The sequence below is a fragment of the Poecile atricapillus genome, chromosome 4 (genome assembly GCF_030490865.1).
Source record: "Poecile atricapillus isolate bPoeAtr1 chromosome 4, bPoeAtr1.hap1, whole genome shotgun sequence".
NCBI classification, from domain to species: domain Eukaryota; kingdom Metazoa; phylum Chordata; class Aves; order Passeriformes; family Paridae; genus Poecile; species Poecile atricapillus.
This window is the reverse complement of record NC_081252.1, coordinates 52,509,556-52,653,734: the sequence shown is the minus strand read 5'-3', so window position 1 is coordinate 52,653,734 and position 144,179 is coordinate 52,509,556. Positions and strand designations below refer to the sequence as shown.

Here is a 144,179-nt window from a genome sequence, read left to right as displayed (position 1 = left end):
CTCCTGGAAGACTGCTGGGTCAGAATCCCATCAGCTTGGATATGTCTTGTAGAAATCCATAGAATAAGCAGCAGTTTGTTATTTACACACTGGGAAGGAAGCTCCTGAAGCACAAGTCTGGTTTTCACTGTAAATGCTTAGTACCCCCCCTACTGAACTTAACAGAAATTTCTGGAATCATGGGATTGGGTTTTCTTTCCTTTTTTTTTTTTTTTTTATATATATTTAAATGATAATAGAACATTTTTAACAAAAATGCATCCAAATCCAAGTGCAGATGAGTGTAGTTAACACAGAAAATTGAGAACTGAAAGGCTGTATTTATACTGATTCTGTTTTTTTTCTAAAAATTATATGGTAACAAAATGCTAAACTAATGGTACCAAATACAAAAGGAAGAGGAAAAAAAAATCAATACTTATTATATTCAGACTCAGAATGGTCAAATAGCTATGACCACTTTTTGACACATTTGCCAATATTTCCTTCTGGCCTCCTGTTACTAGCTGTCTGGTGAAACCTGATGAAAGGACACGAAGGGATAAATCCATCCAGCGTATAAGTTGAGAGGAATGACTCTGGGGACAGGTTCAGTCCATTATGGTGAGCAGGGAATGCCAGCTGATTGGCATGTCTCCAAAAATAAAAGATCGTATCCAAAGATGGAGAAAACACATTTAGCATATATTGTTTCCCCTAAAATACATGCAGAGCAATGCAAATTGTGTTCTCAAGAATATGATTATGTTTGAAAGATAAGATGCTTGGATATGTTTTTTTTATTCTTGTCTTTGGATTTGTAAGTTGAGGGAGATTCCCCTTGGTGGAGGAATTTTTAATTTGTTTCAGTCTGTTCTATGAAGCCTTTCTTGTTTATGATGAGGAGGATGGAGTCTTTAGGTGTTCTATTAGCATAAAGTAAAACATACAATCTGGTCACTACAAAGAACAATCACCAGAACAATCTCCTCAGGCTTCACTTTGCCTAGAGAAACAACTTAGAAGTGCCAGTAGATGTGTTTGTGACACTACTAAGATGAAACCTAGAATATATTCTCTTAAATCAAATCAAATCAAATCCCCATGTTTACAAGTGAAGCCCCCAAGGGTTCTGAACTTTAATTCTTTTAAAATTGCCTCCCTGGAAGGTCAATGAGCCAGAGTAGGAGCCACCCTATTGCTCTGTGCTTGCTCTGTGGATTGGTCAGAGGAGTCCAGGTTATGATGAAGCTGCTGAAAGCACTGAAGTGCTATAGTGATGCAAATAAATGCCATGTTCCTTGCTCAAACTTGTGTTTTGGTCTGATTAAAAAAAAAAAGAAAATAAAAAAAATTAGTCCTTCCAAATTGCAGCTGTGGGCTTAGAGGGACTGACATATTGAAGCTTGCCAAAAGTGAGATAGAATTGCCAAGAAGGGAAAGGTTGCTGTGTGTGAGAGGATATGTCTTCATGCCTTTGGAAGGAAACTCTGAGGGATCTGAAGCCACGATGTGTAGCCAGACAGCTGTTCTTCTGATTTTTGGGCATGTTTTGAGACCCTGATTTGCACAGAATGATGTCCTGTGTCCTACACTTCAGGGTGACAGAGAAATGGAAGTGTTGCAAATGGCCACAATGCCACCACCTTCCTTTTCACACAGTTTTCCTCAAGAGGTATCTGGTACATAGTGTTACTGATAGTGTAGCCAGCTGTCCGAGATTCGTTTGTACCAAGGTACTGTGTTGTTTCATGTCTCTGAGAACTGGGAATGTCACAGGAAAATGTCTTTGGCAAGCAGAATCCAGGTTTCTCTTAAATCCTACTTCTCTAACTTTTATAACCACTACCCCTTGTCCTATTGCAATAGACCCTGCTAAAAAGTTTGTCCCCATCTTTCTTGTAAGCCTCCTTTAAGGCTGCAATAAGGTCTCCTGAAGCCTTTTTTTCTCCATCGTTAACAGCACGTTGCCAGGTCACATCCAGCCTCTCACCCAGCGGCATTCCCAAGTCCTCCTCGGCAGGGCTGCTCTCCAGCCATTCACCCCCAGCCTGCGGTGGTACCGGGGCTTGTCCCGACCCAGGGAGGGGCCTTGCGTTTGGCTTTGTTGAACCTCCTGACGTTCCCGTGCTTGTTGAGCTTGTCCAGGTCCCTCCGGTGCCTCAGGCACGTCAGCCTCAGGTGTAAGCTGTGAGCGCTGGGGCTGCCCTGAGGCACCCGCCTGGCCGGGCAGAGAGGGCACAGCTGAGCAGGGCCCCTCTCCCGGGGACAGTGACGAGGAGCAGGACGAGTTTCAGGCTGCGACACCGGCCTCAGTGTCCCCGGGCCGGGCTGCCCGAGGCGCGGACACCCGCAGGTCCCGGCAGAGCCTCCAGAGGGCGCTCCCGGCCCCCTTTTGGAGGCGCTCCCAGCGCCTTGTCCCAGCTCCCGGCCGGGCTGCCGCCGACAGACATCAACACAGGCACCAGACCTCCCAGGAAAAAGCAGCAGTGTATAGAAAAGGTGGTGGGGTTTTTTTGTTGTTTTTTTTTTTTTTTTTTTTGGATAAATTTGGCTGCGGTAGAGTTTATTTTCTTTTCATAGTGGTTACTATGGGGATTTTACCCTTCCGATTCTCTCCCTTATCTCACCAAAGAGAGTGAGTGAGAGGCTGAGTGGGGCTGAGCTGCTGGCCAGGGTTAAACCACGACGTGATTACACACATCTTTTGAAACAGTTGTAGGGTCACTACTGCAAATAGTGTGCCCGGGGAAAAGTGGTTTATGTGTTTTCCATAAGCTATTCATTTTAAGAAGTAACTAGCAACAACGGAAGAAGGGGTGGTCTGAGTCTCCTGTGGGATGCCCGTGGGTGGGACTCAGGATGGATTTGACATGCTTCCTCCTGCTCTCCTCTGTTCTCTGGTGCTTTAACTATAACGAGTTGAAAAGACTTTCCTATACTCGCAATAGTTTTTATGGTGGCTGAAAATGCAGAGCTGAGCATGCTCACCTCCACTCCAGATAAAAGAAGCTGTGGGTGAAATAAAACCTCAAAGAAGATTCAGCACTTCATGAAATCTTGTGAAAACTACAATGTTTTGAATTAATAAATTGAATAAGAACATAGACTTCAGATAGGATTTTTACTTCATGATTGTCTGTGCCAGATATTTTGGGGTCTTGGATATATAGGTAGGCTGTGCTGTACTTTCCAATTCCAGTACTTTTTAATTGCATCAATACCTTTGGGATGTGTCTTACTGAAAAGTTGCCTGTCTTTTAGCTAATAGAATACAGAGTTTGCTTTAAATAAATATGAATGCTCCTGCCCTAATGGTGAAGTCAAACCCGCCAAAGCGCTAATCTGGCTGCGGGAAAAGAAAATAATAAAAAAAAAACCTCAGTGGTTTTAATTTTTTTCAGACTACAAACAATGTGGTAAACTCCTGTAAATGTTTGGGATGCATTAAAGTTTTCCTGATTATTCTAGTTATGATTTTTCAGGGCACAATTCATATTTATTTGCAGGCACTAGCAGGGCAGACAGTGTGTTTTGACGAGCTGCAGGCACACGTTTCTTCAGCAGATTCCAGGGATTTGTTCTCACTGTTTATTCCAAAAATAAGCACATCTCCTCCTAATAAATGTTGTATGCAAATGTGGTTCAGTCATTTCTACAGGAGATTCTAATTCATTCATTTAGAGATGTTCATTTTGTAGTGTATGCAAATTTGCATGTGTAATTCAGCAAAGGCAGAAGCAATCTTTTATTCTCATCACTTCTGACATTTTAATCAATGATTTATGTCTTATTCTAACATTTTTTAGCTCTCCCTCAGAATGCTAAGGCAGATTATTATGCATTGATATTTCTATACATATATAAAGCTCATTAAAGCTCTTTGACAGAAAAATGGACAAAGTGCAGGAACAGGGGGCAGGCATTTGGGGGCTTATGCTTTACCTTCTCTACAGGCTGGATTTGCTCATTTGATAAACAACTTCCCCGTGTTAATGTTGCTCCATCTGTGCAATAGAGATAGCACTGCCCAAACTCAGAGGTGAGACTAATCGTAGTTTTTAAAGCTTCTTGAGCTCCCTGGCTAGAAACTGCTATATAAATATTCTTCTGGTCACAAAGAAAATGAATGAGGTACAGTCCTAGGTAATGGAGATATCATCCATTATTTCTAGGTTTTGTCTGTGTCAAAGGTGTCTGCAGAAATGGTAACCTCTTTTTCTAGAGACTACCCCTTGTAGGTATTCACAGTCACACACTCACTGACTTTTTGACAAAACACAGCTTTTACTGCTATTTCCTTCTTCTGACTTCATTGGCTTTCCAGATCTGAGGGACTCAAGTGAATTTTATTTCCTCCTAGGCACCATCAACAGAATAATTTATCTAGTCTCAATGCCAGTCAGTCACTCCTCTGTGAATCCTTGGAGGGCAGTTGAGTTACAAAGATGATTGGGAAAGGCCGAATTGTAAGACACAGAATTATAGAGGAGTAATTTTAAACGCCCGATTTAACCAACAGACCTTTACAGCTGCGATGAATATGTGAAGAGAAAGAAATCATCTGGGATCCCAGATTCCATTTTGAGTCTGAACCTGGGTCTCCGCATTTAAAAGAGTGATGAAATAAAACAACAAGGGATTTTTCAAAAGAATAACTTCAACTTAAAGGGTGAAAATACAATCTGCAATTCTTTCAGAGTTAGAGCTTTGCTTACGTGAATTTCAGAAATACATTTGTATTCTTACATGCAATAGTCAGACTTGCACCCTGCAGGAATCCAGTTCCAATTTCCACAAGTGTAAATCCGTCAAGGGTACTTGTCAAAAGCAAAATCTCAAGCATGTTTACACTTAGAAATGGGAACTATAAACTTACACTTTGTGCTTAGAGGTGTGTGTTTGGTAAATGCCACACCATATTTCAGGAGAACACAGAGAACATATGAGAAATCTTTTCTTTATTCTGTAAGACTGCTGCAGCTGAAGTTCACAGTGTCATTGTACAAGGAAAATTTCTGAAGGACACCCAAAGTCACAGTTCAAACACTTTTCATCAGAGTAGTTTCTGAATGCTGCACACTCCAGTCTGCATCCCATGTTTGAGTAAATCCATATGACTGCAGTTGGTAAATAGTTGGCCCGAAGTAAGGATGATAGTCACAAGAGTCCCAGAAGATAGAACCAGATATTTTCATTATAAGCAAGTGCAGCCTGACATCTAAGTCTACACAGCTATTGGTAAGAATCCTCTGAACCTGAAATATACCCAGATAATCTTGATGTCATGCTGTCAAGCCCAGCATAATGAGAATAAAAAGAAAATAAACAGCTAGCATTATGAGTTTCTTTCTAGTGACTATAGTAACAAAAGTAAATATTTTTGACAATTGTGTAAAGCTAAACAACCTTAAGAGACATGAGTGCACATCCCTCTGATCTTGGACATGTACTTGTTCTACTAGTGAAGAAAAAACAATACTTGTTGCTACTAGTGAAGAAAAGTATAAATTCTAGGGAGGCACCCAGGAGTCAAAGAAAGGTGGGGAAAATAGGCCCTGGAGTATATTAGTGCTGTCCCTGACAGCACCATGGCTTGGTGAAGCCAGTGGGAATCTTCCCACAGGCTTGAGTAGGCTTTGTGTCAAGTACCCAGAGCAGATGTGGCTTGGGAAGAGGCTGTCCCCTGACTGACTACAGAGTGACTGTCCTCTGGTGACAACTAGAAAGATTTGAGGAGTGTGAAAGAATAATTGATGTTACTAAATTTTTGGCATATGTTTTGGCACTATAATAACTAATGCCTTTCACCGTTTTCTTGTCTGCTTTTACTAATTTGGATTTCATTTTTTAATGGAATGGTAAGTGCACTAACCTTTAGTTTAAAATGTTGCTTCCTTTTTAAATTAAAATCTTATATAAATTACCAGATTCAATCCAAAATATTCTTCAGGCAGTTCAGTATTTACTTAGTTTATTTTTTTTAATTACTCTAGCTAGAGGCATGCTATTTTATTTGTAGGTGTTTGGATAACTTAATTTAAAGGAGCAAAACAGACTAGACTAGATAAGAGAAACTTAGGCCAAATTATTCTGGTTGTGACATATGTGATACATAATGCTGTGTAATTAGATATTAAAATGGTTTCTGTACAGCAGGATGTTTTATGAAAATGGGACAAATGTTTTTTAAATGTACCGCTGGAAACCAGACAGATGGTAACCTATATCCCCAAGGAGGATAGCTGAATACCACCAAGTTTTTTATATGAATTTGAACTGTAGTGAGCAGGAAAGGAGGGAATTTGTGATTATAGCCTAGCTCGCCATTAGTCAATGTTTGGCTGAATGTGCAAAGGATGCTTATATAGTGCTTAGTCTGGACAGTAATATTTTCTGGGGATTTGTTCTTTCTTGAGCAATAGCAGAGCAGATGGTGACAAAGCAGATCTAGCAATAAATCATGGAGACAGGATACTTGAAGGAAGCAAGATGATCTAGAGGAACAAAATAGAAGCTAAGGGATAATTGTAACACAAATGCAGAGTGTATTCCCAGTAATTTTATTAATGCTGGGGACAGTGCTTAAAGGCTGAGCATTTTCATGTAGCTTGGCTTTTAAAACCCCTATTAAAATTTTTAATCAACATCCTTTGGGAGCAAAACTTTTCAGGGCACATGCAAAAAGAGTTCTCTGCTATGTACTGAAACTCCTGGTGACCATGCAATTTACAAATGTCTGACAATCATAAAGTGCAAGTTGCCTTTTGAGACTCAGTGAGTTTGTGGCTTCATGGATTTAGCTCTGAAACTCTAATAGCCTTCAGGAAAATCTGATGCACATAATAGTAATGAGAAAGACGCCTACAAATACAAAAAGAGAAACAGTAGCCCCAGGAAGCAACATCTCAGTAGAAAAATTTTAGCCCACTAGCAGCTGGAGGGCAGTGCCCTCTCTGCTGCCTGCTTGGGAGGCACCACAAAGCCACATCTCTGCCAGAAACTGACACTTCTCTGTCAGACAGACTGCAGTGTGACCCTGGGAATGGTGCTTCCACATAATTCCCTGCCTTTGCCTTTCTTGCTCTTACACCAGCACCTGCATCAGTGGTGACAGTGCCTGTCTCTGTCAGACCTGCACTCACACTTAATATTTCACTGGAGTGATTATAGCTCCTTTCCCCAGGCTGGAGGCTGCTGATAGTGAGGAAGGCAATGGTGAATGGTTCAAAGCCCTGGATAGCAAAGGGTTCCCCAGCCCCCCTTTCTTGCACTAAAGCAAGGCAGAACCTTGGCTTCCAAGACATGCAATATGATGAGGAGCTGTCAATTCCCAGATGTCAGGCTCAGGCAAAGGATTACTGGTGCATTTGGTACTTGGATAATCCAAAAGACTAACTGCCCATGGATTCAACCCATGGATCTCCATATCAGATCATTCTTGGTGCCTTTCAGGATGTGCCAGGCACTGGCAGCATCATACAGCCCTGACATGCAGTCTAGCCAAACTTACCCTGCAGTGATTATCAAGTGGCTGGTACTCATGCATCCCCCTGCATCATTTGTCATTCACTTTAAGTTAGCATTTCTTCTAATCTGCCTCATCTCAGTGACCCTCTGAGACAGTCCTGCTACAAATAATGGCAGAACGAGGTGTGCTTGTGGGCTGCACAAAGGAGTGTCACACAAAGGAGACTCCTTTTAGCAGATGAAGGACTAGGCAAAATAAAGGCAGAACTATTGAGCAGGAAGATTGGCGTTTTTAATGCAAAATGTATCATGAAAACATCTTTCAACAGCTTGCAGAGAGAGTAATTTTCAATCAATAATTATAAAAATAGAACTATTAAACCCAGATGAGCAGGTTTTTTTGGTATTGTAATGCCTCTCTTTTCTTTTTCTGGTCACATATTAGAATGACTTGTTGAAATATGAAAACAGGTAGAAAAGCAAAACAAGCCAAAAATGGGAAGAACTAAAAGCATAGTATTTATTTTTTCAGTAGCTTGTACCTGGGTTTGAAAAAAGAGAGTAGCAAAGGTTATGTTTCCTGTCTGCACATATTCTTGTGTAGTGGCTGGAATTCAGTGTTACATTGTGGGCTTTCAAGAAGAAACTGCCTGATTGCCCATGTACTCATATATATCAAACTCTATATAATCAAGACTTGCATGCTGAGATCCATTTGGGATGTGGTTGCTGATTTGTCCATTTCTGATTATCATCAGGATATTTATATATTAGCTGAATACTGCAGAAGTATCACTCTTTGGATACTAGAGTACGTGTAAGGAGGAAGAACTTTCGCTAAGTGATACAAACAAAATTAGTTTGATTGTAAACTATGTGGTGCAGACATAAAAATAGCTAGAAAAGGAGCTGATTTCAGCACAGTTGTGCTGGCTTTCCTTATCCATTATCAGTGATACATTCTTCTCCCCTAGCTTTGTTTGCCTCCCCCTTGGTCTGAGGTAACATCTGCACAAGAGTACCACCTTTATTTTACCTCAGGTTACCTCTGTGGTGCCTAAACATGGAGTCCAAGCTCCAGGTATCCATGGAGGCTTATTCAGGGGAGGGACTTTGGTATTTGCAAATTCTGTCTCATAACTTGGGGTGATCTTTGTTTCACCAGTGATATGCCTATGCACAGCTGCTTCTCTACACAGTTTGCCAAAGCAGGAATTTTAGTCGGTATGCATGACCCAGGATGATATCCCTTCTTTTCTCCTCCTTCCTATCAAAGAAGGGATGAGAAGATAATATGGAACAGAATTTATTTATGTCTCTTCAATTTTAAAAAACATTTATAAGATATGTTGTTGGAACAAAAAGTTTAATGAGTCACATTTCAGATGCCTCACATAATGTTTCCTTCCTGACAACATTAAAAGATTACCAGACTAAGGAGACCGAAATTCTTGCATCTGGAACCTTGTACGTTTTTTAATGCTGTAATTTAATGCTATAAAAAGCTAGGGTCATGCTAACACCTTTGATCCTCTAGAGTCATTAATTCTGTCAAAACCAAAGCAGGCAGACCTATTAAATCTTGACAATAGCAAAAACATTACCAAACCAGGAGGTAAATGAATTGTAATATGACAGTGGTGCAACTTTTTCAGTTGTGAAGAGAACTAAACTTCAAGGGCAGAGATGTCTTTACTCTTCCTAAATTTTAATTCTTCATCAAAGTCAATATAAGGAAAGAAACACAGTATCTGGATCTATATTCAGTATTATCTGTTAGACATAGCTGTTTGTGACAGGGCTCCTTCCATCTTAAAGCAAAGAAGGAAAGTCACAGGTACTCAGACCTGGGAGCCTGCCTGCACTGTTCACCAGAGGGGTTTGGGTGATACCTGCTCCAGCAACAGAGAGAACATCCTCATGTTATTCATGAACAAGACTACTGTCTTGCTCCTTATAATAATTTCACATTGCTGTGAAGTGGAGCATGAGGATTTTAAAAAGAGAGGCCATATAACTCATAAGTTTAAAAATGCTCTTTTAGTTTATAAGATTTTTCTGTTAGACTGAGATATAATGATGACAGAGAAGCCACTTGCGCACAAACAATTAAATAAATAAATATTTCATCTTACTGTTAGCAGATGGAAACGTGATAGCTTCTTTTGCTAGGAGTTAGTATTAAGGCTTGATTTGAAAGGTGTTGCCTCAGTGAATGAGTAGTACAATTACAAAATACACTCAAATATCCAGTGAGAACTGTTCTTAAGGTATGACTCAGTAAGACAATAGATACTGGTAAAAAATTTTCAATGCTATCTTGTGCACAGCTGTTATTTTTAAGGAGAAAAAACCTTTCTGGTGCTAAAGCCATAGAAATGAGGCCCTTTTCATGTCAAGAATGATGTATGAACTGATAGCTCCTGAAAGATGAAGACTTACTTATCAGACGTCTACCTTTAGAGTTATGGCTGGCTGAAGTAATTTGACCAATTACTTTTGCTGATGTCCTGAGCAGTCTGTGAGCTTGTTTTTGTTACCAGTGACAGTATGGTCCAGCTTGATGCCCTCAGACCAACATAACTAAACAAATTACCTTTCCATTCCAAAGAAAATATAACCTAAAGCAAGCTGTGACTTATGTGAAACAAATGCTAACTACAGCCCTTGGGGTCTGTAGTCTTACCTCTGGCCAAATTACCTTTAAAACCACACAGGAAAATGCTGAAATTCAATTAATGAGTAGGACTTACTACCAAAAAATAAATTACTAGGGTCTTTGTGGATACTGGAAAAAATATCAAACCTTCCAGAAGCTTTTTATGAAATGTTGAAATGTCTTGAGAGGTTGGGGCACTGGGTGAGCAGCTCTGCTCCATAAGAGCAGCGGAGTGAACAGCAGCACAGAAAATGCTGCTCAGGGTTGACATTTCTGTGATACCATATATCGTGCAATTAAAAACACAAAATTTGTGTACCCAACTGAAAATGTGTCTGTTTTGTTTGCATTTGATACAGAAGCAGAAATCGTTTTGCACTTTACGCAGTTCAAATCTCTTTCTTTTTCCTGTTTTCCCATTTATGGGAGTTGGTGTTCTTCTGTCCCCCAGAAAAGTGGAAGGTTGGAGGGTGTTATAGGATAAAGGTTAAGAAATAATAAACCATTATAGTTGCAATTGAGTCTATTTCCTTTATTCGACATTACCAGCTCTCTGTGGATCTGAGGTCTGGTATCAGTAACAGCAGAAAAAACAAGGACATCAATTCCTGTTGTCATTTTTCACATTTGATATAGACTAAACCAAAATAAAGAGAAGTAAAATATCTATATAACAGGAAATGTTTAGTCAATATGAAAATAAAATGCATTTCTTGATAGTATGAAACACTGGAGATTTTTTTTCTCCCACCTGTCAGGAGAAGGACAAGGAGAAAGAGTATGGACAATGACTTTTTAGAGCTTGAGCCCCGAAATCATAGCATTTTGAAAATAATTAATTCCATTCAATTTTATTCAATTTTATTCAATTTTATTCAATTCTATTCTATTCTATTCTATTCTATTCTATTCTATTCTATTCTATTCTATTCTATTCTATTCTATTCTATGCTATGCTATGCTATGCTATGCTATGCTATGCTATGCTATGCTATTGTATGCTATGCTATTGTATGCTATGCTATGCTATGCTATGCTATGCTATGCTCTTTTATTTTATTTTATTTTCAAGATAATTACCTATCCTTGTGGAGCTAGGCAACCCTTACAATAATTTGCTTAGGAGAGAAAACAGAAGTCTGAGTAATTCTTTCAGAAGAGGCTGCATTGCTGCTGAGGTGTGGTCACAGCCCTGGCCAGCCCATGTGCCATCAGTAACTGCTCCCCTGAGCACCTTTGCAACGCAGTTTCAAATGCCCTGGGTGCACAGATGCTCTGGGAGCAATGTGATTTCAAACAAACATGAAACTTCTTGATACCAAAATCCCATGAAGTGGTAGCATTCCTTGTCCTAGGCCTTGCACCCCTTTGCCTGGCAGGGCTGTATTTCTGCCCTGCTCATGAAGGGATGATGCTCCAGCAGTGGTGGCATGATGCCTAGAGCACCCTGCTTCCCGTGCTCTGACCAGGATCTTTCTTCTTCTCTGCCAGAAATAAGGGTGTTCCTCTTGGAGAGCTCCAGCTGGAGTGGAAAGACTGTCTCAGGAGCTGGAGCTGAATGAGAAGAGAGACAAAAGTAAGAAAAAAATCTTTCCTTCTTCTACCGAGAAATTCAAGCAGACCAGAAATGATGGTATCTGGTGCCAAGTTGTGTCATGATACTTTTTTGTGTTATCAGGTTCTGGAAGATTCAAATAGTATTTCCCACAGCTACTCCAAGGAGAACACTTGCAGCAGACCACTTTTGGGATGAGATACAGATGATGGATAGCAGCAATTATGTTTTTGAGAACAAATTTTTTTTCTGTCTGTATCTCGTCAGAAAGCAGCTATCTTGTTCACAGCTATTTGTCTAAGCAAAGCTATAAATTTAACTAAAGTTCATGGGGAACATTATACTCTGGAGGGTGGCAGAATACTTGCCTGTAATCCCATTGGTTCTGTCACACTGAAACTGACACGAATTACTCAGAAGTTGCCTTCAATTTCTCTGTATGTTCCAGATAGATATGACACAGTTGGTCCATAGAACATTGTTAATGATGGAGTGTGTAGTACATGATTTCCCCCAAAACTCAGAGTTACCTTAGAAGAGCATGCAGCACCAAGAAGCTCATCCCAAAAACAGCCAATCTTGATTAACCAGTCTGTCTCCGCTGAAATGCCTTGTGGTCTTCCTTGTGAGAAGGATTCTGGCTGCTTTACAAAGAAAAGGTCTGTTCTAAGGAAGTGTCTTGTTGGAGCAAGGGAGAGAAGGGGTGGTTTCATACACAGAGATATTTTGAGAGACTTAACTCTCTTTCCTAGAGGGTGAATTGACTTTCCCTAGGGTGTATGACTGGGGAAAGCAGACTCACATCCCCCAGGACTGGTCATTGTTTGGTTAGCAAACATCAGTTGTCTGATGTCCTGAGCACACTGTGGGCACTTGACCAGGCTCCCCATGACACAGAGAGAGAGGCAGGACTGTCAGCAGTGCACCACCAGAGTCACACACGTGGTCAGAGATACCCACCTTTTACAAACTATGATTATTTCCATTATGTTATTGGTGTTAAACTGAATTCAGTGGGAAATGTCAGGCAGAGAGTGATGTAATTTAAAAAATGGACATGGAATCTTCCAAAGGAGGAATTGTAGAAAAGAACGGAAAATTTGCAAATCAAATAGATTTTAGAGAATTCGTTCTATTCTAAAGACATCCCAGTGGGATAGAAAAAGCTCTTTGTAGGAAAAACTTCATAGGCATCAGATATTTCATTATACTGCTGAGCTAGTCAATGAGATTTAGAAAGTATTCAGCTATCAATACCAAAGCCTATTTGCTAACTACCCCCAGTGGTATTATTTTAGTATCAGGAGTCACTATCCAGGAGAAAAATAGTCTGATAGCCATGAAAATTTATCAGCTGTTTCAGGACAGATTATCTGACCAAGAACAGTATGACTCTGAAGTTATCTCAGAGGAAACCTCTTGAGTTCTATAATATTCACACTGACATATGAATGAGTAAAAAAGAATGCAGGTAAGTATCATAACTTATATTTCATTATAAGTCTATTATCTATGTCTCTTACCTCTTCAACTATCCAATAAAAAAAAAAAAACAAAACATAAATACAGAAGGAAAAATTTACCTTGCTGTAACTTTGCACTTTTTGCTGAGTGACAAAATTTTAATTTTTTCTCCAGAGCTTCATTTACACATCTGCTCTTGACACATTCACTCATACAAAAACTGTGATTGCCAGAGCAATCATGCTTACAGCATGGCTACAAAATAATCCTTCTTTTATGATTTACCTATGCACAGAGGTCTAAGCACTCCAATAAAGGCAGGATTTAACAGTCATCTCACTTCTCACCATGGAATTAATCAGGACAAGTGATGGTAAGGCAGGCATTTAATAGGCAGATAATAGTCATGATTTTTGCACACATAAAGAGATAGTATCTGATGTCCCTGACCTGTACAGTGGGACAGAAGTCAAACATTTGTATAAACTTATTGGAGATGAGAATGGAATAAAACAAATTAATGATCTGTGTGATTAAGTTGCCTTGTGAAGGAGAGTGGCCACAAGAGGCCATTGCTCTGAAGAAGTCTTGGCTCTATCACAGTAAGGAAGTTGCTGCCCTGGGCTCCTACATGTTTTCCATAGAGTTTCTTGTGTCTCCAGTTCCCTGCTGCTCACGTGCCATTAATTCACCAGTGGGATACATAGCTTTGATCTCATGGATTCTTCCATTCAATTTAACTCAATTAGGGTTCAAATAAGTCTCAGCATATTTACAAATCCCCTTTTGTGCTGAGTGTGCACATGGCCATGCAAGTAGCTAAGCAGAAATTGACTCTTCATGCTTTCAACAATGTATCTAACTTTTCATTCCTAAGTGGTGGGAATAATTGGCAGCGTTCTTTGTATAAATCTGCAGCATTCACTAGGACAATATGATAATTCCATTTTATGATTCCTGGCGAATGCAAGAATCATTTGCCAGGATTGGCAAATATACACATATATTCATACCAGAACATACATTAATAAACTTAATGAGGATTTTAAGAATCTCAAATAACCCCAACCAAAATGATATAAAGTGCTTTTTTTATGATTTTCAAGATTGATAATTGTTTTAGTGTCTCTGTCTCAGTTCAACTTCTCGAACTAAATAAAAGCCCTAACTGTTACAATAAACTTCAGAATATAAAAAGTGCATTCAATTTCAAACATATCTCCTATTTACCAGAAGTTAACTGAATTGTCTTTTAGGAAAAAAATGTTAAAATCTGCTTGGTTAGTTAATAAGAAGGAACTAAAGTAACTCTACAAAGTACAAATGCATCTTTGATTACGAACCAATAGGACAAAATGAGCTGTATTATTAGTAACAGTGCACCTGAGCATTTTATTCTTACTGCACTAAAGACTGTGCTTTCCTGTATTGTGTTTTTAAGGGAGCTATTGTGTTTTTAATTTCCTAAGGGATATTTGATGGAGGGTGTGGGAACAAGCCATTTTGAAATCTTTGGTCTAGCATCCTCAGCTGAGAAGGCCTGAGGACTAGGTATTGATGGCAGAACTACCTATGTTTCATGTGAAGACATGATTTTTTATCCTATCTTAACTATTGTTGGTAAAGATCTGCAATTTTTTAGCAGAGACTCTTGCAGAATAATTTTCTGATACTTAATTTCAAGTCTGAAATGCTTGTGTAGTAGAATGATGTTTAACCATACAGCATGTGATCTGCAGAACAAAAGTTTAGGCTAAGAAAAAGACAAATAGGTGACTGCAGAGAAGTGCAATTATTCATAATTGCAAAATCATGAAAATTTCACTAGAGAGTGCATTAGCTTCTGAACAATTAAAACAATTTCTCACAGAAGTGGGAGATTAGGTCTTAACTAGGTTAATCCACATGGCGTTTGTTTCACTCCTTTGGTGCTCTAAAGCATTGGCTTTGTAACAGGTCTATTAATCAAACTGATGGAAGAATAAAATATTCCCACTTAGCCATGAAGGCATCACGTCAGTATCAAAATCACAACATTTTAATTTAAAGCTGTTTATCTGGACTTTGGAAATGTTTAGACTACGCATCCAAAAGTTAGAAACCAAACATTTGAACTAAGCTGATAAAAAGTGATCATTAATTGATGCTGAAGTCAACAATCTGGCAGTGAATAAATTTCTAGCTCCCTGAGCCAGAAGTCTGAAGTAAGATGTCCAAAGCAAGTTTGTAATAATTTATCATCAATCCAGGATAAGATAAGCTCCTTGAAGGAAGCCAAACATGGGTAATACAGGCAACTACAGGCAGTCTGTATAATAAACCTTAACTTTTCTGAGTGGGAGGCTAATGGTTCAGCTCATTTAGGACTGGCTTTTTATAATAGGATTAACAGTAATTTAGGGCTGAGGCTACTGTCTATTATTGTTGTCTAAGATTTATATAGCCATGCCAGCTATCAAACCCAGCTGTTGGATCAGTTGTGATAGGCAGTGTACTTGCACATATTAGTGCCAGCACTTGCTCCACTGACATCAGCCTAAACCCCAGTGGTTTATTACTACAGGAGATGTATGAACAGTTGTTAAGTTATAAACACAAGTGGGATGCTCTAGCTCATAGCCACCCAGCAGCAAAGGGCTCAAAAGCAGGCTATGAGCAAAGCATGCTCTGTTGAGCACTGGGGATTTTCAAGGGACAGCCTGTGGCCGCTGGCGGTCTGCAAGGCCCACAGAAGTGGGTGGTAAAAGCGAAAGCAAAAGTATTCCTGGCTCTTCCTCTATGCCTGCTTTTGCCTTATGCAATGGTTGTCAGTTTCATTTATCCACCTAATGTCCTTTAAAAGCTTCTTGAAAAGGACAGCTGGAGGACTCTTCAGTGACCCATTTCCCCCTGATTTTTTTTTTTTTCACTTGCAAAAGGTAGCCCATGAGAGAGAGAAATGTTGCCGATGTGTTTCTAATATAAACTATGTGTGTGGTACACTGGTACAACCTCCTGCTTCTCTCCTCCAGGACTGTGGAGAGAACCGCTGGCTGTGCCTGAGCAGGTGCTTGCAGCCTTACTGGGTGGATGAATTGAACTGGAGGGTGGGACCAAGACTGTCCTGTACTCATCACTGATCCTTACAGATCTTGGGAAACACAAGCACTGGACAGTAACAGAGCTGGCAGGGCAGAGAAGTGATAGACAACTGGAGAGAGACAGATAGAGGTGAGGAGTGGGGAGGGAAGGTCTGCTGGATGAAACACCCACTTCCACCAGAGCTGGGATCTGACATGGTGCTCTTGCAACACACTGCACAAACTGGGCTGCACTGATGTCTGCAACCTGGCATCCCCACTGGAGCTCTCCCGCCGGGAATGGGACATGCACTCCTCCTGCCCTCTTACATGGTTTTGCTTGACTCTTCCGAACGCAGCCTTGATATTATAAATAACATAATTCAGAGAAATAATTGCTCTCCACACTGTGCCATTTCTCATTCCTCACACAACAGCCGTGCACAGTCTGTATCACAATGCCTCTTTTGCAGCACATGCTCTGCACTAACAGAAACTGCTGCCAGAAGAGGGAAAGCAATGACATTTTTTGGTTATGAATACCCTCTCTCATGTCTCCCGGCGATAAAGCCCTCCTGCCGTATCCCCAGCCTGCTCTGTAGATGGCAGTGTGCAGTTACTTTCTGTGGTATATTTACACATTGGCTTTTTTCTTGACGTTTGCTGGAAAACTACTTCACTCAGTAAACACCGAAAATGATAACGTCGAAGACTATATTTAAACACTATAAATTTCATATCTGAAATAGGAGTATTTGTTAAGTGTTTGCTGTAAACTTTAGAGTATCATAAATCCAGTTGTTTTTATAGGTCAGATCCCAGAAGAAATCTAAGCAAAGAGACTGAAATGTAGATAAGCAAAAGAAAATTTCCTCAGGCTGTTGTATATAAGAATAATAAGTAATACTTAGAAGCAAAGTTATTAATTCCCCAAACACATGACTACATTCAGTCTGGGCTAATACTTTAAGTCAAATTCAAAAGCTAAATATTTTAAGTCAACATTACTGCTCTCCAAAATAACTAATGTGTTCACCAAAACATTTTAGGAATCTCCTCATAGCTTTATAGCTTTAGTCTTTTTTAGTTTGCTACAGCAGCTAGTTTGTAAGTCACCAACTTGTTTGGCTGTCTCATGGGATCTTTTGTCCTCAAACAGGGAAGTCAAGTTTGGAGAACTGTGACAAGACCTGAGTGAATCAGGCGAGTGGGTAACCATGCTGTTTTGGCTGGGGTGGAGTTAATTTCTTCAGAGTAGCCAAAATTGGGCTGTGTTTTGGGTTTGGGCTGCGGGTTTTCCAAGCAAGGCAAACACCCTAGTCCAGGAGCCAGCCCCGTGGCCTCTCTCCCGGGCCACCCTGGCCAATCTACCCACAAGACATCAATATGATGGATGGCGAAGCAATGGCGTTTATTGCAGGGGAATTTGAAAATTTATAACCTAGGGTCATTGTGTTACTCCCATCTACATACGTCACACCTAAGTGCTATTGGCTAATTGCAGAAGGTTTTACTATCCTAACAGAGAGGGGGTCTAGTAGCTTCTCATTACATCCTGAATTCTTCCGCATCGCTATGCCCTAAACTACAACACTGGGCTGAGAACAGTGTGAGGGAGTGGCTGCAAGAGGCTGAACTGCAGCCGGGGTTAAGCCATCACAGCAACACAAAGGTAAATGAGAAGCTGTGCCTGCAAATGCTGGGTAATGCCATTTAGAGAAGCACATTCAGACTTCTCTTTATACACTTAACAGGACTTTCAGTCCACAGTATTACTCCAGAGAAAAGGACAGCCCAATGAAGACATCTGCTCAGTGTTCAGCTGCCATCAAAAAATTACCTGCAAAATATTTTTAAGAGTATTAGTGTGCCTGCTCTAGACTTGGAGTTAAAGCCAGTCCCCAGTTATTACTGATCCAAAGTTTAAATTACTATATACTGATCTCACTAGATAAGACCTCTTTCTGGCACAGAAATCTTATTTGGATAAAATTTAGGACAGCACACCTCAACACAGGATCCCCAAATCTTTCCTCAGTGCACGTCTTGCTCAGCCAGACAGCCTGTGCCTGCCCAACAGCCTGCTCACTGCATGAGGAGGTGGCACTGCTGCAGGGCTTTTCACCTCCCCTGAAGCAGTTCTGGATGGCCACAGAAACGAGGCTGGATTAGGTGAGGGGGCAGGACCCATCTTGCTCAGGATCTGGAAATGCAGCATATCAGGAGCAACAAGCACTTGAGCACAGCTCTGCAGCTGCTCAAACTGGTGCCAAGGTGACCCAGTCCCTGACTTGCCCTAGGCTGTGGGAGTGGAGGTAAAGCTCTTCCTTAAATCCTACCCACCTGCAGGCAGAACAAAAAATGTGGGTCTCAGTCTTTAATCTCACCTAATCTGTCATTCACCAATTAGATTATCATAAATATAGAACTAATTTATGTCACCAAATGCTAATTCCTTCAGACCTGAAATATTTTAAGTTCTTTGGGAAATCTGCTGTTTGTAGGAAGTGTTAAGAGGCCATTCCTCAGACAGCATAAATTCAATTAATGAAAAACCTCATGACTATCTGTTATAAACATGCAATGATACCAAAGCAAACCTGGATGGGTGGTCCTCAGCTGGGTGAATGAATGTAGCCTGAGGGAGACAGTATTGAGGACCTGAGCCACAGGAGCTGAGGGATATGCTCCCATGTTTAAAGATACAGAATTTGGCTCTGTTTTTAGCATTGGAGAGCTGATATTTAATGCCCACAATAAATTTGTAGCAGCTGTAATATAAGCACTTTTTAATTCCTGTTTGCACTATTAAAATATTGAATAAAATTATCTCTGGTTGCTGATTCAAGTGTAAGGGACCAGTTTAGTTTACCAGATTTAGTGCTACAAAGGAATTGCTCTTTTAAATCCAGATGCTCCATTGCCTATGAGTTATTTTTGTACAACTTTAATGTGTAATAAACAAATTACTAGTGCTAGATATTAATATATCCTACAGAAAAAGCTCTCCCTTAGTTCTTTAAAGGATGTATCCTACATAAGGCTAAAGGTACTCCATAATGTGTCTATTTGGAGATTTCTTTGTGCATTATTTTTCAGTTATTCTCAAGCTTTAGTTTTGTAATCACAAAAAAAGGAAAATGCAAATTTTTAAACTTAGGCATATGTTTATTAGGCACTCAGTTAAGGATTGAAACAGTGCTCTCATATGCAGCACTATTTACTTTGGAAAAAAAGAAAAAGACATTGTTATGTATTAAATTTTTAATTTTGAATATTCTTTTTTTTTTTTTCCTGGTGTGAGTAAAAAAACCCCAAAAAACCCAGTTGTCTTCATTGCCTGGTAAACACATTTTATTTCTACACTTTTTTACACTCAAATGTCATGTTCTCTCACATCCTTTCACCATTTTTTTTTCAAGGAAAAAGAAATGCACACTCTGCTACAGAGCAAAGCAGGTTTGATGCTGTCTCTCTCCTCTGACCTTTCTGTTGCACTATTCATTAATATGAGTGTTTGGGGCATTAGGGAATTGCCTGGCAGTAGTACACTGAGCTTTCCACCTCTAGCTGGTAAGCTTGGTACTGTTTAAAAATGACTGCAGCAGTTAAGATTATTAGGGAGCATAGCTATTTACCTGCAATAACTCATTTTTTTTCTCAGCAAGTTACGGAGAAGGAGCTCTGTGCCAAATCACAATTGATTAACAGTTTTCAGGTGAAACATTGGTCAAAAGGTGGCCATTTTTCAATCTTATTTTGGCTATCAAAACACTTCCTCGTGTTAAATGCTTTGAAAACAGCTGCTAGAAATACAAAAAACCAATAATTTTTCACTTTATTTTATACTTTTTATATCGGGTTTTATTAGTTCTTGCTCTACAAGTGGTTGGTGTAATTACATACTGAGCTTTGTTTTAGAATCAAGAACTGTTGCTTGGAAAATCAGTTTCAGAATTCCAAAGCACAGGAACTTCTGGTTTAAAAGTAAATTAAACACTTCTTCAGAAAAGCTTGCTTGGTAGCCATAAAACAGGCTATTTTTAGCCACAGCTGGAGTGAAGAAAGGGTAATTGCACATTATGTAAGATCAGAAATTCCTCTCTGTTCTAGATATCTAGGCATCTGTCCCTGCTTTTCTATTTCTAACAGCTCTGTGCTGTGGTTGTACACAGGAGATACATTCAGCACACGTGAGTTACTGAATGTAACCAAAACCAAATAATCTTTCACAACATGGTCTCCGTAGAACTCAAAAGTAAGGCAAGAGTGGTCTTCTAAAGGCTAGATGGGGATGGCTGGGATAATATGTTCCTCAAATAGGGATGGCTGCATTGCTGGCTAAAAAAAATCTTCTGCTGTTGCTGTCTTAGGAGGAGAATAATGACTCCTGAGGTCTGATCCCAACTCCTCTAGCAAGCGGGGCTATGACTTCAGATAAGGAACCATTACGGTGACATGTGTACACATGGATCAAGATACCAGTAATCAAACCTTCTGCTTCTTGAGTGAGCCCTAATGCACTTATGATTAATCACACTTACTCTGACAGTCATGAGGCTGAGATAACCTGACTTCTATGTTTTTCCCCATAAGCTGTAACCAAATTTCTCAATGGTTACCTGTGGACAAGAGTAAGTGGCGCTGCCTTCAAAAGCTGGCTTGTGTAACCCTACCCCTCAAATATTCCTGAGAGACTTCAGAAAATATGGTGATATTTCTGACTGGGGTGGAAAACCATGCAGTGCTGGTCAAATCCCAAGAATAAATCATAAAAGGTTGGCTATCAGAGCTGCAGCCTCCAACCCAAAACACAAAAGAATATTGAAAAAGAAGCAAGAAAAAAGAAAGAAGAAAAGCACCACTTCCCCTTGATTCAGTCAACCAAAATACACTTTATGGGCTTCATGGGTCTGTTTTAATTTGCTGATGTAGGCAACAGGTTGAGGCTCTGCAGCCAGAGGAGCAGAGATGCAGCTGGAGCCTCCTTGGGATGTGGGGATAATTCTGGGGCATCTCCCAGCACTCCTGCCATCCCTTCCATTCTGGGACACGTGTGTGGCCTGGCAGGTGACAGGGATGCTTGTGGCCTGGCAGGTGGCTCTCCCAGCAAGGCAGCTGCAGGAAGGGCATCTCAAAACCAGCCAAGAATAAGGCTATCATCTTAGAGAACAGCATAAAGGATTTTATTCAACAGTCTTTATATGCATAATGAAGCAAATCACGCAGCTCAAGGGCTTGCAATTTAGGTGGAAAATTCTTTTGGTTTTATTTTTAAAGGGAAATCTGCTACACCAGGCTGTTTTTAGAAGCTGGCACCTCAATTTGGCCTTTTTAACTCTTTGAAATCCAAGAAAAAATTCAATGAAGAGTTGGGGTGAAATGACAGATCCTGCAAGATATGACCATCAAGAAAGATAGAGGCTGAGCCTATTTTTCATTGCCCTAGTCAAGACAGAACTCTGACATTATTTAGGAACATCTGGGAGATTTAGTCTGCTTGGACTCTAGTAGCTAAGTCAAAGTTCCAGGACTTTACTTACATTGCTAGTACCTGCTTGAAATGATATTAGGATTTACTCTCATACTAGAGCTTCATGGGTCACTGGCCTGCTTTACAGTCTGAAAGAATGCCAAAAGTATAATAGTGAAATCAGGGGGGGAAAAAACCAAGGAAAAAAGTCCAAGTCCAGAAAATGGAACATAGAAAAATTATTATTATTATGAAATACGAATATGATTACGAAGATTTTAATATCTGTTTTTAAAATTGATCTGTTTGGCAGTAGTGAGGTAATTACTGTGTGCAGAGAGGCAATGATTTCAGAAGTCATTTAAGAAAAATTGTTTGATCTTGCACAGAAGCAAATGAGGAGTACTATAATGTGTTCTCCCCGTAGGTTTGCTGTGGAGACAGTAAAAAGCCTGGTAAATAATAACACCTTAAAATACAATTAAGTATCTTCTCTCCCTATTATATGACTGATCACACCTTCATTAATTTTAATACTGAGCTTTATAAACAACAACAGTCAGAACTATACAAGCTTTTAAATGCAATGTTTCTCATTCAAAATTGATGTGGTGTAATTAAGTTTATGACACATCACCTGGAAGCTGGAAGCTTTTGTCTGGGAATAAATAATAAGCAATGTCAGCACTGGTATTTTGCAGAACATCACCCAACAGAAACTAATCTAAAAGTGAGCTACTTGGAACCGTCCAGTGTCCTCAAACTGCAGCTGTAGGATGCTCAGTAACAATTTACGTGATAGTTTTTTCCTGTATTCTTAATTATTTGTGGATTTACTTTAAAGCAAATGGCAAAAATCAATGCAAATGATGTGCTAGCATGTCAAACTGTACCTTTACAGAGAAGGGGGCAGAATAAAGTTTTTTTCTGTCTAGGTCAGAACAGTACTTTTCACCTCCACTACAGTCACATCACATTCTGCAGGCTGTGTCAATATTTCAGAAAAAGGAAAAAGATCAAAGGAGTCATTTAAGACCTCAGCAGTTTATAGGAAAACTCATGTATCTTCAAAGCTTTCCAGGTTGGCAGTGTTTGCAGGATTGGTCCTGAAATCTGCTGCTGGCACGAGAGAGATGTATCAGCTTGTGTGATTGAAATGCCATTTAGCCACACAAAAGTAAACCAGCCACATACACTTGCAAAACCCATACTTAAGAAACACTTAAAAGAATTTTCTTGCAGGTTGCAGAAATCTGGGAATCAAATAAAGAGGTTAATTGTGCCCATTTGCAGGAGACCCTGTACAGCTGCCATCACCAGAGGGGAGCAGAGAATAGCTTCTGCCTAAAGGAACACAAAGACGAACATTTTTATTAACAATCCAAGCACTAGAGATGGAATAAACAAGGAGAAATAAACCCAGGTCAGTCTTCCAAATGTCTGTGAACTGTGTGACTCCTTAGCAACCCCACCCAGAACTCTATCACCGCAGTTCCTATGGTAGCTTAGGATCTAAAATATATATTTCAGGGGGCTTTTTTCAGAGCACTTTTTTTTTTTTTTTTTTTTTTTTTTGGAAGCTGATGAGTGAATTAACAAAATCAGCATATGAGCTGTGAGATATTTATTCATTGACTCCTACCAAATTGGACTTTCCTGCAAACTTGAGAGGATGGCTCTGTTGTCTCTCTTTCCTCTGCACCTGAGACAGCTAAATGCACCATGAAGACCTTACTGAGTTCCTGCTCCAAGCCTCATCCTGGTCAACACAGAGATTCCTTTTGACCTTTCTGGAAGTTGGATTAGGCCTTTAAAAGTCATACATTTTAAAACATTCCATGAAGGTTATGTTTGCTTTAAAACCACAGTGAAGTAAATGCAAAACTGTATTAATATTTAACATTGGCTTATAAAAACTAGGAACTTGTAGTCAGGACAGCTGGTAAAAGTTTAATTCACATCATCGTTTCAAAATGAAAATGCAGAGAAGGACAGAATATCACATTTTCTCTTTCAAAATCTATTTGTTTTTCTTTTATATCCTGTTGTGTTATTTCTATAGCTATATCTGTTAAATAGCCATGAAAAATATTTTTAATTTATGCAATATTTTTTATTTGCTTTTCTGATTTGTTGGTGGTACTGGTTATACATACAGAAATCAAAACAGGAAAAAAAAAAGGGTCAGAGGGGAAAAAAATAGAATAGATTAGTTAAAGTAAAAAAAACCCCAACAAATACAGTGCTTTTGGACTGTATTTAGGATTTGGCCAGAAGTTAAATGTCTTGATAGATGGTTCTGAGTGCACAGTTTTATTGCTGGTACACAGCACACTTTGTTCCTTTTGTTTGACTAAACTTGCCAACTTAGGAAATTAGTGACATGGGCATTCAAAACGCTGGACAAGTGGTCAGACTCTGATATACGTATTCATACCCCAGTGGTAAATGATGTCAGGAAGTTTCAGATGCAAGAAAAATGCATTCTTTCGTCCAGCACAGCTTTAATATAAGTTTCATAAGCACTTTCACCGTTCGAGCGAGAGTGCCTCTAAGATAGCACACAGGGGAGACATCATTTAAAGAAATGTTTCTATGCTTGAACCAGAAGTCCAGATCTGCTCAGTTCATTTAAAATGTCTTTTTCCTCTAGAATAAATGAATAAGCAGTTCCTTTTGTGGTTTTTGCTCCGTGACTTGCTATTATTCTTCCAGCAGAAAAAGGATTGGATTCTTATATGAACAGATGTGTTCCTGCTCCCTAGCTCCACACTCATTCTCTCCCTTTGGAAAATAGAGGTGATGGGCCTGGTGTTTGATTAAAAGATGCTATAAATCTTCTGGGGAAATGCTGTTATATCCTTGCAATAAAAAGTATTGAGGAAGGGAAACAGGTTAAAAAGCAAAAAGTCTTTGTAATAAATCATACGCTGTAATTGTTTTTTTAACCCTTAGAAGCGCAGGGCTGCTTTAATAAATTGCCAGTGCAGAGATCCTTCTGCTTCGTGTCGGCCGGGACTCAGGGGCACGATCGGGTGTGAGGGACGGGAGATGCCCGCACCCCCGCTCAGCCCTTGTCTCGCAGAGGCCGGGCACAGCCTGCCGAGAGGAGGAATCCCTCGGAAAGCAAACGCTGATCTGGCCGCAGCCCTCTCCTTCCCTCCCTCCGCGCCCGGCCTCGTCCAACCGGCAGGTACAGAGCGGGACCGGCCGAGCCGCAGGGGCCGGGGCCAGCGGGCCGCGGGGCGATGCTGCGGGGAGCAGCGGGCGGCGGGGCCGGGGGCGGCAGGTGAGCGACGGGGGGCGGCTGGGGGGCCGTGTGTGTGATTGTGGGTGTGAGGGTGTAGGGTATGGGTGTGTGTGTGTGAGTGTGTGTGTGAGAGAGCGTGAGGGTTGTGTGACAGTATGTGTGTGTGTGTGAGTGTGACGGTCTGTGAGGATGTGCGTGGGTGTGTGTGTTGGGGGGCTGTGTTACGGTCTGCGAGGGTGTGTGTGAAGATGTGTATGAGGGTGTGTGTGTGTGTGAGTGTGAGGGGTGTGTGACGGTCTGTGAGGGTGTGAGTGAGGGTGTGTGTGAGGGTGTGTGTGTGTGTGAGTGTGAGGGTTGTGTGACGGTCTGTGAGGGTGTGTGTGTGTGTGTGAGTGTGAGGGGTGTGTGACGGTCTGTGAGGCTGTGGGTGTGTGAGGGTGTGTGTGCCGTGGGAGCTGCCCCCCAGCCCCCGGACGCGGCGCAGGAGGCCCCGCACAGCACCCGGGGCCGCCCCCTGCGCGCCCCGTCGGGGCGGGCGGCGGCGGTGGCGGGGAGATGGCGGGGCGGCGGCGGGCGCTGCCGGGGCTGCTGCTGCGCTGCCTCCTGCTGGGGCTGCTGGGCGGCGGCGGCGGGGGCCAGCCCGGCGGCGGCGAGTATTGCCACGGCTGGGTGGACGGGCAGGGGGGCTACCACGAGGGCTTCCAGTGCCCCGAGGGCTTCGACACGGCGGTCGCCACCATCTGCTGCGGCTCCTGCGCTCTGCGCTACTGCTGCGCCGCCGCCGAGGCTCGCCTGGAGCAGGGCGGCTGCACCAACGACCGGGAACCCTCGGAGCCGGGAGTCACCGCCCGTGAGTGGCCGGCTGCGGGTGCCGAGGCGGGCGGGAGGCGGTGCCCGCGGAGCATTTCCCGGGCCGAGCCCCGTGCCACCCCCGCTGGGCTGCGGGGTCCCTGTCCCGTCCCGGAGGGTGGGCTGCAGGCGGGCGCGGCTCCAGGTGCGCTCAGGAGGTGGCGCCGGGACAGAGCGGGAGCCCGGGGTGCGCGGGGGCCGCAGCTCCGCGCTCCCGAGGGCACCGGCAACAGGATCCCTCCTGACTGGAAGGCGCGCTTGCATTTTAAGTTCGCGCAGGCAAATTCTGCCATGTCTGTCTAACTTTACTGCTCCCGGAGGGGTGAGTGGGCCCCGGTGCTCTGCATGCACAGCCCCACCGTGCGAGTGGCCGTCAGTTTCCCAAACAAAAGAAATCCGGCAGTGTATACCAAGACTCGTTTTCCTATGCACACGTTCTGCGCTTATCTTCCACCTTAGGAAAGGAAGAGATTTAACAGCATCTGCAGCATTTGGGCTTCGCCTGCAGATTCAAACTGTTACACTGGACAGTCCCGGCGATTTGGGGGATTGAGGGAGGGGGAGAGGAGTGAGATTCTTGAGCTATACCTAAGAAGAACCAGAGAACGGGACACGATGCAGACAGCTTTTACCTTTGGTAGCTATTAAAACTGTCAACAGAAAGAAATTTTTACTGGAACCTACAGGGTTTAAAGTCTGATTTTGTTTCAGTGATAATGGTGCTTTGTCTTCTGAGCAGATTGATATGTTATTGGGACTGAAATGATGTGGGGCTTCATAAACACTGGAGTTTATTTCTACACAGAAGACTTGTTAGTTAAGTACTAATTTGCAGGGCTTTTCTTCTTCTTTTTTCTCCCAGAACCAATCTACGTTCCATTCCTCATTGTTGGATCAATATTTATTGCCTTCATTATCGTGGGCTCGCTGGTAGCAGTTTATTGCTGCACATGTTTAAGACCTAAACAACCATCACAGCCAATACAATTTTCTCTACGGAGCTATCAGACCGAGACTCTTCCCATGATCTTGGCCTCCACAAGCTTCAGGACACCATCCAGGCAGTCCAGTACAGCGACAAGTTCCAGTTCGACCGGCAGCTCAGTTCGCAGGTTCTCCTTCCCCCGGGCAGAGCCAGGGTGCCTTGTGGCCTCCTCACCTCCACCGTACACATCTGGCTGCTTCCAGACAGCCCATGCAGTCCACCTGACCCAGCCATCAGGATTCCTGGTGTCTCCGCCGTACTTTGGGTATCCTCTCCAGCCAGAGCCTGCCCTGGCTGGGAAGAGCTGCTCTGATTTTACTCAGAGCTGAAAGAAGTTGTGCAGAAGTAGCACAGCCTTTGCAACCACAGGGGCTGCTGCTGTTGGGTGTCACACTGATGTGCTCTGTGGCTGCAGAAGTCAGAACTGTTCCTGTGGGTGAGTTGCCCTCAAAAAGTGAGGGGTCTCACTTGAGATTGCATTTCCCAGACTTGGATCTCGCTTAAAAAGGAATTGTAAAACACTTCAAATAGTTGCTCTAAAACCGGACTGCTCTGCCTAATTTGTACAGAATGTGTTCAGAGACAAGTAGAAGAACCATGTTGGGACAAAGGTGTTATAAATGACATTTTACCCTAATGCAGTTAATTTAGTTAACAAACAGTAGCTGCATTCCACTGATAATAATAAGACTAGTTCTATAAAGCAGCAATAAGCCTGAGAAGTAAGAGAGGAGTAATACTAAAGAGGGTCCTTGAAAACATCCAACTGCTTACCACTTCCATGAGCAATGGAAGTAAGAGGAAGAATCTTAATAGATATCAAAATGCAGAGGTTTTTTAAAAATACACATAATCTACCTGAACTTACACTGCCTATTTGTATTAGTAAACTTTGACAATGGTAGATAAAACGAGTACTAATTAGCCTAGTTGAAGATCAGTCAGTCCCACACAGCCAAATTATCTATGAGGAAAGCAGAATGTGTTCAGCAATATCACTGATAACTTCTCCACATAAAATTCTAAAAATAGTGTTCTACTAAAGCATTCTTCAGAGGGAAGTATTTATTGTCAGCTTTTTGCTCAGCAAGTGTAAGTTGGACAAACTGATTATGAAGTTCTGTTTGTAAAATTAGCCATGTATAAAACTTGAAGACAAGTTTGTAATTTAAAATGTATTTACACCATCACTAATTATTTAGTAGCAACACCCTAAAAAATTACCAATAAACTGTGTGGTTGAAATGTTGTGTCATTAGTATGACTCTGTACAGGTAGTATTTGTTGAATTTGGTTGGTGTAACTTTTTTTTTCCTGTTAAAATAGTTTATTCTGCTTTTAAAAATGATTTACAATTTTAACTGCACCTGTCGTGCAGATTTAATATACAAAATTCTGACTATATAGCAAACTAATAGATTCATTTATGTCTTTTACATGCAGCTGTGATGAAAAAGTGGTGAAAACGACACTGATTAGTTGGGTATTTTGGATTAAACATCCTGCGCTAGGAATAAATTCTGTTTGCCCTTCTACATTCCTTCACCTAAGTAAACCAACAAACCAAATGGAAGAAGAAAAAAAAAGCATCTGAACCAAATACATGCAGTAAGGAAATGGAAAATACACAAGAAAAAAACCCCAAGCAGTCATTAAAGGGCTTCTCTGTATACTTATTTTTGTGAAAAAACAAAGTCATTCTGTGGGTCAGAATCCACAATATCAAAGGCTGAGCTTTCTTATTTTATCAGTCTCAAACTCCCTGTGTGTAGGATCTGTTGAAGTGCATTATAGCTGACCTATTTAACAAGTAGTTTAGAAAAGCTTCATTAGTTCTTTCTCAAGAGTTGAACAATTTTTTTTGTAGCAAATATCTAGTGATCAGTAGTTATGAGAAAAATATTCCAAAATAACCCTTTTAATAAGTTTTTTGCTGCACAATTAGCATCATAATCAAGCCGACATTACTGCTAGAAAAGCAGTTTCTAAGCAGAAAGACAAGTTATATACAATGATGTTCTAAGTAATAGGCTCTAGCTTGAATGCTGTAATCGTTAATTACAACCCAAATTGTGATACACAGCTGTGTATATGTTTTGCAAGATACTAAAAATTAGATTTTGAGTATTCGGGAAATTAATTGAAAGTTAAGTATTCTGACCTGTAATTTGATTGTAGAAACAGTCTTCAAGGAAGGGGGCAAGAAAATTTTTGCTTGCCTTTGATGAGCTTTCATAGGACTCTTCACTGCATATTTTGAACGGCTATGAATGGGACTGTTCGTCAAGTAACTTTTTGAAAAATCATTGAATATTTCAAGAGGTATCAGCTGTCTTGTTCAGAAGCACACTGCAAGACATGCTGATCACTCCTGTATACAGCAGAAACAAACCAATGCAACTGTGTTTTTTTGCAAATTATAGTAAATTTGCAATTAGAAGAGATCTTTATCTAATAAACCAAGGCAGCACAGACCTGTTCCGGAAGCAGGAACGTGATCACGTTTAAGTAAGAAGGGGCAATTTCTGTACTTTTAAAGAGTCATCAGAGCCACTGACACAGGTGGTGAGTGGCTGAAATTGAGCGTTTTCCTCGAAGACTGTACACAGCAAAGGTGTGAGTTTGGCTCAGTCACTGCCCGTTAGCATTTGGTGCTGTACAGGCCAGGCTGCTTCACTGCCATGGTCTCAGAGGGCTCTGCAGTCACTTATTAATGTTTTAACATAGCGACAGATTTTTGCTACGCTTGCATGCAGCCTTAGATTTTAATGATTATTCAGCCTAAGGAGAGCTGTGAAGTTTGCTGTGTAGCAAGAAACTCAGCCTAGCAGGGAAGACCCCTCTGAGCCACTTCTTTTCTTCCTCATAGTTGAAGAACTTGACACACAGGAATAATTTAATTGAATCAGACTTACATAAGTCTGTAAGTTTATAGAGTGCTAAGTGCTTCACAGATCAGTAGCCAGACTGCAACAAATCCTGCAGATGTGGTTCTTAGGGTGGGAAAGATCAGGTGTAGTTAAAATAGCTTTGCTGGGCTACCTGTAAATGTAGGGATTATGCACCATCTGCAAATAGACAATGAAGAAACTATAAATAAATAAAAAATCTATTATTGTTCATGTAGTTACAGCAGCAGTGACCTATATAGCTGAAGGGAGAGGAAAGGAGGTGGCCAGAATACAACCCATGGATAGAAACGCTTTTGCCTGTGCCAGTAGTTTCCAACCCAGATGGATTTGGTGTGCAGGCTAGAATGCTGAATTTCCTTCATAATGGAAAGAGCCTTTTGGCATTAGATACTCCTATGATTTATAGGAACAGGAAATTTTCCTAAAACTTGCAGACAGAACAGAAATCATATTGTGATAGCACTTTAATGACTAATGAAATGGTTTGAAGGGCTGGATGTATGCTTGAACTGAAAGCAATTGCTTGCTATCAGAAGTAACATTTACAGGCAGTACTTTACTGCCATATTAACAAAGTAGATTTAACTATTTCTTTTGGAATTCTGAACTCAGTTTATACTCCTTTTACTAGCACTACACTGTTCTAAAATCAAAATGAAAGAATAGTCACACTCATTAAATTAATTACTGTATGCTTTGATTGCCATTAACTGGTAATGACTTAGATGAAACCCAAGCCTTCTGTGGATAATGAGCAATAGTGGCATGCCATTTGTTTTGTGTTTCCACAATTTGGGATTCTGAAGCATGTATCTCCAAAATGCATCAAGACTTTCTAGTGCTAGGGAAAACATTACAAGTACTTGCAAGAATGTCTGAAGGATTCTGTTTGAAACTAGGTAAGCAGTACAGTATGTGGCTATGTAAACTCATGGATTATTTGTAATACTAATCCCAGTGGAATAAAAAAAAGGTGACAATTTCAAAAGTATTTTGTCATTACTGCTCAGTTAGGTACAGCTTGACATAAGGACACTAAGGAACATTAAGGAGATGAAGTTGATTTTCAGTGCTGTTTCGCTGTGTATTGCAATGTGCTGTCTGGACTTGAACTCCTCTGAGCAATGTGTCTGCTTTTGAGGGAGCCACTGCTCCACAATATCACGTAAAGTTTTTGACTCACAGTTACACCGAGGCCGTAATTCCACGCTATCCTGTTTTCATTAGCAAAGGCAGACAAGGAAATGCCTTTCTGTTCTTTTTATTCTTTCCATCTATGACTTGTGCAAATTCGGGTATAAATCAGGTTAGTGAAATTATTTTAGCTGAAAAATAATGTTTGGTGTAAGAAAGAAGGGAAAGGATCTGAGAGGAAGCCTGGATCATTACAAACTGGATTATAAACGGAATGATTTCAATGGCCTCATGACTGCCAGTATAATTGAAGTGGTAAAATATTACGAGGTGGAATATCCTTAAACAGCTCTGCTACTACAGACTGGATCTTGTGAAACTAACACCATCTAAGATGCATGTATTATTGAACCTGCTTGGACAAGATACAAAATAAATTCATTGTCCAGTGTATATATAAAAATCAGTCACCCATCTACAACCAAAATTCAGTTAAAGTTTGGATATATTGATTTTTTTTCAGTGGTGGGCTCCGTTAGAGGAAAGAAATACCAGCTATTATCAAAGCCAAAGGATACAATATTTACCACTGTTGTCTGAGAAATGACATTTCCTTATTCTTACTCATCATTCTTGCACTGCATACTTCTCTTTCAAAATAGGGTCAGATTATGTTAAGGCTTGGCTGGAAGTAATGAAATTGCAGGCTCCTGTGCTTTTTGTTTTGTTTTTTTTTTAAATTTTTTTAAACTTCACATGGGAACTGAAAAAGACATCTCAAAATAGGTGCTCAAAAAACACCCCAAACAAACCTAAAACAAATTTTCTACTTTTTGAGTTTACATTTAAAATGTAAGGACTCTATGACATTTGATGTCTATATGATATCTATTTCTGGTATGTCTCATTTTAAAGAATACAAACCCAAGAATGATGAGATATGTTTTCCTCTGAAAGGAATCCCTAGCGTTTTCAACCAATCAAGTCAACAAAGCTTCTTAATTTAATGGCAAAGTTTATTCATCTTTTAACAATTAAAAGACAAAACATTTAAAATTTGCAGTTCAAAACATGCACATTCACCAAATGCCAAATGACATTTAACACTGCATAGAACTGAATGTGTTACTAAAAGAACTATTTAGAAAACACAGTGCATTTAACATCCAGTTAAAACTAAACCTGAGAAACTACCATAAATACCGAGTCAAAAAATCTTCATTCATGCAGCTTCATAATTTCCACAACAGTTTCAGCAGTAATGGCTTAGTGGAGCTGTAAAACCTCGGTTTATCTTGAATGCAAATTTTGCTATTTCACGCTGACCGCTTTCTGCAGCGGTTCATACATATCAAACACTGAAAATCGTAATGAAAAACTATGTTGAAGTAGAAAAACAATATTAATGCATTTATGGCTTCTATGCTACATTAAAGAAACACCATAAAATATGACTTTAAAAAAAACCAAACTTGTTCTGGTCACAGCTTTGCAATTACAAATCACACTCTGGAAATACTTTTATTTCAGTATCAACCCTGAAAAGTGCCCAACTTTGCACATCATTGCTCAGATGAGCAGTCCTTACACTCAAAAGCAGTCCAGTTGAACCCTGTATGAGCAGTGGTTTGCATAAGCAGGAACCAGGTTTGGAATGCTAAAATATTCCTTTGTTTAATAAAGATCTATTGGTTAACAGCAAGGAAACTGGGGGAGCGAGGGCAGCGAGGGGGAAGGAGAAACTCATTTGTTGAGTTTTGTAACCAGTGAAAACATCCAATACCAAGGAAGCTGAACTGACAAACTCATTTGCTTACACAGCGCTAGCTTCTCGATATATTATGAGCAGACTTTTAACGAAGGCATTAAAAAACAACAAGGGATCAACAACCACCATGCATCGCCTCAGAACACTTAGAAATAGTGCCTCATGCAGACAGAATGATAAATTCATCAGAACTACAACTGCTTTTACACAATACACAAGAAAAAAGGGAAAGAACTTTTCTCCTTAAATTTAACACATATTCCAAATTACTCATCATTCCAGATGAGTTCAAATGTCATGATACACATCTTAAGACACTTAATGCTCATCTTTGTAACAAGGTGAATTTTATGGATGCAGGTGGACATATAGGAATCTTCAGCTATCTCTTAGTGTTTCAAAATATTTTATTTCTCATTTTATACAAATAGAATGATGACTAAGTATAAATCTGTTGAAATTGCTTTGCAAAAATATGTGAAAAATTAGGAAATGGCAAGAAAAAATTCCAGATACAAATTGTCAATAGGTTTGTTAAAATTTGTTTCCAGTTACTCTTTTGAATAATTTATATATATATATGTATGTATATATTTAAAAATAATCAAGCAAAAGTATTTATATAAGATACCCGATTTTTTAGTGGCACAAGTTCATCTTTTAGATGGCAATTTTTAATACTAACTTGCAGTGCACATGAAACAGATGAAAAAGTCCATGTGAACTCTCTATTTAATACACTTTTGAACTTTCGAACAGTAAGAACAGAGGCATTGTTATAAGCATTTCCGCCTCAACTCTTTTGTGTTTTTCCTTTAAACAAACATCAGCAGAATCCCCTTATTTTAACAAAGGTATGACATACTAACAGAATGGAAATAGATTATATTACTGTGTACTTAACATGAAAATAAAGTGCATATTGTATTCTTGGTCTGATTTAAAAATGGGCACACATAGCTAAGATAATCTTGTATTTTAAAATGGAATTGTATGAGTAATCAAAACCCACCATTTTTGCCACATTTGTCTTTTTTGCTGTTTTTAAGAAGTGGTATCTTTCAACCACTAATTATCAGAAAAAGTACAGGGACAGGAGAAAAAGTCATCAAAATAGTAAAAAAAATGCACTTTGTGAAGTACTGCTTCAGATTTTGAAAAGATGTAAGCATGAAATGCTGTGATAAGATTATCTTACAAACCTTTAAATTAGTATAAATTTAGGATCTTAGAGCTGTTATAGTCACTTTCTTCCTTTTTAAGGTAGTTAATTTGGCATGTACTGTGTGTTGTTTTCTTCAAACTGTATTACAATGGTAAGACAGAATTTTATTTCATATGAAGAATAAGAGATCATATAACTATCTCACAGTATATATTTCACAATGTATTCTAATCCATATCTGCATAATTACCAATTCAACCAATTAGAACAGGAAAAAAATTGCCCATGAAGAGAGTACATACAGATTAATTTTATATGAGTTAAGTTCACTGAAAGACTATAAAGGAGCAACATTGTCATGGTTAATTTCAGAAATGTTTTGAAGTTGGTCATTGTCCCTTGGATGACAGAAAACAGGGATCCCCGTTTTAGGAAAGGGGCATGCCCCCAAATTTTTTCGTGCCTTAGGTCAAGTGATTTGGCCCTCCCATATTGATCCATCTATTTATCTATGCCTGCAATGGCTTTTCTGAAGGCAGTTCTTGTCTGCATGACTGACTGGCAGTACTGCTTCTAGTGGGATACATTCCCTTTGTCCTTGTGCCTTCTGTTTAAAGATCACTCTGGGCAAGTGAGAGGAAGACACTGCATAACACGCATATGAAATGCAGACTGCCTTCCCACCTTCCTAAATATGTACTTGCACATGGTGCCTTTTGTTGGGCTTTCTCTGTGTATTTTTAAGTTTCTCTTAGAATGGAGAATAAGAAACTTGGATAGTGAGATTAATTACATGTTAGGCATCTAGCTAACTGAAAGGCAAGGAGGTAAAGTCACCTTCAGTAAGTATATGACAAATGAAGGAGGGCAGAGAAAAGATGGGACTGGATACTTGTTATGATTTGGAGAGCAAAGAGGAAATACTTAATTTAATAGATCACTGGGGATATCGTTCTGCTTTTCCATCTGGTTGATCTCCATTGAAAGAAAAAAAAGAGATCATTCCTATGTAATGCACAAAAATTTACTTAACAATAAAACCAACTGCTACTATAGAAAATAGCATTTTTAAATGTAATTATGGTGGCTTTTAAATCCAGAATTAAATATGAACTAAAGAGTTCCAAGAATTAACTAAATTTTAAAGTTCAAGTAGCTTTCCTTAGTTTGAAACCTGATGGTTTTTGGATGGTAAATTGAGAAACACCAAGTGTAAAAATTTAAAGAATGTATCCCAATGTTCTCATGTAATACCTTCCTCTTCTTTTTTTCCCCTCATACCGGGTGTGTATCTATTTCCGCAGTCACTTCCTCTCCATTTTAATTAAAGGTGAAAGTATATAAGTATTTTGCATGACCAGTAAGTTGTAGAGACTGCTGCAATGTGTTTCACACCTTTATAGGAAGTGACTTTAGTGCAAATAAACCAGTACATACCACAGACTAGCGAAGGGCATGCTTTGCTCTGTATTTCAATTATGCATTTCAAATAATCTTAGTATAAAAATGTTGAAAATTTGATTAATTTTAAAAAATAAGTTCAAACAAATTTTCTTTTGAACTTACAGTATGAGCAGATACAACTAAGCATCACAAAAATAATTAAGTTTGCTAAAGGGAAGTAAGGCAGAGCAATTCTTAAAAATTGAATAAAGTATTATGTGTACTCCATTATACAAGTTGGCAGCCATATTCAACATATGCAATACTAAATGAAAATAAGGGGAAAGCTTGTATAAGGCCAAAGGTGCAAAGACTTGCAATTTTGAAAGCAAATGCCAAAAAGGCCACTCAAATTAGACTCACTGTACTTTCTCCTCAAGTGTGGAGACTCAAGCATGCAGTTCTGAGATCAGGACTGGAGATAGTTTCCTTTCAAATTGTTTCTAACATAAAACATTTATGGAACTTCTTTGGCAAATGTTTTAAGGTTAGTTTGACACAAACATCTATGAGCATCTTGACTCAAAATCTTTCTTAAAGAAGGTGAATTAACACCATTAAGAGACTGGGTTTTTTTCAGCACTTGTTGAAATCAAAGGCTTGTTATCAACTGTATTTAAATATATTAACACTTCAAAACCTTCACAGATGCTAGTTGATCTGTCAATGTAAAGTATGTTTAGCAATCTGACCACTGTCCTTCTAGTATATGACCAGTATTAATTCAATTTCATTGTAAAATAAGCAAGCTGGCAATATACAAGATAAATTCCAATCTGTTTACAAAGGCTAAGCAAATACTTGTTAAAAATTTAAAGATGGTGTGTTACAGTATAGTTGCACAGTGCTTATGTCTACTGAATACACAAATCCAAACTTTATGGAAGAAGACCATCATAGATCTTTCAATGTTTGACAACAGGACCATGGTTGCCGCTCCCAGCAAAGATCTAGTAGCCTATCTCACAAAAGTTACAACTAAGGCCTAATTTTCCAGCTGTGTTCCTTCACCATTCCTCAGGCCTTTGCTTTGTGGTATCGTAAGCTCTTATTACTTCAGACTGGGAAACAATTCCATTTTCATCTTGAGAGAAGGCATAGCCATCTGCAGATATAAAGCCAAGTAGAAACAAAATTAGTTCTGATCGGTTTTATTTTTTTTTAAGCTTTAATAAAAGCTACTTAGCAAAAATAAATAGAGGGGAATAAACCTCTTTTCAACAGTTAATAAAATCCTGTGCCATCTCTTACAGAATTTTGCCGTTATAAGATAGCAGAAAGAGCTCTGCACAGTACCTTAGGTATGATGGGCAACTTAACCACAGGCAAAGAACTAATGGATTTAGGATACTGCACTTTTACTATAAACAAATGCAGTGAAAGGTAGAATTTTACTGCTATGTTATTAATGGATACTAATTTTTTTCAGCGAACACTTACGGAGCAAGTTTTGTTGCAAAGAGTCAGAGCGATACAAGTTCACATGGTTCTTCTTAAAAACATTCTTCAGTAGTTGGGCTCTTTCAGTTAAGCTAGAGAGAAAGGAGACAGTGAAAAATATTTACTTACTGATCACCCTATCCCTTCATCTTTGAGTCTGCTCCATGGGAATTAATTATTAAATGAGAAGTGTCCAGCCTCCTTTTCCTTTTTAAATTGTGCCTGATGAATTATTAAGATGATGATTAAAAGCTTGTGTGACAACAGATTATTAAGTTCTGACCCCTGGTAATAATTTTATTTGTCATAGTACAGGTAAAATATTTGCCTGAAATACTGCTGTGTGCAGATGGAACAAATAAATGAACAATATTGTGAACCTTTGAGTGTGACTCCTTTAGAAACATGCCATGTAAAGGGGGGAAGGCACTGTCTTCCTTGATGTAACACAGCTTGAATAGTGCCAGGCTGAATTAATCTTTTTTATCTTACAGAGAAAGTGTTCCCAGCCACTACTGACACAGTACCCCAAAGGGATGGGAAATGAGTGGAAGGAAAGCCATGTTCAGGGTCATCAGCTGTGCGTACAGAAACATATTATTTCCATGAAAAGTCTTCTAGAAAGGAGCATTCCCCAGGAAACTCTAGAAGGTGTTTTTCTGGAGATCCTACCCAAACAACAGACTATTACTGCTGCTAAGGTTGGCCACTTCAGCCCACCCCCTTCCTTCCCAGTCCTACTGAGTTTGTTGTGTTGTATGCTTATCGTGCTTTAGTGTGACCCAAGGACCCATTTCAGCCCAAGTGGAAAACAGGAGCATTAAACATTTTTTAAATTGAGACTCAAGCATAGGCCAAATACTGCAAAATACAGTAAAAGGGGTAGCAAAGGTATTGGATTTCCTTTCTTTCTTACACTAATGTTCTCTATAATAGGAACATACATTACTAAAGAAATACCAGGTAGATGAGCCATAGCTCAGAAAAATTGCAAAATCTAACAGTTTTAATAACATATTAAATATGTGCAAGGGTCTATATTAAAAAAAACCCCAAACTCTTCAGTGTCTTCTTGATTTGATATTCACTGTGAATTACAGCCTGTGTTTCAAGAAATACCAACCTATCATTTAAACATTTAAAATGCTGAAAAATCCAGCCCTCTCTCTATGTAAACTAGTCTAAAAATCAGTTCAATTAAAAAAGAGACGTATCTTATGTTTAATCTGAGTATATAGTGATTTGATATTGCTACAGTTTTGCTAGATTAGCAAAGTTGTCTCTTGTGCAATGATGTAGTAAGAAAAACATATTTCACACACCTTATGCAACCAAGTTTTGATTACTCTAATTACTTTTTAATATTATTGTCAATTAGCTCAACAGAATTACCTTCCCAGACTCTCAACCAGACTAAGTGGTGCAAGGAAGGGAACTAGACTGCTTTCCTCACTAGATTTCCATTCAAGCTGTTACATTAGAGTTATTCATTCTTTCTTCAGTGACTATATACTTACATATGAAGCTGAACCACTGTTTAAAGCTGGAGTGACTGATGGTTTATCTCACCTTTCTGTTCCCCTTTAGTCTGGTGGTTAAAGCATATGGTGAAAGCTTGGCTTTTCTAGGTTGGAAAAGGAAAATAAACCTACTATTTCCACACCCATAGAGGAATGCTAAGTGGAAAATTTACAGGGTAAGGTGATAGGCAAGGGAAACTGCTTCTGTGGCCATGTGTTTTGAATGAAAAGATGGAATGAGACTTCCTTGTAAGAAAAAAATTAAGTACCAATTCCAGGAAGGTAGTTGGCATCTGCTGAGTGAATCAAGAATGGAGAGGCTGAAGTACTAAGACACATCTTACTCTCAGTGCTTTCCTAAGCTAACTTTCTAGGAATTTTTTTCCATCCTATTTGCTCCTCTACACTGTGAAGGAGCCTTCTTTTTTTAGTTCAGAGCTGTAAAATATTTAAGTGACATTATTAATAAGAAAAAAATAGGGACTGAAATCTAAACAGCAAGAATACAGAGAATGGATAAATAAATCAGTATCTTCATGTAAGTTTGGAGGACAAAGCGGTGGAAGACCATGGGTACACTCAGACACAGTTATCAGCTGTATCTCCTTGGCAATACATCTGTGAAATCCTTATTAAAGTGAGTTGAAATCAGCAAATTTCTATGAAGCATTTGACAGATGTTATTTTCTAATAAAAAAATATTTTATTAGAAACATTATCATGCCTATTCTAGCATTCTTGGTACCATCGTTCTTTGCTTGTGTTCCTAAGTGGAATGTTCAGATTTCTTAAGGGCTAAGCAGTGAAAATACTACCTTCAAATTTTACAAGAACATAAAGTATGCATATGCCTTAGCTGATGTATAATGAAGTTTCCACTGCACAGATCTGATTGCTGGTAAAGAAAATACAAAATACATAGGAAATACACTTGAGAAAAGTGCTTTCAGCTGTTCAAGTATTAAATTCTGCACTTTTTCTATACTTGAAATACTGTGGGCTCTCCATTATAAATCACCCTGTTGCCATTCAAAAGCGTATTTAAGTATCTGTATGTGAAGCCAACAAAACATGGTTTCATAATTAACCAGTAACTAAATGCCTGTGCTCATTATGTGTACCTATATAGACAAGCAGAATATTAACTATTTTTGAACATGAAATGTATACCTTTACCAGCAATTAAATACAGCTACAGAAAAAGAAATACTACTTTATGTATTCCGGACCAACCAGTTATGAGGTCTAAAAATAATTTCTCAGTGAACTAAATTAAAAACAATGATGTCATGAAGAAGCATTTGAAGTATATATCTCTAAAGACGTTTCCACAAGTTTGGGAGGTTATTCATGTTATTGTTAGTCAAAATTCAACACAGTACAATATTTTTGTAGTAAGCATTAATACTGTTGTTTCTGTTTAAGCATTATACACAGATTATCCAAAAAACCCTTTCTGACAATAGTTGATATAAAAAATAGTATCCTTTTACCTAAGTCACTTCAATTTGAAGTAGAAATGGCTTAGTGGCATTTCAATTACAATGTCTCTTATGATAGAATCATACTTTTTGTGGCACAAATTTGTTAATACTCTGAAACTGCTCTATTATTTATGCTATCAAGGTACCCTCAACTCAGTAGTATTCCAACATGAAAGTTTATTTTCTGTTGGAAAACTGCTGTGCAAAATTTGCTTGTTCTTAATCAAGATATATTCTTATTTAACTGACAAATATATGGGATAAAATTTTAATGTGTTGCTTACAGAAGAATCAAATAAAGTATTTTTGGACAGTTTTGGTGAAAAGCTCATTAAACATCCTTACACATACTGAAACAGCAAGATACAATAGCAATGCTCTTCCTGAGCCTTCAACGAAAACAGTTTAAAAACTGTTTCAAGTCATTGCTGTATAAATACAGTGATAAATAATAAAAAAGTACTTTAAATGGATGGCATATTTTAAGACTGTATTATCATGTCCTTTAAAACCACATTCTAAAGTACAATAAAAATATGTTAACAATATTTTAAATTATTTCAATGTCAATGCCAATTTTTATCCTGATTTTCAGAAAACAGCTGAAAGTGCGAATTCGTAATTTATATATAAAATTCCTATCCTAAGAATCTTTAATAGGAAAACATCAAAATGACAAAGCCTTGCAATACTTGTATAATCAAATGCACTCAATATGATATCAACACAGTTCTAAAAAATGTGCAACAAACACATTCTAGCTGAAAAAAAAGCAATAAAAAAGCACATTATTATGCTTCATAGAATCATAGAATGGTTGGGGCTGAAATGGACTTTAAAGATCATCCTAGTTCCAGCCCCACTTCCACCAAATCATGTTGCTCAGAGTCCCATCCATCCTTGAATACTTCCAGGAATGGGGCATCCACAACTTCTGTGAGCGACCTGTTGCAGTGCCTCACCACCCTCACAGTAAAGAATTTCTTCCTAAAGTCTAAACTAAACCCACCCTCTTTCAGTCCTATCACTTATAAAACACTTATAAAATCTCCTGGCTTTCTTGTAGGCCCCCTTCTCAGTAAACATTCAGATACTGACTGATTACAATAGCTATTCAATAGAAGAATCCTGACCTGTTATCTGTGGAAGCTGACTTTTACTTTGTGTAGTATTTTTAAGATGGGAATGGACAGAGTGGAAAAGTTTCTGAGTTATCTTTCTCACTTTTTCCCAGTTACCTTTTAATGAACCAGTGATTTTTATCTTCTTAGGTTATTTTGGCATTTAATAAGAACAAATCCCTTCTTCTGCCACAACAGAAAAAGGTACCCACAGAGGTATGCACACTAGAATAAGAAAATCTCATGTACATATCTTAAACAAATGTAGAGGACGTTCCTTACCCACTTTACTACTTTATTCTGGCAACTAGTTAATCCAGACTTTAAGAGACTCAAAAATGTTTACAGAAGATGAATCAAATTTTTGTAGATGCAAGTAAGATCATCAGACCATTTCTTTAACAATGAATGCTTTCTCCATAAAAGGTAAAGTTTTGGTTCTATCACCTGAATTTAAATACATTAAAAAAGTAATGGAGGGAATAAAATCTTAAGGGATACTGAGTTGTGTAACATCCAGTGATTTGCATGTAAGTTGGATGTTTGTATCCTTCAGAAATACTGGTCTAAAAGTAACTTGTTGGAGGAGAGTTAGATCTAAGAAAGATATTCTGGCAGGTAACTAAACAGCTTTCATGGAGCCCTCATAGCTATTTAACTGTGGGATAAAAAGGTAATTACAAAACCAGTGGTGAAAACACCAAGTTCATTTTACCTATATAAGAAGGGATTTGAAAGACATGCTGTGTCTTTCAATGAGGGAAAAAAGCATCCTGCCTAGACAACTGAAGTTAAAGTAGCTGAATTCGGAATACAAGAGAAGTCTTGGGAGTGCAAGTATGAAATACTAAAAAGGTAGTATTTTTTCTATACCCATAAGATGGGTATAAAACCATAAAGGTAAGGCTTTTTCTATACCCATAAGATGTTCCCCTTTTAGCACCATCCAGTACTAATGTCTACATTTTTTTTGGAAACTCATTCTTCTACAGCTTTTGCTCTTTGCAAAAGAGCACAGAGCATACATTGCTTCAAAGCTCAGCACACTGATAGATACCCTGATAGACAGGAGGAAGATACTGCCCTCAGTCCGCTTGAATGACCACTGCCACTGGAGAAAAGCATCTGTAACGATCAATTTACATCACTTAAAAGCAAGAGAACTTACTCTTGCAAGCACTGGTTGGGTCTTGCTGTGATGAAAGAAAAGTAAGCTTGAAGTAGGAATTGCCACCACCTAGGGGATCCTGCAGTACTCCCAGTGTGAAGCTGCTGCTACAAAGACAGCATACAGAGCCTGAGAGGGGACTGCATGCAGGTATGTCCTCTTCTGAAGCCCACCACACTAGACTAGGTGTTCCATGAGTGGTGTGATAAGCTTCTAGGCCTCTTGGTACCTCCCCTGTTCCTTGTTACCAGGAAAGAAGAACCCAGCTAGAGACAAAACATTCTTGTGAAAGCTCTCACTGGAGCTGGAGACTCCCCCATTACAAACTCTGGTTACCACCTCGGTATCTGATGTAACTTGATCTCAGTTTGGTAAATCCTAGTAAACTAATTGCCACTGAACTGGAGGAGGGATACAATAAGGTTGCTAAAGTATCTTTATGAATAAAAGGTACTTTCTGAAAATTGAACCTATAATAAAAGAAGTGGCTGTGTTTTTTCTGGTCTCTTTCTGTGCATAGCTTGGTAGGAAAAAAGCCTTCTTGGCTATGTTTTTTGCCATGAAGATACTAAAAGAACAGCAGTCCAAAGAAAAGAAAGAACAGGAAAATCAAGTATCAGCAGTTTTGGCTTTTTTTTAGACTTCACAAAACTCATGAAAATGAAGACAAGAAAAGAAAGCTCTAGTTCAGCCAAATGGCACTAATGAATTGAAAGGGGGGGAGAGGGGGATTTTGCCATCTCATACATTCAGTGAGTGCTTGCAACAAGTTCAGCTTGGGGTTAAAAAGTCTGAAATATTTTAGTGAGTGCACACCTTTATGCCGAGTTTACATGTAGAAAATGTCCAATTGCTCTGTTATACCTTCGCCCTTTTCAAATTATCTGACTAGTCCATGAAGGAGGATATAACAAGGGAATTTTTATGGAGTCTTAAGTTAAAAATTTTACTTACCTAATATAGGTTAATCAAATTAGTTTGCTCTGGACTAGAATTAAATACAAAGCCGTCTTGTTATATTCAATTTCGGAAAATCCTAGACACATTATTTGTTTGTTCCTATGCTACTGAACAGCTTTTAAAGAATTTAATTTTTGTTTTTTTGTGCTTAGTCCCTGTTTACGGCATTTCAATAGAAAGTGATGCAGGCTTAAACTCATTTTGTTCTAATCCATTTTCTTCTTATTTTGTTTGTGAATTAATTGTTCACAGGCAAAAGTGACAGAATTAAAATTGCACCTCAGGTTTGTTCTATAGATAAGAACTAGAAAACAGTCAGCTACAAAGGAACACATCAGTTAAAGCTTTTGGTAAAAACCTCCATGTAAGCCTGTGAAAATACTCAGGCTCAGAAGACCTGAAGGTCCTTCACATATGCCTTTCATTTGTATGGCTTTTGAAAAATAACCTTTTGTCTTTGATACATCTATGAACCTAAAAATATTGAGCCTTTTTTTTAAGACGATGTTCCACAGATTTTTACTGTACCTCTTGCCATGCACAACTGCCCCAGGATCCTCAGACTTTGCTTCCAGCTCCTGAACTTCATCAACCAGTGTCTTGTAAGTAGCTCTCTTTACTCTGTAAGTACATACACAATACTGCCAGACTTACTCTTCTTGAAAGTAGAACAACAGACAGTTTTAATGCTTTTATAAATATTCCACTTATAAATCCATTTCCCCAGACTTAAAACTAAGCTTTACAAGAAGAAATATAAAAAAATAAAATCTAAAGAACATATTTTATCATCTGTTCTTGCAAATTAGAAACAAAAAATATTTATTAATAAACCACTATATTTATTAAAATATTTAAAATAGTATTAACTCTTATAATAATGTTTTTCAAAAACAAAGATGGTAAAAAAGAATTTTATATAATCACCATAACTTATCTTATAAAATCACCAGAATTGATCTTAATTTGTTTTTTATTATATTAGTAATTAGAAAATACATTTAAAGGTTAGTAATTTCTTCTGTAAACCCCACCATTTCCATACTCACACTTTGTATAGTATATCAAGAAGTAAAGCTGTCATAGGAATACACAGAAGTCCCATCCAGAACACTCCAGAGCTGAACATCATAGCTGCCTGAAGAAAAAATGCACAAAATGCGATGTCATGACAAGAACTAGCAAAAAAATCATAGAAATATCAAGCAGTTTGTTGAGGCAATCTAAAGCAAATTTAAATGAATCATTCTAGTCTGACTAATGTGAAATAGAACTTGAACCCCTTCCTAAAATCCCCTGAGTTGCAACATAAATCTAGTAAATAGTAAGCAGTATTTCATGTTGAGAAGCTGGTAGAAAGATACACTGCTTAGCTCTTTGCATGGGGGAATCACCCCTCCACAGTGCTGCTCTATACCACTGTGATGATTACAGGCATTTCCATTAAAATCAGATTTATCAAAAATCCACCCTTTCCCAACTTTCTCAGAACATTAGGAGCACAGGTTTCCAATTCGTAATGTACTCTGACATTACGAAGTTTCTGACCCTTCCTATGGATACTGGACACTGTTGCAATTATCCTGCAATATATCTTGGATCAGAGTTATTGCCCAGAGAACTCGAGGTACCACAGTTCCCAAACTGCCACAGCCTCCTGTTAAACAGATTGCTTAAAAATGAGATATAAGGAAACAGCTATTCATGTAATCATGAAAGTATGCCACATATTGTTAAATGAACATCTAACACATGAATACATGGTGAAATATTTGAAAACCATTAATTGTTTTTATCTCTGTATCTTTTTTTTTTGTATACACCACTACATGTAATACATAAGAATTTCTTCTGTTCATTAACTTGGTCTGTAGAAATACTAAAAACTAAAACATATTGAATGGCCAAAACAAATATCACAATATATGGACATTGAAGGAAAAAAGTCTTTACCCTTGTAATTCATACTCAAATGGATGTAAAGAGCATAATAAATACTTACTGAAGCATGTTGCTAGAAGTTTGATTTGTAGTCAGTATTAGAAATACTTTTATAATGTAATTAGATTGTAGAGAGGTTGAAATTAAAATCACTACACAACAACAGCCTTTCAAATCCTTTGTTTCATTTCTTGGAGACTAATTTCTTTCACAGGTTAAACCTTAGCATGTAAAATAAATAGGCTGAAATTTTACTAGTTTTAATTAGCAGAAAAATAGTAAGTAGCCTGCAGTAGCTGAAGTCTAATTTCTCAAAATGCATGCATGAACATTTTAGAATTATACTCAGTGTGTTGATATATGAAAACAGTAGTGAATTATTTTCTGAGAAAAAATCCTAATTCTCATATAAGCAAAAAGTTCAGTTTACCTTTTTTTGTATCCAAATTTCTAATGACACTGATTTTTTGGAAAGCATTAGAATGGACTTCAAAAATGTGGTAACCTTCCCATGGCTATATTAAAAGGACATAGATATTGCCCTGAGATTCTACTAACTACTTCTGTCAACAGCTGTCAGCAAAGGCGTAAACACTGAGCAGTGGCAGGTTCAAAACAAAACAATTTATATTTTCAAAGGAGAAAAAAACCCAGAAAATTTGGTATTAGGAAGTGGAGGAAATGTATTAGTGAAGAAATTGTATTAGCAGTCACTTTATAAACAAAACCTGACTTTTGACATCTTTGATGAAATACCAGTTTTCTAGAACAGGAGCTAATGGGAAATGTCTATCACAAATGCATTTTGCAAAACATTTTATAATTAAGTAGCAATTAGATAGACAGTTCCCGTAAAAACAAGAAAAAGCATAAAAATACAACTTGAACTAATTACGATTATTACTTCCTATTATTAACAACATTTTTTTATTTATAAGAACATAGCAAAAAGCTGTCCTTGTGTTAGCCACCCGGTATTAAATGTTTGCTGGTGAAACAGCAAAAGTGATAATGTAGGTCTTAGGATGTTAATTCTGACCATTGTAATGCTAACTATGAATGAAGGAACAACTGGCGCCTACTATTCACTCCATCCAGCCTTTGGCTTTACAAATGAACAACATGAATTGAGGCAAAAAAAAAAAGTTTTTTTCTTCGTCATATTTGAAAGCCTGTCAGATTTTTTTTCTTTTACAGAGTTAATCCAAACCTAAAAGATTTAAAGCCGACATTCGCATTAAAGACAGAGGCCCTCTTTGTATTTTTTGGATGAAGAGGGGAAAAAATAAAATCCCACAGAGGTATTTCCTTCCTTTCTGTACAAGAAAGCTCCCCCCTCACTCTGTAGAAAACATTTTTGTCTCTAACTTTTCACATCTCTCTACACATAGGCAGGTCATCTGGGAAATGGCAAACCAATCCTTTTCAGACAATGGCACTAACAGGAGCAGCCTGTTCTGGGGACGGACTCTGGCTGCCTCTGTTTGCTGTTTACAAATTGTTCCTAATGTGAGAGATTTGCGGTCTATGCCAAGTCTTCCCCCTTTAGGCCTTGTGAAACCAAATGGAATCTGCCACAAAAGTGGCTCCCAGGGGAATTCAGAAGTAATCCAAAACGAGAGCTGGGAAGCCCAGTTTATTGTAGGACTAACAAATCCTGCAGGGAAGATAAATAATTTGTTCTACGTGTAGCTCATGTTCAATATTAAGACTTTCTAAAATAAATCAACGTTTTTTTTAAGTTTAGATTCTTAGGTAGGTTCTGCTTTTTCAAAAAATATAAAAATGCTGAGAAATGCTCCTTTTCATGACTTAGTGGCAGGTAAGAAATCCTGGCTGTAAAACATATTTAATGAACTGCTGAAGATGTAGTGTTAGGAAATTACATGTCAGAATGAACAGAGAATATTCGCTTTTGCCTCATTATGAAATGATCTGCCAAAACAGCTAGCTCAGATGTAAAAAAGCCTTTAAAAATAGGAAGAAAAAGATGAAAACAGTGGTAAAATTCTTGCCGCAGAAAAGCTTATCCTTTTCAGTTTAAATATTTCAAGTATCATCTAGGTACATATCTCCTTCCTATAAACTACAAAGCTATAAAATACCTCAACAGCATCAAACCAGCAAAAGTTTCTCTTCTCAGGCTACAGAAAAAACTTCATTAGTAGTAGTTATGTGCATGTGTTTGTCTTCATATATGCCAAAGTACTTACTGTTGTAGTACTAAAACAGATCTGCATTAACTTCCAGTGCAATGAAGTTCCTACAAGTAAATTCTTGTATTGCCTCTAGTCTTTTTTTGCTACATAGAGTTTAAAAAACATATTTTATCACCTTTTAATTAAGAACTGTGTTCCTCAGAATTGCAAAGAGTTAAGTTCTCTATTAGGATCTCCAGCTATTAGGTATATTAATCAAGAAAGACCACAGGAAACAGAAAAGATAAATTGAGCTGTTCAAAGATCAGCTCTGCTGTTCCTGTTTGAGAGAATGAGAATATAACTACTGAATATGAAGAAGGATTTTTGAAGTATACCTGAGAATAGCAGATTCTGGCTCACAAATAAACATCTGCTACTAGACCAAGTACAATTAAACTGTGAAGGTTTGAGGAGTCAAAATTGAAATGACCTAGCGGGAATTAAATGGAAAAAGAAAAATCACTTTCGATTCCTGAAGCAAAAGATGAAAAGCAGACTTTAAATATAAATTATTAAATAGTTAAAATACATTAGTATTAGAAAAGTGACATAGCTTTAGGCTCTCAGGTGAGGACAGATGACTAAAATGAGTATGTTTTACGGGATGAATTCTGATTACCTGAAAAAATCATCAATAAATCACTGATTTTTTTTGAAGTAATAGTAAGACTCACAGATATTAAAACACAAGCTGGGAAAACTTGGAAGGGGGATGAAAATGTGTTAAAACTGTAGGATAATGCCTATTAGGGCCTTATGCAGAGAATGGGCTTGAGAAATATTTTCAACTATGAAGGCAAAGCCTAGCTTTTATTATTGAATTATTTCACTGTTCTTGAAAATTTAGCGCAGTAGTTATTCCCCCTGAAATGAAGACCCAGAATCTGGATAATATATTAATATGCAACAGAAAAAGAAAAAAAAAAAAACCCAAAAAACAAAAAACCAAACCATAACAAAAAACCCAACAAAAACCACCAAAAACAAAAAAGCACATCTACCCTTGCTATTAGTCATTGAAGAATGACTGTATTCCACAAGTTTTGCGATAATGAAGTGAGAATTGATAAACTTCGGTATTTGCTTACCATACAGAGCTCAAAGCAATTTTTAGAAATAGAGATTGACAACTCAGTTATCTTCCAGGTTCCCTTAAAAGCATGGCACAGTAATTCTCTTGTTTGGACAAATTTAGAGAAATCATTACTTCACAGATTTTAGGGGCATTATTTATAACTCCCTCTGCTAACACTGAGGAAAAGTACCATAGCATTTTTTCCTAAATATACAACCATTTAAATTTATTTATTACACCATATTCTGAAAAAGTTATTAAAATAATATTCATCTGTTTTTTAAAAATGCAAGAGACAAGTATCCATTAATAGCACCTTTAACAGCTGGAGGGACAACACAGCAAGGTCCAAAAGCTGTAAGATCCTCATGGAGAAGCTGTTGATGGATGAACAACTGTGAGATACACTGAGAACTGGCTGAATGGCATTTGGTGATCGGTGTCAGGCTGGCTCGAGGCCAGTAACTGAAAGTATACCCCAGGGGCCAATACTGGGTCCAGTTTCATGTAACATCTTCATTAAAGACCTGGATGAGAGGCAAAGTGTACCCTCAGGAAGAATAATGACACAAAATGGGGGGAGAAGTGGCAGATGCAGTAGAGGATTGTGTTGCTATCCAGAGAAACCTCAAAAGGCTGAAGAAATGGGCTGTCAGGAAGCTCATGCTGTTGGACAAGGAGGAATGCAAAGTCCTGCACATGGAAAGGAACAACCCCAGGCATCCTGTATCCTGGGGGCCACCCAGCTGGAAAGCAGCTTGGCAGAAAAGGACTTGGTCCCAATGGACATCAAGTTGATAATGAGCCAGTAATGGGCCCTTCTGACTAAGAAAGTGAATGGTATCTTTTGGCTTCATTAGATAAAGTATTGCCAGCAGAGGGGAAGGCAGGTCCCCTCTACTCAGCACTGATGAGGTCACACCTAGGGAAGTCTCCAGTTCTGAGCTCCCCAGTACAAGAAACACAGACATATTGAAATTAGTCCAATATCCTGAAGCATCTCTCATACAAGACAGAAACCTGAGATAGTTGGGACTATAGACTAAGAGAATGCTTAGGGAGATCTTATTGATGGAGATAGGTTCCTGAGTGGAGGGTGCAAAGACAGAGCTAGGCTATTTCCAGTGAAGCTCTGTCACGGCACAAGAGGCAGGGAGCACAAACTAAAACTTGAATCTGAACATCAGGAAAACTTTTTTTACTCTGAGGGTGACTGAACAGGGATACAGGTTGCTCAGAAATGTTGTAATATCCATCCTTGGTAATCAAAAGCTGTCAGGACACAGCCCAGGGCAACTTGGTGTGGTGTTGGTAGCATTGGACCAGATGATCTTCGGAGACCCATTCAACTGTTCTATGACTGTATTCTATCCTAAATACTTTGCTTTGTAGGCTTTGCTCTACATTAGACTAAAACCAATTCCCTCTTTTGGATCAAACTTTAGAGAAACATCTTACTAGAGAAGATCTGTTCATTTAGAGACAAAAGTATATGGACAGCTACATTTTCAAATTATTTGATGAATTTGTGTAAAAATCCCCAATGCAGTAAAAGCATTAAAGGATGCATGTCTAATAATTTAATAAGCACGATTCTATATAAGCAGGGTACTTGTCATAATACAGAGAGAAGCAATATTTAAGAAACCAATGCTGCCAATATAGTATATTCTAATACACTTTTTCTACACAGTGCAGCTAAATCTTCCCACAAGAAATATTACTGCTTTTCACAAGACTTCTGCAAACCTCAATCAAATGATCTAAAATTCTGTAAAATACATGCTTGTACCTTAACTCCAATTTCCGTCAGTAGTTTTATAAATCCCCTGGGTCAGACAGAGCAGAAACAGATGGTGCTCTGGAGAACTTTACAGTGCATTGTCTACAGTACCACAATAAATTAAAAAGTTCTGTGGATACTGAACTTTTGCTTTAGTATCAGTGTCATACTTCTTACTCAAGTATTATTCTAAGCTATCTCATATAGCTGTAAAAAAAGAGACCTAACAATTCAGAGCCCATAACAGTAACAAGGAGCTTTACTAGTGTGAAATATGCAACAGATTGATTTGGTTTTCACCCCTCAATTACAGGTTTGCAACTCAGACCACAACCAGACTTTTTCAAGAAAAAGATAACCATACCATTTCAGAAATGTATCAATTTTCATAATTTAAAAATCAGTCTGTTTTTTTTTTAAAGATGACTTAAAGGAAAAGTAGACCTATTAACTGCAGGGATGGAAGCCAAGAATGGAAGAATGGAAGAATGGAAGGTTCTAGCAGCTTTACAGCCTTCTGACACATGAATGGAGGCTGCTCTTTTTAGGTGATGTAAGTTATTAATTAGTTAATGCAATTATTGCAAAAGGACTACACAGATATAAAAACATAGAACAATTTAATCAGAGCTTAATTTATTTGTGCAGTCATTATACACAATATGACAAAACATGGACAGCAGGAAACTTCTGGCAATTCCCTGAATCATAGATTAAAAATGCATTTTGTTCAGTATCACAGAACAGTTTTCTGTGTATTGAAGAGTTTCAAAGAAAAAAGAAAATACACCTACAAAGCAAATACCTTATCAAATATGAACAGACTTGGTATTTACTTTTAAAAACTTACGCAAACATCATCTGCCTTAACAGAAAATACTGTTAGTTGTTTAAAATATTTTGAAAGTATATTTCAATTATCTATTTGTTACTATTATACACAGAAGTATCAAACTAATCTATATCAATGTAGTTGAAATTGTATATCAGTTGTAGCTGAAAGACAGACACAGGCAGTTGATTATTTCAAGTCCACAATAAAAATTTTCTTCTAGTCTGTAGTGACACCTTTTTTTGAAATTAAATGCAACTCTTTTAATGTAATGGGTCAAAATATACAGTGTTAAACCTAACAAATGCATGAATAAATATTTCTGCAGATGTAATGCAAATTGCAATATAATAAGACTATACTACAGAGGCTGCAAAGTTGTTATAAAATCAATGAAAGCTTTTGAAATGTTTTCAATATTTCTTTCTCATAAGCTTTGCATCCCCATTCCTTCCCACATAGTGTTTTTCTATGACTACCAAAATCCTCTTTGTAGAAAACAAGCAAAATAATATGAAAGTAAACAGTAAGTTCCACTTAAGTAATGATAAAATATTTATGTCTTGTTTCTACTAAAAGACTCATGAAGTTGATTTGCTACAGTACCTGAACTAGTTACAGATACTATACTACATAACTAATTACTTAGATTTTTATCACATATTCTTCTTCAGTTTTATGGCCTATTTTTCCATTTTCTTCAGCTTCGTATAGCCCATTGCTTCTCTCGTAGTTTTTATCCATTTTTCCTTCTAGCCTGTGTCTGCCAAAAGACAATGGTGAACTGACAGTTTCCATCTGAACATCATCAATCAGGGAAAATGAATGAAGTTTTCTTCACTTGGAGCCTTATTTCTTTAAGAAAAAAACCTGACAACTGGAATAGGAACTGTTTTAAGGCTGACAAGATGTAACTGGTTTCAGAATTTTAATATGGAAACATGTTTCAGCTACTATAACTCAGACTTCTACTATCAATCTCTAACAGATAATCAGCTACAGAACTAGGAGTTATTCATAACACTTCATATCAAGGAGAACACTTGTGCCAGGATACCTTACTTATGTGAGTCAAAAGTCAAATTTCAACTCTTCTGGTATGCTACCTATCTGGCAAAAAGTTAACACTACTTACAGGACTTAGCATTACTGTACCATGGAGAGCCATGTAGTTCCCACACAGTGAAAAATATTACTGTATAGGTGGATGAGTTGGCCGTTTGCAGTCTTGAAAAAACAGAAAATAAAGGTCTTGATGCCAGAATTGTCTCATCATTCTAGGATCAACTGGACATTTTGGATCAAGGAGGGCCCTGTGTGTTTTTGTTCTGGGAAAATGCAGAGCAAAAGAGAGACAGAAAAATACACTTCTTTATACCATTAGGAACATATCAAGTAAACGGGTCTAGAGGCCTAGACAATAGAGAAAAAATGCTGTAACTGTCATAATTTTTCATTTCACTATATTCTCCTTTAGAGCACAGAATTCTGCAGTCTTTCCTTCTGTGATACAGAAACCTACATTTAAAAGCCAACTTTAATTATCTTCTGTGTAACTGGAACAATACACTAAATCATGGAAACAGCATAGAAAGTCAGAAGAACTTGCAAAAATATGTGACATATTTTCTTCTTTGTTCAGTAAGTGATTGGATGATGCTTGGATAGTAAAAGATGAACACAAACCAACAACTCTTATGCTTTAACTTTGGGCCACTAGCTTTAGTGCTCAAACACAGTATTAGCAGCATGAACTGACTTTTCTTCTTTCATAACTCAATTTTTTCTCGAGTCATTATATTGCAGTGTTCTCCATTGAAATACACTTAGCAGAGTTGAATGTTTTATAGGAATGGATACAAAAAATGAGTTTCAAAATATTTAGATTAAAACCTTCCTCTGCATCCAATGAGTTTTCCATCACCTCCATATGCTTTTTCTCTCCCCTTCAAGAGCACTAGAATTTTATTTTCTTGGAAGAGAACCAGGAATAAGCAGGAAGAATCTTACTATTTTCATGATATATTGATAGGAAGAAAGACTGAATCCTTATTAGAATGTTTCATTAAGTTCTTTTCTATCCCAAAGAAGACATGAAAAACATGTTTCTAGAAGACATCATCTAGCTGGGACTTAATTGTTGGATGAGTATCATGACAAGAAGACTGGAAAGACCATGAACTTGGTAAGACAGAATTGTTACCAGCTCTAAGAAGAAGAAAGAGAATACCTTTAAACTTTCTAAGGACTATAGTTATATAACCTACATCAATATATCCTTATAAATCTGAAGTTTACTAAAAAGGGGGTATTTTTAATGAACACATTTGGGGAAAAAAATATGTGAAAGTTCCCTTCAGCATAATTTCTCAGATCATACCAGCTAAAATGGACAAAAAGCTAAGAAGCAGATGTCAGTTTTTGACACACTAACTTTTGCCGAGTAAAGGTGGATGAATTTTTCAAGTCTGACTCACATATTTGAAGAAATCAGACAAGCACTATTTGCACGTACAAGCAGAGTTGCTTATATGGATTTGTTTCTGTCACATCAAAATCTTTTGCACAGGTAAATCCATGAATCTTATAGTTTCAATACTTATGGAAGGCCTGACTTCCTAGAGAAACTCATTGAATTCTGCCCTGCCAGAGACCACTCACTCAATAGAGGGGCTTCCAGGAAAACATTCAAAAATCCTGCTTCCAGTCTGAACTGCAGGAGACATTAACAAGACTTTTAGCCACACAGAGTGCAGTGCAAAAAGCTAGACCAGAGTTTTGAACATAAGATTTAATGGCCTATGATACTTTTAGAGAATTTATTCTGACATCACAGACATTGAAATATATTCTTAGAAAGAATACAAAACCAACCTCAGTCAACAACACTCCCCCTTCAAACAACTTCATGCACATACACGCATCAAAACTACTGTACACACCTACACGCATAAGCAAACACACTAACAAAATAAGACTACCCATTTCAAGTACACATAAAGTTTATTGCAACCAATAAATGATCTTAGGTTCATAAGTCAGACTACTTTAGCACAATATTGAATTCAAACCCCAAGAGTATTATTTTTGTTGACAGCTAGATCTCTTTAGTGAAGAACAGTTTCTAGATCACAGAAATTACATTCCCTCAAAACCAGGTGTTTTCACAGGAACTTCAGGATCTGAAAATGTGCTAACTAAAACATTGTTATTTCAATAGTGGAGTAGCCACCCTAATGTCATATCAGGTATAACACACCATTTTGTTTCCACGGTGGGTATCACCATGAAAGTTCTGCTGTCTTAAAAACCATAAAGTTTTTACAAATCTTTAAAAATACCAAATTCCAATAACAGTCTGTTTCTTCTGTAAAATACAGTGTATATGAAGAAAAATACTGATAGGTTCAATTACTTTAGTTTACAATAATGTACAGAATTATTTTTGAGTAGTGGAGGCAATGTGGTCATGTACAAAATCTACATATATATATATAGGAAAGACATGATAGAAAACCAGCTAGAAATTGTATAATTTCAAATTCTTTTTCTTAGGTGTCCAAGTACTTCAGGTGACACCTTGTGCCTTCCATTAAATGTAGTAGTTACAGAAATGCCTACAGACTAGTTTTTTGTAACTGTTTAAATATGATTTATGATTTGGATTTTATTACATTTTGGTCTTTATTACATTTAAGTGAGGGAGAGATATGAACCTACATTTCCCACATCCTGCATGAATTTTTAAATTGCTGAATTATATCACAGTGGTGGTGCAGTTAAAGGGACTCAGTCTTCTACTGAGTGTAAAGTTGATATGCTTTGAGAACCATTAGAAGAATATCTTTCTGACATAAGAAGGTATTCTCAGTTTCTGATTCCCACTGAGAATGCCCACCAAACTTCTCAGCACAGGAGGTACCGGTCATGCCCAGAAGCAGACATTAGTGTCTCAGAATTAATACTTTCAGGAACTGAATGGAATTGAGAATTTGGGACTGCAGTTACAATTAAATCAGATAAGGCAGCAAATAAGCATCTTTTATGGATTCAATCCAATCTGAAATATTCAGAGCAAGTTTACACAAATGCGATTACAAATGAATGAGAAGCCACTAATTACTGTCAAAAGGTTACAGACACATTACAACAATCCATTCCCAGCAGCACATTAATAGAGAAGGAAGTGTGCATGACAAGCAGTTCACACAATGCTCAAATTTTTTGAGGCATTTTACAGTTTCAAGTACTTGGCAAATTCATAAAATTCAAGATTAAAAACAGCCTTAGCCAGACTACTACTGGTTACTTCATTATAAAAAAAATGCTCCAGAAAAATAAGCACTGTAATTCTGAGTACTGCATTTGGTAAGACTTTTCCTTAGAAAATTAAAGCTCACCTAGGAACTGCAAAGCAGCTTACCTGTCTGTTCTTTCTGATTAGACCAGATACTCACAGCTTGTTCACTGAGCTCCATTTTCACAAGAGTAAAAAATGATTATATTTTAAATGAACAGGGCTACCATATTGAAGGTATAAAAGATGGAATGACATATGCACCTCTAGTTAGCAGAAGGATCCAATAAAGATTAGTCTGCACTACAGACTGAAACAATATTTTTTTTTTCACACATTTGGATGTTAGTTAAAATATATTTTTACCTCTCCTGACATATCAGGTGCCATAGGAATGACTGGCCACAAAGAAGAGTAGATTCCAAAGAACACTACCCAAAGTGCAATGCTTCCCCAGATTGCTATATGGCTGAACTGTTAAAACAAACAAACAAAAAAGAACAATTAGTACAGATGCATTATAGCATAAAATAACATCTTTGCTACCTAGTATTTACAATGCTATTTTGATATGCTGAATTAAATTTCCATGTCTTGTATTAATTTAACTCTACTACTTGAGTTAGCTATTTCTCAAAGAAAAATGATACTATCAGCAGCAATATTACTGCATTTTAAGCCAATTTAAATTCAGTTACAGTAAGTCCAGAGCAATTTGATTTTTCTAGTTTAAGTACTACATTTGTCCTAATTTTCAATATTGATCATTATTTTTTGTATGTGGATATTCTGTCCTTCCACACAATAGCCACAGTTTGCTACTGACAAACTGTTAAAGGGTGCAATACAACAAATAAGAAGAAAACAATACAATTATTCATCCATCATATTTCAAAGAACATTTCAGAATATGGTAAAGACATTTGCTTACCAAAGTCCAATATGAGGTCTCTAATCCAGCCTTCAAACACACAGTCAGAACCACAAACTTAAGGAGAGAAAGACAGAGAGAGGATTCTTAACATGGAAATCTTAACATACAGAAATTATTAGTTTGGTTAAACTTTCAGGATAAAACGAGAAAAAGTAAATTGCCACTAGAAGATTTAAGGATACAACCCAGTAATGAGCTAATAATAGAATATTAAGAATTACTAGCTTCCATTAATAATGGCCACTCATTTGATTTGGAAAACTCTGCTTTTTGTTAGAAATCTTATCCTTGCTTCTTAGAACTCTGTAAATCTGGCTTTTATTAAGGTGTTAGCATTTTTATTGACAGTATTTTGATCACAAGGAAAGGTTTGTGAAAAGTGAAGTCCTCTTCAGTTGAGACTGAAGACCTTCTAGTTACAAACAGGATGACTGCAACCTTCTACACCAAGACAGATTTAGAAGACGTAGATGCTGGACTGAAAGCTTGCAATTTTTCAAGCTTACATTAGTCTTAGCTTAAAAAAACCCAAATCTTTTGTTCACTTCATGAGTAAATGAGTCATCTGCACCAAATCCTGAAAAGCCCAAAAGTTAAATGTTGGTAATATAAGACTTATGTTCTACATACAAATAGCATGCTGAGTAAGCCTGTTATGTCATTTTCATTATTCCCTCTGATCTTTACTCTTTCCTTATCTTTGCATTTTTTATGAAGCAGTCTCTGAAAACATCACATTTGTAGGACATGCTCCATTTTAGCTTAGAGAGGAGCAGTAGGAGAAAGCTTATAATCCCACAGCAAGGACTAGCTGATCCAGAAAAATTGTTTAACTCTTTACTTTGAAATTCACTCAAGCAAGGTTTCTGTTTACCAAAGAAATAGTTACTACATTTTGTAACTCAATCGTGAATGTGTGTCACAAAATTTGCTTTATATGTAATCTGAAGAATCTGAGGCTGAAAAAAGAAGCCACAAACACCAAGCTCCAAAAGCTATAGTTTAAATTCTAATTTGTTGGACAAGTTGGCTTGAAGCATTGAACTTCAAGCAGCCTCAGAAATTCAGAAGAAATGTACTTCAATTAGAAGCTGAAGCAACTAGATAAGCATGTATGACAAATTTTGCACTATGTCTGGTGCATAGAAGGATACAAATACTGCCAGAAAGCTTCCACATATAAGCTTATACGTTCAATTCTGAAATCCTGAAATCTCCTATTTCAACTGAGCTATTAAAGACAAAAAAAAAAAAAAAAAAAAAAAAATCACAGGAATTTCATTATCTAAAACGTGTGTGAAATTAATCAGAAGAAAATTGAGGACAATTATGAGCATTGTATGAGCATTGTAATTTGCCTGTTTGGGTTCTGTATTTGGATGTGTGAAAAAAAAAGAATTATGGAAAAATAACCCAAACAAACTCATTTGGTACACTTCTTTGCTACTTAGGTCAGTCATAAGAAACGTAAACATCCTTCAGGATGAGATCAAGCAGTCCCTCTACACAGACAAAACATATACACAAAACAAACACTGCAGATCTCTGTAAAAGCAGATACACAGTGTGAGTATAGAGCCTTTACTGACCTGTGATGGCATCATATCTGATACCCCTAACAAAAATCACCAGCTACACACAGCCACTCCCTTAAGAACATGAGGTTTATTGGTCCCTCCTCTGCTTCCACCAGACTCACTAGAATTTAGTAGTGCACTAAATTCTACCCAGGAAGCAAGAACTCAAACTGGTATTCTGTATAAAGACTGAGCTTTTTTTTAAAAAAAACCTCTCAGAAATGGTCATACAGATATTTTCACAGCACTCTATTCCTATTTGAAATTTAGGTTTATAGAAATAATTCCAGGACATATTATGAATCATTGCATATTTCTGACTTTATTTGTGGATCCAAAGAAACTAAACAATATCAACTTCTGAATTCCTTTCTTATTTCTTATTGACTTTTGCAGAACTGATGACTGCAGATTTCTAAAAGGCACATTGAAAAGAGTATGAGGAATGAGAATTACCTTAGCCTCAGACTTTTGATATGACTGAAAACTGCTCACTTACTTTACATGAACAGATTTTAAAATAAATCTCTCCACCCTCATTTTGAAAATCTCTCAAAATTCATGTATGTATGTATAATTCCAGATTTCCTTGAATTCCCGTGCAAGAGCAGGAAAACATTAATTGAAACTTCTATATTTCTCTAGACTTTTAACCTGAAGTAAAGGAAAATAGTCTTTTTTGGAAATTCTTGCAGGTTAGTAGCAAGAAATTAACCTCTCAAGATAGTTAAGTTTCAGCTCTTCTAGTTGAAAACCAGTTGCAGAATGTGACATACAAGCAGCATTGTGACCTCTGTTTTAGCATGTGTCTAGAGTATTTTTCTTTTATTTCAGTTATGATGTTTCCTTATTCCCCAAAGAAGTGATTTTGATGTGAATTCATATTACAGCCTCCTTACTTTAATGGAAGAATTAATTTCTTTTTTGTACCTGCCAACAGTGAGCAACTTGAAAAATTAATTAAACTTTTAACATTGAAGAACAGAGGACAGTAAGGATAAATCTAATTTTGCTTCTAAGAGAGATCTTAGAGGACCTGCTATTGAGTGACATTCATATCTAGTAAGTGGAAAGCACATCTTTAGCTTTACTAATTTATTCTAGGAAATGAATGATTAAAAGGAAAAAAAAGCCAGTAATGACCAGCATCTATAAGAGCAACAGAAGTTTGCAGTTAGGTATGGATCAGGTGTACTTCTGGTGGTTTGATTGCCTCTGAAAAGCCATCCCACAACCTTTGTTCAATATGGCTCAATGCCTCTTTTAAGGCCTTATAATAAATTAAGAGAGAGAACAGAATTGTATCTTCAGAAGTCCACAAACTACTTCTATAATCAATAACCCGAGATTTCTCCGATGCAAGAACTTAAGCTAAATTAATAAGCATGCTAATTAGGGAATTATAATTCCCATTATTAAAAAAACCAGACAGTTTACAGTAAAGGACAAATGTATCTGCAGCATCTTTATCAAACTGCTTTGTTTAAAAATTTGTTTAAAAATCGGAATTAGAGTATAGTGCACTTCAAAACTTCTCAAAGAGTCATTCAAAAGACATTTCTTACTGTTTAGACACTTCTTAAGGCACTGCACTGACTTAAGTCTTCTATGAAGAGAATTACTAGTAATAATAGCACCATATATTTAAAATACTTAATGCCAATATAGACTCACAGTGTATACAGTGTTACCCAGGAGCAGGTAATCGGAAGTTTTGCCATTACCGAATACAGTACCTGGAAAAGGAAATAGGATAAAAATAACATTTAAACATCCATAACAGCACTACATACAATGTTAATTTTGATACATAAGAGATGGCAGCACTTTCTACAGGGAAAAATAGATTTAATCTTGAACTGCACTGAACACTAGAGATCTATGCCTTGTATCATGCTTAGTGCTCTAAAACTTTCGGTGACTTCAAGGATTGTGCAGGAAACAGAAACTTTTTGTGACACCACATACAAATAAGACCAACTTTGTATTCAGTAGCAGTGCAATTACAGTTTCTTTTAATATCAGAGATACGGAATCTTATTTTTGGAAAGATGTGAAGTATAATGGTTATAGTATATATTGATTATAACATATAAGTAAGCAGAAAGCTTAGAGTCAGATTTTCACAAGTTCTGTTATTTTTGGTATGGAAACTTATCTTTGCTCTTACCCATATTTCTGAATTCAACTTTAGTAAAAATGCAAAATATACTCAGTTTAAATTCTTGAGATGCTTGCCATTCATAAAATTTTCAAAATTTACCCAACTCAAATATGTGGATTTGTATAAGTACATTGGCACATTAAATCCATTTGGCACATAAGGAAACACACACACATGAGTTATGCAGAGTCAGAGCTCTCAAGAGATGCATTTCCATAAAAAATTGTATTTTCATAAAAAACACATGTGTTTCCTAAGTTTAGGATTCTAAAGCAGTGAATTTTCTATTATTTATCAGAAGTTCATGACTATTTTTACAGCGGAGGCTTTTCTGATCCCAGTTCTGTCAAATTTCTTTTTAGACATGGGATAACCGACAACTGAATTATTATGAGGAAATTCCTCATTCTCAGTTAAAAGTACTGAGGTGGCTACATTTTCACATGTTCAGTTTGAAATGCTTTTAGCATTCCAGGTTGTTAATATACAGTAACTAAACCAAATAAACTATAACACTGCTGTAGAGGTTCTAAGCACTGGGATATTGCTTTTTATTGCATTATACAGAGTAATCAAAATTCTGTGTAAGTAGCAAGTAAGGAATAACATAAAAGACAATTAAAAAAGAAAAGAATAATAAAGACGGATTTTTAAAAAAGCTGTATTGGGGGAAAGAGAATAATAAAGTTTTTTTTTCGGTGGAGGGCATTGAGGGACGGATTTATCGCTCCTCTGACTAGGCTGGACAAAAGAAGGTGGCAAAAATGGTGCTAAATGCTGATATAAATGGCCTGTAGTTGGAAGTGCTTATTTTCTACTACCTCAGCTGGCATATGGTATATTAAACACTGCTAATTAAGTATATTTTCGTACTTGTGTTGAATGTTTTTCCAGCCTTCATATCATCTTTATATATGCTTGAAACTAAATCCATTTTGGTTGCAGATGAAGAATGCTCCTCTGTAAAAGTTTTTTAGGACTTGTGAAGACAGGTTAACACAGGAAAAAAATGAACTATTTACTGATATTCTGAAAGAGACAGCAGGGGACAGCTTCACACAAAAATATTAGAATAGAAGTTTTCCTTAACCTAGCTGCCTCCCATTCCATGATGAGGAGCTCACAATGGCTGCATCCTTAGCTCTAGTGATATTGGTTGCATTTCTGACACTTCCCCTATTTAACTTTCTCCCTGGACAGACTATCACACCAAGAAGGACTACAGGAGCTGAAGCCTGAAAAAAAAAAGCTAAGATCATAGCTTATTTTAAAGATTTTACAACAGAGGGAACACCTGGTGAATTTATGAGTACATATTGGCTTCTGCCATTTATGCTGACAAAGTTGCATCCGAGGAAGCTTCTGTGAAGATTTATGTGTCACTTTTTGTATCCACATGAGAGTACATGGAGTGTAGATTTTGTATACTGTACAATGGCAAGGTCCCATGGAGCCAATTCTGACAAACAATTCTTACAAATCCATACTTATTCTCTGATCACATATTTCTTGATAGACCCTATTATGACATATGCAGTTTGAAATTTTCTACTTACAGATAAGAAACAGGTGGACAAGCAAGACCAAGACTAAACAGGTGAATTTGACCAAGAGAAGGGCTCCAAGAGATTTGAATCATCTTCACAATTTGGTTTCCAGCATTCTAATAAATACTTGCTAATATATGCATTGCACTGCTTTACAATCTATACCTACCAGTTAAGAGCATATTGAGAATAAGACAGGAATAGGCAGGCAGCTAAGTCTACTTCCACCAGCCAGACTTCTGGGACTCAGCACTCTAATGCACAAAGCTGAGCTGTACCTTTCATATTTCAGGATCTACCTGCACCTCTTCTTTGCTAAGAGAAGGAGGAAGCAGGGACCTATTCTCAGAAGTTCCTGTCTCTGGTACTCCTTAGGAAAATAATAGCATTATTTCCCTTTCCTCTTTACACACACAGACACCAGTGACTTAATTAATAGCCTATCTTATTTTGCACTCATATCTCCTTCATACAAAACTCTGAGCACCACGAGACCCAGGTACTGATTATATCACCTCACGATGTACACAATTCCCCCAGGTCCCAATTCTGCTCCCCAACCTATCCCTAGCAATGAAGGGGAAGGCAGCAGGCAATTTGTTCAGACTCATAGAGGCCACTTGTCAGCAAGACAGTTATAGCCCAGGCTTTGCAGGCTGAGAAGGCTGAGCTCTCACAAGTGCTTGTACAGGTATCTCTGCCATTCACACATGAACTCTACTCTGAATCACCATACTCATTAAACACTTATCCATGGTGTAATGCATACATCTCTCACATGGATTGGCTACAGCTCTGAACCGGGATTTAAGTTTGAATCTGAGATTATGGTTTTAGAGTATGCACTGATATTTTGGGAATCTCATTCCTCCTAGGCTGTCTAAATCTCTCCAATGCAATCTGTTGCAACTGAACTCACATTCAGTGTGATGTGAGTGGCCTTCAGAGAAAATAGGCTACCACATACCTCCCTTTACCCATTAGGCATCACTGAATGTTTTTCCTTTGACCTTTTGGCACACAAGCAGCTGTGACTGTCTCACTCGCTAGTCTCAGTAGTTTCAAAATGTCCATGAGAACATTTCTGTCCCCTATGTCAGGGCAGACTGCTTGGCTGCATCACCAAAACTGAGAAGAAACTGATTTTCAGAAAAGCTGCAAGGTACACACTTGTTATTTTTCTCCCCCAAAAATGGAAACAAAACAAAACCCCACCTTTATGATAGCTCTTCCAGCCCCAAAAATTCCCATAAAATGGAAGCAATGCTTTCAAGTTTCCTTTAATTAACACCACCTTCCTCTCAACCACCCCACTTCCTTCTGCAGCTCAAATGCATACACAACAGTTGAACCAGAAGATGGACAGGACTAAGCAGTCCAAGACGTCACTGCTCCTCTGCCCCAATCCTACTCATAGATATATAAACTAGCAGGTTAGTATGGCCTTAAGTAAGAGGACAGAATGTATACACCATAAACACAAATGTTGACAAAATGTAGGAGACAATACAAGGGATAGTAGCGTTTTAGGATCTTGTAGGTATTTACTGTGGTAGTGTATTTTATAAAAATTAGCATAATTAAATAGCAATCTCTTTTTCTCCATCTTGTTTCAGTTTACATAAACACTACTGAGATAGTAAAATGTATATGTACATAATATTATTCCTACTTTTAAACAGATCCTAAATGAAACATTTTATGTATATGGCATCTGGTTTAGTTCTAGGAATGGTATCTTGAAATTTAATCACACTGAACTGTTAGTATTTATAAATCTTCCCTTAGAAAAAAGATAATATTTGGAAATTTTGTACTTTTCAACATTTATATTTTTATTTTTTGTAATACTTACCATGCTGGAGGGCTTTTAGTGGAAACCAAAACAGAATGAATGAGTGGAAGAGGCCATTTAAACAATGAACCCAGAAAACCTAAGAAAGGGAAAACAGAAAATCCATGAGAACCATTTGCAATAAACTAGCTCTGTGAACCCTGACCTTTCTTTTTATCTGTGTGTTAGATTCACAAAATGTGTTTTTGTTAGGCCACCACTGTGAAGCAATATAACTGACAGGCACTTTCTGCCTCTTAGCTCTTCATGGGTCATTTGTTTATTTTTATGCTTTGAAAAAAGTGTGTATTATCTCCTCCTTTTAATTTCAATTCAGAAGGGAAATTAAAATATAAGCATAAGGGAATATCATCAGAAAAATTAAACTAAATCAGACAGCTGGAACAATTGCTACATTCTAAGTAGGGAATTAAAAAGGACTCTAGATTTTATAATTTGCATTTAGTATTAGAATAAATTTAGATGGTAGAAAAATTAAAACCTGAGTTACACATATGCCTAACCTATATATTACCACACACAAAGGAATTTAAAAAGGACAACTATCCATTTCTTCCTTAAATTTCTTCTTACATACTCCATTCTTGAGGAGCACAGTTTGATCATATTATAATTCCTTTAATGTATTTTCTAAACAATTGAAGTTTTACTTTCAAACTTATTTTCATTTGTAAAAGATGCCTTCTCCAAAGAATTGTATTAAGAATAAATACTCTATTAATGCTTTCCAAAATATATTGCATATTGACATAAAAAGAGTTAATAAAAAATATGTAGCCCATTCCCTTCAGTATGGCAATTATGTTTTTTTCACTAACAATACTTTTGACTGTTATGGCTTTTATTGTAACTGGCTGATGTGTATCTTGAGTGTTAAGGTGTTCAAACAATTGAAATTAAGTTGCCTGTCTCACATTTTCCACAATGTCTCGAAGTCTTTTGTTCAATTATACAGCTACACTAGGTTGCATGGTCCAATTTACACTCCAATACTTTGCACATTTAAACTTGTGCTACTCATTAACCTTTGTCTCTCCTTCTTGCTATGTCATTACCAGAAGTTTTTATTTGACAGAAAGCACAGGTGGGTGCAAGAAAAATTAGTTCTACTTTTCCATTTTCCTGACCAGTTCTTTTTGTCCCATGCTAATCCTTTAACCTCTGTCATGACCTCATAACCTTTGATCCCTTTTACCATAACAAATATCTGCATCAATATTCAAGGCAGTAATGTTTCCAAATCTTTAACACCAACTATTCAACTTATATAGGTGGGAATTTTGTAGCTGGTGAATTTGTAGACATTTACAGCCACAGAATTTCCAATTAAGTCAACAATAGATCTGTGTAATAAAAAAAAATAAAAATTAAAAGCTTATTTTAAAACAGAAAAAAACAGCTGTTATAACTCATGCTATTTATTAAAACTATCACAACACAAAAGTGTGTATTTATGGGATCATGAAAAGCCTCATATTTGTAAAACATTCAGAGGGACACGAGACTGTGTTACCTAGTGTCCTTACAACTATCAGGTTGGCTTTTTTAGGTGAAGGGATGAAATGAGGAAGAAGGAGAAAAATCTCATCTGCTTCAGTGAACAAAGTTTAGACAAATAATTATATATGTATATTGGGGTAACTCCAGTTATACAGCACAAGTGGCACAGATATAAGAGCTAAGTGTGCTGTATCAGTTCTGCACATCTACTGTAGACCATCACAGGTAGGCATTGTTAATTCAAGGTTATACTGAAATGTCCCCAAGTTTAACATAAAATGACATTACTTGAAATGTCACATTTACACAAAATAAAATCAGAAGGAACTCTTACAAAAGTCAAATATTCATGAAATCTCAGATTCAGGCACAAGTTTAATTTAGATTTTTTAAGAGATTATTTATGGGCAATGCTGTAGAAATTTTGTATATTTTATGTATTAAAGAGTCCTACATTATTTTACTACTACTTATGCTAGTCTCTCTAAGATGAATATCACCCATTTCCCACCAAAAGTAGCCTCAGATTCCTTTTGATCCACACTGACACATCCTTGACTCCAAGTATTTCCTCCCCAAACTCAAAATTAAACCATAAAATCACAACTCCAAATTGACAAAGAATAGTACCACGTCCCTCCCTCTACAAATCTAGTGACAGTTCTTATTGTCCTCTGCAACACTTCTCCACAGGCTTCAGTAATCCATTTCCATATAACAGTACAAATACATACAGCTCAGCGACAGTGAGATCTAATCACTTCTGCCTACAGAAGACAGCTTTATTACCAGCAGGAAAAAAAAAAAAAGACTGAAAAAATTGAAATCCTTGTTGGCCATTTATATACTTAGTAGAAATTAATATATAGATGTATCATTAGTACCATCCACTGGCAAGTGTACACCTGGAAGCTAGTAATAAAAAATCCCCTCCATTTTTAATTATGAGCAGCATAGAACAAAAAGTGTAACTACACTGAATTCCTATGAATTTTTGTTTTATTATGTTTGATTTTTACGAAGATCTACCTTAGTGTTGAAGTCCAGTGCATTTTGGGAAGTCTTGTATAACTCAGGGTATTTCAGCATGTTTTCTTTTCGGCAGGATCTCTCAAATATTCCAAGAGTTAGAGGAGGCATTGCTGTAAACATCTAGTAGATGGTTTAAAAAGAACAAATTGCAAAACTTTAGAGGTGAGGACTTGCTTAAACATTGCTTACTCAAGAAACATTCACAGTTAAATATAACAACTAAAGGCACACAACTTGTCTTACCACATTGTAAAGACCTATACACCATCTTTCAAAAAGAATTTGTCCAGAAAAGCCATTGACAAATGCAAACCAGACCTGCAAAAGATTAGAACTGTGTATTACTCAAATATCTTGCAAGATATAATAAACAGATTTTTCCTCAGCTTCTCAAAAAGGCATACCCCTACAACACATTTACGACACAGTTGAAAATGCTTTGGTTTAAACCCAAATGAAAAAATTAATGATACACCCAACTTTCAATCAAGAACAGATAGATAGTGGGCAATCTAGTCAGATACATGAGCAATTCCATATAAATAGGAAAACATTCAAAGGAGGTAACTATTTTCAGAAGAAATGACAGGTCCTTTGGTGATTTAAGCTCACTTAATCTTAATGAAATAAAAATTCTGACAAATATGGGCTGGTGGAGTGGGAACCTACAGATTAGTAGTCATCATCTTCCCATGGTTAGCAAACTTGACTAGCAGAAATTCATAGATTAAGCTGCTGTTTGGAACTTAAAACTACCAATAATCCTTACTCACAAAAGGACTAGGCCTTACCAGACCACTAAAGCAGAACTACTTAAGAAGCACTAACTCAGCTACACGTTACTTTTAGAGAGGGAAGTGGACATCTCTTTAATTGCACTATTTTGATAATTTTTTTGCTAAAAGGTTAAAAGAAAACAAATTTAATTTGAAAGGTTTGATAACATATTTTCTAACGTTTTTCAGCATAGCATGCAGCATATCTACTTTCTCCTGTTTCCTCATCCTTGTATTAGTTCAATAAGGAAGTGGAGAAGCCGTACATCTGATTAATCTTTATTAACAAGTTGCACTGAAGCTATATTTTCTAGGACAAACATAGGCTCTTAGCTAAGGCCAGTCAAAATCATGTGAACATTCTACTTCATTTAAGACTCATGTTTTTCAAATGAATTTTTAGATGCTGCTTTCTTACAGTTCACATTCCACTGCACTTCATTAAAGGAGCATGAATTGCTACAATCAACATGTATGTTTACCACCCAGGCTGCCCTCCAGGTGACTGGATTCTATGAACAAACTCAGGTTTTTTTTTTTAATCATGTGGTGCAATGCCTGAACATGTTTGTGACTGAGATGGAAAACCTCCTGAATTTGGCAACTATTAACACTTAAAATGGGAGGTAAAATCCAGCCAAAATTGCTATTTGTTCAACAGATAAGAAGAAATTTTTTTTTAGTGGCCACTTATTAAAACAAGATTGGATACAAAGTCATGACTGTTCAAGGCTGCAATTCAGAAAGAGAGAATACCCTAAATTTTCCAATATCTTATAATGCTAAATTTGTTTACTTCGGTAGATTTAAGTGCAACAAGCACAATTTTCTAACCTTTCAGACTATACACTGAAAAGACAATGGAATTACTTTATTTCAGCTGAATCAGATTTGTATCAGCCCTTTTGATTTTGATTTTTGACTTTTAAAATATAAATTATGATTTAATTGTGATGGATTTAGCAGACATTTGTTGGCAGCAGTTTCTCAGTAGCTGAGTGTAAGGGTGCAAGATGACTACGTAATCAATTGTACATTACAGAATAATTAATTATGCACTCAACATCAGTACAATTGATACTTTTTTTACCTTGTTTGTATCAAATACTGGAGTAAAGTTTAGAAATATTGATTTGAAAGGGTTATGGTGGTAGAGCATATGTGACTCAGTTGCTGGTCATAAATATGTGAACATCTCATTGCTGGCAATTTAAGACAGAGTTAAGAAAAGTATCACTCTCTAGGAAGAAAATAAAAGACCATAATTACACATAGACTTGACCCTTCATAACCAAGGAGTATATGGAAAAGACATTAACTTTCTACTGTGATTTAACTAGCAGCCAAAGTGTTATAAAACACTAATTTTAAATGAAAGGCCTAATACATACACTGAATCAAATCCACTGCTCTTAGAGGTAAATGATGTTAAGCAACATTTGGATATGTTTTGGAGTGACTATTAAAAAGCAATGAAAGTATTTAGGATAAAATTTCATTTTACAATGAAATGTAAAGCTTTCAGCTTATTTTATACTGAATTTAAGTTAGAATTTTCAAGGTATTTAAACTGAAAATTGTTTTACTATAAAATTGTCAAGAAATCCTTTAGGGTGTATTATTAACTTCCTAAAAGATTAGCATTTAGTTTCTTCTAAAGAAAGCATGCATGTTACAGGCATTTTAGTTCATTTTAGTGTAATAAGGGACTGAAATACATCTTGGTCAGAGGTCTAGATGCAAACTAAAAAGAGATGAAATTTGGTAGCATCTCTAAGTTCTGAACTTCTTATGGAATCTATCAAAATAGTCCATGAAGAAGCAATCTTTCAATGCGGCTAAAAGCAGGGGTTTCTAGTAGAAACACTACTGTTTAGTGGAATACTAGATATATAACTTTAAGAGACAAAACATCGTTAGTATCTAATAAGCAGAAACATTAATTTTATATTGTTTACAACATATTATTTGAATTTGCTCCTTCAGAACAACTGGCTCAAATAACAATGGCTCGAAATTAAAAGATCTAAAAGGTGGAAAAAGAAAAGACAAAGGACAAATACAGCCCTTCCCTCAAACTGGGAAGAAAAGAACCCATCTATTTGCCTTAACTTCTGAATCTTGGGGCCTAGAAAATTACACTCAACTCTATATGAAAAAAGTAATATGGAGCTTACTACATTATTAATAGTGAGAATGACAAGAAATCCTTGCTCTGCAGTGGGTAATTTATTCAGACACAAGCGCGTTTCATCCTAGTTATGATGGACAATGAAGGTAGCTGTACCTGCAAATAAATTCTTAGGATGCTGTACATGATACTAATTTAGGAGCAGACTAAGACTCTCTTAGGGTATAGGCCCTACTCTAACAACTCAAATTACTAATCCAGATCCCCTTTACAGAAGGATAGGTTATTGGTATTCTTAAAAAGTATTTTAGACTATATATGTGAACAGGCAGTGAAAATTCAGATCATTCTGTAATTCAACAGCTACAAAATTTTCCATTGAAAAGGAAAGGTTTAGCTTCTCAGCCTGTCTAAAATGAGATAGACTTCAACACAGATCCTTGTATTTTTAAGTTTTCCAGCCACGTAATGCAAAAATGTGGGCATGAGCACCACCACCTTCTGCTGTGTGTGTTTCAAACTGAACTTGGTGCCTTTTGCACACCTCAAGGAAGCCATGGCATAGTGAACCCCAGCAGCTGAAGTGTGCAGCTCAGACCCAGTGTGAGTACATGCAGGAACCCTGCTCATGTCTGGGGTTATGCATTATACGGGTCTCAGTATAATCACGGCTATTCATCTGATATGTTCAGCAAAGGAAATCAGGAACAAAATTCCAGTTATGGACATGAACGGCAGAATATGGATAACTCAGTAGTGGAAGAAAAGAGCTTGGGGGAGGGGAAAAATTACGTCATCCAAAGTTCCTGGAATTAAAAAAGTCATTACAGCTCTAATTACTTAATAAATTAATTATTTTCACAGTATCACTTAAATTGCTACAAACAGCCATGTTTAAAAATCTGTGACAGAACTTCAAATCTCAACTCCACACATCTGTTTCTTCTGCTAGTCTTTGACTTTGTTTTTGACTTTTACTCTTTAATTTGATGCTTCAGCCCCTCCAAATAAGTATGAGACTTTGCATAGGCTTATCCTATGTGAGTGTGATGCTGTGTACAAGCTTAATAAAGCACATTAGCGGTCTATTAGAGATTCAGAGTGTTCACTTGAAATTTAGACTGGTACATCAGAATACAACCTCTCAAGTCATTGTGACCAGTCCTATACAAAAATGAGGCCCATATTTAAACAGCTATGGCATCAAGACACAGAGTAGAAAAACATTATTACAGACCATTTCTTGTTTCTTATGAATAGGAATTTAAATAATAAGCACTGATCACTGTGCCAGAGTATAAGAATATAAAAAGTATAGACTTTTACCATTTTCTGAACTAAGAAACCAACGGACATCAATTTCATACCAGCCCTTGAATGCCTAGGATGAAGGCTTTATTTTAGATTAAATTGAATATTTTCCATTACTTTCTTGAGTAGTACTGAGCAGACATTTAAAAATAGGATACACATCTATTAAGTAAAGGTACGTATTTTTAGTTACTGTCAGAATAAGAAGAAACTTGTTTAAAGTAACTTGCAGACATGCTTTTCACAGTACTATTTTCTAAACTCCAAGACAGAGGAGGTGTGGCCACAAAAGCCTCACAGAAGTTTTCCTGATGTAGCATTTCTGCATATTAAGCAGCAGCTTACAAATACTCATTGAGCTCTCTGCTCCCACGCCTGATCTGTACAAAAAAACTGAAAAGAGAGACTCAAGACCAGCAGTTGTCCTTTCTGGAGACATTCAATGATGAATTTCTGCCCATTCACTCACAGTATTGACATGAGCTATTAACATCTCTGAAAAGTCTTCTGAGCTGACAAACGTTTGGTATACAGGAATTCAAGTAGAATTCATTTTGTCCTCCAGAGAAGGTGTATATGGCAAAATGCTTGTGTGCATTGTACATAAAGGGTCATAACAACCTGTATCAAAATGATCTCTTTGCCCTTCCATCTACTCAGGAGGAAGAGACTACCTGTTCATGAAATCAAAGCCTTTTGAATTTTAGACTACCATCTCTGTAGTTTCTTTCTTTCTCATAAAATACAAATAGTGGGATACTTTTATCTGATTTAAGTTATAAATATACAATATGTTTGCAGGTGAAAACAACAGAAATCTAAGAAAAATACGTTAATATGTTCTGAAGCCAAACTCGGTATGCTTTCTATAAGCGAAGTATAAATCAATATTGTTTTTTTCAAATACTTCTAGAGATACTGCTAATCAGTACTTCTGGAAGTCTGATCATGTAAGTAGATATCCAGCCTTTGAAATACAGGATCTAAAGTCTGCCACTTCTAAGCAAAAAAGGATCTTTAGTGAACTTGCTTTTTCTATAGCTTCCTATTTTATATTTTCCTGAACAGGCTACAAACTTGCTGCTACTTAGATAGAAATCTATTTGCAATAGTAACACAGTAAGGAGAGAAAAAAGAGGAAATTTAGAAAATGTAAAAATATGGTAAGAAAAATGCACTATTTTGGCTACAACTTTTGTGCATAAAAACAAGATAAAAGTATTTTCAAATACTATGAGTTAGGTCACATAGATAAGTATCAAAATTGGAAATATTAATCTAATGTTTACAGCAGGTTTAACAGAAATAAGGCATTTTCTTCCAGTAAAACTGAATACTTAAGTTTTCAAGTTTAAGATACTAATTTGAAAATACATTTTTAAAAACCTATGAAAATTTAAAAAGTACCTGTTAACCTCATTAATGTTAAATTACATAAGACTATCTGTAAAATTTATTTTGTGGTCAAGATTTTCCAAAATTAAAATTTTTTTCCACATTTTTAACCCAAAGTTTCATTGTGAATATAAAGTTTGAATCAATTATAAATGTAGTTACTATATATATTGATTATAAAAGATGCAGCAGTTGTCGGAAGAAAAGGAAGACTGGGAAAGAGGAGCTTTAAAAATATGTTCAAAATTTTATGGTTGCTGTATGGTCATGAAGATAGTAAAAACCGTAATTATACATTCTGCTCTGACGATACCTGCCAATAAATGTACATTTATTACAAGACAATCCTCTCATACCACTGTATTTTTCAAAAGATTTTACTCCTTACAATCCCAGGTGAAAAATCTAGGTCAGCTACTTTCAGGAAAGTATCCCTGTTCTTTAACAGGAGCCTGAGGATGCACAGTCACCCCATTCAGCACGTGAAAGGTTCCCAAGAATGGAACTAAACTCGTCTGTAAAATCCCTGGGCACTGCTCTGAGCAGCAACCGGCCTGCAGTGCAACAGAGACCTTTGAGAGGGCTTCAGGTTGCGAACGCGGCAGTCCCTGACGCCAGCGCAAAGAACTGAAGCACACACATCTCTGGGTAAATTCAAGACAAACTTGTAACTGGATTCCTTAATTACTGCAATGATGTTACATGTACAGCATTTTAATAAGCTAACAACACATTTGGTACTAATATTTACTATGCATTTTTAAAATAATTGGATTTTTTAAAGTAAAAAAAATATAAATTAGTCAGTTTATTGAAAATTTTAAGATTCAGTACTAGTAGGCCTTTATTACAGTTAAAATACTTCTTTAAAATCATATATAATAACCAAAAGCTCAAAATTAAGAATTTACTTTCAAGAAGTAGCATTTCATGTACTGTAAAATTACCTCGATAATATAAAGGACTATATTTTTGTAGAAACAATACAAGATGCATTTAGCTACTCTGTTATAATTCCAGGCTCCATGAACCAACAGCAAGTTCTTCAAATACTTGAACTGCAAAACACATGAAAAATGAACAAACATACAATTAAAATATACATACATGAATATTAACACTATTTTAAAATATTTTATTGTAGTATTTTGCAGTGTAATGATTTACCTGAGCAATTGAGTAGTCTGAAGAATTAGCAGCCTGCAGACCTTCATTCCCACTGATACCAACACCAACATGTGCTGTTTGTATCATACTAACATCATTTGCTCCATCGCCAATCGCTAGAGTTACTACCTTAACTTGTTTTTTAACCATTTCTACAACTTCAGATTTTTGAAGCGGTGATACCCTAAGGGATAAAGAAAGAGTCAGGTTTAAATCAAGACTTTCAAATTAATGCACTTTTGGAACATACTTAATATTCTGTGAAAAGGTAATAAAGCCAGACCAACTAACATCCTGGTTAGTGTTCTGGTCTTGCTATTGCCCTTCAAGGGTATCTGCTAAAAGCACATTCATAAAAAACAACATTTCTGAACTTTGGACTATTTAAAAGCTGAAAGAGGATTCTATACTGAGGAAGTCACCTTACCAAGTGTGTTAGAGAGAACTGATTTAAAATGTATTTAAAATAAATAAAGGAATGATAAATAATACAGCTTTCAAATTGAAGGTGGCTATGTAATCACATTATTTGGTGGCCAGCACAACACATGCACAACTATTTGAGTTCTGAAAAAGCTGTGTGGGATGAGTGGAAAACCTGGGATGAAAGTTTCTGGGCAACAGCCCTTCTGAAAAAATTCTGTGGTCCACCTATATGAAAAAATCTTTCTGTGATCTTTTGGTACATGTTTTATTTGAACTCTGCTGTAGAGAATTGTACCAAGACTTGCTACAGCCAGCTTCTACAGAAGATTCCTGAGTACTTATTTTTCATCTTTCTAACTTTCCAGGAAGAGTGCCTTAATTCCTTTTTAGATCATTTTATAGGGTCAGCTGGAAGATGGCACTGTCATTGCCTCAAGTTCATGGTGAAATCAGTAGAAGATATTTTTCATTTATTCTGCTCACTCTTAGCTGTACATTTTAACTCCAGAATAACCCATTTAACATTCCTCTTGCATGTATTTCTCTGAAACCAACATGGAGTTGGAATTCAGTTTGCTAAAGTCTTTATGCCAAACATCTGTTTGGAATTAATAACATATACAGATTTTTTTTTTAAGAGAAATGTCTACTGAATATTTGTCAGCATCATCTGTGCTACAGCTAGTCTTAGGAGGAATCCATTGGTAATAAATGCTTCTGCACAAGTCAATACAGCCTGCAAACTTAAAAGAAAGTGATGTACTTTGAGAAGGAAGGAGAGCCTAAAATGTTTACTGCCTTTATATGGATAAAGAAAGAGCTTACATTTTTGTTTAGTCTGGATTCTATCTATCTATCTATCTATCTATCTATCTATCTATCTATCTATCTATCTATCTATCTATCTATCTATCTATCTTTAAATTTTTTAAAGTTATTTACCTTCATTAAAAACTGCAATTTTAAACTTTTATTTTCAATCTTATAAACAAGGAAATGAAGTTTTTGTTGCTAAAGACAAAACACTTAACAGAAATAAATATTTTGGCTGAATACTGACTTTTTGGAAATATGGGATACTAAAAATATTCACATTAAAACAGTGAGTGTTACAAGCAAGAATTTGTTTTAAACCTGCAGCCAAATTTTAAGTAACCACAAAGTATGTCAGACATATATCTTGATATGCATTGAAACCTACTGACCTAGGTATATTATGGAAGTGTAAAATGAAGAAATGGCAGAGAGAATACTACTAGAACAGAAACTTTCATTTTGCACTTTTTTGTTTCTTTACAAGAATGAAAACACTAAAAGACAGCTTTATGTACAGAATACCCCTCAATGGTTCCACAGCTCAACAGAAACAGAAAAATTATCTCTTCAAACAGCATAAAACGTATTTTGTAATCAAGGAAAGAGAAGAAAAAGAAACACAGCTTCAAAGGACCAGTTCTACATGCATCCTGCTTGTTACTGTACTGAGCAAACTCAGACCTAGTAGAACAAGCACAATACTCCAACATGTCTGTCAGAAAGGCTACTGCCATTAGGAAAGTGTTTATACACTGTATCAACTGTTCATCAGAGTAACTTCTCAGTTTAAAAGACAGTAAAACCTTAGTTTGAAATTCAAACTGTTTCAGGCTGAAACATGGCTACAAGCACAATGAAAACGCTAATTAAAAAATCCCTTGGTAGCATGGCATTGCTTTTAAGAAGGGATGGAAAGACTAGAAGCCCGGTCATTATTTGGATACTGTAATATTACTTCCTTTTCTGTGTCCTTTTGCAAAGCAGAAAAATAGTTCCATTTTAAACAGATTTTTTAGATGAATCTCATTTATTTTAATGGAACAATGGAAGTTTACAGCTGTAATAGTTGATATTTACAGAAAAGGATGAACGGATTCATTGTATAAAAGAACCCTATAATATTTGGGCATAATAATGATCAAAAAAGGTGTTTCAGCTTCAGGTTATAAAAAGCACCCCAAGTAGTACCTTTAACATTTTTATGCACTTCTTATACAATGTAATCCACATCTTACAGAACAGCAGCCTGTGGACAAAGATCTACAGACAACTCTAGTTATGCTAAAACCTGCAGTTAACTGTAATATCAATTCAAGGTCAAGATTAGTGTCTCAACCTTATTGAGACTACTCTCAGTGGATTAAAAATTATGTTTCTGGAAATATACAATCTGACTGACTTCAACAGGTACGCTGTGTTGCAGAGTGCTCTACAGTGATATTTCACCTGAATGACTGTATTTCATAACTTTAGTTTCTTAATTTTTATAAATCAATAAAAATAGCATGAAGAGAGAATAACATAAACCTTACCTGCAACAAATAACAGCTTTACATGACAAAGCCAAATCCAGGAAATACTGTCTTACTCCAAATGTCAAAGCATACTTCAGAGATTTACCATCAATGATGAGGGCAAAATCATTTTCCTTCCTTAAAGCATCACCAAGAGTACTGCAGTGATGGCTAAGTGTCTCTCTTGTTCCCTGTTGCACAAAAAAATGGTGTTCATTGTTTTTAATTCTTAATATTCTTAAATCCAAATTTTTCAGTGTGATCAGAAACTTTGGTTTTTGAGGAAGTTGCCTTTTGGTTCTGCTATCAAATATTATAAAAGGAAAAGAATATTTGCAATAGTTGCACTATTAGAAACCTGGTAGAAATGATCTGTAGGATTGCGCTTGCAGTCTGCCAAAAAAAAATGTGTAAGTTATGGTGGAACTTTTAATGCTCTTTGAACAGCAACAATAGCTGCATAAATATTTCCCAAAAGACACAGGTATACAGAAAACTAATATAATAATAAAAAAGATGATTCACATATATAGAGATACTAGAATTTGCTATTATGCAAAATGTTCCTAAATGTTTAGAGAAAAGGAAACACAGACAATTCTTGATGTAAGTACAGGCATTATAACTGATAATTCTATGACATTAAATTAATATTTTAACATAATTTAACAATTGTAACATCAAGTACATGTTATACAAAGGAACGTATTTTGTATTTTTCAATTGCTAATGATAGTTTAAATCACTCCTACACAAGTCACTATTTTGTGATCTAGTGCTGAGAATTTCATATTGACTTCAGTAGACAATACATTCATATGTATTTATTTATGCAGCAGCCTGCTTTGGGAAGGTCACTGACACCTAGTTAGGTACAGTGCAGCTCTACCATGGAGTGTCTTGAAGGACAAAAAATATTGCTTGTTGCCCTTCTTTCTTTTTGAAAAACCTTTACAGAGATACAACATACTTCTGTTTCCTGCTTCACAGCCCAGAAGTAAAAAGTATTTTAGAGGAGAAAGATGAAAAAACCCTCTTTTGCTTGTAAAATACTGACTTTGGAAGCTAGTGACATCCTATAACAACATGTTCCCATATTTTTTAACAAGTTTACCAACCAAATAATTGTGCTACTTCAGTGACGTCAGGCATACATAAAATTTGGTGTAACCACATAAAAATAAAACGCTGAACAAATTAAAAATCTCAAAACCCTCTGAAATGAAAAATACTGCTTTGCATTTTCAACTCAACTTACTCCTCCCAGTCCCAAGCATTGTTGTTAATGATTTTTTACTATTTTGCTTCTACTGGCCTTCTAAAGGTTCATTGGTTTGTTTATCTAAAATTAAATTAGGCTGTTAGGGAATTCTGCACTTGTTTCCTGGCTCTCACCCACTAGAAACTGTGACAGAAATGAAGTTCCACTGCTTAAAATTATGCGTTAAAAAATCCTTAAAATGACTACAGTTTCTGTAACTATTTTCCAGACCATCTTTAATTAAGAAATATTACAACATAAAGGAAGTATCATTTTTTCTCATTTCTGTGGACTACTTAATTTCTAACAAAGTTTAAACAACACATGAGAAGTCATATTCCTCCCACCTACTGTTTCTTTTATGTAATAAAATCCCCATAATCCAGGAGTAAATGATCTCTGCCACTTAGATATGCAAGTGTATAGACCCCAGTGGGATCCACCTGAGGGTGCTGAGGGAGCTGGTGGAAGAGCTCACCACACTCTTCCACATCCAATATTTTTCATCAGACCTGGTTAACCTTAGAGGTCCCACAGGTCTGGAGGTTTGCCAATGTGATGCCCATCTACAAAAAGGGGTCAGAAGGAAGATCTGGGAGAATTAGAGGGCTGTCAACCAGGGGAGGTCATGGAACAGATCATCTTGAGTGTTATCACAAGGCATGTATTGGTCAACCAGGGGATCAGGCCCAGCCAGCATGGGTTTAGGGAAGGCAGATCCTGGTTGATCAAACTGATCTTCTTCTACAACAAGGTAACATGAATAGTAGAGGGAAAGGCTGTGGATGTAGTCTACCTGCACTTCAGAAAAGCCTTTGAGGCTGTATCTCAAGTTATTCTCCTGGAGAAACTAGCTTATTGTGGCTTGGAAGAGTGTACTGTTTACTAGGTAAGAACTGTAAAACCAGCACCTATAGGTGCTGTTTGACAGCCAGCTGAACATGAGCCAGGGTGTGCACAGGTGGCCAAAAAGGCCAATGGCATCTTGGCCTGTGTCAGCAATGGTGTAGCCAGCGGGATCAAGGCAGTGAATGTCCCCTGTACTCAGCACTGGGGAGGCCACACCTCAAGTCCTGTGCTCAGTTCTGGGCTTCTCAGTACAAGAAAGACATTGAGGTGCCAGCACATGTCCAGAGAATGGCAATGGAGCTGGGGAAGGGTCTGGAGCAGAAGAGGGAGCTGGGATTGTGTAGCCTAGGGAAGAGGAGGCTCAGGGAGGACCTTACTGCCCTCTACAGCTGCATGAAAGGAGGTTGTAGTGAGATGGGGGTCAGTCTCTTCCATGAAACCAGTGACAGGACAAGAGTACATAGCCTCAAGTTTTGCCTAGGGAGGTTTAGATTGGACATAAGAAAAATTTCTTTACAGAAAGGGTGCTCAGACATTGGAGCAGGCTGCCCATGGAAGTGGTGGAGTCACTACCCACAGAACTCAAAACGCTTGTGGATGCGGCACTTGGGGATATTGTTTAGTGGTGAATTCTTTTGTTTAAATTGACCTTAAATTTTATCAAAAGCAGACATGCCATCAGGTAGCTCCAAGAATACTACATATTAAAAGAAAAAAACTCATATCCCAAGACAAAATGAAACTCCAATTGTAAAATTGTCATATTTAAAATGCCTTTGTGGGCATACTCCCTAAGCTGAAATCATATGCCTCAGATTAAAAGTAGCATAAAAATATCCTTTATGAAATGTTTTTCATATTTCAATTAAATATTTTTCACTGAAACTGAATGGTAATCAAACAATTTTCTATTTCCAGTTTAAATTCACAAGTAAAACAGTAAGGCTATCTGTTTATGACATGTGTCTATGGTTAACAGTACTATAGTGAAATTTAGCAGCCCATTAGGTTAATATGAAGGGAAATAAAATCCAGTGCTCTTGTACACAACTATAAGAACTGACTAACAAAACCCACACTTCGCTTGTGAAGCTAAGCTCAGATGTTCATGAGACAAGAACCCCAAAACAAATAATGTTCCAAAGAGTTGAGGTACCTAAATACTTTTAAGTTCTATACCAGCTAATGCCTACTGGGGACTGAGGAGGTGGCTGGGGTTGAGGTATTTTTCTTATGATTTCATGAATAAGGGTATTTGTTCATATAAAAGAGGATCTTTTATTTTAGCATATTCTTTGTAAGCTCAGTTCACAGAGCTGGGATACAGTCTGAAAAAATATATTTTTTTATTCTAACTTCCTCTGCCTTGCATGCTGAAGTCACAACAATGACCAAATTGATGAGGTGTTTGTTTTGTTAAATCTTTTATTTTATGTGTCTTAGGGACAGGGGACTCTGCCTGTCTATAAACGGATTAGATTTGAGCAAGCTATGTTTTAGGAGAAGCCACTGGTATGCAATGGACAAATAACATTATTTTAACAGCAAGGGGAAGAAGCATGCACTGAATGCCACTGTTCTCAGTGCGAGGTTTCAGTGTTTTTCAGAAGAGTACACAGACCAAGAAAAGCCAGCCTCCCTAACTCCAGTGAACCTATCAACATCTTTATATAGCCAAGAGCCTATACTTTAGAGACAAGGAGGAGAGTGCTGCCACAGAGTAACTCTACTCAAAGATCCCAAATACACAAGTGTCATGACACTAGGATTATTTTCTTCAAGGTTTCCTGGCTGCTCAGTTCCTCACATGATGAGGAAACTGGGTTGTCCAGCAGCCCCAGTGCACAGAGTCCTAATACAAGAGGTGGACCTATGCTACTCAAAAGCCAAAGTTTCATTCTATGCAAATTCCCTAAAAGACAATACTCCAACTAGGTACTGCAGTCTCCTGCCAACTGTTACTGGTATGCAGAAACAAAAGAAGAATTGATCCACCTATGCAGCTGCACTGTCTCAGCATTCTGCAATCACAGCAGTCCATCCCTCTCTCCATTTCCTGAGATCTGATCCACTCCTCTATTAGAACTTTCAAGGTTAATTTACCCAAAACATTGAAATAGGGAGTACAGTGCAGTTATCATTGCAACTACTACCTTTTATTCCTAAACCATATTTATATAAATTTACTATAAAAATATATTGTTTGATAGATATTTATTGAACTTTTGAATCATCACACTAGAAGCAGTTCATTTGGAATGCTTGCATAATGTGAAGCTCCTGGCTTTGAGCCTGCATGGATGAAATCTACTATACGGAATTAGTAGTTGTGAAGTTCCTTTGTGTAGTAGCTACATTGTGATTTCAGAAGGTGTAGCCTGTTTTCCAGTTATTCAGTAACTTTCTGTCACAAAGACCATACAGTCTTCCAAGCATGGAGTACTAAAATTAAGAAAGCAACCCCCCAAAACAAACATAAACAATATCCCCTCAAACCATGGTTTTGGCAAAACTTTCTGTCTAGATAAATAGACACTCTAACTTATTTTTTACACCATCTTCACTATGATGTCTGGATATTTTAAGCAGTAAAATAATGTTTCATTATTTAATGAAATTTAACTGAGAACTTTGAAGATTTTACTTACGTCAAGAGAGCCTTCATTTATAACAATTAGTCCCATGTTCTTTCTCAAAAGTTTACAAGAATGACCTGTTAGAAAAGATTCTGTTTTTAAAAAGATTTCCCTACCTGAAATAAATGATAAAAAAAAAAAAAATTCTACTGCATTTTATAAAAGTACATACAGGTACTAAGTCAGAACAGTTAGAATTTCCCTTGCTGCAACTTGCAACTGTTCTGCCTTATTCAGAAGTGCTTTAAATAGAGTTACAGAAAACAAAAAACAGATCTCCCTGAACCTTGCAATTTTTCAGAATGCAACTTGCATATATACACCTCTTCATTAATTTCTTTTATTCTTTGATGCATTAAACAGGATGCATGTGCTAATGATATAGGCTGCTTAGTGAAAAGTAAAGTGGAAATATTTGTATTAGATGTATTCCCTCAATTTTGAAAGTACTAAGGAAAATAACCTTAGATCAACTGTATCATGTGCATATGGAGAGTTCTTTAAGATTGGAAATAACAACATCCAATAAAAAGGATTTATATGACTAAAGTAAGGCTTCATTTTGGACATGTATCTACACTACAGCAGTAAATACTGATATGGTCACATGCAAAGAACATTAAATGTTAAAAGCAGCTTTCATGTATAACTATTTAAAGAGACAGATTTATCATTGTTGAAATTAGTCTTTTTTTACCATTCGTCATAACAAAAGGAAAGAATAAAAATAAACCTTTGTTAAAAGGTTATAGTACTTTAGTTCACCTTTCTTGGAAAGAAGGAAAAAAAAAGGGAAACTAATAATACTTACATTCTCTTAATATTATTCCCTCTCACTGTCAAAAGCCAATGAATTCTTTTTAATTCATTTCATATGCTATGAAAAGTACAATTTCCTATTTTTTTGCCTCCTCTCAAACATAACTTTTTCTTGCTCTTGTTATATTAACAGAGGCAGAATCCACCATTCCCTATCTTCCCCCTATCACTGATTATCACTGACAAATTCTAGAGTGACATATAAAATTATTGTTTTTTACAAAAGAACTTTCCATTCTGGAAGAAATTTTACTCCATCAACTGCTATTATTTTTAATCCTGTCACAAAGACATCAAATAAATGCAAATATAATACCAATATTAATGGCAGTCTCTTGTTTGTCCCCTGTAAGTATCCAAATTTTTATGTCTGCTTTCATGAGTGTCTCTATGGTTTCAGGCACTTTGTCTTGTAGTTTATCTTCAATTGCTGTTGCTCCAAGCAGCTGAAGATTCTGTGAACATAAAATATTTTACACATATAGGTTTTTTTGGTTCAAATTAAATTTCAATGTTCCATTTATTTTATTTAACTCTCTATATTCACAAGATTAATGCTCTCTAAACTCATTAATTGGATTTGGTATTAACAAATAAACAACTTCCACTTTATTCCACGAGCTTAGATATCTGTGTGGCTTGACAAGACTATACAGTGTGACCATTCAAACTTCAATCAATTTTTCACTCAGTAGCTCAGTAGTTTGTTCAGCAACAGCTACCATTTCCTGAGGAGTACCTTTCCGATTTGAAGGCTTCAGGAGTGCTAATACCACACCTTTCTTTTAATGATTTCTCCTCACTTTATAAAAAAAATCCAAAACACCTGTCAATTTATCTTAGTATTTTAGCTTTGATTTTTAGCTTCCTATGGAGCAAATCCACACAGTTTTTGTGAAGACAGACATTTTTATATTTCCTATTTCTATATCTTTAAAATGTGCTAAATTACAGACACCATTACACATCTAACAGTGTGCAATCCTGGTAGCAGCATGGCCAGCATACTACATCCTAAGGAAGTACTTGTGCAATTTATACACAAATTTGTAAAGGTAGCAGGGCATGAAAAAGTAACATTGTTTCAAGACTCTTTTGTCACATCCAGATAAACTCCTCATCAATGTTCACTAGTGATTGAAGCTATATTCCCTCACCCTTCTTTTTCATAGATTAAACACCACAGATTAGTGATGCTCTGAATTTAAAGCATTCTCATCAATCCATCTCTTATACTTTCTGAGTAACGTAAAAATAACCCCCCCCAAAATTTAAGTATCAAAACTTCAAATACTATTGGTCTCCTGCACTCCCTTTCCTTATAAATTTAATAGTCATGGGACCTTTTTATTGTTGAGGCAGTGAAGTGTGAACCTCATGTTTAGCTACTCCAGAAGCAGTGTTGCCAGAAAATTAAGGCTCTGCTCTTGTGACGCTGTATCTGGGTACAAGCTCGCTTTACAGGTCTTCAGTAAAACAGAGGCTAACAAAGTGGAGCAAGTCCAACACAGGGACACAAAAATAGCTTAGGGTCCAGAGCTTTCATATATTAAGAGCACCTGAAGAGTAGGATGAGTTTAACAAGACTAAGAGAGATTCCTTCTGCTAACTGAAGCTTGCAGAGCAGCAATCCTCCAAAATGCATGCTGCACAGTGAAAGAGCAAGGAGGCATCAGTCATATTCTGCAGCAATAAAAAAATTAATTCAGAAGAAGGAAAGAAGACTAAGTTGAGCAGCAAAAAAAAAAATTACCTGCTGCAGCTGGGAAAACTCCTTCCTTGTGGATACTCAAAACTTCATCAAAGTGTTGGGCAAGCAAAACTAGCCCTGCTTTGAGCAGGGATTTGTGTCTAGATGACCGCCTGAAGTCCCTTCCAATCTTGATCCATTGTTCCAAGATCATTATATAATGAAACAGATGTTGTTTATCTGTTATTACAGGTTTTTATACTCTAGAAGAACTCTGAAAAAAGGCTTTCCAGTAGTTCAACCCGTAATCAGCAGTTTCCAGCAAGGCAGCTACTTGCAGCAAAAACTTTATTTGATTAATTGTTCCTTCATTTTGATTATTTAAACTGCAAGGACTACATGACACAACAGTCAGCATACTGCTAGATTTTTCTTTTCTTTCTAAGCATTATTTCCAATAGTGATTCACTTTTCATGGTACAGACAATAAGGACAATAACTAAGAACCCATTCTTCTGCTCATCCCTCTGCCTACCCCATCCTCCCCCAACCAACCCAAACCACAGAAAGCTACATCAAGCTGCACGTACTTTTTCAATTAGTTCATAGCTCTCCTCAAGTTTGAGTACTCTGTTTTGTATAGCTGTAGAAGCACGGTGATAGACATCTAACCATTCTTGATAATCACTTTCTGAAATCTCAGCCACAGCAAAACACAGAGTTCTTAAGCCTAGAGAGAAAGCAGATAGTGATTTAGTATTTGTTAGCCCCTTCCCTGATATGCCTGCAATGAGTACCTTTTGAAAGTTGAAATTATTCTGTATTTTATGTATGCTTATGCTTGATTTCAAATTACTGCTGCACATCTTGAAGAACTTTTTAAATACACATAAAGCAAAAATGAACTAAAAATAGAAGCTTATTCAACAGAGTAACAGTTTCATAGCTGAATGTAATACAGGTGATGTATTTCACTGGAAAAAAATAATAAAGTTTTATGTAAGATTTGACTTAGTTTAAACTGCAAAAAAGACAGGAAGAAATCCCAACACTTGCTGAACAAATATGTACAGTGAAACATTAAAACTGTAAAATTGAATTGTACTTCTGAGAAAAATATTTATAAAATTAAATGTTGCTATGCTGGAAAGAAGTAAAGTTAACATATATCAGCATAATATTACAACTGCCCTCTTCACCCCTCCTCAATATTCTTATGAAATTCTAGCTTGAAATTTATTATCTAGAAGCCAACTTTGAATCCCCTCATTTAACTTTCCCTTTTCACAGATTGTTTCAGCCTTCCAAATTCTTAAAATCATTATGTACCATTTGGCAATTTTTCTTACCAATCTTTAAGTTGGTTGACATTTTTAACAGGTTTTTTCCTTCAGCAGAAATCTGAATTAAGCGTTACAGCAAGAATTTGAGACCGTGTGATTTTGAGAAATATCTATTTTTTGACAACACACGTTTTACACTCAATTTAAGTAGCTAGGTGTGAATTTTCTAACAGCTCATTCACATATTACCAGATTTCTAGAGAATGAAGCTGACATAACTCTTTATACACTACCCGCAGTTTGCACGCCAGTAGAAGCGGGGTGGGCAGGATTAATGTAGTTACCCTTTGGTCACTTTCCCACTCTGCTCTAGGAGATGAACAGCACCACAGCCAGGGATAGTTAAACGTAACCTTTATTTGTTCACAGGTTTCTGGAGCATACAGCTCAGCACCAGCAGCAATTTTGAAATTATAAGAGGTTGGGCATGAAATAATACATGTGCCTTAGAGTAATTTAGTATCTTCAGGATAAAAACCATGTGTAAGAGGGTATTTTGATGACTAAACAGCATTTGGAACACAGTGTCTCACCATCTAGACTAACAAGAACAAACTCAAGGCTAACAACTCAACTGATTCTTTTTCTCTGCATAATAGGAACACACTAACAAGGTCCAAAGCAATGAACATAGGTGAAGGGGAGGAAAGGAATCTACTATCCACTCACAGTGATACTATTTCCACAATGCTTTCAACATATTTTCCACAGATGACAAAATGAAGAAAAGAAATCCAAGTGTATGGAATGTCAGCAAATAGTTTTTTCAAGGTATTTGCTTTCTCTTTTTAAATCACTGCCTAATTAATTTTTTTTAGTTTTTTATTTGCTTCTTTTCATTGTGACTTAAAAGAATCTTCCAAATAAAATGTGGAAAACAAAATATCATTAAGCCTGGCTCTTAACAGACTGAAACAACACAGGAAAATTACAGAGGATTTTTCTATTTATTGAAGCAGGCATTAACACTAAAACTTAATAAATGCTTACATATAAATGCCAGCCATGCTAACCACTTCATTTTTGAACAACACACCAAGAGCAGGCAGCAAATGCCAAGGACATACTGTCCTGCCACATGAAAGGATACTCATGAGAAACTCTGCAACATAGCTGGCTGCAATTTAAATTTGAAGTAAAAATAAATACCAATTTTTTAATCTAATCCAGAGATATGTGATTTTTTAAAAAATATTAAATTTTATGCTTTTTAAAAGGTTAGAAATTCACTCTTCTGAACAGTAAATCTTTTAATCTGTTGAAAAGAAGGATATGAAAAATATCTGAACAAACTTTTTAATCCCGTCATATGTACGGTGGTTCTAAAGACAGGTGGAAGTTTTCATCCTTTATGTTGATTTATTTACTGCAATCTAACTGCTATGGAGTTGCACTACTGATTTAATGAGAATGGTAATTAAGAACTGGATTGAAATTTTCACACCAATTCACACAGGACAGCAGATTGTGATCTAATTTTGTCTGTAATTTTTGTCTCTAATTCTGTAACCAAATATATACCTTATGACCCAAACATAACCCAATTTACACCTAAGTAACCTTTTCTTGACTAATTCTGGTTAAGCCTTTCTAGAACCCCACTGTGCGTTTAAGGCTTTGGGCTGTACCATCAATCAAATTTGTTTGGGTACAGTTCTGCTTTCAACTGTATTGTATAATTTATTCTAACTTTATTACTTTAAGATTCTTTAAGACTAACCAAATGTTTCCTGCAGAGATCTTGATATGAAAAACTAACAAAAGAAACAGATCTGTGACTTGCTTCTGCTGTCAATGATAGAACCATGAGACTGAAGCTGCTTAATACACTAGTTGAAATTCTAAATTACATGATAAACCAAAAGACAAAAACTAGAGGTCATACGAATGACAAAAAAATGACATTTCATGGTAACAAGAATATCTGGCCAGAGATCAGTTAACAAAAACACATTGTTTTTTAATTTGCTTTCCAGTGTAAGTTTATTTCCTAAGACACATTAAAGATAACTTTAATGTTCTAGTAGCAGTGTATTAGAAAAATGAGGCAAAAGCTCTGCAGTTCAGATTCCCATAACTCTTAATTCTGCTTCCAACTCCTCTCTACCAACTCACTGATAAATTGTAACACTATGATACTGCACAGTACACTATAATCCTTTCCTGAAATACTAAAGGGGTATGACATCGAACACTAGGAACTGTGCAGAAACCTTTCTACAGTCTGCTTTTCTCATCACATCTGTACCATGAAATTCACTATAATTAAATAACTAACTGGCTACTTGTATCAGTCATCTTAATTTCACAGTCTTTTAAATTTTGCTTACTATTTCTACTTCACAAACTCTCAGAGAGAGGTCCCCCACTTTTGGCAACTGTTTTGTTGAAGTGATTATTAAAACTGCAGACACCAAAGCAAACCGTATGGACGCTGGCAATCTCCCTTACTGGGACTGGTGACAGAAACAATACAGCTAAAAGCTACCTTAAAAGCACTATGCTAATAATTTCCAACCATCTTTACTTTGGCTACTTCTTCCTGTGTGCCATCCCTACAGAATTCACTGGGTATGGGACACGAAAGCGACCATGGGAAATGAGATCTTCACAGAAACAATGTCCTATGTGTTTGCTCTCTGGAAAAATATGTTTTGGTTAAAAGATTCTACTGTGTACTCTGTGGGTGTGTGGGTTGTTTTTCATGCTTTTTTTAAGCATGAAGTAATTACTGAAATTTCTTAGGAAGAGGAAGACTTAAGGAGACATTGCTAAAATGTAATTTTCAAACTTAACATGAGTAAAACACTACAGCAAGACAAAATTGAAAAACTAGAAAGTTGAGCGGTTACTGAATTTCATATTTATTTTTATGTTCAATAATATCACCCACCTTCTGTAGCAAACTGCTCTAGATGTTTTAAGGTGATTTCTTTGTATTTTGAACTTTCAGCAAGACGGTCATAAATTACAGTATCCTACAAAACAAATATAGCTCAGAACAACTTTAATAGAAAAATGATTTCTTTCTTTGGTAAACAATACAAATCATGTAGGAAAATGGCAGAAAATTAGAACTGTGCTATTTAAGCATCAAAAATTAATAGACAATCTTATTTCAGAAGTTAAAAAAGGACATTGTAATCCTCAGATTTTCTAAATTTAAGAATTCTGCTATAATGCAGCTTTTTTTCCTTCTACATTTTTGATGTTATTTTCCTTTATTTTGAAAAGTGCCAAACTGTTGTCTTCCTCTTTTAATATTACACTCACAAAATAAAATTAGTGCTTCATAACTGCTTTTTGTAGCCAGCTTAATAAACAGAATATTAACAACAGTTTTTGTCTTTCACTTGAGATGATAAAATAGACACTTGTGTTAAACAAACTTCATTTTCTTAAAACATTCTGGAACTGGACTTCATTTCCCTCCCCCTCCAACTTGACTTGACATACAGACTGAGAACTAATGAGCAACTCTGCCATTCCCATATGCATTATGATAAGGATATCTTTCCACAGGTCCTGCTTTTAGGAGAATTTACTTCTGCGTAATATCAATGGTTGGTTAAAATTCCCATCTAGTCAGTTATGCTGGATTACTATCTCTATCTAGTAATCCATGCTCAGCTGCTCCAGTAAGTAATTAATACATGTTCATCCATTTTCTTGGAGTACAGAAGGAAGCATAAAGGTATTAGCCCAGTATAAAAGAAAGTTTGAACAGATCTGTCATACCTTCATAGGCAGTTAGTAAAAGAAAAGACACTAACTAGTTAATCACATTGAACAGCTACATAGCAAAACAATGTAAATTGCAAGAAGCACATCACCATTCCTTCCCCCACATTTTAAATGTTTTGACTACAGTTATTACAATCTTTTGCTTTCGTATTTGTACTGGTAGCATGTATTCTTTGTTACAGTGAAAACAGAATAGAACTCACAGCTCCTTTGCAGTAGAGTCTTAACTTCCCTGATGGTGTGCGAACTATCACTGACATTCTCTTCCTAGAGCTGAAAGAGAAATAAATTCTCTGTATAAGGTTTTATTTACCAAGCATTTACCAATATTTGAACTAATAATATCATTATATATCTTATATTACACACAGGATAAAAAGTTAGTGCTATCTATTCTGAATTATGTTCTCAGCTGACTGGGATTGAAAACAGTTTTCCTGTCTAACAATTAAAATGAATGCTGTTTTTCTGTGAATACTTCTGTAAGCCTTTTCCACATCAAAATGATTTTAAGAATTTTCACCTTCATCTAAATACTCTCTACTGATGACAAAAAAGCACCTTAAAGCACAAAGTACTTATCATCAGCATCATAAAGAGGTAGTGTATTATGGACTGCTCCAGTTTTTCTTCCTTCCCAGCCAGTCACTCATACACTGTGTAGTGTGCTGCAATCCTATTACTGTTATCCCAGAATTTCATTTATTATCCAAAGTTTTCAGTATGCTAAGAACTGGAAAGGGGCTGGAGTAATTTTAACTACTCTCTGGCTCTCGGTTGTTAATAAAATCCAAGTTATTTTTATTTTTTGCCATCATAACTAAGGTAGAAATTGGAGGAAAGCATGGAGAAGACTGTCATGGTGTGCTTTCTGTCTTCTTTCCATTGAGGTTTGCCAACAAGCATTCTTTAGGTCCAAGATCATGTCCTGTCAAGATGTGTATTTATATTATAAGTCTTTCAAATTTCAACTTTATAAATAAATCTACAGAAACTGTTCAGGGAACAAAATATTTCTCATACAACAGTTCACAGTGAAATAGAGATGGAAATAAATGGTCCTTTAAAATTTTGGTTCCTGTTGGAACTGGATCCCATTTATACGTCATCAAAGAGCATTATTGTATGAATGGTCCCTGAAGTTCAGACTGCCATGGAAAACATCCTGTAATTGGAATGTGGACATAGGTGAAGGAAAGAAATTTATAATCAGAGGTGAAGCAATGGGCTGAAGAGTATCTTCAGGAAAACATTTTCTAATTCTACCTGAAAGTGCACTTTGCTTCAAATATTCAAGTGTACGTTCAAAAATTTCTGAACAACAGTATTAAATTACACTGTTACCAAGAATATTGAACAAAAAGCACATACAAAACCATTAACTACTGCAACTTCTTTTCCATTTCATCTCTAAACCTCAGATAAGTAGAATTCCAAAAGGCTTTAGATAGTGTCCAGCTGGGAATCTACTTAGACAGCACAGCCTGAACTAAAAGCAAGTCTCAGATCCACACTGATTCCAGTCAAGACTATCTAGCCTACTGCTACTTGAATTCATTACACTTACCTGAATGTTCAATTCAGAAATAGAGGAGGAATTACAGTAGGTTAGGGGGTGTATAAGCAATAATTAGATATATTTGCTCTTGACAGTAAAAACTCAGCACTTCTATACTTGTCTTGCAATACCAGGAGATTGCAACCTTGAAGTCCTGCATGGAGCTGCATATTATTCTACTGAAGATGTATCAAAGAATAACCAATATTTTCCTGTAGCATTCTGAAACTTTAGTTATACAGACAGATATTGACGCTTGACTGACATAACTTTCTTAGTAAAACTTCAATAAAGCTAATGACCAAGAGTTACTGTCAAGGAGTTCTAACTTTTTATGAGGCTTTTTATGGCAGTGACAGTTTTATTTCCTTTTCCTGGTGAACTACAGTATGCCACTAAATTGCACTACTACAAATAACTGACAGTGTGAGACCACTGTCTTGTTCTGCTTGTTCTCCACAGAAGTGGTATAAGCAGCCATAATGACCTGGTTACAACAGGAAAAATACTGAATAGAAGATTTTTGCTGAAATAGTGACAGAGAAAATGCCTGCAAGCCTAGAAATTGGACACATCTTGAGATACCATCAATACGCACAAAACAAGAAATTGTAACTAGAACTTTTTTTGCCAAGAAAAGGGAGAAAATATGAAAAAAAATTAGGAATTGACAAAAATTTGGCAAAATAAAAATTGGTCTGTGAGAAAAGAACACACCATCATCTACTGCCTGTCCCAAGTGAAATACAGAAATTAGCAGCATCTCCTGACTGCTGAATGTGGTGCTGTCCTGCATTCCCTTATGTCTGTGCCACACACAAATGACTTGCTTGTACTCAACATAGAGCCTCTCTAAGAGCCAGTCCCAAGCAAATAATCCTCAAGGTTTGTTTGTATACACTCCTTTGCTAACAGTAATTTTTAATAATCTGTAAAAAAAACCCAAAACAAACCAAAACAAAAAGCAGGAAAAAGTGCCTCATGTCCTTGTGTGCAATGGAATTCTGCAAACCCACTGCTGTGATCTCTGTGTACCTGAAGGCTGGGTAACCCCTTGGGCTGCTACAAAGAGGCAGAATAGCTGGTAATTCCCATGGAGATGCAATTGATAGGTCCAGTTACTCTACAATCTCATTTAAGATTAAACAACCACAGAAAACACTGCTACAGAAGTTTTGGTACCTCCTCTGTCAGCCACTCATTTTTTTTTACTTTTAGAATTATCAGGTCTTCATTCACAAAACCAGTGTATTCTGGAGCTCTCTGATTGAGAGGAGGTAGGGCCTCAAATGTTCTAGGATGCCTTCTGTCTGCTCAGTACAACAGCTGAGACAATGTGGATTACTCATTAAATCAATCACACAGGAGAGACTAAACAAAGTATGAATTACAGGTAAATACACTAGCATTTACATTGGTAAATCAAAAATACAGGAATTCAGACAAGAAGCTTTAAACTAACTATCACAGATGATTTCTGCTAGGCTGTGGAGGTATGCCCCAGGGAAATCAGTCATTAAATCAATAGATAGTACATACTCCAGATATTGAGATATCATAATTACATATGTACTCAATACGTGGCAGTGAAATTAATTCTGTCACTAAAAATGCAATTCTTTCCTCTAGGAAAACAAGCAGATACAAATCAAACCTTCATTCAGTAGCACTGCCAGAAATGACATGTCAATGCAAGGACTGATGTGCAGTTTGTGCACTGATAGTGGACATTGCTTATCCTTAATGACACAAGGAATCACACATTCAGCATCTTAGTCAGTTTCACAACTGGCACAGGTGAAAAGAGTGGATGTAGCTAGCACAGGGATGAACCCAAACTTAAGATTTTCCACGCTTCTAGGTCTTTGACACAGAGCCTTGCTTTCCCCTGCCCTGCAGACACATATACTAGGAGCTGGTTTGGGCTGCCAAGAGACAGCTACAGTTTTTCTGTATGTTACAGCACCAGAATACAAGTACATGCACAACACTGCACAATTCCTTCCCTAACATACAGGGAGGCCTGAACAACAGAGAATCTGAACAACCCTTCACTTCCTAGAACTAAAGGTACCACAGCAGTTGTGGTATCTGAGCAGACTATCTACTGGAGGCTACATAAACTCATCAAGTTATTAAGACACAATTTGCTAATTTTAAGCAAATTATAGTACCTTCAGTATGCTTCAGTATGCTCACCTGCCAGTTAGACTGACAGTTATACTTCCTTGCTATGAACAAAATATTATTACTATGTTGTATAAGTTTACTTCTCTTTTCACAGGCACAAGTGTAATCACTGAAAGAAGAGAATACCAGAAGTGACAAGTCTACCAAGTATTCCTACAAGTTTTGCTTCTGTAAAATGCTTCTCCAGAAGACTGTCCTATCAAGTGTTGACACTGTTGCACTCTAATTGCAGAAGAGTCTTAATCTAGCCTGTACTGGAAAGTGGCAAGGAATTAATTTGCATTTTTTCTGGGAAAAACTTGGAACACCTGCAAACTCTCAACGGTTTATTCAAAACAACTTTCTCCAAAAGTACATGCTCCTACCCATACAAATAGTGTTGTTTTGGAGCCAAAATTTCTCTTGCTGTGGAACACGGGTGACCTCTAGTGCTTTCAACAAGTCAATTCCAAGCACAGCTAAATATTGCAGAATATAAGAACAAAAACATCTATAAAAACTGAATACTTAATAAAATTGTGGGATCAGTATCCACTGAAAAACCTGTACCTCCAAAGGCTGACATTTAAAAGCAATTCTCCCACCTCTATAAAGTATCACTGTTTAAATTAAAATTTTAGACCTAAGCAGAAGCTTTAAAAAAAATCTATGAAATCAAGACAAAGATCAAAACCAGAAACAAAGTAGAAATCCTTCACTGCTACTCCTGAAACACAGTATTAATTTTACAGAAGTCAAATAAATAGCAATTCACTTCGCGCTACGTACTTCTTAAATTACAAGAAAAAAATGCAAGCAATGCCTAAAAGAAAAATAAAACCATGACATAAATCTAAAAAATTCATGTATGTCCTCTACAATATATAAAACGAACATTAATTGCAAACAGACATCAAAAGACATTCAAAACTATAAAAATTACTTTCTGTTGCATCTTTCATTGTTTCATATTATTGCTATTACTATAGCTATAGGCAACTACTCTGATTTCACACAACTTAGACATCTTCAGTCTGTCTCTCATGCATTAGATTGTTTTAGTTTTCTTTTTTGTTTTGTTTTTAGCTAAGCTCAAGGGAACTATACTACAACAGGAAGTAAAACAACGATCACTTTCCACAGGCACAATTATGAGTAATCATTTTAAGAAAAAAAGAAACTTCCTCTACATGCAAATCTCTTCCTTATCCTGTGCCAAAGTAAGCAATAGACCTACACAAACATTTAGAACACAGACAGCATACACAGATACAATATAAACAGCACTACATAAGAATTCAAACTGCATCCATACTTCTTATGGGTACATTTATAACTTCAAGAATTTTAAAACAAAATTTTTACTGAAAGCAAAAATGTGATAAACTTATATCCCAAGTAAACCAACTGGTCAACACTGTAGTGATGCTTCTCAGAAGATAATGAGTCTCAGTTTAGAGTATTTAAACAAGCCATAATTATACAAGCGTATTTAGGGTCAAATGCAAAATTCATTTTATCAGTCATGATAAATACATTTACTTTTTAATAAATCATATGGTGCCAGGGCTTTTAGAAATACATTTAGAAGTTTGAGTACTTTCCTATATTTTTTTTGCAGATATTTTTAGAGTTTTGAGATCAAAGTTTTTTTTAATCTTTGAGCAAAGGGAAGTCACAATTAGTCACAATGTAGACAAGAAAAAAAAGCCTCCAAAAATGTTTTATAGTAAACCAGGAAGTGTAATCTTAATCATGTACTCTGCTTTGTCTATAGTGTATTTATGTATTACACAGATACAAGCTACACAACCTGCATACTTTGCCTGTAAAAATATAAAAAGTGTGAGCATTTTTATCCCTGAGAGAAGTGTCCAATTATTTTCACAAAAAGACACCAAGTACAAATTTACCTTGTAAATTCCAGGACATTTAGCAATTCATATCTCTCTTCTTGTCCCAGCTGAAGAAAAACAAAAAACAAAACAGAAGGGTAAGAATTAAAAAAAAAACTCAAGCAAAAGAACCAAAATCAACCAAGCAACATGTTGATACAAATGTATCATAATGCAGTTATTCAGATTATTTAAACTTAAGCAGAAGCAAATACAGTTAATTCTAATGTTACTCCAATGTACTTACAGACTCAATGATAACTGAGTCAGGCGTCCTTCCAGTGAATACAAAACGAAGATTCCTGGCTGCTCTGACCAATGCTCCTTCATCTGCAGCAAGTTAAATAATTATTTTACAAATGTACCAGAAAACTGTTAATCATGATTTAATCAACACAGTCCAGGCTTTTCTACTTTTCACTTTCTTTATCCTTTATGGATTTTAAGATTAAATGTGGTACTGGAACTCTTTGTTTCTCCTGTGAAAATGGATGAAATGAGTTTAGAGTTCTGAGAAAATAAGCCCTGAAAGGAACACACCTCTCAGCTCAGTAATGAGAGCACCCTCTTCAAAGCACCTAGGTTAGCACCTTTCTCAGTGGGTCACGGGACAATGTATAATGCTTTTTGTTTAAATTCTGGTTTGGAAGAGTGATAAGTCATTCCTGTAAATAACAGAAAACTTCAACATCTACATTCAGGAAACCAGCAATCACATCTCCAAAAGTCATCAGTTCTCTCCAAGTGGCTCAGGATGTCAGAATGGAGTTTACTTGCAATGCCCAGTAAAACACTGCCATGACCTAGTCAATTTTATTTACTATCTCTGCCCTTGTCTTTCAGCTGTTGAAGGACAGGATTCAGAGAAGTAGCTGCCTAGAAGGTGGGGAGCAAAGGAAGAACCTCTGCACTTCAGGTAATTTTTCGCATCATAAATTGTAACACATTAGCTCAGCAGAGCTGAGCATATTTTAATCATTCTGCCTTGTTTCATCATTTTCTGAATTAAAAAATTGTCTATGCACCACAATTGGCTTGAAACAGACCATTTCTCAATCCTTAACAGAATTTATCACAACTTCTATCCTATTACAGACATTTCTGTTTTGATTACACAGTCTCTGTTTTAAATCAGTATCATGGTTACCAAGTACAGAATACACTTATAGAATAAGCAAGGGCATCAATTTGTCTCCTGATTTGACTTTTATTTACTTCTGAGAACTTTAGAATTCCACAGCAATCTGACAACACCTAAGCAGTGCTGTGTGGTTGCTGATTCTTTGCCCTTACATAGTCCATGGGACATTCAAATGCATTTTCTAAAAAAAAACTTAAAAATTCTAAATCCTTTTTTACAAAACTGATTTTAGGTGATACCAGTTATTTTTTTGAGGGATAAGTTTGTGCGTTTTTTTTTAATTTTGGAAGATTCTTCAAAAGCAATAAACTGAATAAAATTTGCTTGTGAAGTTGATAGAATGTGTTCACTGAGTTTTTTGAGTCTCACCTGGAGATGCTGCTTGATATATAATTTTATCACCTTCTCTTTCTGGAACTGCTGTATGACACACTGCCATCATTGTCAAGAACTCACATATTATAGGTGCAGTTGGCTAAGAAAAAAAAGAGGTCAGAGTGTGATTAATCATTTAAGCAATAAACAACCAAAATGTAATAATAGATATAGACAAATGATAGCCGACAAAAATTTAATTAAAGGTACCTCTTTAAAAACTATCTGTACACTAATTTCAGCATGCAGGATAACTTTTTTCAGCTATACTTACATCCTGGTTATAAAAATAGAATTTAGTGGCATTTGCTATCATAACAATCAAAATTAGATAACCAGAAATATAGAATAGTTCAAATAATATTCTTTTGGGGAAGGTAAGTACGAAGGATGTATTGAAAGACTTTTACTCTATTCACAGAAGTCTCTTTGGATGTTCTATCTTTTTTACTAAAAAATAATCTCTTTTACTTTTGTCTAGTACTGTATTTGACAACACTTTTTGAGAACATTTAGAAAGCTGTAGGAAACAAAAATCACATAGACAGTGTTGCAAGATCAGACTGCTTTTAAAGAAGACATTTAGATAAATATGGAAAGTGTAAAAAGTGGAAACAATTTAAAATTATTTAGCCAAAAGAGGGGAAAAGAAACATGTAAGTAGAATAGTTGATTGTACTTGACAAATACAGGTAAGAACCTTATTACTACAGCTGTCACTTGCAAAATGAATGAACTGACTCCTGAATGGTTGTTTAAAAGAAACCCCAGCATTCCTTGTGAGCTAAAAGCAGCTGCCACCTCAACTAAGCATTTCTTATAGTATATTGATGGTATTTCAGATTTGTAGTAGACTAACATTACAATTTCTCTATAAAACACAATAACCTCTGAAAACCTAATTTAATTCTGTAGCGCAGAGATATTAATGGGAGCAGGTTCTTATTCTCCTCCACTTAGGGCCCCCAGATCCTCTAATATGTATTCAGAAAGCTGAATTACAAATTGTTCTCCAAAGCATTTCAGAATACATCTAAAATACAGTGGTGAAACCCCTCTTTGAATGTGTACTTGAATTTTTAAGATGTATACACATTTTTATAGCTTGCACGCTCATATTATATATACTTAGTACTACAAATCTACCAGAAAAGTTTGAAGATTCAACAATTGCACACCAAGGACACTTCAATAACAGCAGTAATAGTTGATGCCTCTTTCCAACTATGCCAGTCTTCTTGTTACTAGCACTGTAAATAGAAATGACCTGTGCAGGTAAGTATAAGAGTCCCCTTTGCCTTAGATACACTTGAGAATTGCTCTCAGCTGTCTATCATTAAAGACTACTCTGTTTGTAAGAAAAAAGATGCTTCACTGTCTGTCAGATAAACTGGAAGTAGCCTCCTGGAAGGACAAAACTTAAGAAAAGAAAAGAGCAATTTACTTAAAAAGAGAGCAAACAGTTACATTGTTTAAAGTGGGTGCTGGTTATGACTAGGTAAAAAAATCTCATGTACAAACAAAAAGCAGAAAGTGGTAATGATGATTCTGCTTCTTAATCAGATCATAAATAATGTCTTAATTTCCTGAGAAATGTATTTGCTCTGAAGCAAATATAAGCCTCCAAAGCACCTCTTTCATTTCCTCACTATCTGAAGATCTAACCTCATGGAAGCATGTACATAAACCCAAAGCAGATGTTTAACTCCTGACTCTTGTCCAAGCCCAGGTAAGTCATGTCAGGATATATGTTAACTTGGCTTATCCTGAAAGTTTTAATGGATGTCATGACATCATCTGAACAGCAGGGGTACCAGTAAAGCACCCAGAGAAAGAACACAAGACTACTTCAAACTCTAACATCTGAACCATAGCATCAAAATGAAAAAGGAGGGGAGAAAAAAAATTTGGATCCAATGAACATGTATTAGCAACAATTAAAAAAGCATTCATGAGGTCATGCTGATTTTGTAAAACCACACAATTTATTTGTTTTCCCTCAAAGGACATAATATTTTGAATTACTGGAAGCAATGGTTTCATCTTACACAACAATTATAATTATTTCTATAAAACTTACATGGTTGTTTTGAAGATTCTCTAGTAATGATACGTCACTAAATGTTTTTTCTTCTCCATTTTGTGGGCCTTGCCTGGAAATAATTGAGTAAAAGAGATCATTCTTAGCATGATTTTAACAGTTTATATACAAATCATACAAACACCAGTTTTGGGCTACAGGCTACAATAAAGGCTGCAATCATGTACTGTGAGAAAAAGAATTGAAAAGACGTTTGTTTCACATTTTCAAAATTTATTTAATTTAAAGAAACCTTGATTTATATAAATACACTTAAATCCAGCAAAGCCTCTCTGTTGAATTCAGCTAATGAAAGATGAAGTAAAAATATATCCACAATATAAGACGGAGGCTTCATGTCTTCTGATCTCTAGAATGAGATTATAAAAGGGACACAAAAGAATATATGCCAGAAAAGTCCACATTTCATCAAAAAATTAGCAGTTTTGGGATAAGTTTCTAAATGTTTGCAGAAAAGCAAGTTTGGGTATCTGAAAGAGGTAAACAAACAAGTTCAGACATCAGAGAAGGCTGCATGCAGAGGGTTTACTTTCTATTACTTATGATCAAAAAGGAACATATGATATTGAAAGATAAAGAAGACACAACAACAGCGATGCAAGGGGGAGATGGTTCTAGAGAAATAAAGTCATACACTAACATCTCCCAAATTGCACAAATATTCTGGCTGAATGTGAGAACTCAAAAATATAGATACTTCTAGGAAGATCTGATACTGCAGGTGACTACAGCTACAGTCTTTATACTACAGCTAAGTATTAAGACAGTCTAGATGACTGAATTTGAGTGAAACAAAACAGTGCTGAAAAGTGAATCCAGCTGAAGGAATTTTTTGTTTTTTTCATTTACTTTGAGTCTTCCTTTAAATTACATAATCTGACAAAAGAATAAATACATTTGGTGATTTAAATTGAAGAATAAGCCATCTTACATCAAAGACAGTTTAAATGAAAAACAAAAGGTGAGCTGTTTTAGTCCTGCAGTAACTACCATGGAGGAATATAAAATGCAAAACCTCCTCTGTACAGCCATGCGAGGACTACTTTTCTAACTATAATTAAGTGAAAAATTTGAAGCATTCTTCTTCACCAAGACTTATTTTTTAAATGCAAAGCAAATAGATCTCAAAGTGTCAAATAGTAACACCTTCAGACACATTATATTTTTTTAGAGTCTAAGCTTTAAGCTTTGTTTGCTTAAAGCTTTCTGATATAAATTTTCCAGATTCTCTGTGCTAAAATATAGAAAAATATTTTCAGGTGTAAGATGTAACAAAGTAGAAAACAATTCTTTCTAATAACAACCAAAAAAAGATATATTAGTCATGTTAGGGCTAGAAATGTTAATGCCACAAACAGATTTTATTAATTGCAATAGATTTAGACACCAGGAAACTTTCAGTATCATATTTTATAAGTGTTTCTAATCTATTCTTTGCCTATAAAAGGTTTGGGTTGTTTTTTTTTTTATACTACAGTTCAGGTATCAGTTTATCCGTCTCAGATGTGCTCATAAAGATATTTATGTGAGTTACTCAAAACCAGTCTTTTTCATTAATGGCTTATAAGCAAGCATGCTTAATTTCATGTAAGCACATCTAATTTTAATTAAATTACTTGTATGTATATATATATATAGTATATGTATATATATGCATATATATATTGTATATGCATATAAGTTCAGCATTCTTAACATCTTTAGAATTTCATTCTACATCAAATGAATATATTTAGGTCAGGTAAGACTTTGGGGTGTGCATGTGTAGTACATTTTATGTGTTGCAGCAGGAATTTTTCAGTTTTTTTTTTTTTTTTCTATCTAAACAAATAATTATTAATTCTAATTTAGCAAAGATTTTTTTTCCTTCAAATGTTTTCAACAAAAGATGACAACACATTCCAATTTTGTGTGACATTGTCTTGTTGTCACTTTCAACAAGTAAAATAGTGATAATTTAGAGACTGTAAATGACATTTTTTTCCCTGCTGTATCTGAACTTACTTTGAATGGTATTGCAAATACTTAGTTTAAGAAAGTATGATGAAGAAGCACAAGGCTTCATGTAGATGACAGCAGAAAGGAAGCCAGGACTTTTCTTTCCTGAAGTCCCAGTTAAGATATTAATGTTAGCCCCAAGTGTATTTGGGTGCTCTTATCTCACTTCCAGTTAAGAACTATGTAGTGCTAATCTTCTAAAACTATCTGTAGGAAGTAAAATCGCAACAACATTACATATTTTTCACACTGAAATACAGATTTTCTTTCTAAGCATATTTTTGATTATTACTAACATATTACTGACTAATAATAGAAAAGTGTGATTAAAATTATCATAGTACTAGATATGTAAAAAAAAGATAAAACTTTCTCTCCAATAAGTAATTTTGAATTGTACCAGGACTGTCAGGACTATTTCTCAGGGACCCTATTAGAGATTATATTCCAGAGTACGCAACCTAATGCCACAGAATTTGGATGGCATGATTTTGTGTAAGATGGTCAGTCTGAATTCAATGCTGAAATAACTTCTGAACAATAAACTATCTCACATTTAGCTCCAACTTTAAATATATTGCTCAGTATTTTTAAACCTCAATCTTCAAGAAACAGCAGAAGCTAAATGATTTTTAGAGCTTACCAATCATCTGAAGGAACACTACAATCCTCAGGCTCAGGGCAATGGCTGCACAAGAAGCAAGCGAAAAATAGAACAGGGAGGGGAGAAAGAATCACAAATGCTAAAAAATTGGATCATGTGTTAAAAAAAGTAGTTAGTTAATAAAACAAAATCACAAAAAAAAACCCCATTTTGCAACTATTTTGCTAGTGCCTAGATAATAATGAAAATTGCAAATATATGGTCTTTCTATTGATTTTTCATCAACTATAACAAACCACATTTTTGCAAGTCTATCTCAGGCTTTTGTTTCTAATAACATTAAACAGGGTAAACGATGGCAAAAACATGCATATTGAAGTTGCCTCACAGCAGAAAGCCTGTGGTATCTCAACTTTAATTCTGTTCCCCTTTGGAAAAAGAGATATCGTGACAGAAGTGATCCTGTCTCTTCTAAGTAACATTTTATAGTCACAAAAAGCCGACCAATTTGTTGATATTTTCAGGTGTAAGTTTAACTACATTATTAATGCATGGGTACATATGGACAGGCAGAGGCACACAAATGAAGAAGTATATTAAATACATACCCATATGCAATTCCTGCTACTGTACACTTCTTAAATTGCATGACATTGCATGTCAGGGTACCCGTTTTGTCCGAAAATATGTACTTGACCTAAATGAATGATAAAATCCATTATACATCAACATTCAGCAGTTAATGACATATCTAGTAAGATTCATGACTATCAGCATATGAAATATTTTTACCTGTTCTGCAATTTTCACAGTTTATGGAGAAAAAGCCAATAACAAAAACAATACATAAACATGGCAGGTGCACAGCCTTCATACCCATTTCCAAAGAAATCAATCAACTGAGTTGTCAGGACACTTAAGCTTTCTTCAGTGCATGGTGGTGTACACAACCATTCCTCACTCTATATTTTGCTGAAGCACAAGAAACTAGTGACAGACCAATGACTTTGCCAGTAAAACATTAAACTTTGGACAGATGCAATATGGCAAGAGAAGTATCTACATGCATTTCTAAACAGATCTTTTTGACATGGAAATATCTTCTTACAGCCAAAATGTTAGTAAAAGTGCAACAGTTCAGAAATGCCAAATTACAGGAAAAGGAGAAATACATTCTTTCCTACACTAGATCGCCTATTTCCCTAGCATTATAAACCCTTCTGTTCCAGAAACTACTAGGTAAAGCATTTTAAAATTCAAAGCTGAAGTACATAAACCTGTGATATTTTTAAGTTTTGTTTAAACCTAATCTTAAGAAAAATGTTAACATATGAAGAAATGAGGTCATCTGTGATGAACCAAGAGTTCTATGAGTCACAGGTAAACTTCAATTCATTAACTTTATTTTTAATTAAAAAAAAATAAAAATACAAAGATTCTTAATTAGGAGCTAACTACATTATACCTGAAACTAAAAAAGCCATGCATTAGTAAGAATGTTTCTGAGGAATTATGCCTTAATCAAATCAGCAGTTAGAAGAAACCTTTCTGTGTTTTCTTTATGCTCCAAATTCTATATATTTTTTTTCTTTTGTGGGGGCACAATGGGAAAATGGGAATTGCAGCTAAAAATATTCAAACTTTCTCCCAACACCAAAGTTTTGCCTTTCTTAAAACCTGAAGATCTCTTGGGGGAATCTCTTTATTATGTGCAACCTTCATGTACTTCAAAGAAGAAACCTGCTCTTTTTCATAGATTCCTTTTGTCTCCCTACAAAAATCTGCTCAAATTAAGGATCTGTTGAAAAAATGAAAGCGGAGATTCCAAGAAGCCTTGACTAGCTCTTGATGGTGAAGGAGAATTTGATGAGAATCCTAAGAAATTAAGACAAAAACTACTGAAGTCAAAAGGAAAGAATGTGTCTGGGAAAGTGAATAACAAGATAGCTGCAGAGATAGAAAAAAACAGTGTAAAATGAAACAGAAAGAAAGCTAAGATTCAACAAAGACTCCCCCACTAGAGGAGCTTGTACTCCCCTCTTCAAAGCCAGGAAAAGAATAAAATTTTCTGCACATACATGCAGAAAACTCAGCAGGCAAAGACCCTGTATTCCTCTATGTAGACCAGTCATAGAACATAACCTTCAAAGTTTTTCCAAAAGGCACATTTCTTAAATATTAGTCCCTAGGACTGCTTTGCTATATGGCTAAAACCAAGTTATAATTTATTGGTTTTGAAAATCTAGACTTTCCTTTATGTTCCCATGCAATAAAGTAAAGAATTCGTTATGAAAACTTCTAGGTTAAGAAATGCAAGAACATGTATACTTGCGTTCATAATACAATTCAATTAAATGAGCATGTAATTTATTTTCCACAGCAAGAGCTGCTCACCATCAGTGTACCAGAAAGCTTAGCATGTCTCTAAAGCCAGACTGCAAATACAATTGACTGAAAGAACAATTACCATGTGTACTTCTTCTAGAAGCACACCCTGTGCCCCAGGCACACTTGTACTAAGTCATCCTTCCTAATCATGAACAACATATAACAAGTGATGTCTTGTGAAAAGTTGAACTGATTTTACAGTATTAAAAGAGAACTCCAAAGTACAAAGAAGAATTAAGCCCAAATTTCCAGGGTTTAATTCAGCCATCAACCCCCACTCCATTCACAGCTTCCAGTCTTTAGTGGCAAGAAAACAGACATGTATAGAAGTATGATTCAACCCTAAGATACTCACTGTCTTTTCTGAGGAATGCAGAGTACATGAAAAAAAAAGATATACTGAAGACACACATTATCGTAAGTGTATATACTGAGACTAAATTTTGTACCATAGACAGCCTTAATACTCAAAATTGTTTTGATTTTGTAACTTTATTGATACACTTTAGTCTTCTGTGATTACATGCACATTGATACAGAGATTGTTCATGTAATTCTGGTTTTAATAATCTCCTACTGCAAAGTATTTAAAAAAATATGACAAAAATAATAGAAATAAGCCAATACTAAGGCAAAAATATATATTTTTAAATAAATCCTGACAAGAATAGTTTCAATACAGATTTAGAACCGGTAATTATTTTATCTACCTGTCCAAGTTCTTCATTGAGATTGGAAGTACGAGCCATCGCAGCAGTGTCCGTAGGTTCATAGTGCATGTCTATGTCCTAGAGATAAAAAAATAGTGCATATATTTAAAAATCTGTCTTTCAAAACTTCTTACAAAAAATCTAGCACATAAATAGAAAATTTAAGTGTAGAAGAAAAGACCAAAAATTAATAGATCTACCTAAGATTCTTTCAACATGGGAAGCCACAGACACTAACAGATCACTTCCAAGAGTCCCCAGAAGAAATAAGATTTTCTCATGGGTGATTTTGCTCAGATTATTTCTAGTGATCAATATTATTGAAAAACTGTTGTCCCACACATTTAAAATGATTTTAGAAACAAGCAGAAATACTACACACTGTGACTCTTAAGGACAAGTCAGTCTTACCTACTTTTACTGTATGCACAACCAGTCATTTCTAAATAGCAAGATAAATATATCTTGAGATAAAAACATGAAGATAAATTTGAGAGTACACAATAAACGGAAGATACAATTCACATGGTGTTCTTTTACTCCTACTTGTTAAATAAACATCAGAGTTTGTTTTTAAATACAGTAAAAGATTAAAACGTTGTCAAACATGGTAATGTAATGCAACAGATTGCAGACGACCAACTTCTCCATGCAAATGTAATCTACACACAGGGAGAAATATTACTTAAGATAAATGTCCAGAGTCCCAGATTAAAATAAATTAAAGTCAACTAATACCTCATAAGGAGAAACTGGGTCAGGAAGAGAAGTTAAAACTGCCTTTCTGGTTTCTTTTATAAACAGTGGCAATCTACACATTTGAGATGGGTATTTGTTGAATATTTATTTAAAAATACAGACAGTTAAGGAAGAATTTCATTGCATTCTCCAGTTTGTTAACAGTTTCTTTTACAGCCTGCTTAAATAATAAAGAAATCAAAACCAGCTGACTGCTTAAAAAAGTATTTAACTTTTAAAATAAAGCATTTGCTTCACCTCCTATTTCACTTGCATTCTTATCTATATCTCCATGACATATCACACACATACAAATCTATTTCATTTGATCAAGGAATCAGAATAAAGTGTTCAGAATGCTACGATAAATTTACATTCAGAAAAATGGAAGACATGTTTATGTGGCTTTAAGGAAAATATCTCACTCCCACCTCAAACAGACTAAACCCTTATCTTTCCCCACTAATTCATTACGAAAAAAAACCCTAAAGGATGCCAAAATGATCTTTATATATTTCACAAGTGATAATACTAGCAGACACTGCTTTTGTACAATAAACTCCCCTCCATTGAACTAGGGTGGTGCTTGGGAAACAAAATAATAAGCAAAATACCAAAGCAAAATGCCGAAGTCTGCAAAGAAAATAAGAAACTGAACAAAACTCCCCAGCACTGCAAAATACATTCTTCTGATCATTCTGAATGAAACTGATACCTGAATAACAATAACAAGAAAGTAAAAGCAGAAAAACAGAGACTGAAGTGTTATAGTTCATGGTTTAAACATTGATGTGAAAAGCTGCACCACCAAAGCCCACCTTGAATGGGCCGCCTGAATGAAACCTTGCACTATGAGTTAAGCTGCCTAAGAGAACTTGAGGTAAGATAAAGTGACACTTTTGTTCAATCATCTCAGGTCTGGGAAGAAACAGATAAGGCTGGGAGAGCATCCACAGCAGGGCCGAGCCCAGAAACTGTCCCAAAAATCATCCCCCACCAGCTTTGGGCTGGGGGAGGCCATAGCTCTCAATCTGTGCTGCCAGGTTTGCATAGACTGCCCCCCCCACCAAGGGTGGAGGAGGAAGAGGAGGGCCTTGGGTGTGTGGAGCAACCTCTGGTCAAAGGTAGTGAACACCCACCCTCTGTCACACAGACTGGCTCAGGAAAGCCCAGGAAAGCCAAATCCACAGGACATTCATGTGAGGGGCAGCTGAGGGGGTGTCACAATCATCAAAGAGGCCCAAGGTGCTCATCAGACTCATTCTTGAGGCCTTGCCTCAGAGCACTGCACATGATGCAAAATGATGCAACTGACCCAGAGTCTTGCCAGAGACAATGTCAAACTTGCCCTAGATGTTTCCATGTGGACTGAACCAGGCTGGTTAATTAAATATTAATCCTTTGAATTCTATGCCTTTTGGAGAGGGACCCTCACCACCAAGAAGAGCAGATGGAGAGGACCAACAACACATTGTTGGCACCCACAGAGGGGTGGGGTGATATATCTCTACTTAATCTGTCTCTCTCACTCTTCCTGTCCCCTCACCTCCTTTTTCTAATTCCTTCTGTCTCTTTCATTTACTGTTAAACTAAATATATCACTTCTTGGGAATCAACACTTAAACTTATTTGCTTTTAATCATGTTTTGGGGAATATTCAAACCTGAAGTAGCAATCCACAGAAGGCTCACTTTGCTCCTCTATAATTAGTGGATCACAACAAACATGCTCCAAAAGTCAATCTGATGCAGCTGTAAGAGCACTAAATGAAATAATTTATTATTACCTCCTCAGATTCCACTAATAATAAATAAACAGCACTTAGAAAAAGTCTGAAAAAAATGTATACATAGACAAGTAATCCATCATTTCACTTACTTGTGAAACACTTGATTTTAGAAATCAATGCATATTATAAAAATAATATTTACCCAATTTATGAAATATGCCTGGATAAATTTAACGACTTCAAGTGTAACCAACAAGCTGATCGGAATAAGATTATTGAAGAGAATGATAAAAGTCAAGAAATTCAATCCAAAGTTGCTTGCTCCACCATCTGCCAAAAAACAAAGTAATCAAATAAATATTTGACACTGTAGTTAGAAATATATATATGTAGTGTATTCAAAATATTGAATTAACAGCTGATTTTTAAAATGTTCTAAGAATAATCTTTGGAATTAATTACAGTAACACTTGTCTATAGATAAGATCTTCCTCAGAGTTAAGGATCTCTATTATAATAGCGGAGTTCAAATTCAGCGATCTTTGTAATCATCTCTAATTTCTGAAGAGCAAATTTACCAGCCATTCCCTCTTTTGCTACATTTTAAGATCAAAATCTGGAATATATAAGCAACCAGGTTCTCAACTCAAAATATTACAGTTTTATATTTTGAAAGGGGAAATATATAGTGGAATGAATTTTTTTTCTCCAGCCACTTCACACAATATACTCTCCCTCAACAGAGCAAAATGGTATGAAAGCGGTAACCTCACACCCCATGAAAGGAAGATATGAAATCAGAGGGTTTAATGAAAGTTCTAAACAACTGGAAATTTGAATATTAATATGTAAAACAGGAAGTTTTATACTACTTTTTCCTTTAAAGTTTTAAGTTTTTCTTTTAAAGATAACTCTAGCAGTAGCACCTCAGAGAAGATGAGAATGGGGAAGTCTGCTGTGCAGTACAGCAAAAGGGTAAAAGATAGAGCCTGCCTAGATGTCTAAAAACAGCCTCAGATATGTTTCCACTGTCTGTCCAATGTGGATTGGTAACACTCTAAGATCCAGGAAAGAAAGTTTTGGAGACTTTCATCAATTCCAGCATCAAATGAAGTACTTGTCTAAAAGACCAGGGAGCTAAAAAATTAAATAACTAAGGGAAAAGGGGAATAAAATGCTTCTTACATATTAAAAGCATCTTGTATCAGAACAACCATATGCTGAATACAGCCAAAGGACATGCCTTATAAAACCCAAAACAATTTCATTTAATCATGGGACATATATCAGAAAACAAACTGACATGGATAATTGGTTGAGAACACACAAACCAAAATATCAATTTTTCAGGAATAACAACAATTTATGAACTGCTTAACTACTGTGGTAACTATATAATAGCCACCACATTCCTAAAACTTTTATATTTCCCAGAAATGAAAAAAAAAGAAAATGCACAGATGAAGCACATCTGATGTCCTTCTTTGATATTAGTGAAAATTGTCAATATTCTATGAACTGCTTCACTTTTTCTTACCTCACTAGGAAAACATGAAAGTTAAGTTTCTTAATAAAAAAAATATGTTTCTTTCTCAGCATCAAAAAGAAGGGAAGCAAAATTCATCATAAATGCAGACACAGAAACTTCAGGAGTGTCTTCAAATCAGAACTTCAAGATTTTTCTTTTAGAACTTACCAAAACCCCAAAAAACTCCTCTTTGCTAACTACATTCAGAAGTCTTGTACTCAGGAGCCTTGCTTAGGTTCTGGTTCTGCCTAAGTAAAAAAGCCCCTAAGAAATTCTGAAAACATGAATAATTGACTGCAAAGTATATTCATGAAAACTTCTTTTAAATCTTGTTTCCACACAGAGGGTCAGACTGTCAGGATGTTACATGCTGCTGTGAAGGCCTGTGTAACATCACACTGCCCTGCATACACCTTACATGCAACTGCCCAGTGTAATATGCTAGATGAGACCTCTCCTGCCTCTTTTACCTTCTTTAGGAGAAGTCTATTAAGTTCTGATATTACTTAGTTAAAGCCCTATACAATAAAAATTATAAAGCCACAGCATCACTTCCTAAGACAAACAAGTTTAAAAATTCAAAAATGTCACTGCAGCTTTAAGTGTAATCTACTGGTAACAGCTCAAAGAGGCTTCATTCTGATGTCTAGGAAGCTGACTGTTTATGCCAGTGGAATGCAGACCTTGCTGAGCTGCAGACAGGGAATACCTGAAAGAAGTAGAGACAAACAGATCATCTTGCCCTTCCTGAATTAGCAAGAGGTCAGATGGCACAGTGAGGCAAATTTTATACTTGCTGTGATATACCTAGCCCAGTGACTTCAGTCAACAAAGAAGAGAGATTGACAAAAAAATACACCCTGCAAGGGAAGGTAATCATCCTCCTTTCCAAATATGAAAGGCAAGTGAGTACTAAAATATTAATATAGTGTTTTAGATCTTACAATTTAGATCAAGATACCAGTCTCTTCCAGTATGCCTTCGGTTCCATATAGCTGAACCAATGGAGCAGATCAAAGACATGGCAATAAGGATGCAGAACAAAATCAAAATCTGAATATTCGTAATTCGTTCCACATTAGACATTTTAAGAGGTGGACTTGTTGAATTCTGCAAAAGACAAAAAACAACAGTGGCTATTAAATATTAGATGAGGTAACAAGATTACCTCATCTTTTCAAACTGCATGTCACTGTATCCTTTTCTAAATATTCTTCCATATACATCATCATCATAAATGCCCTAACTCTTTTACTTAAAAAAAACAAAAACCAGCAGCTTATAAATCTATGAATTGGAGCTTTAAAATTGCGTCACAAGAAGTTTAAACAATCACACAGAACACTGGTAACACTAATAGTTAAGAGAATTTCTAATTCTTAAAAATGAATGTGCATACACCTTGTAAGTGCAATAGAAAACAGCTTCTAGTACAGACACACTTTTTCAAGTAACTATTTATCAAATTAGAAAAGCAATAAATAAAGCATGAATGACCGATCTGAAACTCCTTTTTCTCAACAGGTGCATCTCAATTCTGATATTTCAAAACACATTAGGCAAAGTAATTTCAGTCTCTTCCCTCCTCATTTTGTTTTCTGACAAGAATGATTACATTTGTCCTTGAAAGAAAGCCCCACAAGAGGACAGTTTTAGGGGCAGTGAAAAATAAAAAAAAAAGACAAACTGATAACAGAACTTCCTAATAAAGAGTTTTCATAGCACAAGTTACAAGAATCAATGAATATGTTTATTACTGGAAAAACTCCTTTGGGGACTAAGCGACTAAAATAGAAAGAAATTGCTTTATTTTTCTTGCTTTTAATTCATATAAAAGATGCTCTACTACTGACATGTTAGTACTATATTGAATCAAGTTGTGTTTCTGTACCACAGGATGGTAAATTCAGGTAATAAAACAGACAGGTCAGACAAAATCCAAGTGACAAACCTGCATGAGTTTTGTGTCATGTCCAGTATAGACAACTATCCCATGAACCCACTGAGTATTTCTCAACTGAGCTCCTCGTAGAAGAATCTGATCAGATCCCAGTGGAACAGTACTAGAATTAAGAAGTTTTACATTTTAGTACTAAACAGTCAATGTCCATGAATAAACATAATCAGCAGTTGTTAAAACTAATTTCTCAAGATTTACATGATTATTGTTAATAGGTAAGGAACCTAATTCTCACATTTAACTTTTTGGGAGTTTGGACAGAGAAAACTTAACAGATAAAAAAACAGGTCAAAAATCTAAGTTTTCAAAAATATTACTTACCACTTAATTTTTATTATGAACTAATTTCAATATGGTACTACTAACCAAATACTGAAAGAAAAAATATCTAATTCTCCTGTGATTTATGATTACCAATTATCAATTATTTCCTAAATGATCTCTTACAAAATTGATTTTCAAAGCAATTTTCAAATGAAGTAATTTTTTAACTCTCAACCTAGTCCACTCTTCTAGCGAAATAACCATCTTTTATGAACACAGTTATTTAATATTCACAATAATATTTCATGTGCCTACTTTAAACTGCAAAACCAGGTATATTTTGTTCTGTTACTCTTTTAAAACTGTGTGTAGTAAAGGAGCAACATACCCTTCAAAGACATGGGAAACATTTAATTGTCTTAAATTCAGACAGCTGTCTTAACACATGTAATGTAGGTCAAGTTTTTCTTAAAAATCAAAATTTTGAGAGAATTATTACTCTTCTCCATGGACAAACATGATCTGTTTTGGTACTTTTCTTTCTGTAAATACGAGCTGGCAGTTCACACTGGTTAAAAGTGCTCTAGTGTTTGGAATTTTTACCTAAAACTACTCCCTCTACTTGTTTGAAAACAGTAATTATTAAGATCACAAATTAACTGACTAAGAACAGTAGTTGTATCTCTGATATATAAAATATAAAGCATCTGAAAAAGCCATGATATTTAGTTACATCATGGGTAGCACAAAGACTATTGTCAGGGTATGGAAAGCCCAGATCTGCCAGGTGTCATGTGACAAATACTCAATATTGTGATCACACTCCGCTCTAATTAAGTGATGGTGCAATGACTTGACTGAGATCTCAAGTGTCTCATTTCCCAGTTTCAGCCTTCTTAAAACTGATCCAACACATCTCATTTCTCTTGCATTTTACATAACTACTGACTGTCACCATCATGCTTGGGTTGCATTTGGTAAGGGATGTTCTCAGTGGGGAAAAATGCTTTTAGAATACTCTCCTGGCAGAAGGTGTATTAAGAGCTAGTAATTTCTGAGACACATGTGAAAACTGACACAACAAAATATTTTTGTTAACAAGTATACTGCACTCTTATCCAAAATTTTAGGAATGTCTTCAGGTAAACATATTATTTAAGCCTGGATAACCAGAATCTGACCTTGTTTTGCAGAATCCCCTACCATTCACCAAGCTACTGTCAAGTCACAGGTTCATATACACCAGGCTAAAGAACTTTTCTCCTTTCTCTAGCTATTTGTCTTCATGGACTAAAACAAATCTGCTGTATACTCATAAGCACAATAAAGAGCTGCACACTTGGGTGATTAGAGTTAGCTCAATCAAAGGCTGAGGATAGCAAAGCTTTTGCCTCTTTTAGTTCACAGATTTAGCCAAAAGGCAAAATTCCTCTCCCATGAAGGGAAAAAGAAAAGACTGAGAAGGTCAACAAGATACAACATTTATGGAACTCCAATTAAGTGAAAGAAGACAGAGAAACACTTTCAGTTTCCTCTATTGCTTTTGCAAGTGTGTTAATATGGTAATGGATAAAGTGTAAACCACAGCTGCTGGACCTAGATAATGTGGTCGGAAGGTCTAAAAACCTGGACAAATAAATATGAATTAGATGAATTTGCACTCCCTCTATTACGGGCAGAAAAAGAACATAACTCATAATTTTTCAGGTTGAAGTAAGGCCAAGATTCAAAAAGAGTTACTTACCTGCAATTCTTTTACACTGAAGGTAAATATTATATTAGAGCCACACTTTTGAAACTATCCTACTATACAGAAACTATAGGCAAAATATTCCAAAACAGAATTTCTCAAATGAAAAATTTCTTGACCAGCAGATGGCATCCTCCTACACATTCTTGAGGCATAATAGCCATCAGCATATTCAATATTTATTTTTTAATCATATTTTTAAAATTAAATTATTAGATTAAAAAGGAAAGTATGTTTTTCCTTCTAGCCAGGGAGGAAGAATGAATGTGTGGATCTGCTATAACTATTACCTTCAGAGAAGAATTACAGGTAAATGTTTTTGTCTTCTTAATGACAAGAACAGTGGAATTATAATAGATCCACACTCTTGCGACTGAAAAATCCCAGAATGCATCTGCAAGAAATCAGTAAACAAAAAATGGAATATTAAGGGGAAAAATAAAAGATATTTAGTAATTAGTTAGTACTATATATATCAGTCTAAAACCACAAACATGAATAATACTGGATATGGAGAAATAAATACCTACCAAATAAATAAGAAATACTGTAAATCTTTGGGAATGAAGGATTCAGAAATTCTAGGTCTAGCAATAAATCTTCTGTGAATCCACAGAGGACTCTGAATATCGGTATTTGGTAGGCTTTTCAGTATTTTAAGATTTTTTAAGCAGTTGTACAAGTATGTGTATTGTAAGTGAACATTTTCTATTTTTAAAGAACATACTTTCAATAAACTAAGGCATTAAACGTTTTTCAGCTACCAAATTAGAAGAATTTGAGATATACAGCAATGGAGTCTGTTTCATCCCACACTTAGACAAATGGAAGAAAAGAACAATTTAAAAAAACAAAAGGCAAGAAATTATTTCTATTCAGCTTCTGTAACAGATGACATGCTTAATAAGTGAGTTACTAGGTACATATTTCAGACCTGTCAGAATTTGATTTGCAGTTTCTTCTATTATTAATACCTAACACTTTCTGAAGGACAACTAGTAAAACAACTCAAGTTGTAGACATTAGAAGTAAGGTCTTATGCTTCTAGTTTTTCAAAAGAATAGTCTAGCAGAGAATACATTAAAAAAAATTACTATTCATATTTTTACTTCAGTAGTTTAAGAATACATTAGCTGTCTACTGTTAGACTGAATCTCCCAATATCTTCTTCCTTGTATTCACATACCCGTGCCCTTCCAGTCTGATGTTTCCAACAAAGTCATAGAGATGTCGATTTGGGCTCTCACACTCAATTCTGCCGGAGAGTTGCATCAAGCTGTCTGTGTCCCTGATGTCTGACGTTAGTGGCAAGCCCTGTAAACAAAATTAATTTATCATGACATTAAAAAACACTACCCAATAACAAATCTACGTATGATAAATCTAATAGCAAGACCAGAAAACAATCATCCCTATGGCAGCAAAATGGACCAGCTATGCTTTACTGTTGCAACGGGGTGCTACAATGAAAAAGTCACCTTGGCATCTGAAAATACCACTACCAAGACAGGGTCATAACCCATCACAAAGAATGTCCCTGTATAGTGACAGCACACTCAGTCAAAATTTGCTATTTACTACATGTCCCTGAAGGACAATACTGGCCCCATCAGCTGCTTCCTGCAGAGCTTCTGCCTCATCATCTGCTCTCTAAAAACAAAGCCAGCACCCAAACTACTTATGCTTCTACCTATTTTCCCAAAGAAAAACCCTAAAACAAAGCACAAAGAATGACTTAGGAGTAACCATTCATTCCTTCACTTTTATGATGCCAATAATCCACAGCTTTTTATTCAAACCACTGAAGTTTCAGAGTCTTCTAAAACATCCATTAGTGTAATAAAATGTTTTTATAAGTATTAACAGATAAAAATAATATTAGCAATATTCTCAAAAATGAAATTCCTACCTGTCGAATTTTTAAGTTTGTCTCACCATCTAAGTTAGATGTTTCGATGTAGCACATGGCCTGTGGTTCACTATTAAGAGAAAAAAACTCCTGAATTCAAAATTATAATGGCAAAATCCATAAACTTCTTGTAATCTTGTAATACTTATTTATGCAAACAGGTTTGTCATATGAAATCTTCAAAAACCAGAATAATTTACAGCAAAATCTATAAAAACTAATAGTAATAAAAATAAACAGTTATAAAAACTAACATTTTCAGAGAAGTTTGCCAAAGCCTATTTTCTTAAACAAAACATTGATAAAAGCACTCTACACGGCTAAAGTGTTCTATCTTTACACAGGAGATTATGATACCGGCACAGCGTAGTGCATTTGTTGTGCTTACAAGAGCAGGCAGCAGGAGTTTAAGATACAAAAGTTTCCCTGCAAAACGTTTTCTTACAAAAGGAGTCTAAATTACGGATAACATAATACGGTTTTTGAAATATATCCTTCTTCTGCCATTTCAAAAGCTTTTTTATAAATTAAAAGTTCTAAGTTCATGCAGAATATTACTACTTGAATGCATCATCTATTTGACAGACACCAAGAAATTTCTAAATTACTCCAGTCAGCTCCCATTTTCTGGGCATGAGGACAGAACACCTACTATTTAAATCTAAGACAGAAAGAACTTTTGATTCTGAAAAGGATAAAATAAGTCATAAAGACCCTTTAACACTTAAAAGAATAAAGGTTTACTCTTTACACCATTTTAATGCTTCTAGTGCTTTCCTTCCTTTTACCATGAAATTCGAGCATCAATTATTTTTAAAATTTCCTTTATTAATGTAACAGTGGCTAAGGCGACTTAATTTCAGACTGTTTGCAGGATAATATTAAGTAGGTTATTTTAATACAATTTTGTAAAGTACAAGCATTAAAATGTGAAAAATTATCAAAAGGTACATTCAGCCTACTGTTTCATTCTTGGCAAACTTCTCTAAAAGTATAAATAACTTCTATTTAGCCCGTTTAGATGGAACCACCTGTGTAAGACGTTTTCACAATTCTAACATTTTAATTAGTTAACAATAAAAACCAAACAATACTTTTGTAAAGCACTTTTAAAACAAACTAAGGCAGCAAAGACATTTCAAGTGAGACACATGCTTAATTGCAGTAACTGTAGCAGATGACAGTGACCTCCAAAGTAAGTTACAGTTAGATCAAGGCAGGCCCATTGATTTGTTAGGGAAAAAAACAAAGTGTGGTAAGAGTGCAGACAATAGCATAAAGCTGACATGTCTAAGAAACATGCATTTTGTCACAATACACAAGAACAATGCTGCTTTTGCCACCACATGCAGCAGAGATTGTGCAACATCCAAGTTTGTGCAGAGGGTCCTCTACCAGTCCCACCAATGTTAAACTATACTCTTTGCTGAAAATAGCGAATTGGTAGAAACATGTATATTCCTCTTAAACGCATATGTAACCTTGTGTTTAACTGTGTTTATTCAATGACAACTTGTTTGATAAAATTTCATGATGGTAGTGTAAAAACCAAAAGGAGGGAACAATTTTAACTTCTTGAAGTGTTGTGTATTTTCACTTTAATGATTTGTAGTTGATAAAAGAACCCTTTCTAATTTTATAAATATGTAGGTTTTGTTGGAGAAAGGTGAATTGCAAAGCAAAGATTATCAACATGGCAGTGTTATTCGTATTTGGTTTATGAGGACCCACATACACATATCCTGTGCAACTACTTTATTCTAACCTTGATGACAGACTGATGAGATCAGCTGGGAGATGTTCCCCATTGGTCACTTTCACTACTTCCCCTACTGCCACCTACACATCCCAGTTTAAAATGATTAGAACAGAAAAATAAGTGACAGGGGAAAAAAAAACCAAAAACAAACAAAACAAATGAACAAAGACAAAAAGACAGAGTTTGAAATTATTATTCAAACAATACATGTTAATTAAAATGTCTGATGACAGTTTTTTCAAAATCTATTTTAATCAGGTCAGAAAGAAAAGAGGTAGAACAGTTTCATTTTTACTCAAGTGGTTTATTTTACTGTTAGGCACAAACTTTAAGCTGCTGAACATACTGACATTGTATGTAAACATAAAACAGTGTTACACTTATTTCTCAACTGACCAAGTTTCTAGCCACTCCATACATCAATTGAAAGAACAAAAGCTGCAACAATTAATTCTCCACCAACTTCTCTGAAGAGTCCGGTAACAAGTACCTTTTCTATGTAGAAAGCTGAAAATTACTTAGTATTTTTTTCCAGTTTTGTAAATTTCAGCATTCACTGAACTATCAAGAACCATACAGAATTAGATCTCAGAGGTTTGTGTCCTTCACTGTAAGAGATTATAGTTTCCTAAAATAATTAAGATCCTTTTGTTCTCCAGAAACTGCTATTGCTGGTAAAAAGAACCCAGTATTATTAGTTTGGCCCACGGATTCACATTGCTTTTGGAACCTAAAATGTAACTAGGCATTATTAAAGATCTGAAAGCAAAATTGATGAGAGTCTTCCTGAAGAAACATGGCCACATGGAGATGAGAAATGGAGGAGAGCATATGCCAGTATGCAGGCAGAATTAGAGGTCATGTAGTAGTACAGTGGTCTCTCCTGGAAGCAGGGCTGGAACAGGATCCTAGTGATATAACTAGGGAAGAAGTTTTAGCTGGAAGAAATGCCTGAACTGGGCCTAGAAAAGCAATTGTGATTCAAAGTGTCCCCATTGCAAACTGGATCCTAGAAGAAAAGCTGACAGGAAAATTCAATGTGAGTAATGGTCACAGTTGGTCACACAGTGTATTCTGATAAGGGCACTAAAGAGAGGTTAAACAAAGTGGAAACAGTCCTGACCAAGTCCAGTAGCAGCTAACTATTATTTTCATTGTCAACTCGTGATACAAGTTTCCTTCAGGGGTACAAAGATTGCAAAGTATGCTTTTCAGGCAGTTGGTATTTTCCTGTGTGTAAACCACAACTGTGATGCAAGTGTCCTCCAAATTTGAAAGGGCAAAACTGTGAAGACACCTAGGAATAGACTCAAATTTAGGGGACTACTGAGGAAGCTTATGAAGAAGCTACTCTGAGAGGATGTAATCTCTTCCACCTGCAAGACACTATGGTTAGCATGAGAGAAGCTATTATCAGGGCAATAGAAAAAGTGTCCTTGCTGCACGATGTATTGCCTGCAAGGATCTTGGTGGAGAATTTATAAATGCTTCTCAAAGTACAGAAGGAAAAGGTTTACAGAGGACACTCAACACAAGCCAAGTTATGACTAATATTAGCACTGAAGACAGACTGTGGGTTGACACAGTATTTTCTGGGAACTACTTTACACTTGATAATAATTTATGATAAGTGTTCTAGAAACAGCTATGCTTAATTTTGAGATATAATGGAAGACAGAGAAGCAATGTACTAGTCTATATCACAGTCTGTCAACAGAAACACATAGGATCCTAACTTTATTAATTATAGGCATGAGTAGATTAATTAACTTCAGTGGGGTCATAGAGGGTTAATACTTAAATCATAGTCATATACATTACACTTCTGCTTGTGCCAGAAAAAAAAAAAATTACAATACAGTCACATTCAGATAATATTCATTAAAAAAGGATTCTTAGAATATGTTATCTGTTGACCTGATCAAATAGATGTTGAAAAATGTGCATCTCCCACTTAAGATGTGGATTTCTTAAATAAAACTGTCCAAGGAAATGATGATAAACAACCTCTGATTGTCCATGTAAAAAGGGTCACAGCATGACATGCTAAAAATTAATTCTTGCTTTTAACTGATGAAATTATTCATAACATATATATTAGATAATAAAGTGAGTGTTCAGATAGTGCTAATTTGATGATTCACATCTCATGTTCACTTTTTTCCCTGATTCAATTATCAAACTGGTGACTATATAATTTAAAAACCATTTCTGTTCCCTGTAAAATATCCATTTTGATTTACTTATGGGATGAAATTTGTTGGGTACATATCCAAAAGCCAACATGGTTAAATATGGCAGTTGAGGTCAAATTTTTAGACAGAGGACCAGCCTTTTTTTGTATTATACCCAACAACAAAATTAACATACTACATTTTTCTTAGAGGTAAATTGAATGCCAGTGTAATTTCAAAACTGTAGTTGTCACAGTTTAAAAAAATCCCATTACCTTTAATGATAAATGACTAAATGAACACAAGACCACTTCAGAGCAGAAGCACTTTTGTTTATTCTTTATTTCCTTGGAGCAATCACAAATAAATAAATAAATAAATGCAGGGTAGAGAAACCAGCCTCTACACTATAAGCATCAGTGGGCATCTCTACCTTGATGAGAGCAGTACAGTGTCAGCAGGTATATACTCTTTGCCTTTTATTATAACTATATCTCCAACATCTACCTGAAAGAAAACTGGGAATTGGTTAATGGTCTCAAACAAAATGTACTATACCCTTATTTTAAGTACATTAAATATTTACCTGCCGAATTTGCTAGCAAGAGTGTTAGAAACTCACACACTTAGAGAAATTAGATTGTACAACTGGAGTTCTGTCAAAAGTTATTAGAATTCTTTGGAAATCTAATCTTTAATAAACTTAATTAGCCAAATAAGCCTAATCTTTAATAGTCTTCTCTATGCAGTTCTTTAATTTTGATGGTTTTGTAAAATTCTATACTGAAAGACTGAAGTTGAGTTAAAGAAGAAATTAATCTCACCTAAAACGACAGTTTTGTTGCATCTCACCATACACTTGCTTCTTCAAAGGTACATGCCAATTTCATCTGAACCTTACTTCCAAACTACAGTGGGTCAAATTTTCTTCAAGTTTTCAGGTATGGAAACCACTAAAGCTAAGTGACTAGATGGTAGCGAAACATTTAGCTCTTGAAAGGTACCTTTAAGAGTCCCTTCATAACCACTGTATGAAAGTCTTTAAAGTTCTCATGATTTAAGCTGATGAAGTTCAACAAATACCAAAGTAACTAGTTTCCATAAAGAAGTTTCTGCCTTGGCAAACCACATCATACTAAGGAAGCAAGTAATTTTGCCACAGACATCATATTATTCAGTTTAAACCCACTGAAGTTTACCAGTCTTGACTCATGCTATCAAAACTGACTTGACTTCAAAGTACATTTTGGAAGACAAATATCAACAAAGAAAAAACAATAAAAGAGATTATACATTTCCCATAATACCAGTTATTTTTTATCATTAACAATTACATGCAGAAATAAAACAAATATTAAATATGCATTATGCTCTAAAAGTGACCAATGAAGACACACACCTTTTCCCAGTGGACAATCTCCCATGCACCATTTCGTAGTACTAAAAAAAAAAGGAAAAAAAATAAAGATTTTTCCAGTTGTACAATCTAACTGCAGTTTACAAGTATGTGCTAGAGTCCTTATGAAAAGCCATACAAACAAATCTCATTTACCTAATATTTTAGAGCATGCCTTGTTTCTATCAATTCAAATCAAGAATTTCAAATATATAGTACATATTCTTTTAACAGTTTTTGTACCATTGAATCTTATTACAAAGTCAATTAGAACATTTTACAGGCCTTGAGAATGAAATAAATCTGATATAGATTTTTATGATGTGTTTTCCAAAATAAATCAGTAATAAAAACTTCCAAAGTTAAAAAGTTTAGAAATTATTGGGGGGGGGGCGGGGAAGAGGAATATATTCAATATTCATTAAAACTGCCAGGAGACTGACTACAGTTTATCTGTTCTGTTGTTATTGTTGTATCAGAGAACTTTAGGATCACTACAGTCACCTCCTCCACAAATATACTGAAAATACCCCATGCTATTTAGAGTAGTTTTTAGTATAATTTCTCCCTGGTAGTCACAATGAATGTTGTAGCCACATTCTACTATTCTAGTTTTAAGTGTTACCATTATGATACAAAAAACATGCCTTGTTGCCAGTTAATTGCCAAGATTGTATTTTCAGAGAATAATAAAGGTAACGTTTTTTAGCCCCAGTTACTGAAGATGGATGTGCAAAAAAAAGAAACATATTATCTGTATCAACAATCAGATAACTTTAAGAGACTGTTCCCTTTCATTGGGTTTTCCAGCTTTCAAATCGTCAGGAAGCTTAAGTTCCCAATCCGGACCAAGTTCTTACACAAGAGAGTGCTGACTTCAAATAAGTGGATCAAAAATCTCGGACTACATATGGCCTTTACATTAAAGTCTTCCTGGAGGTTCTGTCCACACTGACTCCTCTTCTTGTGTGTCTCAATGATATCTGCCATCATAACTTAACCTGCTTAGTAATTCCTTCTGCTTAGTCAATCTTCCCCTTCCTTTCCCCAGATTTATTAGTGTGGATATGCTCAGGGCAATGGTAGATGGGGCAGTCTCACTTTCTGACAGTAAACAAGGTATTTTAATGACTGCCTCACCAACCAGCCGATCATTATATAAAATCTATTTTGACAAACTGTTTCCCTCCACTGGTAAAACTACAGATTCAGTGTGCTGACTGGTTGCAATCGTGTCCTAAGGAACCCAATGCATTTGATAATTGTGCTGCCAACTACCTATTTCCATCCCCTTGTGTTAGCAACACAGCCTATAATACAGCAATACGGATTCGTGGGGCTATGGCACCAACCAGGCGAAAGAACTGAGCAGAACTACAAATATACCTTGCAGTAATCCAGACAACTAAGTTTCACAAATAGTTACAGTATAATAAGTGCCACTGGAGTTCTGCAGGTCTGAAATACAAGTATATCACCAGACCTAGCCCGGGGTTTCATAAAAGAGGCTTCTGGCTGCAGGGTGAAGGTTCTGTCCTGCCATCATCCCATGCCAAGGTGTGTGCCCTCACTGCTTTATGTGTGCTGCCTCCAAGGTTTGTGGGACCCTTTGATGAGCCAGTTTAATCCACTCCATGGAAGGACGCTATCATTTTTTTCTTTCTGGATTTGTTTCTGGCTGGTTTAAATGGTTAAAATCAGCTTATAAACAGATGAATCAGACTCCTGAAAACATGCTGAGCCACTTGAAATCTCAAGAGTACTCTAACCCTAGCTTGATCTGGTAAGCTTTTAAGGACAATTAACACACACTAACATTCAGTTAAATCCATTTCTTATGAGAACAAAAAAAGAAGTGGTGTTGCTATGTACCTTTCATATAATGGTTAGAGAACTTGCATCATAAAGCCTTCTGCAGCTTGACTTTCACATTTGTATCTGCCACTTCACCTGTCTCTAACAACTAATTTTCAGAAGCATTTTCCATCTGCCCTACAGAAGGCTACCTCACCACACTACAGAAATGCAGATTTCATCCTGTATGTCTGATGGTGTCCTGCTATATCATGCATGTATGCAGCCTGAGGCAACAAAAATCATCCCCAAAGCAGCCTAATACATCCAAATCCTTTGCAAAAGGTTTTTATAGTAAACTTTTAGAAAGTTAATTACTTTCTAAACTTACTAAGTTAATTAGTAAGGCTGAGACAGATTGTCATTAACAGTAAGTTTAACACGGACCCATATACAGAATCTACATATGCACATGTCATCTCACCAACAACTTTGTGTGTTTAAAAGGCAACCAAAGGTGGAGCTACATATACAACGTACTATGCACACCACTGCTTTTCAGGGTCACAGAACTGCTGAATACATGAAAACAAAGTAAGAGTACCATACTGATTAACTTTTTAATTATTGCTTTGACAATAGATTGTATTTGACAATACATTTAAAAATTGCTTTGTCAGGATGCTAGGATCAATGCTGCACATATGTGAATCCTGCATTAGCTTAAGAAATTTGTTTCTCAGTGCTAGCAATATTTTATTTATCCCCATCACACATTTAACTTTATCTCTTCTGCATTCATGGAACATTGAGGAATCATAGGAACAGTTACCGAAGACCCTGATGAGAGGTAACCAAGAAGACGAGTCAGAAATGAGAGTAAAAGAAGCCTTTTATTAAAACTTTCTACATGCTAGACAAAAGGAAAAGTTGAAAAGGCATTTTAACATATCACTGCCACAAAAACTGTAATCTCAAAAGCTATGAATGGTTGATGAACGAATTTTGGATGTGGATATTGAGTTTCCTTTGGTTTTTAGGTATTGCTAAGAGGTTATCTGTTTCTCCAGGCCTGTCCTCTGGAAATTTCTATTTCTATGATTTCAGTCAATAGTTTTGTCTCCCCATCCTAATCTCTCCATACCAGCTATTGAGCTCAGTAGTTTCTACATGCTCAATAGTTTGCTAAGCTATCTTGCCTTCACAGCCCCCATAAACTTTACAGTAAAGGTTTACATACAATTTCAGTAGGGTTTAAAATGTGTGTTTCCAGTATTTAGCAGTGTTACACAATTGTTGTTTAACTGATGACTACATTTGTCCCTAAAAAATATATGGTTATTTTTATTATGTATTTAAAAGGATTCCATGTAAGATTTTTCTCTTTGGGGTATTTTTCACATTTTCTGCAAACAAATTCACACGACACTCATTCCTCCTCCTGTTTATAAAAACAGGACTATTTCCATCCAGAGAGGTCTACCTCAGAACAAATAACATGAAAAGCTGAAGAGCAGCAAAGCAGGAACCTAAATTTTGACATCCTACCTGACAAGAATGTTTAGGATATACTAATATCTTCCTCACTTTCTGAGCTATATTAATCCCAGCTTTATATCACTTTTCTTTATCAAAATCTATTAAAAAAAACACATGCTAATGCTTTGGTTAGGGTACACTGGCTAAGTAGCTCATCATTTCTAATCAAATAGTAATATTGATTTAATAAAAAACCTTCAACAAATCCAACCAAAAAGAACTCCATTAGTCTTTATCCACAGTTTTGAAGCAGCATAGAAAGACAGTTCTATTTTTTGATGCTTCCTGCTTATTGCTGGCTGAAAAAAATTGTATTTGTACTCAGAAATGCAAAGTTTTAATTATAAAGTAGGCCCATTAAATGTAGAGGCGATTACGATCTTCTAACAGAGACAGCATCACCTCTGCTAAATGAATAAATGCTCAAGTGTCTTAGGAACCTCATAATCTTAAACTAGAACATATTCTATTTTGTAGGGCTAACATCACTGCAAATTATTATTTCAATTGTTAACATTACACATTTTGAAGTAATCTGCACATGCAATTTCCCACTCAGTTGCGTCAGCAGTTCAAACTGTATTACTACGATGTGCAAAAATTCAACCCCCCCTGAAAAAAGGTTGAAGAAATTTCCTACCTTGAGTTTGTTTCTTGTTCACTGCATTATCAGCTTTATGCCTTTTCTAAATTAAAAACATAGAGTGGTTAAAGGTTTCTGTTGGTAAGATAAAACTTTCATATTTCTAATAAAAAAACCAATCTATTTTCCCTTCCCACTCATCTAGTCAATAAACATTTAAACATTCATACAGGACTATTAATTATTCGCGTAGTTATGAACATCAGGAAAGTCACATCCAGATCCAGGCTAATTGTATTGTAGTAAAAGATCCTTTCATGGGGGCAGTCTCTATCTGGACGAGTTCCTTACATAAGGAACTGGTGCATTTCAACACCACAACTTTGCCCTCTCCTGGAACTGCGAGATGATTCTACCACAGCAAAGATCATGGAACAATTTTTCATCTAAGTGTCTCATACAGACATCTGAAGTCAGGCAATGACTGTGTAAACATAATGACTCCACTTCTACAAAGCTGCCTGCAGACTTCAACAACAGTAACAAACAGACAAACAAACAAAAAATCAACAGCACCCCCCCAAACAGGCAATGATGCCCCTCAGTTTATATATACTAATATATAATATTAATATAGCTATGAGACATCTTTTGACAATAATCTTTTGATACAGCTATTAACAACCAACATTTTCAAGGTATGACCAAACTCGGATACAAAAAGTTTAGAAGAGTATTAGTTTAAACACACTATTTAGAACTCATGAACTCAGTTTTTCCTGAGCAGGAACATGTTTTAGAAAATTAATTTAAATAGATTTAACTGGTTTAGGTACACTTTCAAAACAGATATTCAGAATTCACGCCTTTGTGATACAAAAAAAAATCAGAACCAATTTTGTAAAATGAAAGAAAAATAGGTCAAGATACTTGAGTGATTTATTGCCAATAAAATGTTGATTTGACTCTGAGCTAGGAGCTCTTAAAATGCCACCTTATAACTTTGCAAAATTGAAATACTATCTTTTACTGGATTTTCACAGATTACCAGCAGAATCTCCTTTCAAAAAGATGGATGATTGTAAGGATAAATAACCTTTGATCAAAGGGAAAGCACAATTTGACCAAAGCAGGTGTCTATTTGCCCACAGGGTGAGCCTCCTCCATTTTGAAAAGGTACATGTCCAGTGCTTTCTGAGGAATGACAGGTGAAAATCATTGGAAACAGCTGACGATCTAACACTGCATGCCACAAATCTTTGCTAGCACCTTTGAAGCACATATGGAAAGCACATGCTGTTCATGAATAATATCTTCTGCTAATGTCTTTCTCTTCTTGGTATTTCATTCCAGAAAAAGAAACATTTGGTTCTTGAGCTAAAAGTGTATTTTATATATATTTTATAAGTATATAAGGTGTAGTTATTGATATCAATATAAAACGTTCCCATCCAAAAGCTTTAATATTAGATGAAGATTACCATTTGTGGAGATCCCAGATATTTCACTGTGTAAAAAAACTGAGACATAATGGAAATTAATGGTTAAAGGAATGCACTTTGAATATTTTACTATGCAGAAAGTGGTCAGTTTTCTCAACAAAAACAGAACTATTGGTTTTAGGTATCTCAGTAGCATTTGGTAATGGGAACTTTAGCTGGTATATGTAAAACCCACTGTATCTGATTACTGTCCTTCTCCCCTGCAACACCAAACTGTACACTTCAAGCTACAAAGAGCAAGTGGTAGAAATAAATAACAAAAGCGACTGCATGACATAATTTAAAAAAGAACACTTTGTACAGTAGCAGAAGCCTCAGTTTTATATTTGCCTAGACACTGACAGATGGTGTAAGTCTATAAGCATTAACAGCAGAATGGTTAAAAATACCTAAAAGAACATGAATTGATTGTATGGCTTTTTTTCAAAAGGGGTTTTGTTTATGTAGAGAGAAAGCATCAAAGGCATTTAAGGAGAAGCTGACTGCAAGGTAGCAAAAGCAAGAAATGCCAAATAGAAGAAAAATATTTAATGGAAACAGCATTTTGTCTTCCTTGTGACCCAGGAGCTTCATACAACCTAGGGAATCTGTATCTTGCCTACCATCCATTCACAGAGGTAACTGAGGAGAAAACTGAGTTGACTGTATCAATAAAGGCAGCATGTGACCAATCACGCTCCATTTCAAACCTCCTTTGCAGCTCAACACTCTTCCTCTTGATCATGTTTCTGCATATACATTGTAATTCTACTCAAACACAATAAATCTGATGTTCTCAAGCAGCTGACTATTTGTGTCCAAGGGAAGACTACACTACCTGCAACCTTTTCCAAAACTCAAACAGAAGAGCCCACAAACAGGACTACTCTAGTGGACAAGACACTCTGCTGTATCATCACATATCTAATGTCTTGTACTCTGCATAACATACCTGAAGAACTAAAATTAAAGCAGATAAAGAAATTCTTAACATCTATAGTGATTTGTAAATAATTAAGAGCAATTAATTCCTTAGATACAAAGGACATCAATTAAAGGACTGAATTGTTTTAAGCAAGTTAGAGAGACAGGTTTCTATCGTATGCTTTTAGTGAAGAGAGAGCAATAAAGTACTCATAAATTGCCACCATCTTTTGTATGAAGTGAAACAGACTGTAATTCCTTTCTTTCCCTCAAAATAAAATAAATGAGAGTGAACTCCTCTGTGTTGACAATGTTCCAGCCCTCTTAAAGTTTTCTTTCAATGCAAGAAGAAAGCAAAACAACCACTACCACAGACAGTGGGAAGAGCCTAGGAAAGCCTGGCATAGGTGGTCTAACAAGGACCAATTCTATGTCTGCTCCTGGCCATCAAAGTCAGCAGATCACACTTAGCACCAAGAAAATGCTAGGACTTATGAAATGCTTACAGTAAATTGCACTGGAGTGGAGCAACAGGAAAAAAACTGAAAAGGCCTATTCCCCATGCTGTCTAAAAAAACCATGAAAAGTCACAACAGTGAAACTAAGGATTTTATGCATGTGGTAGTAGAAATAAAGAGGTGCATCAAATGCTTGGACCTGGATTTGACAACTGGGAAACATTTTTGTAATATTACAAATGAAAAATATGATAGCTATTTAAAAAATATTGCTATTAAATACTTACAATATCCTCTATTATCTCCTTCACCGCAGCTACAGCTAAAATAAATAAGAGAGGAACCAATGTTGTGTAGCGGCCTGTTGGTGATACATCTGGTATTTGCTATTAAAAAAAAGGAGAAAAAAAATATTTTGCATTGATGGTTGAAAACATTGTTAATACAAGAAACAGTACTTTCTGTACAAATAAAGACAAGTGAATTCACTTTTCAGACATAGTGTCAATGATTTCCAAGAAAGCTTTATAGTCTTCAATTCAAAAGCAGCTGATACAATAAAAGAACATTTGTATTTTAAGTAGTAGACGGTTTAATGGCACTATTTCCAGAGGTTTTAGTGTTTGTACACTAAACAGAACAGAACAAAAACCGTGCCTGTATTTTCTGACTCCAGTATTTATGGATTCTCAACAATGACCAGGGATTGGATAATTAAGTTACCACCTTCCCAAGCACACTGGTCATGAGAAACGTCCATCAAAAGACGTTTCTTAGAAGGAATGTGATAAAAAAAACTTATGTTTATAGTACATTCATGGGAAAGTAACTAAAACTGTGAAAATATTATCAGAAGGCTTAATTTTCAGGGCGACAATAAATGGTCTCTTAGCAAGTTTAAAACATTAGAATCTTATTGATGATCTTACCTGAAGCAATGCAATAAAAAGAAAAAATGCATTAGCAGCTCTTCTGAACTGGGAATAAAGGAACCTTGGCAGGAATGTGATTATGTTGTACTTTGCAGTGCTGAAAGAAAGAGACAAAAACGCATGCTATTATTACAGTATAAAAAATTCTTCAAATGTACTCCTTCCCTCTCAGTTATACAAGCTTTCAAACAAAACAGTTTGCTTTTTGATTTTAAACTGATAAATACTGGATATTAAGTGTGCTTTTGCTAAGCTGGAAGAAGAGAATAAAATTTATCCTAGCAAAACAATCTCTGCTAAGCCATCATCACAAAATGTTTGAGCTCCCAGCTCTCTGACAGCCTTTCACATCTGCTTAAGAACAGACCACCACCATCTAAGGCTCTAAAACAATATATGTGAAAAAAATCATGCCAAAAACTTTTAAGCAAAAGACTTGTAAGGATATTTTAACTTCTTCTTAAGTCAGTCATATTTACTTTGATCTTGCATAAAGTCCATATAAGGGGGAATGAATGTATCGTGCAAAAGACCTCTACTCTGTAACCAAGTAAAAGACAGAAGGACAAGCTGTATACACCAAGAAATAGCATATAATCTCAAGGTCATGGAAAATCTCACTACATTATTCTCAATGTCTACAAAATTTCTGCATATCATCAAAGGTACCTTCACACCTACTTAGGACTGAGGTATCTTTGCCATGCATTTCCTTTGAATTTCAACAACAGATGTGAGGATGTTATCAGATCTAAACACACATTACTTACAAGTATTTACTGTATGACTTGAAATTCATCAAAAGCAAACAAAAAATCACAGCATAAACCATCAGCAAAGTCCCTAAAGCCTGAACCTGAAAACTAGTCTCATAGGCAACCACAGCATCTTTGTAATTGGCTGACTGAAAAAGCCAAGTGTTTCCAAAGCACAAACAATGCTGTGCTCAAGTGCAGTACATCTGCATCAGCATTCAGCTACCAGGAATAGGTTCAAAGATGAACTGAACTGAAACCTGAAGAACAAATCCATTCTCTAGGGACACACTGATGGTACAGCTGTAAAGCAGCTGCACCTTCGCCACTCCACTCTTAAAAATTCAGAAGGTCAGCTTTGTAACTAAAACGGCTTACTTGTCTCCTCATTTCACTTCATTCCTCTATCCAGTGTCTAAGACTGTCATTACTGGCCAGTGGAAATGACAGAAGTAGAATAAATGAAACCTTTCCAGTTTTGCTATTCAGCATGCAGTGTTCTAGTGTTTTTGTTAATACCTGACATGATTATTGCAGAATTTGGTTAGCTGAGGCTGATTGATGAATATAGTCCTCACTTCCTCTTGATCAGCTAGGGAAGTTTTCTCTGAAACATCCTCTGTCTTCTCATAGCCTGTAAAAACACAGCATAATTTTCCATATGAATAGATTTACTTACACAAGATTCAAGGCACTTAATGAGATAGAAAGAACATTTATTGTGAATGTGAACTCAATGTATTTGCATCTCTCACAAGTAATGACCCCTGAAAAACCAAAAAAGTCTTTTTTATACAGTCAAGAGGCTCAGTGAGAATCTACATTCCCCCTTACAAACTCCCCCTACTACACCCATTACCTTGCAAAGATCACTGAGAGTGGCCTAACAGTGAGATCTGACAGCTCCTTCTGCACTCCTGACTGCATCTTATTAGATCCCATGTACTCTTGTATTGCCAGTTTGTTTAACTGTTCCCTAAACTGATCCTTCTCCACCAAGCAAAGTCTTTTTTGTTTCAGACTATCCAACTGTGGTTCCTGAAGGCTGAGCTTATCGGTAGAGACTGAAGGGGAGAAGACACTGCTTACTGCATAGTGTTCTGTCTTTTGTTCCCAGGTTCCCTGCAGCATGCAGCTGAGAGGCACCGTCTTTCCCATAGTCTTCCTGCTGTTACATCTGAAGGAGAATAAGAATGGCATCTACAAGCCACTCACCAGGTTAAACCCCAGGTAGGCTGTGACTTTGCTGCCTAAACCCATCTCTCTATAGCCATCTATTGCTGCTTTGATCTCTTGTAGGGTCCCCTTTTTACATGTGAGTTTTGTCAGAGACTCCTTGCTAATTCACAGAATCGCAGAATGGTTTGGGTTGGAAGGAACTTTGGAGATCATGTAGTTCCAAAACTCCTGCCATGGGCAGGGAACTTTCCAGTCAGTCAGGTTACTGAGAACACCATTCAGCCTGGTCTTGAACACTTCCAGGGACAGGGAGTCTGAAATCTCTCCAGGCAACCTGTTCAGCGCTTTACAATCCTATTAATAAAGGTTTTCTCCCTAATACCTAATCTAAACCTATCCTCCTTCAGCTTAAGGTCATTCCCCCTTATCCTATCACTACATGCCCTCATGAAAAGTTCCTCTATAACTTTCTCGAAGGCCTCCTTTAGACACTGGAAGGTTGCTAGAAGGTCTCCTCTGAGCTTCTCTTCTTCAGGCTGAACTTTCTCAGTCCATCTTCACACATGTGTTCCAGCCCTCTGATGAACTTAGTGGCCCTCCTCTGGACTTGTTCCAACAGGTCCATGTCTTTCTTATGCTGGGGGCCCCAGAACTGGGTTCAGTATTCCAGGTGGGGTCTCAAAAGAGCAGAGAAGATGGGCAGAAGCAGCTCCCTTGACCTGTTGGTCAAGCCACTTTTGATGCAGCCCAAGTTGGCTGTCAGGGCTCCAAATGCACGCTGTCAAATCCTGTGGAGTTTATTGTCCACCAACACTCCCAAGTTCTTCTCCTCAGGGCTGCTGTCAGTTCATTCTCAACCCAACCTGTATTTGTGCTTGGGATTGCCCTGACCCAGGTACAGGACCTTGCACTTGGCCTTGTTGAACTTCATGAGGTGCACACAGACTCATCTCTAAAGATTGTCAAGGTGCCTCTGGATGACATCCCTTCCCTCCAGCAAGGCAACCACATTACACAGCTTGGCATTGTTAGCAAACTCGCTGAGGAGGTCACTCAATCCCACTGTCCAAATCACCGACAAAGATGGGAAAAACAGTCAACTCCCACACTGACCCCTGAGGAATGTCACTTGTCACTGCTTCCCACTGAGCCGTTGACTGCAGTTCTTGGAATGCAACCATTCAGCCATTTCTTTATCCACTGGGTGGTCCATACATAAAATCCATGTCTCTAGAGACAAGGATACTGTGTGTGACAGTGTCAAATGCCTTGCTTCATCCAGTCCTTCTGCCACCTTGGCTTGATTTTGTGCTCATTGTGATAGACCAATCTTGAGCTCGAAGGATGTGATCATTGGAAGCCAAGGTCATTAAGTTAATTTTAGTTGGTTGGCCTCATTGGTTAATGAGATACCATTCCTTCACTTGCTCCAAAATTTCTTTGTGACACTAGCTGGATTATTCCCAGAGAAGTGGCATCAGTATATTCTTCATTTTGTGTGTGCTTAACTTGAAATAGTTTTATTAGACTCACTGACATTCTCAGCATCTGCCTCCACTAGTCAGTGACAGTTGAGCTTTCTGTATACTCTTCTATGGACTGTGAGGAATCTTGTGCCAGCATGCCTCCCAATTTTCATCTGTAAAAGGGTGTTCTTCTCTCCCAAGGCTTTTCACTAATGTTTTGTCAACCAGTCAGCCACTACATTGCTGACAGCAGGCCTAAGCAGTCTTCAGGCTGGAGCTTGTAAAGTACCAACAGGTATAGTATAAATCAATCACTCTAAGGTGATTCATGTACAAGGGCTGTACGTGAAAACTTAATGCTTATTTCTAGTATGTTTTGTAAATGCCTGCATGTGTTAGGCAAAATCCAAACCATTCTCCAGTCCACTGGCCAGTATATTGCCTCTTACCTATTCAAAATACATTTTGGACACTACTTTGCAAGGTCAAGTCTCCACATACTGAGAAAAGGCTCAGCAGAAACTTTTAATTTCATCCCATTTGCCATTCATAATTCACAGACTCTATTATGATACAGGAAATCCCTACTAGTACATTCACCCACTGCAATTTCTTTGTTTCTTTCCTCACCTGATGAAAGGCACACTGTAGTAGACACACACATTCAAACATCAGTGTTTAGCTAAAGAAGTCTTTTCAGAGGAAGGGCAGCCAGTATAACAGACTGGCCCACCTTAACAGGTGCCAACAAAATACTCCTCAAGGAACCACAGGCTCATGTGTCAACCTAACCCAGGAAATAAAAACAAATCTTCAATAGAAAAAAATTGCAAATAAATAAGTAACCAATGAAACAAACAAACACAGCCCCCAAAGTAATTAGAGCTTCTTTCAGCAAGAGCACCCATTGAAGACCATATTTTCATTCCAACAATAAATCTGGAAGGAGCATCTCTCTTCAAAAATGCAGTATTTGCAGGGACTCTTCCTAAACCAGCCTTGATTAAAAAGTTTCTACATTTGTAAAACAACAACAATAAATTCCATACAACTAATTTTTCATTTATATAGGGTAGTTCAAGACTTTCAGCTTTCATTCCTTAAAACAGTCTCATTTGCATTACAAGAATGGGACAATGTTACATACACATGTACTGCAATATGGAAATAAAGGGCAAGAACGAAAATCCTCAACCAAATTGCCAAAAGGATTTTAATACACTCCTCTTAATCATTAAAAATACCTTTTTCATTCTCTAAGTAGAGCTTTCAAAACCTTTGAAAGCTGATGCTGTAGCCAAGAACCTCTTATACAACTAAGTGCTATGGTCTAACCTGGCAGGCTGCTAAACACCACACAGTCACTCACTTGCCTACCCCAAGTACTGGGGCAGAGAAAAAGGGTAAAACACATGGGCTGAGATAAAAATGGCTTAATAAGACAGAAAAAGTAGGGAAAATAATTATAGAAGAATATACAAAACAAGTAATGCACAATTTCTCATCAACCACTGGCCGATGTCCATCCAGTCCCTGAGTAGCAGCCTGCCAGCCCACTGCCAACTCTCCCCCGGTTTTGTTGTTCAGCATAATATCAAAAGGTCTGGGATATCCCTTTGGTCAGCTGGGAGGCAGCTACCCTGGCTGTGTCCCCTCCCTAATTTTTGTGAACTCACAGCCTCCTCCCTAACAGGGCAGTACAAGATGCTGACAAGTTCTTGATTTAGTGTAAGTGCTGATCAGAAACAACTGAAACATCAGCATGTTATCAACATTACTCTCATCCTAAATCCAAACACAGCATTGTATCAGCTGCTAGGAAGAAAATTAAGTCTATCCCAGCCAAAGCCAGAACAGTCTGTTTGCTAGCTCATGTTTCTGAAGCATGTGGCATAGTCCAAAGATGGAATCACTATGAAAAAAGAAATGTCTTCAAAATTATTTGTTGCAAAGCCACAGCAGACCTTCTGTGGCTCCTGTGGGTCAGAATAGGCACTGGGAACCTGACCCATCAGTCTGTCCTTCAGAGGAGTCAGAACACAGAAGGGAATTTAAATGATCCATTTGAACCTGGTGGTAGCACTAAGATGGCCAAGACTGTCTAGAACTAAACAGAGTATTTCCCCTGTTGTGAAACACTGCGATGAAAACACACTTGGCAGAAATAAACCCCAAACACTAGTGACTATAATGACCACTAAATCTGGTAAAATGCTATATAGTCCTAAAGACCTTAAGCAGAAATACCTAAGGATATATTAGGCACTAGAAAAAACGATAGTCTGCTGAAGACAATCTGATGACCACTAGAGAGTTTCAAAATACATTCCTTCTTCATGTGAAAGTCATTTCATCTTACCCAAGTTCAGCTTCACGTAGATTTTGTACAGGTATTTACCTCCACCAACAAGAACTAGTTATTACCTTCTAGTTTTGGTAGGCAGCATCATGGCACCTCAACTCTCTACCCTTTTTCAATGACCTATACTTCACTGAACTCCACCAACACATAGAGGAAAAGGATTAATGCTTCAATTTTCAGAGAACCCTAATAACACCTGTGAAGAACAATTTCACTCTCCCAGAACCTCTCAAAAGAAATTGAATTATTTGAATGTTTCAATTTTGTATTATTTAATAGATGCCTATATTAACTGTGAAGCTATATTTAGCTAAAATAACCACAGTTAGTTACTGTATTTAATAAAGCTTTATGTAGGCCACATTACCCAAAGATTCCCCATGTGTCTTGCAATTGCAGAATACATGACACCAATTTCCTAAATTTAAGACAGCCAGATCTTCTGTGCCTTGAGCAAGACTTTATTGATAGACATACCACTTCAGAATGGTAAACACCACCTGTTCCTTGTAACAGGATAATGGATACAAAAATCTATTAAAACATGGTTATAAGCATGCCCGGTTATCCTTCATCAGCCATGAAGAACTTGCAGATGTTTGGAAAAATGGCATAAAATCAGTAGTTCCTTTTTGCTGAAATTCTTTTCTCTATGCAGATAACATGTTGGCTTACAGACACTAAAACACCTACAATTTTTATTTTGCAATAATTTACAGACTGTAGTGTCAAGTCTTCTGAGCAACTGTTGACCACTTCTTGGGAATGATACATGTGCACATCATTCTGACAGTTCTGACTTGGTTTGTTTCATCTGAACACATCAGTTGATTTTTTTTTCTAATAACACTATTACTATCTCTTCATGTGAGAGAGAATTTAGTTCTTTCTGAAATGGTGTCCAAGACAGTCCAGCCTGGTAAGGTAGATCATGATCCATAGAAAAGCTCTCTGAAGCAGAAATTAGTTGCTGCAGTGACGGGAGAGAAAAATGAGATTTTAAACCCAAAGATTCAATACAAGAATTCCAGAATAAGCAAAATAATATTGTCTGTCTGACCTCCACTAGTCTTAGGCTAAGGAATGGTCCACACCATGACAGAAGTCATAGAAGCTGTTGTTTGTGATTACAGTGTTACTAGTGTCCCAAGAACACAGGGGGACCCTGCCAGTAACAACTCTGCACTGGGCGTAAGACTTTGGTGGAGCTCTCTGAAAGCAGCCTTATCATCACTTCACAAAGTGCTTATCTAAGAGACTTGGGTGATTGCCAGAACTACGGTTTGACAGTTCCTTTATGTCCCTGTTAAACACTGACCCACATGTCAGAGTGCTGGAGTTCTCTCCTTTAGAAAACAGCAGCATTTACAAAGAGCTGTTTAGAAATGCCAACTATGTAGCCTAAATGTATGGACTAACTGGACCTGGAAGCACTCATCTCAGAAAGAAAAAAGAGACTGATTGATGTTGATTTCACTGTGAATTATATCTAAACAAAGTCTAAATACAGATCAAATAAATTAATGTAAGACTAAGAAATAGATTTCAAATTTTTTTGAGTAGTACTATATATGAAGTACAGTATGAGTCACCTCGACTGGTGTAATGAAAAAACTATCGTGTCATTTTGCAAAAGTTAAGTTTCTTAAAAGATGTTTTATACCTATTGCCTGTCCTAAAGAAAATGGTTTTGGTAAGCTTCTTAAATCCAATGTTTAACTGCTTCACAGTTATTCAACCTTGAAAAATAAACCAGACTTATTTTTTTTTTCCCCTTTTACTACAATTGTAAATCTTAGATAGCCAGTTACCTTTTGGAAACACCACATTTATTTAGTTAATAACCATTATGAGTTCTGTAAGTAGATAATTTTAAAGAGAGCATCAATTTTCCCAATTTATTTATGCAATGCTCAGCTTGCAGTGAAAACCAATTGTCTGGAACAAGGGTAAGTGGAAAAGAAATGAAATTAAGCACTGAAAAATTGGACATTTAGCTAGTCTCATTATATGCATCTACTAATCACTGTGAGTATATAGGACTGCTGCTGCCATGGTTGTAAACACATTTCAGAAGTGTTCCTGAAAGGATGCACTTTTTCCCTTTCTTCTTAGAAAGACGCATCCTTCTATTTCTTCACCACTAAGATTTCCTAGGCAGAGGCAGAGCCAGACCTCCTACAAACCTACTTTTGGTGGAGGAAGGCATATAACATGGTGAAACTGGAAAAGAGCATCAATCTAATGGCCCACCTTCTAATCTATGTTTATTTGTGCTTTTCCTTGCACAAAGATTAAATAAAATATTATTTGTTTGGAAGAAGGAAGAAAGATACAGGGAGGAAGTTTCTGCCTCCCCATACCAAGTAAAGCAAAACAAAGCCAAAACAAAAAATAAAAAAATCAACCGGATGTATGGTTTAAGCAAAGAAACTTTCAGACAAGGGGATAAATCCTGCATACCTGCCTCATTACTTCTTATGGCATTACAGGGACATTGTTATGTTACCTACAGCAACCAAAAATCACAGGCTGTCCCAACATACCGCTGATTTGGGGTCTACGATTTCAAATTTTACTTTTGCATGCAATAAACCTTATAGTAATGTAATTCCACTGCAGCGATTCTTTTCACAAGGCAGCTGCTGACACGTTACCTGAGGTTAAGCAAATCCACTTAGGCACAAGACCCCAGCACTGTCCGAAGCCTCCTAGCACAAGTCCTGTATCAGAAACGCTTATTTCTGATGATCAGCGCACACGTACATGTTACACACAAAAGAGGGATTCCGGCTTATTCCCAGGCCGAGGACCCCAGGCCATGAGCCCCCGCTGCCACTTGGGGCCGGCGGGCCGAGCGGCCACACACCGCGGGGAAAACGAAACCACCGCCGCCACCGCTGAGGGGCGAAATGCTGCCCGGGGCTCACGGGACATCGACAGCCATAAATACGAGGCCGTATTGGGGTGGGTGCCGCCGCAGACCCCCGGGGGCGTACGGCACGACAGGAGACGGGGGTGAGGGGGTGAGGGGGTGAGGAGCGCGGCGGCGGCGCGACACCGGCTCCCACCGCCCCCTCCCGGCCAGGCGGCGCAGACCCCGCCGCGGCTCCGCGCCGGAACGCCGGCCGGGCTTCCCCGTCCCCTCCCTGCCGGCGCCGAGAGGCGGGCGGCTCTTACCCTCAGCGCGGGAGCGGATCTCGGACACCGTTTTCTGCACCGCCGGCATCGCCGGGGCGGTGGCGCGGCCGCCTCCCTCCAACGGCGCGCCCTGCACCTGCCCCGCGCCGGAGCGCGCCCTGCGCCGCCGCGAGGCCCGGGGCGAGGGCGGCGGGTCCCGGCGGCGGGTCCCGACGGCGGCTCCTCCGGCAGCCCGAGGCGGCTCCTCCGGCAGCCCGAGGCGGCTCTCCCCGGCTGCGCCTCCCTCCGCTGGCGGCGCCGCTGCTCACTGACAGCCGCGGCGCCCGCGCTCCGCACTCGCCGGCCCCCTCTGGAACCTACCAACTCCGCCTCCCCCACTCCGCGCCTCCCTGTCCCGAGGCGTACCGCCCCATCTCCCCGAACCCCCGGGCGGGCTTGTCGGGTCACTGCGCCTAACCGGGCACCGGCACTACGGCGGTCTGTGCCCTGCCACTGGGGCGAGGGAAGGGCTTCCGATGCGCCCCCCACCCCGTGACGCGAGGGAATGGAACGCGCCGAGCCCTGGGCCGCTGCCCGGCTCTGGGGGCGGGCGGGGGAAGCCCCGGGCAAGGTCGCCCGGTGGCTCCGGCAGCCGCGGCGGGCGGGACCCGGGGCCGGGGCGGGGAGGGCCGGGGGCCAGGCGGGGTGAGCGGAGCCCCGCCAGGTGTGTGCAGCCTGGTGGCCTTGCCAGAGGGACCAGGGGCAGGGGACAGCAGGCCCGGCGGCGAGCCGGCAGAGCTGCTCAGCCGTGATTATGTGCAGAGCTGGCTCCCTCCCTCCCTCCCTCGGTCTCGTCCGCTGCTGAGCGAGGTGTCAAAGGAACGAGGAGAGCTGTGCGGGCCGGGAGGCGTTCATCCGGAGAGGGAATTTGAAACGGTGTTCCATAGCCCTCATTCAGGCGAGGAGAGTGTTGGTGCCACGCTCTGTTTGACAGGCAGCCTTCAAACTCTCGCCCGGCTTTTTATTTTTAATCTCTGTCAGGATGCCGCAGTTCGAGAGCCGTGAGTCAGTGTGAATCCGAGCGCTGCTCCCGTGTGGGCTGCTGGAAAGGAGGTCCCAGCCGCAGATGCCTCGGGCGGAAGCAGCTGCAGCACTTTCGCTTCAAGGCTGTGAGTGTGACACTCAACACTGTGAGGGTGACTGCAACAGGCTGAGCAGTGCTCCGACCGCATGCTGTCCCTATGCCTCGTTGAAAAACAGCCACAGTAAAAGCAGGATGCAGAAGAAAATAGGAAAGGTGATGGCATTTGGAGGTCTACTTGGCATGATTATGTCTTGCGTCTGTTTCAGTCAGGCATAAAGGCATAGTGACTGCCCAGAGGATGATGGAAGTTATGAAATGGAATAAAGCTACTATTGTCTCATGAATCTTGAGAGGATTTGAGGCTGATGTGTCCAATAAAGGCCGCCATTGTGTCCTTCAGGAAGTCCATAGCACAAATTGCAGATGTAAGATTGCTGCTGTTTTCACTATAGAGCATACACACCCGCTATAAGAAAATAAAATATTATATATAATCTTTCTTGACAGCAACAGAGTGAATCTTTGATAAAATTGTACAAATTTAATCTCTGTAATGGATCAAGCAAAACATGTAGGTGTTGTTGGGGCTTAGGGTTAAGTGATGGACCTGGCAGTGTTATGTTAATGGTTGGACTCAATGGTCTTAGGGGTGTTTTCCAGCATTAATGATTTTTTGATTCGATGAAGCAGTGCTTCATTCATGGAGGAAAGCAAACCCTAAATTCCCCTATTTCCCTAAATGCTGAGCTCAGATATCAAGGAAGAAGAACACTTTGCTTCAGAGAAGACTGCATTAGGAAATAAATACTCTGGACACCTTTCAAGTCTCAGGCCAGAAAACCTGCTTGAGTTTCTTTCAAAAGGGAATGCTCTGCTGCATCATCCTATGTAGCAATCCGTGTGGGTTGTTTCTGTTTTTGTGGGTTTTAAGTTTTGTTGTTGTAGTGGGGTTTTTTTTCCCTGAACCAGAAACGAGGATTGTAGAAAGATGTCTCTTCATGCATTTTTCTGATAAAACAAAATGCCTGGAAACAACGTGCATTGCTCATCCAGTTTTAAGAAATACTCACTGTGGGTCAGTCAGCTGTGGCAGTCTTGGCTGGTACAAATTCCTTTCAACAAGAAACAGCTTCTAGTTTTCTATGAGATTCCATTGAAGCCTCACTGAAGCAGTCATTTAGGAGACTCTCTCTCTCTATATATATGTGTATATATATATGTGAATATATATATATATATATATGTATAAACCTCCCAGCATAAATAGGGCTCTTTTACAAAAGTGGATCTTGAGGAGGGTGGGAATGGTGGTTTGCAACTTCTAGAAGCTATGCTATTGTTAAAAGGCTGCAACGAAACTGTGAAATTCACTATAAATCAATATACATGGCAGTCAACATGCATTTCCCCTCAGATTACTGTAGTGCTGGTGACAAATAGGATTGTCACTCAAATCCACATTTGGATGCTATTTTATGTCTAAACTGGGGTTTTTGGCTGTAATATCCCTGGCAAGTTGTGGTTATTACTGATACCTTTGGGCAGCTGGAAGTGTAGCTTCTTGAGAATATAAGATACTATATCAATGCTGCCAAGTGTTATTTAAAATTGTGAATAGTTATTTTACAAATAAGGCCACTATCCAACTCACAAAACAGCACAGCAACAAAATTACTAGCTTTATTCTTGCTATATTTTTGTGTACTCTGAGTTACTACGAAAGCTTAATAGTCCTTTTTTTTTAAAGCCTTTTTTTAAGTTATAGTATGAATAATATTTGAAAGAATGAGTAAGGTTTTTTAAACTTTGCCACCAGTTAAGAAATTTTCCATTTTGCCAGTTTTTATTCTACAAAGTCTCAATGGTAAGATAGACATTTAACCATTTAGTTACACAACAGGCAGTTCATCCAGATGTTGTCCAAATGAATGAAACTCAGCCACTATATTTCTTAACAATTTCCATCCACTTACAACATTACTCCAGGAGAAGCACAGTAGTGTCTATTTCTTCTACATTTCCCCCACAAGATCTGCCAGCAGAATCAGCTGGCCCTTGTATTTATTTCTTTCCTTAGGAAGACAACTGTATGAGCTCCATCCTTTCACCTCTTCTATATAAATGGAACCTGTGTTACTCAAGAAGTTTCCACCTCCACATGCCACTCTTCTTGTTTTGATACAAACAGGTTGGAAAAGGCTTCTGCAGCTTTTTAAGCTGAGAGTATGCTTAGTATATGCACTTGAAAATGTGCTCTATATTTAAGGAATACAATATTTAGCTTTGGATCATCACTTGTTTGGAATGTACATGACAGGACTGCAAAACAGAAGCAAGCCAGTCTGCTTTCCAACACAGCTATAAATTAAACAATATGCCTATATTCTGCTTTAAAGATTAGATGACACTCTTAATTGAGTTTTCTTTTCAATTTCAATGTATATTTTGAAATATGTGGAAGGCCTGGTAGAACAGATAGAAATTTATTAGCACACACTACCTTTTAGAACAAAAGATGACAGAAACCTCATTTTTAAAATATATGCAGAAAAATTGCATATTCATTGAGAAGAATAACTTATTTCAGACATAAAATGTCTTGCAATGACAGCTGAAATGTAGACCTAGTAAAAGAAAATTGTGAAAGGATACACGTTTATACATATGTCAAAAATATCACCTCCACTATTCCAAAGTTTGATGATTTGACTGAGCTATGATGATCCAGTCTTATATCATCATTTCATTCCCAATGGCTTTCAGGGGTATAGACTACTTATCCCAACTCAGATCTGCTCTTGCATAACACTTTATTAGAAAATAAAGAAGTTTCCATTCTTTCTGGTATACTAATTATGTACTGTAGGAGCCTACCAGAGTAAGAAATGTTCTATAAAAAACGTCTGCATATATAAAGCAGGATAAATAAGATCTGCAGGTTTGAAGTTTTAAGAAACTTGACATATATAAAATTTTCATCTAGATTTTCCCAGTAATGCTATTAATTAATGTGAATTAATATTTCATATGCATTTTCAGGGTGCAATTTCCCTTTGTGATTCAATATTGATTTGCGATATTGACAGAAAGCAAGTGGCCAGGTTTCATATAATAGTGGAAGAGAAAATTAATACTTTAACATTTGCTTTTCCAGAGCTCGCGGGAAGGATTTCTGGTATGTGTCTTTTTCTGCCTCAGAGGATAGTGCAGAAACTGGTGACTGTGCAATTAATCTCAAACTCTCATAATTTTGAACCATTACTTTTGTAATTGAATATACAAGGTACTCCCATAGCATAGGAAATGTCTAATGAAATTTTATTTATAACTACATCTAAAATTCAAAAAGGTATGGGGAAGTAACCATTTAGCTCAAATGAATCTGTAATTTACTAGAAGGCTGTGTATGGTATTGCTGAAGACAACTAGTTGTATGCTCAATGGGACAATAGCATTTTTTTTTTTTTTGGTTGCTTTCTTTGTCCCTCTGAATTGCGTACTAGTTAATAAAACCATTGCGCATGTCTAAGCATAAGCTTCTGCTAACTATTCTATAAGCAGATCAGATTAAGTGCTTTAAAATTCTTCCTGAAACCATTAAAATGGTAATAAGTTTTATTTACAAAATTGCATGCTAGATCGTTATTTCTAAATTTTAGAATTTCTTGTGTTAGGTTTTTAATCTTCTCAGATAAATATATCTCCAAAGCAAGTTTTTAAAAAATATTTGACTTTCTTTGCTGATATTTCAAATATTTCTAGTGAAATTCCTGACAATTATTTTGGTGGTTTAACAGAAAACAGCAAATCTTCTGTTTGCCCACATGTTACATCTGTGAAATTTTTTATTATAGAATGAGCTTGTTTCGTACAAGCCAGTGTAAATTTATATTGAGCATATCCTTTATGATTATGAAATACAAAACTCCTCCTTCCCTGAGGCAAGACATGTTAATAAGAGAAATCTCAACCCCCAGAAGTGGATATTTAGACTTATAGAACATGCCACAAAGCGCATTAAATAATTCAATCTCTAGGCTGATTTATGGAAACCTGTGAAGGCATTCCAGTTAGTTTCTCCCTCAGCTGCTGTAGCAGTGCCTGAGTACATAAAAAAATCATAAAAAAGCAAGAAAACCCCAGACAAACAGAAACAAAGTAGATCCAGAGTGTAACAAATAGATGCTACATCTGTATATCCTGTTCTTTGTAGATCAAACTCCATACCTGAGCCTAAAGATCTTTTACTCAAGTTTTCTTTATACTCTTTCAGATTCACATTTGGGGCACTGAAGGAAAAAAAATACTTATGGATATATAATTCCATATCATAAAACCAAACTCATGGTTGCTTGCAATGGAAGTCTGCAAGAACATCTTCTCTGGTGTGCACCCTGTAACATTGTGTGGCAGCATCATATGGCCCACATCAGACATACAAGTTCCTGAAAAGTTATGATCTCACATGCTCAAAGGAATTGTGGTAGTTGGAAGCAGTCAGCCTACAGATGTCCACAATGATGCAATACAGTTATGGTCGATTCTTTGTTTTGTAGCTCGGCCTTGAAAAGGCAGTATAGCTACTATTCAATGTGCCATCAGGAACATTCCTTTTGGTCAGTAAAGTGAGTGTATCAGTACTTCTTTAAATCTACCTCATTATCCTTTTCTTTCATATCTTCTTCTTTACACGTGGAGGGAGGTTACTCTTTATCTTTTCCCAAAATAAGCTTTGCTAGAACTCAATATGCAAGAATGAGGGATGGATGTAGACAGAGAGAGAGGGTGTATAGAAAGACATCTTTGGGGACCTCTGCTGTCTTCATTATGCCGTATATTTCTTTAGGAGTTGTCACACATGACTTCCAAATTCTCAACTTTGGAAGCATTTATTCATCTTTTGAACAGATTTTTGTTTTGTTTTGTTTTGTTTTTACATGCCAAAGGCATGTAGTGATAGGACAAGGGAAAATGGCCTTAATGAAGAGGGTAGGTTTAGATTAGATATGAGGAAGAAATTCTTTTCTGTGTCGGTGGTAAGGCACTGGAATAGGTTGCCTTGGGAGGTTGTGGACTCCTCAACCCTGGAGGCAGTCAAAACCATGCTGGATTAGGCTCTGAGCAACCTGGTTTAGTGGAAGATTCCTTGCCCATAGCAGGGGGTTTGGAACAACAATATCCTTAAGGTGCCTTGCTATTCTCTTTTGATATTAACATGAATAATGCCAGCCCTTTTACCGTGAGGTCCTGACCTCTGTAATACTAAGAACAGTGCTTAGCTTTTCAGAGGAAGTCACAGAATCTTAGAATCAGAGAATAAACTGAGTTGGAAGGGACCCAAAAGGATCATTGAGTCCAGTTTCTGGCCCTCCCCCTGCCAAAAGTCATACCATGTGCCTGAGAGTATTGTCCAAATGGTTTATGACCTCTGTCAGGCTTGGTGCTGTGACCACTTTTCAGGGAAGCCCATTCCAGTGCCCGACTGAAAAAATCTTTTCTTAATATTCAACCTAAATCTCGTCTCACACAACTTCAGACCAATCCCTTGGGTCCTGTCACTTGAAACCACAGGGAAGAGATCAGTATCTGCCCTTCCTCTCCCCTTCAAAAGGAAGCTGTAACTACGATGAGGTCTCCCATCAGTCTTCCCCAGGCTGAACAGACTAAGTGACCTCAGCTGCCCCTCATGTGGCTTATGATCAAGGCCCTTCACTGTCTTTGTTGCCCTCCTTTGGACACTCTCTAACAGCTTTAGATCCTTCTTACACTGTGGCACCCAAAGCTGCACACAATATTCAAGGTGAGGCTGCCCCAGGTCAGAGCAGAGCAGGACAATCCCCTTCCTTGCCCGGCTGGCCATGCTGGGCCTGGTGCCCCCCAGGACACGCTTGGCCCTCCTGGCTGCCAGGACACAATGACTCACGTTCAGCTTTCGGTTGACCAAGACCCCCAGGTCTCTTACCGTGGCACTGCTTTCCAGCATCTCATTCCCCAGTCTGTCTGTACATCCAGGGTTGCCCCATTCCAGTTGCAGAGTCTGGCACTTTCCATGCTGATCTTCTTCACTTGGCTGGTAATACAGCCCAGTCAATACTTCAGAATGGTGGGTGATTGCCCAGTTTGTCAAGGTCTCTCTGCAGGTGTTCAAGACCATGAAAGGCTGGGCTGAAATGATCATCTTGGGTCTTAAGTAGTAAATATAGGTCCACAGTAGAGACAATATCTTACTGCCAGTACCTCTCTGCTGGACCCACAGGACCTTGTCATGCTATAACTGGTAAACTGCGTTAACAGGAAGAGCAGTCATACAAAAGCAGACAGTTAAAGGGGAACATGAAAGTCAAGGTCTGTATGTGACTCTTTTGACAGTCACAGCTGTAGAAAATAAGAGGAAATTCTTCAAACCTGCAAAAAACCCAAAACCAACCATGCAAAGATTTGAACTCTTGCCAGACTACTTCGCCTTCACAGTGGGTTCAAGGCTATTGTAGCATTCTGCAGGCATTCCTTGAAGTTTGTGAAGCTGTGGTGAACACACAAGTACTCAGTGCTCAGCAGACGGAAACTGAAGCAGTCATGCTGACAGTTTGGGTAGTGTTGTGGTGAGCGGATTTATCCACAAGGAAGATGGCACAGGAGCAAGCACATAAAGAAAATGGATCAGGGAGAGTGTGGCCAGCCAGATGGCCTCTTTGTGGCTGATCACATGCTTATGCAAATACTAGATTAAAACCACAGAAGAGAAACAAAATACAGATGTTTATACTACATTGGTTTCCTCTGTGTGGGCAAATCGTATAAGAAAATGCTAAAAGGGCAATGACTGGTTTCACACACAGGTCTTAATTACACAGTATGACCATTTAATTCTGCTGTTCAGTGATTACTTTCACTTTAAGAAATCAGTGCAAATTAAAGTTATATAATTTTACATTGATAAAAATACTAGAATTCGCTGCTGTTTTCCTCCATTTTATGCTGGCTTTAACGCTTCCAGTTTTAAAGATGTTATGACACTGCGTATGGAATAACTGTATGGCAAGGAAAGCTGCTGGAGTTTAAATTGAAAACAGCAGGGATACTTTAAAAAACCCCACTGTTAAAATACTCATATCCAATTAGATACATGTTTTTGGGAGAACAAGGAGAACCTCTATCAAAATAAGTGCTTTCAGTTTTACAGGCAGTCAGTTACAGAAAGCACTGATAAGAGATTTAAGTATCTATCCTAGTATCTAGCTAGAGATAGCTAAGAGCTATGGTAACAGACATATTCAAATATGAGTAAAGAGAAGGAAATCATAAACCAAAAATTCATTATCAATCTGAAATCCACTCATAGAAAATCTGTTAAACAAAGCAATATGTTTTGAGGAGAGTGAGCAGGTGTCACTCTCTGTAGAAGCAGGACATTACAATGGGCACTGCCTGTAGTGGCCTCCTGCAGTGTAGCAGATTTGAGGTTGGAAACTGATCTCTGTGCCTTGTCTCTTCCTGATTTCCCTGCATTCCAATATGAACAGCCAGCCTTTTGTGAGAGAGAAAATGGTGTGGTGAGGGACTCCTATGTTAAATACTGATTGTTTAGTTGAGAAGCTGCAAAACCTTTGCAGATGTGCAGCTGATCTGCCTAATTGTTAGAGGAATGTTTTATAACATTGCTCAAAAGAGGCTGAGGATAAAGTCAACTTGAAATTGGGCGAGTCATGACTCCAAACATCTGAGCTTGCAGATTCTCAGTGCAGAGAGTGTTTGACAGCCAAATCTCTGAAGGTTACACCGTTTTCTGGGACTTGAAGGACAGAGCAGGTTTCCCCTCTGTACTAACTTTTCACAGTGTCTTTCCCAGATCAGGAGGGAACATACTAGATTAGCATTGAACAACTGAAAAAATTGAACTTCCTGTGTTTTTCAGTGTCAGTTTTGGAGACAATTGCATGCCAAGGAGGATGAGGTGTGATTGCAGAGCTGAGGACTGGAGTCAGGAAACAGTTGTAGATAGGGAAGACAGGAGTAGTGGAACATTGTACAAGGCAAAGGAAGAGAGAGGAATTGAAATAATGGATAAAGTGTCTTAAGCTACCCAAGTACACCTCTTTTAGGACATTTAAGACACTCATGCTTTCTACACATTCATGGGCAAATGTCTGGTATTTGACATTGGGGTGGGTATTTTTCCTAGTCTTTGTTTAAGAGCTTCAGCTCTTGGACTATGGGTAGTAACCAAATGTCCAACTCTTATGACAGGTAAGATTTGAAACTCAGGAGTGTCAGAATATTCATGATGCTTATGGCACACTTCATCAAGCCGTTCCAGGTGAATATTAGTCTACCTTTAAAAGAGTATTTTTGACATTAAAGATGACAGATGGTTTAGATTGAAATCTAATAATTTTAATGAAAAATTAAAAATTATGATTATGCATGATTATTATTATTTTTTTAATCTTTGGCTCTAGACTGCCTTTAAAAATCTAGGAAGTTTTACTGTAAGGGTTAAAGAGTCAGTTTGTCCGGAGTTGAAAGTCACAGTATCCTGGCTGCCTCTTGAACATTTCAGGCTTTAATGCACATGTGAAGCCCTGCTCAGTTTAGACTTTGGTCACAAACCACTTTTCCCAACTTCCCAAAGAAGTTTTGTTTTCATACGCTTTTGTGAAGACTTTCTTTTGATATATTCTACATCCTTCAGTAAAAAGAAAACCTCAGAATGAAATCCTAGACATGGTAAACTTGACAGTCTTTTTTGCTATTAACCTTAGGTGTGCAAGGATGCTGCCCAGATTTTTTTTTTTCAGTAATTTTAAACCAATCATGTAACTGTCTAATTGGTAGAATGAACTAAAAACCTGCTTCTGCCTAAAAAACATAGTTCCAAATAA

The 144,179-nt window shown here is 36.9% G+C and overlaps 2 protein-coding genes across 6 annotated transcripts; one reads left to right on the top strand and one right to left on the bottom strand.

The window, feature by feature from the left end:
* The first annotated feature begins 25,450 nt into the window (after positions 1 to 25,450).
* SHISA3 (shisa family member 3) lies at positions 25,451 to 28,317 on the top strand. The gene is made up of 2 exons (XM_058838275.1): positions 25,451 to 25,759; positions 26,621 to 28,317. Exons 1-2 carry the CDS (start codon positions 25,465 to 25,467, stop codon positions 27,070 to 27,072), a joined length of 747 nt encoding a protein of 248 aa, XP_058694258.1. The 5' UTR covers positions 25,451 to 25,464; the 3' UTR covers positions 27,073 to 28,317.
* Positions 28,318 to 31,790: 3,473 nt separating this feature from the next.
* ATP8A1 (ATPase phospholipid transporting 8A1) lies at positions 31,791 to 134,602 on the bottom strand. 5 transcript variants are annotated; one of them, XM_058837873.1, is made up of 37 exons: positions 134,274 to 134,602; positions 126,606 to 126,720; positions 125,329 to 125,428; positions 124,687 to 124,785; positions 121,594 to 121,639; positions 117,624 to 117,664; positions 116,658 to 116,731; positions 112,292 to 112,361; positions 111,569 to 111,696; positions 108,360 to 108,471; positions 107,353 to 107,518; positions 105,083 to 105,210; positions 102,414 to 102,491; positions 99,924 to 100,012; positions 99,355 to 99,399; positions 96,693 to 96,765; positions 94,607 to 94,712; positions 93,344 to 93,426; positions 93,115 to 93,164; positions 87,678 to 87,747; positions 86,624 to 86,708; positions 82,978 to 83,117; positions 81,014 to 81,152; positions 79,891 to 79,955; positions 75,151 to 75,323; positions 72,377 to 72,560; positions 72,157 to 72,267; positions 65,840 to 65,914; positions 65,594 to 65,716; positions 63,065 to 63,143; positions 59,173 to 59,234; positions 55,919 to 55,975; positions 55,354 to 55,461; positions 43,908 to 43,996; positions 43,387 to 43,479; positions 36,606 to 36,697; positions 31,791 to 36,270 (listed from the first exon to the last, which is right to left on the bottom strand). In XM_058837873.1, the coding sequence occupies exons 1-37, from the start codon at positions 134,320 to 134,322 to the stop codon at positions 36,173 to 36,175; spliced, it is 3,495 nt and encodes a 1,164-aa protein (XP_058693856.1). In that variant the 5' UTR covers positions 134,323 to 134,602; the 3' UTR covers positions 31,791 to 36,172. The 5 variants fall into 5 exon arrangements, with proteins under 5 accessions (XP_058693856.1, XP_058693857.1, XP_058693858.1 ...); XM_058837874.1 differs by lacking the exon at positions 116,658 to 116,731 and adding an exon at positions 114,057 to 114,130; XM_058837875.1 differs by lacking the exon at positions 99,355 to 99,399.
* Positions 134,603 to 144,179: the final 9,577 nt, after the last annotated feature.

Excerpts from the sequence above, each read along its gene's own strand:
- SHISA3 (XM_058838275.1), top strand. The coding sequence starts at position 25,465 with ATGGCGGGGCGGCGGCGGGCGCTGCCGGGGCTGCTGCTGCGCTGCCTC. Across the intron at positions 25,760-26,620 it reads GGAGCCGGGAGTCACCGCCC|AACCAATCTACGTTCCATTC; the intron begins GTGAGTGGCCGG and ends TTTTTCTCCCAG.
- ATP8A1 (XM_058837873.1), bottom strand. The coding sequence starts at position 134,322 with ATGCCGGCGGTGCAGAAAACGGTGTCCGAGATCCGCTCCCGCGCTGAG. Across the intron at positions 83,118-86,623 it reads AGAGCAGTTTGCTACAGAAG|GCTTAAGAACTCTGTGTTTT; the intron begins GTGGGTGATATT and ends CTTTCTCTCTAG. Across the intron at positions 36,698-43,386 it reads GCAGTTGTGCATGGCAAGAG|CTTAACTGAAAGAGCCCAAC; the intron begins GTACAGTAAAAA and ends CTTTCTCTCTAG.